General features: G+C 36.3%; 2 protein-coding genes across 2 annotated transcripts; both read left to right on the plus strand.

Moving 5' to 3' along the window:
- The first annotated feature begins 7,003 nt into the window (after positions 1–7,003).
- LOC137852075 (sodium channel protein type 5 subunit alpha-like) lies at positions 7,004–54,024 on the plus strand. Its single transcript, XM_068673363.1, has 27 exons — positions 7,004–7,178; positions 12,049–12,359; positions 13,993–14,111; positions 15,497–15,586; positions 16,764–16,892; positions 20,459–20,550; positions 21,813–22,028; positions 22,693–22,756; positions 23,403–23,547; positions 26,665–26,859; positions 28,364–28,555; positions 30,886–30,988; positions 33,602–33,840; positions 33,958–34,110; positions 35,317–35,670; positions 36,929–37,378; positions 38,193–38,312; positions 39,015–39,126; positions 40,153–40,307; positions 41,718–41,891; positions 43,171–43,308; positions 43,954–44,208; positions 44,748–44,801; positions 45,779–45,920; positions 48,353–48,453; positions 49,172–49,436; positions 50,826–54,024. Exons 2-27 carry the CDS (start codon positions 12,060–12,062, stop codon positions 51,974–51,976), a joined length of 5,508 nt encoding a protein of 1,835 aa, XP_068529464.1. The 5' UTR covers positions 7,004–7,178; positions 12,049–12,059; the 3' UTR covers positions 51,977–54,024.
- Positions 54,025–66,830: 12,806 nt separating this feature from the next.
- Positions 66,831–108,762, plus strand: LOC137852182 (sodium channel protein type 5 subunit alpha-like). The gene is made up of 28 exons (XM_068673621.1): positions 66,831–66,968; positions 73,698–73,999; positions 75,001–75,115; positions 77,045–77,144; positions 78,711–78,839; positions 79,599–79,690; positions 80,519–80,740; positions 82,735–82,792; positions 83,449–83,590; positions 84,079–84,276; positions 85,221–85,400; positions 85,944–86,345; positions 86,894–87,020; positions 89,013–89,251; positions 89,586–89,786; positions 90,831–91,184; positions 93,004–93,438; positions 94,166–94,312; positions 95,468–95,588; positions 98,050–98,204; positions 98,818–98,991; positions 99,219–99,326; positions 100,970–101,248; positions 101,925–101,978; positions 103,755–103,896; positions 104,560–104,660; positions 105,062–105,332; positions 106,875–108,762. The coding sequence occupies exons 2-28, from the start codon at positions 73,745–73,747 to the stop codon at positions 108,068–108,070; spliced, it is 5,997 nt and encodes a 1,998-aa protein (XP_068529722.1). The 5' UTR covers positions 66,831–66,968; positions 73,698–73,744; the 3' UTR covers positions 108,071–108,762.
- Positions 108,763–117,498: the final 8,736 nt, after the last annotated feature.

The following is a 117,498-nucleotide window of genomic DNA, read 5'->3' on the forward strand; positions in this document are numbered from 1 at the left end:
GTATAGGGCTGTGTTCTTGGAAAGCATTTTTTTACACTGATTGCTTCATTATGGTAGAATTGTAAACAGTAAAGGAACTGGTGAATTGGATGGAGGATTGGTAATAGGTAATGACAAAAATTTACCGTGAAAAAAAATGGGTAAAGGGGTAAGTGGAAAATATATATTTTCATATATTCACGTTCATTTATTGCTGATTATAGTAATAACCAGAAAATTCAATGGCCATTCACTGATGCTAATATAAGCTTTACTTATCTTGATATAGATCACATTTTCTAGCATTGCTGAGTGCACTGTGTCACCATCACAACTGCAGGTAGAGGCTAAGGTTCTGAAATGAGATCTGCCTTGACCACAGCCCTTCCTTAACTGCAGTATTTCTACTATTTTGTGCTATTACAGCAGTGGGAAGTATATGATTCAAAGCATTTAAGACAAATATGGAAAAGTTTTATTGTTGAACACAATTTTCTCTTAGATAAAATTAAGGCTTTATTTTATTACTTATTTATTTTGAAACAAGAATTTAGTTGTGTACTAGCTTCAGACTAACGGTAATTATCAGAGCATTTCAGATGCTGATATGCATCGCCTATGTAATCTTAATGGACTGTGGACTAAACAAAGAGGCAGAAGTTTTCAGCTTAAGTAAATTCTGAGCCAAGTGCCTTACTACCTTTCAGTATGCATTAGTCCATTATGAGGTTTGAGATTCTTTTCATAGCACAATAATTTTCACACATACTTCAGTTTCTCTCTTTATGTTTCTCTTAAAGATATTTACGTTTGTTTATGATTTTTCTGTTACTCTGAAAAAATAAATGGAATAATTTAATTCATAAACCCTACTAATCATAATCGCAAGTGGATTATTCTCTTGCTAGAGGTAATCTTCATATTATGTCTTCAAGGGCAATCTTCTTGCTTAGTATATTTGCTTTAAAATTAGATTTGTTTATAGACTGAGGACCTTTGCTATTTACATTGTTGTGCAGTTTTAAAATTGCTTTTCCTCTCTGTGTGACTATTTGTGGATAGTCCCTGCTATTAGTATATATACTCCAGTGTTTCAAAAACCTTTCATGTCAAGAATTAATTACTCAAAGGAGAAAAAAAAGTGCACAGTGATCACTGTATCAGAATCATTGAAGTTGGAAGTGACCTCTGGAGACTGTGTAGTCCAACAAAGGTCATATTTGCTGAGGGCTGCTAAAACAAAAGAATTATCATAGTGATAAGTGATAAGTTTCAGGCTTCTGTGTATATGTTTAGTAAGTCTGAATTGTTACAGAGTCCTAAAGACAATATTACACTAAAATGTGGTAGGTAAGTTTTTTTTTTTTTTTTTTTTTTTTTTTTTTTTTTTGCAGTAAATCTTTGAGTCTTCCATTATTTTTGTGTTATTTTAGAAAAGTGATGAGATCATCTCATTTATAACATTAGCTCTGGGTTTTGGCAGAGGAGTAACATGATGTATATGTGAGTCCAGGGATTGTTTTTCAATTTCCCTTAAAATCTGATCATCTTTGGCTAAACTGTGAATTTCTGAAAACACGAGTGCAAGCAAACAGAAGTTGGGCCAAAAAAGGACATGTAAGAGTATGGAGCTTGGTTCACAGGTAAAGCCAGGACATGGAGATGAGGAGAAAACGAAATGGATGTTTATTGGATAAGTAACCACTGTAAAAAAATAAAAATATAAAGATATTTCCTCAATAATGATAGGATGAAGAATGCTATAGCATTTGCCAGCTGTTTCTCTGTTGTTCCAGCCCCTCTTTGTGAGGTTTGGCTGCTACAGCATTAAAGAAAAAAAAATCTGAAAAGAATTTAGAAATAAGCTGTAAGAATGATTTGGAGCCTGAGAAGTAGGAATTAGAGTGAAAAATTCATATGGTTTTTGTCTATAGAAGAGAAGATTAAATGAACCATTATAGCAGTTTTCAAATAATTAAGAAGAAATATGGAATAAATTTGTTTACATGTCCATGATGAAGACAAGAAGTAATGGACTGAAATTGCAGTTCAGAAAAAAATATATGAAGCACAAAAAAAACAACTTTATTGGCAGTGAGCATAGTGAAGCACTAGAGTATGTTGCATATGGAGGTTTTGAAATCAGCATCTGTTGTAACAAGAAAGTAGAGAAATATCTCCAGGAATTACATCAGGATAATTGATGCTGGTTTGGGCTAACGCATGAACAAGGTGGCTTTAGGATATCACTTCCAACTCTGTTTTTAAATATAAAAGAGAATGTTTTTCATAAGCAAAAAGCTCTTTAATCTTCTAGGAAATGCTGTAATAGGCTATGTAGCTTGGAGAAGAGCTACATAAATTCAAGCTATGAAGAAGACGTGCTTTTTAAGGCCAGCTAATCGCTGAAGAAATTCCCCAAAGGACGTGATAGATTCTACGTAGCTTGAAGCCAAAAGTATTGCAGCCAATACATAATTTATGGGCATGACTCAGTGGTAACTGCTTGAGATTGCTGTATTTTTTCTGTATTTTACAGGGTGCGAAAGTTGGTGATTTTAATTCCTATTCAATTTTATTGTGCAACTGATTTTTCCTGGGATATCATGTTCTACAAGTCTTTTTTTGAAGTAACATAATCTTTAAGACTCCTTCATTTCCAAAATCTGCTGTAAAAGTCACAAAAACGTATTCACAGAACAACGTGAAATAGTTAACAATCTTTGCTGTGTTTCTCTGGTGTGTCTGTAACTGAACGTCCTGATGCTGGTTTAAGGTCCAAAAAGTTGCAGAGTTCATCTGAAATAAAGTTACGATTTTAGATGAAAGTCTAAAGACACACAATTTTCTTGTATTATGTTTCTTGCGTGGTTCAGAATGAGGGAATATTTGTAGAGATTCAATAAAAAATACTTCAAATCAGTTTACGATCCTTCTATTTTTGAGTGCTGGATGAGAAGAGCCAGTTTCCTCATGGCACAGAGGGACAAGAGTTGGTGGAGTCACTCAGGCAGGTGACTGAGCACGTATCACAGTGGGTCCACTGAGCAAAGGCTTTGTGGATACAATAGCAAAATGGTGACCACATAAGCATTCTTAATGACTGGAGTTTCATGTAAGTAGAAGATATGGTGCTAGTATGATGGCAACTGGAAGCAAAGACATAAATTCTCAAGCCATTTTGATAAATGAGATGCCCAAGTTAGCTGGAGAGGAGGGACAGACAGAACTGAAGTCCAGTTAGTTTGTTTTTAGATTGCAAAGCTGCTTGGTATTGTTGCATTCTTGACAAAAAGTTGAATTTAGACTTTAATCTTATAGGGAGCTATGGTAAGAAGTATGTTTAAAACCAAATGCTCAGTCTTTGATAGAGCTCTTCCATTTGTCATTTCATAACTATGTTTGCAGGCATGCGATATAAGGTGAGACTTCAAGAGTAAGCTGTGTAAGCAAGAGTGCATCAGAAATACTGGAAATCTTTCAGAAATGGTATTAGCAATGTTTGCACGCTTATAATAAGCATGTTACTTTTGAGAAATACAAAATGCTTCATAAATACCTAACTGTTTTTCAGAATACTGAGAAGAAACATGGAGTGGCTTGAACTTTAGGCACTGAGCTAATTTTCAGACTTACTCAGTGTACATTAGGTCATTAGGCAGAAAGCTACTTTGTGTAACAACACATTTAATGTGTACTTACCCTAAAAGCTATTTCCTGTTATTCTGTAAAACCAATTAGCTATTTACTAAATACCAAATTGCATGTCCGTGTGATTTCTTATTTCATTGTGCACAACGAAGAAAGGAAGATGGGAATCAGATGAATTATTACCTTGAGAAATTCATCACATCCTTTACACTACTATTTTTTTTTTTCTAATAGGGATTGGAGCACACCTTCAGTGTATCTCAGACAGGACTGTTGGCCTGAGCCCCTGAATTTTTCTCACTGACAAACTCTGGCCTTTACCTATTCTGTATAATATAAATCTATATTCTGTATAATATATAAATATTATATATTATGCTGTATATAAATATACATAATGTAACATAATAAATGTATATAAATATATTATTCTGTATATAAATATATAAATATTACATATTATATATTCTGTATAATATATAAATCTATATTCTGTATAATATAAATCTACGTATTCTGTATAATATAAATCTGTATATGCATGTTTTTTGTTTGTCTGTTTTTGCTTTATTCTACATATAACATTTCTTTATTGTGCATTCCAGGTATAGCAAAGAAGGTGTATTTCTTTTTGCCTGCTGTTCCATATCGCTCGGTTCAGGGGTTATGGTATTTTATGCAGGGCATTCCTGGCATCTCTTGCTCATTTAGGTCTTGAAATTAATCCTGAAGCTTCTGGCCAGCAGCTGAATTAATTTGGTCCGCAATGGATGCATTTGAGTTTGCATTGTAATAGGGGTGTGTGCATTATTTAGAGAGAGCTCTTAATGTGATATGTTGGCTGTTTTGTAGTATTCCCCAATTGCGGGCATGCCTCTCTCTGTCTGCAGATTTTAGATACACACAGGAGGGAGGATCATAAGTTCTCTGGAGCTGGAGCTTTAGTAGACAGAAATCCCTGCAAATAATAATTTTATTGCAAGTATATCTGATGCAAAAATGTCTGCTTGCATTTGCCAAAGATTGTGCAATTTGATTGCTGAGTAGTGAGCTACCACCATTACACAGCTTCTAAGAAATATCATTTATGAGCTAGAAGCATCAGGGTTAATAACTTACACTACTCCAAGTAAGTGTTATAAAGAAGTATTATACTATGAAAATCTATTACCAATTCTCAAACTGTGTTTGTAAGTAGGGCTAGATAAGAATTACCTAGGATTAGAAAATGAAGTCCTACTCTAATTAATGCTAATGATATTGAGTATTTGAGAAGGCCACAAGTGTTCACCAGTTTTTTGGGTGCTTAACTGTCCTTTTTTGTCAAATTACACATTCTTGTATTTGTCTTCATTGGACTAGTTTCAGAGTTCAGCTTTTGTGTGTTGGATTGAAGAGTTATTTACTAGTAAGGCTCTGGTTCAGCTGAGTTTAAGTTAGGAGCTTACATAACACAGTATCATCCCTATAAACGAGGAAAGTAACAGAAACCAAGTGTGAAACCCTTCTCTAAGATAGAGGCAAGCATTGTGGATCTGTTATTCCACTGAATATAGGAGAAAACTTTTTCTAGGATTACACCACAGAGTATTTCTCAGAAGAAAGAAATGAGCAGATGAGGATGCTGGATAGAACTGGAGGTTAAGAGGGTCATGCAATGTGCATGAATCGTCAAATGCCTTGAGATTTTTAATAAGTGTATTTATCTGAATAGTAATTTAAAGCAGCATCTCATGTTTAGAGTTGTGGCACAGTCACAAGATACATTTAACTATCCAAAAATCTGTTTGTTTTTTTTTTCAGCACTTGACATCTATGTGCTCACAGTCATTAGACTAATGGTGATGTACTAATGCCACCAAGAAAAAAATATTTTTTCTTGTTCTCTATCTAAAAAAAAAAACAAAATAGAAAAAAAAAGAAAAAGCAAAGTACGCTTTGCAGATAATGGAAGAGACCGATCTACGGCAAGAACAAGGAGACTAAATCAACAGTTAGTTGGTTCTATAATGAACATTATCTTTTTGTTAAATGAGCTTTTTTCTCTTTTTTCTTTCTGAGATTTTGGTGATTAATGAAAGAAACTGAGAAGAAAACAGGGTGCAAAAAGAAAAAGGGAGAGGTGCAGCTCTTTGCCCTCCTTTGAGATCTGTCTTTAGTCCCTGTGCCCCATTTTTCAGAGGGTCAGGTTGATGAAGAGGATGCAGCTGAATTATGTTCAGGTAAGGATGGGTTTTGTATTTAGCGATGCTGGAGGATGGAGTTTTATAAAATGTGTCTGCTTTTGACCAGAGCAGTTATAGAGCCATTACAAAATGACCTTTTACTGATATTTAAAATTCTGCTCTCTTAATTGAATTTGAGAACATGCTATTGCTTTCAGGAAAAATAACTTACACTTGAACTTAAAATGCCTTGTTGTTGCTTGCATCACCGAACACTTAGCATCTTTATTTCTTTAAAACCATCTTTAGTTGTTTCCTTTGCTGATGGTATCTATCAGGCAAAGTGTTTGATCACAATTGTTTTTCTGTTTGCACGCATTAGGACTGCCTGGCTTTTAAGGACAGCGTAGTTTTTTCAGTGCAATTCTTCCAGCAAAGCCCATGACAGCTCTTTATCATTTGTCACAAAGATTTAGGATCGATCCAATAAACAGCAAAATAATTGTTGGACAGTAATTGGTGCTGTTGATATAAGAAAAATAATTGTACTTAGCAATAAGGCTCGTCAGTAATTTGTACCTGTTGCTACCAATACTTCTTGCTAGCAGATTTTTTAAATGAACTTTAATTTCAGGATATTCAGGATATGAGGAAAAACATGGTGGTTTTATTTTGCTCAAACAAGGCATGTATGTTTTTATAGAAGTTATGGGATAATGTAATATTGAATGTATTTTGAGCTCAGGTTTTGTATATATAAGATACATATATAACTATTTGACTTTGAGATTTTGTCTCAGCCAGGGAATAATAATAAATAGAATTTAAAGAATGAAACCCAGTAATTTGTAAATGCAATTTCTACCAAAAGTTTTAATGAAGTACAAAATTTGGCCCAATATGTAACATATGCTGGAAGTTTCAACTGGTTAAAAGATCAGCTTCAGGAGGAAATAGGAAGCAAACAGCTTTTGTTTTCTTATGTTTCTATGTATATTTTTCCCATTGAACACAAGCAATCTGCTTTTAGTAAGTGCAGCTGTGATTTCAAAATAAATAAAATAATCGAGTAATATTTAGGTTATTATTCTTCAAACGAATCGCCCTCTCACTTTTTTCCCTTTTTTACAGTATTCCCAGTGAGATCACAACATTTCATTTATTGCTCCCAGAACAGCCAAACTCCTCCTTCCAGCCCTCCCCCAAGCATCCCAATACAAAAGAAAACTTTCTGGATGGGAGCTGGGTAGGTAGGCAGGATATTCTTTTGAACAGAGTGGTGACAGTGAGAGAATGAAAACTTTCTATCTCATAGAAGAAACAAGCTAGATGAAATTAGCTTAAGAAACCAGTGTGAAGGCTTTTAATTTCGATGGGGATGCTGTAAGTGTTTTGTATTTGCTAAATATTTGTATACTATGAGAGATACCCATTGCAAATTTCTTAATTTTAATTTACATGTATTGGGTTAAAATATTCAGGGGGGTTCTCTGTGGATATATATACATATGTGCGCCTATGCTTTTAGGTCTTAAATGTGGTTTTATTTTAGATACAGGTAGAATGTACATAAGAAAGTGTGCCTTTAATGTAGAACTGTTATATTGCTGAAAATACCAAACTATTCCTTTAGCTTACATGTAGCAGTATAACGTCTATATTATAACTGAATGTTAATATAATTCTCATTAATTTCAGACTGCTTTTTGTACTGTTGGTTTGGTAGGCTGGCTGATGCACAGTAGCCCTCAAATTGGCTTTCATACTTTCTAATCTGAGCATTAATTAATTAATTAATATGAAGATATTAATTAATTAATATCTTCAAATAGTGCAATTTATTTTCCTGCAGAAATTTGGAATGTTTATCTCAAGAAAATGCTGGCGAGTCATTTTTTCAAGACATTAAAGTAATTCACCATCTAGCCTGTTGCACCCATTTCTGATATTGGAAGTGATAGTGTGAACAGATTTTATTATATTTTATTGATAGTGTGAATAGCTTTTTTTGTTTGTTTCAAAACCAAGCAAAGATAACTGTCAACACAAAAAACCACAAAGTTTGTTAGGGGGGAAGCATGTTGAGGAGAGTGGGGAACAAAGTGCTTGGTGGAGGAAATAACCATGTATTTTAGAAACAGCAGTAATCTAATAAAGTTTGTTCTATTTCCCAGACTGTTTTTAGAAAGGAATAAAATAAATCTGTTGAATGTGTTGATAATTATTGGTAGTTACATTAACAAAAAAAAACAGTAATCTGAGAGCGGATGTGTTTTTTTTCTGTATTGGATCGGAGTAGGTGATAGTAGTAGGTTTTTGCAGGGTGTTGTTGGGTACAGAAAAGAGAGAAATCTTAGCCTATTCCCTAGTGTTGCTGCATTTTTTCTTTTTCCTTGCAGTTTCTTGTTTCAAAAACATTTGAGCTGCACATAAAAGTGCTTTGATTACTTTTAAATTATGTTTGTTTGTTTGCTTTGTTTGTTTGTTTTTAATATTAGTGGTTATTTATAATAATGAGTATTCATTATGGTAAACATGTCCAGGACATCCACATATCCACATGTAAGGTAAATGGTGAATTTGAAGGCGTTTATAACATTGAGAGTTTTCAGATCAGTGTTTCTTGTGGGTGGTGAACTGGTTAAAAACAAAGTTTGAAATCTGAAATAACTAATGCAGATCTCTGATTTTGCTGACATCCAGTTTTGCTCTTGTAGATTATATGGAAAGGTGACTCCAAAGTGTTTGAGGTGTCTGTTTAACAGCAGGAAAAGTTTGGGCAGCTATGGACTGTTTCAGCATAAGATTGCATTTAAGGGTCTAAATAGACTGTCCATGATCTAGGAGTTTAAAATCCCATTACAGACAGTGGGGATTTATTGTCACTGAAGTTTTTGGTCATTCTAAGGTAGCTATCTCCCTTTGTTCATCTGAGTATCTCTGCAGCCTGGATTTACTGTGCTTACTACTAGATACCGACCGACTGTAGTGACAGTTAAGATGCCTCTTTCACATGCAGGACCTCAGTGAAGGTGTCTTTATCTGCAGACTCCATCCATCCACAGCATCTTGGTGTTTCTGAATATGTGTTAATTTGCAATTCTATGTTGTCAAGGTACTAAACAGGCTACTGATTTTATTGATAAAGCTGGAAGGCTAATTTTGCTATGTGATCCAGAGCTATATATGATGTACGTGGTGCCAGTGTCATTAAGTACTCTTTCATAAACTACTTGGAAGTATTAGGTTCTGGATATTTTGTTATAATGATTGTCTGAACAGACATAAGATTTATTAAAATTTGATTTTGCACATCACAACTTGAAATGAGTTTTGAAAAATACAGAGCTTTTAACAAGCTAAAATGCGGAGCTAAAACAAGCTTTCTGGAAATGCTGTTGGTGAGTACTGAAAAGGGAACGGGACTCTGATGAGAGCACAGATTTTAATCGTTGCAGTCTTATGGTGGTGGGTCTCGTAGTAAATATTGCTATATGTTATATTCTTGTTTTATTCATTTATTTTAAGGTACTTTTTGACCTATGTTAAACATATAGTTATTGGATTTTGTGCAAACAAAATCCTACCATAGGGAATCATTTTTATTCTTTGTGTGAATATTTCTGTGTGAAAGAGTCTATTAAATGCATATAAAAAAAATAAAAATAATAAGCAGATAATTGCAGTTTATCCTTTATTTTTTCAACTCCAGATGCTTACAGAAAATGTTCAATTGGTGGCTATAAATGAGGGAGCAGATAGAAATAACTCAAGGGTCAGGATTAAATACTATATATGTTATAATTAAGTGAAACCCCCAAAAAGGACATTTTTCTATTTATGTTCCTGTTTGTTTTCCTATCAGATTCCAAGAACACCTTCCCATCAAAAACACCATTTACAGATTTTGATGGTGTTTTACTGAGCAGTTTTGTTAATTTAAATACCCCTCTTATGAACTTTTGAATATCTTATTGGTCAATTTTTTGAATGCTACTACCTATAAAAGGAACCCTACATACATTTAGGAAGTTGAAAGAAATTCTGAAATTCATATAAATAGAAGCAAATTAAGGAGCTGCATTTAAAGCTTGAATTTATATTTTGTTGTTCATTTTAAAAGTCTAAGACCGTTAGTTATTATCTGTAGTAATTAGCCATTATACCAGTGAGCAATTTTTAATTTGTGTCTGCAAAACATTGTATTAATGGACTCATTTTTTGGCAGTACTTTGCTGTTCTAGATAATGTTGTCCTGAAAGGATAGTTTTTGTCTTAAGAAACTTGATAGATAATTGTAGTATAATAGTGCCCATGTGTCCCCCTTTTTTTTAATGACATGCTCATCTCTTTGCAGTATATGTTTCATTGGTATATCTAGAATTCCTTGTGGGTTCTTTTTGGACATAAAAAGATTCTGTGTCATTTTCACAGTACCCTAAGTCAGCCTTAACCCAGTTAGCCTAACCTAAAACCACAACCAGCTTATTTACACTCAGTTCCGTTCCTTTTCTCAATATGAGAAAAATAAGGACTTTCCATTTTAATTACAAAAATTGTGAATTTGGTGCCATGTTTTTATATTCCTGATTCTGTAGAGAGTAGTCCTTTAGCAGTGAAAGCAATTTCATACCTGTTACTGGTGGACCAATCTCTTTAGGACCAGATATATCAGAACGTGTTGTACGATTTGCAATTGTTAATTTAATTTAAATGGGAATTTCACACATACAAATTAATACATTTGCATTCTGGCCTTCAGCAGCATGTTCTGGGAAGTGTGTGGTTAGGATTTCCCCATGGTAACTTGTATGTACACACCGCAGTCTGATCTCCGAGGTTCTAGAAGAAATCCCATCCACTGGTGCTGTGGTATTGCCTCTAGGGACAAGTGTTCTCTAGCTTCTACCTCAGAGCTGTCTGCTAGGGAGATTTTTCTGCCCAATGCAGACTGAAATCAATTCTGAGGGTAACATTTTATTTATCTCAGTGTCTTGACTTAAAAATTCAGCTAGATCAGCATCATCTCTTGAAGTAGCTGAGTTAATAACTGAATTCAGGAAATTTCCAGTAGTTACTCTCTCTTTTCGAATCTGTAGCCGTCTGAGTCACAAAGATTTTTTTCAGTCACAGGTGTTCGTAGCTTCCTTTTTCCCAACCTAAGCCACAACCTACAAATGCTTGGCAGGTGATGAAGGGGCTGAATGTGTTGTTCCATGTGAGCACAATGACAGCACTTGTCTATGTCTTCTGAAGAAATCCTCTCACATTGTACATGAATATTTTTCCAATTACAACTTCCAGTTACTGCTGCTGAAGGTGATGTACTTTTTTTTTTTTGCTCTTCATCACCACTTTTGACAGGTTCAGCCTTCCTTTTTTTTTTTTTTTTTGCAAATTCAGCTTCTGAATCCTTGGTAGTAAAACAATGTTTGTATTAACTGGAAACATTTCCTTCACTTTCTTTATTACAGTCAGTGCTGTTATCTAAAAAGCCAGTCCCTCTGTTGTCCTTAAAATCTCTTTGAAAATAAAATTAATCTTCTTAGTATTATTAAAAATTGAAGAAGAGAGCATGTTGAGTTTTCACTTTATCTGTTGATCTTTTGATAGGAAGTGGCTCTATGTGGTTTTGCAAAATAATGGTTGTTTGATTATACCCTTTCAATTTGTTACCGTGGTACATTTTGATCTCTGAATTGTGGTCCCTGGTCAGATCTGAACTTCTTTGTAAAGTCCCAGAGGAGGAAGAAAAATCCAAAACCAAAACAAAATTATTGCACAATCTGTCAATCACTGGTATATTCTTTTTAAACAAAATATAAGGTCCCACCCAATTAGACTATTTTGTGAACCAAGAGAGCAGGAGGGGTGGCAGATATGGAAGTGCTGTTAGCAAAGCCCAGTAACTAAGGTGCAAGGCTGCTAATACCTAAAGTTGCTACAAAGAGAAATTCAGTGATTGTCAGAGTTCTGATAGAGTTGGGATTTTGTCACTTCCCGGGTGAAAAGGGGAAGGAAAAAAGCATCAGTTCTGCAACCTGAATTATACAGGATGTCTTCAGAATCAACTGCTAGTCTTTGCGGGTTTTGTTTTACATCACCTTTCTTCTAAATGAATGTTTCTAGTTGCTTTTGCTCTATTTTCACATAGGGTTTCACAGAAGGAAGAACTAATTTATCTAATTAGTATTAATTTGAGTTATGTATTATTTCTATTAATTTCTAATTATCAATAACTTTCTCTTTTAAGCTATTTCTAGCATGGGAAACAAATATATAGAAGGAAAGATGGATCCTTTGTTTTGGCCACCAGAACCCAACTGCTTCCAGCGTTTCACTCCTGAGTCCTTGACAGCAATTGAGAACAGAATTGCTGAGAAAAAAAAGAAGAAAGCCGAAGCTAAGAAGGAGAGTAATGACCAAGAAGTTGAAGAAGATAAACCTACTCCTCAGCTTGATCTGAAAACCTACAAAAAACTGCCATCTCTCTATGGGGATGTTCCTGCAGAGCTTGTTGGGGAACCCCTGGAAGATTTGGATCCATACTATAGTGATCACAAGGTTAAAACCTTCAAAAGCATTTCTTGGTTTAATTTGGTCTGCTAATCTACAAGATAGTAAAGGCTGTGTTCAGAAGTTGCCCTTTGTTCTGTAGACAGAACATTACTAGCATTTATTGGGGTAGAAGTGTTGAATTATGCTCCATATAACCTAATTACAAGGTATTTTAAGGCCCAGTCAGCAATCAGAATTAATTATGAAAAAAGAATGTATATAGGATAGATAGGATAGATACTTTTTGATCAAAAATAGTTTCTGAAATAACTGATATTTTGTTAGAGCAGTTTCTATGAAGTCTGAGGTGCTGAACTTACTGTAGTATAATCAGTAGCTGTTAAATGGTAGGTCACCATGGTCTTACTGCAAATGCTTTTGTTTAATTACAAATATACAAATTAGAAGAGACAGATCTGAAATATTTCCAGTAGTCTATGTAACAAAAAGAAAAAAAAAATCAGACTACATTAATTTTCTATTTTGTAACATCCTATCAGCTTTGTTTATTGTACCATATTTATATTGCATATATTCCATGCCATTGCAAAGTATTTTCTCTTTTTTGCCTATAGGAATATGTAAATTACTTGCTGTAGTATTTCCTTCTAAATTAAATGTCTATTGTGTGATTGCTTATTATTGAGAAGGACTTGACCTGAAGAGCAGAACATTGCATTCTTTAATATATACCAATAAGTTTCTGGAATGTAATCATTTAATCAGAGAACGTGCAGAAGGCTTTGTAATTATTAGTGAAAAGATTCTTCCGGAGACTTTTTTTCTCAAAGTAATCAGAGTGACATTCTTGATGAAGAAAAGAGAAACTAAAGCTGATTCAGCTGAAGGCATTTACATAATGTTAGTTTGCTGTGGTTTCGATTTAAGGGATTTCATTTTAACTTCATCTGGCAATAGTACTGAGCCACGATGGGCCTTAGGGTAGTTTACAGGGAATTACAAAGTTACTTGATAACTTAAGGATATTTCAAAATTAAAATTTCTGGCATTGTTTTGTTAGCTGAGGCAGGGGAAATTTAGGCTTGACATCAGGAGGGGGTTCTTCACAGAGAGGGTGGTTGCACACTGGAACAGGCTCCCCAGGGAAGTGGTCACTGCACCGAGCCTGTCTGAATTTAAGAAGAGATTGGACTGTGCACTTAGTCACATGGTCTGAACTTTTGGGTAGACCTGTGCGGTGTCAAGAGTTGGACTTGATGATCCTTAAGGGTCCCTTCCAACTCAGGATATTCTATGATTCTATGTGTGCTTTGTGAATGATCTCTTGTAGCCTATAAAATTGTTTAAGGGTAAGGTACTTCTGAGCGAGATTGACAACAATATTGCAGTCCCAGAATGGTATCCTTTAATTACTTTGACCAAATGAATATCAGCAGTTGCTCTTCTAACTAATTTTCATTCTTACTTCTTTATCACAGTAAATACAAACTTTCATATAGTTGCTCTTTCTTCAACATGTAGTATCATCATGTCACAGCTCCAAGTAAGAAGGCAAGAAATTTTTACTCATAACTGCAATTAGATATAGTGCAGATTTTAAAACCAAAACATTATTTTTTGGAGGAAATTTGTGTTTCTTTAAAATATTTCATATACAATTATTATTATTTTTTAATAGACTTTCATGGTGATAAATAAAAAGAGGAATATTTTCCGGTTTACTGCCACGCCTGCCTTGTGTATACTTGGTCCTTTCAATCCAGTCAGAAAAGCAGCAATTCAGATTCTGACCCATTCATATCCTTTCATTGATTTCTGTAATTTTAATTTTAGAATATGCTGTGCCATTTTCTGTGATTCTGTTCCTCTCTATATATTAATCTAATTGTAGGCTCATGTGGTTTTGATACTGAGAGGTATGTTGAACCTTGTATTACAACAGCAAAGCTGTTTACATGAGGTTGCTACAAGTAAAATTGTTTAAAAAGCTCATGTTTAACAGTCAGATATACAAATATTGTTATTAAACAACATTTAGAGGCTACTGTATGATATTCTAGCCCTTTTCTATAACTTTTTCTAAATCTGTGCTGTGGTGACAAGCTTCAAATTTTAATTAAAAACCAAAACAAAATAGAGACTGTCAAGTTATTAAAGCATGAAGAGTGGGAATTACTTTGCTGAAAGAATCTGGTGTTACCCTAAGAAAGGTATTTCACACTCAAGTTTATAGACAGGTCTGAGCACCCATTTTTCATGTATTTGCAAAAAGATAAGCGTAGTTTGAAGAAAGTAAAAATATGAAGGATTGCAAGTACAAAACTGTAGGCTTTCTGCTTTTTCTTCCAAACATCTGATTTCATTTAGGTTTATTCATTTGTAGAAATAGATCCTTTTACAGTGACCTTTGGCTGATTTTGAATGTATTTTAGTGCTATTAGAAATTGCTAAACTGGCTGTTCGGTTCCAAGTTAATCCTAAATTTTGTTTAAAAACAAAAAACAAAACCAACATTTTTTTTAGGTGATGACTGAACTATCATGAAAGGACATTTTTTCTTATGTATGTTTTCGTTGTCTGCCACATAAAATGACAAAACTTTCTGAACTTGTTGTAGGCTGTAACTGTCCCATCATAAAAAATGTATACATGGACCCCCAACTTCAAAGAACACTAGTTATTGATAATTAATATTTTTCATCTTATTTTATTTTATTTTTTTCCCTAGGATTTATTAAAAACCATGGTTAGTATGGGGTTGTGACCCCTTTCTCTTTATTTCATGTTCCTACTGCAAAAGAATGGAGGTTTCCAAAATTTCAAGTAATACTAGACAGCAGTGGATTCTCAGATTTCCTTCTTTAAATGTATTTGATTTATTTATGATCCTCATGTCTTCTGACAGCTCTGTCTGACCTCTTATGTCCGATTGGAATTTCAGTCTAATGTCCTGCCTTCCAAAACTGTCCCCACGTGCTGTTATTTTTACATCATGAGGTTTACCCAGACGAGCAGAAATTTAATCTGACATCAGCTTCTTTGGAAAAAAGCAAGAAAAGTCATGCATATTCAAAAGCAAAGTAGTTATTTGAATAAGTTAATGGGTTTTGTTTGTAAATTGGCAACTTTTTTGAACTTCATTGTTTTATAATACAGCACTTTTTCCTTGACTTATTATTCACAATATTTGTTGGCTTTATTACATGTACTGTGGTACTCAATTGTGCTTCCATGGCTGTAAATAGCCTTCCACCACAGCTCAACTGGACTGAGTAAGTTACCTCAATTGCCTTTTCTTCACTCTAAGGAAACTAATCTGCCGGACTGAAGGAGATTGAACAATGTGGTGATCTAATTCTTGGGTTTGAAAATCCTCTGAGAGACTTCTGAGGAAGATTTGGGATTTTTGTAATAGCAGCCAGTCCTTGTGGAGCCTGTTTTCTCAGAGGAATACACAAGGAATACGCCCTTTACTCTGTGTTGGGTAATTTTGCCATTTGGTATAATATAGAAGGTTGGCCCATTTTACCTTTAAAGGATTAAGCTGTTTAGAGAGGCTGTGTAGCATGATTCTAACATCTAAAATTTGGTAGGGACCTTCAAAGATCATGATTCAAGGTGATGCCACACCAATGGTAAATATAGCAGGAGAATCACCTCATCCTAGGGTAATAACCTGAGTGTCTGCTATGGCCAACTCATGTAAAAAGTATAGAGGAATAAATATTAATTCCATTCTCTCTTGCTGTTTTCTGGGGACACCCCCAGTTCAGTTTTTCACATTATGAATCTTTTTGTACTATCTCATTACCTTTTGTAACTATGCTCTGTATCCATTTTAACTTAAGTTGAGGTTCTGGAATTAAAATTTGTTAAAATCTGCTTGTGGCATCAGAGGTTCCATAATTTTAATCTATCTCTCTTTTTTTTTTTTTTTTTTTTCTAAGCAAAGTGATACCGTTAGCTTAGTTTTATGTAGAATAATGTTAGCTTAGTTTTACGGAGAGTTTCTTTCAGTTTTAGAGTACTTGCTAGAATGACTGTGTAATATATGCAATCTTATCAGGCTACGCAGAAAAAAAGACTTAATCTTACTGTTCTGCCAAAATGCTGAGACTTTGATATTTTCCAGTCTGCTTTAGACCATAAACATGGGCTTTCATAATTCTTCATAAGTAAGTTTCTTCATCCAGAAATAGTATGGTATACTTACATATACACTTATGGTTATAGATTTACATGAAAATCTTACTGAAAGTCAGAAATGCATGTTCTTATACCTACAGTGTGTTTCTAAGAGTAATCTATCCTGCCCTATCAGATTTCACATTTTCTACCTTCATTTCCATCCTGTGCCTAAATCATAGAAAAGGTACAATGTGCCCAAATGTCTTTTAATCTCTTTTGTGTTTTTATTTCTATAGCTTCAATATATTCTTTCCTTCTCAGACATCTTTTTACAGGTATATATACTGGTGAAATATTGATAAAATTAGTAGCAAGAGGATTTGTTTGGAATGAATTTACCTTTCTTCGAGATCCGTGGAACTGTTTGGATCTTGTTGTTATCATTGTGACGTAAGTAAAACTCTGTTGTTCTCTTACACTCAAGGGACAAACATACAAATACATGTAATATGATACTTGATGGTCTGAAGTTCTTTACAGTAGTTGACATTCTACCCACTGAAGTGTTCCTGTGTTTGAATCACTCTTTGCATACCTGCTGCCTGAAGAGAGAAAAATTGTCTTAGACTTTAAAGCAAGACCTAAATGCAAAGCTCATCTGTTTGAGTTAGCATTCATTTGCTCATTTACTACATGTATTTTCACAATTAATGGACCTATTTTATTGTTCTCAGTGCAGTACTTTTTTTCTTTTTTCTTTTTTTTTCTTTTTTTCTTTTTTTTTTTTCTTTTTTTTCTTTTTTTTTTCTTTCTTTTTTTTTTTTTTTTTTTTTTAAACGAAGTGTCCCCACAGACAGCCAAAACCAAGAATTCTTCCTTATGTTGTCTTACTTGCTGTGGTCTGGATGAGATGAAGTTTTTCTGAGAAGGATTCGAAGTGCATCACAAGATGTTGAATGACACAGTGATAAACAACAGATGAAATATAAAGGATGTAAAGTGATGCTCAAGCAAAAGCAGACCTAGCTTTACATATACAGTTAGGAGCTCTGAAATAGATTTCACATGTTGGGAAAAAAAAAAAAGAAAAAGAAAATGGTGAAAACACCACTCCAGTGTGCAATAATGGTCAGAGAATGAAATAGTAATAGAGGGCATCATGTGTAAGAAATAACAGAGCAGAACACAGAGTTATTTCACTGTAGAAGTCTGTTTTTTTTCTTTTTTTTTTTTTTTACTTTCTTTCCAAGCCTATATGTAGTCTTGCTTCTGACATCTCAAAAGATGACAGTTAAAATACATTACAGAGAAGAGTGGCAAAGATGGTACATCTTGTGCTCAATCTAATGAGAAACTACCTAGAGTAGGGCTCTCATGAAAAACAAACAAACAAACAAACAAACAAAAAGCAGGAACATTGAAGAAGTCTCTAGTATAGAGTCAAAAAGAGAATAAATTTGTTATTTTTTTTCTCCTAAAATGAGAGCTAAAGACACCAACTAAAGTTCTCAAATAACAGAATGAAAAAGAAGGGTTGAGTTTTTCACACTATGTGTAGGCACATTCTCTTTCAGAGGAGGTTGTGGATACAGAAAGCTTACTTGCATTCAGAAGGTTTCTGGACAGAATCCAGAATGAGAAGATGGTAAGGGTTATATTTAAAACAGAGATACTATGTCTACTTCAGGAAGTCTCTGAGCTATACATTTTCTGGAAGAATGAAATCTGTTAAGCATTGATTTATGACTGCCTTGATGCTAAACTCTTCTGTAAGCCTTTGTTATGGGCCATTCTTGAAGGGGTAATTGGCCAGATGGATCATTGGCCAACGTGGTCACATTCAAGTTCATATCAAAACCAGGTAGCTAAGTGGACAAGAAAATAAGAAGAAAGAAAGTCAGAATTTGTATCTCGAATACAGAATGTCAATCTTGAAAGCAAAATAGTCTTACAGCAGTGAACAGATTCACTCAAAACCAAGTCTCAAGAGTTTTAAAGCTTTCTCTGACATTTAGAATTTCTGAGTGTTTTTCAGTTGTCATGTTCTACTTTGTTAAAGAGGAATGTAGGTTGGAATGGAAATTATGTGGTCCAACTCCTTGCTAAAAGCAGGGCTAATTTAAATTGGGTTGTTTAGGATCTTGTCCAATAAAGTACTGAGTTTCTCTAAGGATGGAGATTCAATAAGTTCCCCAGGCAACCCATTCCAACCACATTGTGATTTATTTTTTTTCTCCCAAATACCTATATGGAATCATGTAGCAACTTAAGTCTGCTGCCTCTCATTGTTTCATGGTAAGCTTCCAATGACAGTGCAACTCCATCTTCTCTAACCCCTTGTATTGGGCAGCTAGTAACAACAGTAAGATTGTAAGGCTCGTCACCCCATTAGCCTTTTCTTCTATGGACTCAAACCCAACCCAGGCTAAGAATCTAACGATCTAATTGTTTTACTGGCCATCCCTGGAGACCTGGCTGCACGTGTTCCAGTATGTCAAATGTCTGTCTTGCCCTGGGGAGCCCAAGGCTGGTCACAGGACTCCAGATTCGATCAGATTCAATCTCAGAAGTGATGACTACTCTCAGGGATCTGGGAGGCCTGACAGCAGACTTTACAAATAAAGATCTAAGCAGTGTTGAGCAGCCTCAACTTTTGCATGCCCTTAGTCACTGCCTTCTTGAACATCAGTGTAAGTGATGAACATAAGTGAAGTGCAGTGTTCCTGTGCTTTGAAGAAAATAACCTTGACGATCAACCTGCTGTTCTGGGGGCTACTTTTCCCTTTGAGGTGGTTTCCCATGGGATTCTGCCAAGCAGATCTCTGAATGCACTGGAATCTGTTGTTCTGAAGTCCAGGGTTTTTATCCTTCTATTAATTTTGCTTATTTTTCCTGGGGTCTTTAAACTGCAGCATCTAATGGGCTCTGTAGCAAAGGCTGCTGTCAACTGCCATATCCCTCACTGGTTTTCCCTCGTGAGTAACAAGTTACATACTCAGATGACATCACACACCTATGTATCTATGTGAGCAAAGTGTTCTTATGGGTAACCTACAAATCACTAAGGATTTTATATGGAATAAATTTACACATCAGTAGCAATCAAATAGTCCGATAGCTGTATGAACTACATTTTGCAGTCTTTGCTACCCATGTTCCTAATTCATTTGTGTTCAAGCAGGTATAAGCACTTCCCAATATGTTACCTGCTTCTGGTTTTGGGGTCCTATCATACTACAAATAAAAATCTTTTGAAATTAACAGTGAAGTGATTAATTTATGTACTTGATTTAATCTTACAGTTTAGGTAAAGCTGTAGTGGTCTGAAGTTGTGCTTTGAGTGGCAAGTTACCTAGATGACCTCCAGAGGTCCTCTCCAGCCAGTGTTTGTCAGATTCTGTTACTGAGACTTCTTATTTTAAGGAATTCTGTTACATGTTATGGCCTTATTATAAGAAGAGTCACAATTGTCCAGTGTCACATGAAGGATGACTTACAAAATGTAGGGTAACTAGTTAGTGTTGTATATACAACTCTTAAAATCCTCATTTTATGAAATTTTCAAACTGTAGTTAACATATTGTAAACCTAATTTTGTTCAAATCCTTTTCTATAAACTATATATTGTGTAGTTTTAAGAGATAGTTGTAGTATATACTTTCATGTATTTTTCTGAATCAGGTCAGCCTTGATGTGAGATGATGTCATATTATTGAAGGTTTTATATTTTTTAGTAGACATTTTGATGGATAAACACTTCAAAAGTGCTTCAGAAGCATCCAAATCCACAAGAAGAAAAACTTGCTCTGTTTCTTTCAAGCAGCATTTTTCAAAAGGCTCATTATTTTATAACAATCCCTAGCAGTGGACTTAGATTCCTAACTTCAGACATCTACTTTGGGATATATTGGACCTTTTTCTGTTCTGTATTATATTCATTACTGTATCCTCTATACGCATATTCTGTGAAAAGCTGGATCTTTGTCATTCCGTTATATGGTGGTTTAATTTTATAGGTATGTTAGTATCTGTAAAACATCAGGAAATGTTTCAGCTCTTCGAACTTTCAGAGTACTGAGGACTTTGAAAGCTATTTCAGTAATACCAGGTAAGGAACAAAATATATTATTATTTGTCTCTTTGTTTCAGCAGAGGATTACCATTTTACTACTTCCTCTCCTGTTCTTGTGCTGTCTGTCACTTTTTGTGGCAGTTAAAAGCATGCCAAGGTGTGACCATTTTGTAGTGTGTAGAAACTTTCAGCAGCATCTCAACAGAATTTTATTTATCATCTTTCTTCAAAACGATTTTGACCTTGGCATATTTTTGTATTTTCTGCTCTTTTTTTTTTTTTTGTTTACTTTTTCCTCTCTGTAATTTTCCACCATCACTAATGTTCACTGTTTTTTACCTCAGTACCTTTGTATTTTTGCTTCTGTCTTTTCTGAGCAGTGCACCCCATCCAATAAGTTTTCTTAACATAATAATTGCTGTACCACCATCTTTCTGGTTTCACATTATACTTCTCAAGCTTACGTTTCTATGGTTTATTTCTGAGAATGTTGGCCTCACAATATTTCAGAACTGCATTTCTTTGTTTACTGGCCACAGCTGCAATTTGGATTAAGGATAATTCTTTTAGCAATATTATTTTGTATATGTTATCCATATATTTGTTATTTTTTTTTAAGCTGTGCCACTAATTTAGATGTGAATGTATGGATTTCAGAATCTACAACTCATTTGAAAATCTAAAAATGACTGTATAACCCACTGTCATGATATATAATAGCTGTGCCATTTCTATATAATTACAAGCATTTTTGGATCTCACTCTTTGCCTATGTCATATTTCAAATTTCATTATGCTGCCTGAATATGTATCTTCAATTTATATATTGTCCCTTTTACCTTCCCGATGTTGTAAATGTTATGTTTTTAAACTGGTGACATTTACAAGATACTGTTTTCTAAAAAGAATACCCTGAGGTCAGCAGAAGTTATCCTTTATTGTAATGTGTATTCAACAAAATGTGTATCATTTATTTAATGTTAACCAATCACAAAAATCTCTCCGTACTCATTAAAACTCAGAAGAGTTTGTTAGATGCCATCTTAATCTAGAATGCTCAATTTAGCAAAATTAGTGTTAGAAGGAAGTAAAAGCCAAATAAATTTTGATTAGGAAACTTAAATAAAAAATTTATTGCTCATTATATGCTTTATTTTACCTCATTTAATACTGTGAAGATACAAAATGATTTACACTGACTTGTTTTTAACATACTTGCAACTCTTGTGTGTTGTCATAAAAGAACATTACTGCATTCCTCTTCTCATGTTGCGTATTTTTAAATCTTATTTTTCTAGGTCTAAAAGTCATCGTAAATTCACTTATTGAATCTGTTAAGAAACTTACCGATGTGCTGATCTTGACTGTTTTTTGCTTGAGTATATTTGCTCTAATAGGCCTCCAGCTTTTTATGGGCAATTTAAGACATAAATGTATCCTCAATTCTACTACAAATGAAACATACAATGACAGTTTATGTAAGGATGCCAAGATATATTTACCAAATGAAACTGGTAAATTTTTATCATTACCTCCTTTTACTTAATCTGTATATCTTCCTACGTATGACTCGTTTTTCACATAGGTCTTAAAATATGGTTGCATGTGTCTCGCAAGAAGGCATGTTCTTGCATTTGCACAAGTAGCGATATGAAATCTCTGGAACAACTGAATCAGAGGTTGGTGAATCTGGAATTTGGGGAAAGATTCCAGGAAAGCAGTCTGTGTGATACAAGGGACTGAGTTTTCTGCAAGCATTTCCTTCTTTACTAATGCATATTGCATGGGGAGCCTAATTTTAGGGGAACAGCACTCAGAATTTTTTTTTTTTTTTTTGGGAGGGGGTGGGGATGACACACATGAACTGCGTTTTTCAGGGATTTTCCTTACTTCTTTCAGACATTCCTATTTTTACCAGAAAGCAATAAAAATCTTACATTATAAGTTGTGCTGTCAATGAATTTTCAAAAAAAGCCATACTTATGAACAGATCTCTTGAGAAACAACTCCATTATGCCCTTTGTTGTGAAAGACCAGTGTTAAAAAGTGCAGTAACATATGACTTAGTATCTGTGTGCTGTAGGAAATGAGTATGTGAACACTCACTTTAATTTGGAGAAGTTTAAAGCAACAACTTCAGATTGTATGATTCCTTTGTTTATTTATTTATTTTAATAGATATCTGTGCCAGAATGAATAAGTCTTCTGAAATACTGCTCTGTGGTTTCAGTTCAGATCCTAAGTAAGTGAACAAAACAGTTTTAGTATTTCCCTATTTTTTCCCCCCAGATAGACTTCGGTTTTATTTTTGGCATGAAGAAATGCTTTTGATTTTTCAGAAGGGTGGAATGTTTTTATTTTTTATAGTTCAATAAAAAAATATTTCAATTAAGATAAGAAATGAAATAATGAAAATAATGAAAAAAATAAAATACTAGGATATAGGCAATTATGTACGTGCTTTATTGCTAATAATCGATAATACAATGGTAATGTAGAATGACCTAAAAGAGGAAGGGAACAGATCAGTAAAGAATATGAGGTATTAATAAATTCTCCTCATCTTGGTGAATTATTTAAAAGTAAGCAAATTTTCATTTTTCACCCCCCTCTGCACATTTCTTTGCATCCTGGATGGATAGTTTCTATCCAGTAAGACTATACCATGAATCTTCGACTAGACAAATGACTTTCCAGGATTGTCTCATATAAATCAGCCCTTCTGGCAGAGTTGTGTTGGGGAATAATGAAACTGGACATTGAGATGAATTGAGAAAATCCATATATAGTGTTGTGCATTGGGTGCTTTCAGAAACAATCAAATACTGCAAGCATGAGTATTGTCTAAAGTTTTTTTTTTTTTTTTTTTTTTTTTTTTTTTCGGTTAGTGGGGAGTGCCCCCAAAACTATACATGCTTGAAGATTGGAAAGAATCCTGACTTTGGCTACACTAGTTTTGATCATTTTGGCTGGGCCTTCCTTTCTTTATTCCGTCTGATGACACAAGATTCCTGGGAGCGTCTCTACAGACAAGTAGGTACTTTTTTTTACCTGCTAGGTTGACTTTAGGCATGAAGTTTAGAGCTTTATATCCCCTAGAAAAATCTTCACTTGTTTTTTTTTCTTCACCTGTTTTTTTTTTTTTTTTTTTTTTTTCACATTAGTGATACAAAATTTGTTTTGAAACCAATGTAAACAGTAAGGAAGGAGATTCGATTAGCTAAGTTCTCACAACTTCTGCAAATTGGATGGCAGCAATCTTTCCATGAGTGGTCATAGCTTGGTTGGAGAGCACACTTGAGTCATTGATTAGTAGCTAAATATATTAATTATGTAACTATCAAATGATTGGGGTATAGAGTAGGTCCAGCTAGTGAGCTCACTGCTGCTGCAAGAGCAATGAGGACTTTTACAGGCTCTGTTTCTTGTTTCTCGCTTTTTAAATACTGATTCCTCACCAAACCTTTTGGCTCAGAACAAACATGCTTAAATTTCAGAGCATATTTTGATAACTACGATTTAAAAAATGAAGCCTTTCATATTTTATTGTTTTATTTTGTAACATTTTAATTATTATTGTATATATATATATATACACACATAAAAAATACAGAAATTGAAAAGATCTATCTGGATCTCCTACATCTATGCAGTGTCTGTGCTAAAAGGGAATTATCTTCTGCCTTGTTCTGTAGCTTTCATATGGTTCACTTGAACTTTTCTCCAGCAACATTTATTAACTGATTTTTTAGCTGATTTATTAAATGATTTTTTAAATGAATGCATCTGCAGATGATGCCAAATTAGGTAGAAGTCTTGGTCTGCTTGATGGTCAGAAGGCTCTGCAGAGGGACCTGGATAGGCCAGATTGATGGGCCACATCCAAGCACATGATATTCACCAAGGCTGAATGCTGGGTGCTGCACTTGGGTTATAACAACCTCATGAAGCTTGGGGAAGAGTGGCTGGAAAGTTGGCCTGGAGAAAGGAGTTAGGGCTGCTGGTCACCAGCCAGTTAAGCATGAAATTGAGCAAGTTTGAGCAAGTTTGCTGATGACACCAAACTTGGAGGAGTTGTGGACTCGAATGAGGGTGGAAAGGCCTTGCAGAGGGATCTGGATAGGTTGGAGAGCTGGGCGATCGCCAACCGCATGAAGTTCAATAAGAGCAAGTGCCGGGTCCTGCACCTGGGACGGGGAAACCCTGGCTGCACGTACAGACTGGGCGACGAGACGCTGGAGAGCAGCCTAGAAGAGAGGGATCTGGGGGTCGTGGTAGACAACAAGTTGAATATGAGCCGGCAGTGTGCCCTGGCAGCCAGGAGGGCCAACCGTGTCCTGGGGTGCATCAAGCACGGCATTGCTAGTAGGTCAAGGGAGGTGATTGTCCCGCTCTACTCTGCGCTGGTGCGGCCTCACCTCGAGTACTGTGTGCAGTTCTGGGCACCACAGTATAAAAAGGACATGAAACTGTTGGAGAGTGTCCAGAGGAGGGCTACGAAGATGGTGAAAGGCCTGGAGGGGAAGACGTACGAGGAACGGCTGAGGGCACTGGGCCTGTTCAGCCTGGAGAAGAGGAGGCTGAGGGGAGACCTCATCGCAGTCTACAACTTCCTCGTAAGGGGGTGTCGAGAGGCAGGAGACCTTTTCTCCATTAACACCAGCGACAGGACCCGCGGGAACGGAGTTAAGCTGAGGCAGGGGAAGTTTAGGCTGGACATCAGGAAGGGGTTCTTCACAGAGAGAGTGGTTGCACACTGGAACAGGCTCCCCAGGGAAGTGGTCACTGCACCGAGCCTGACTGAATTTAAGAAGAGATTGGACTGTGCACTTAGTCACATGGTCTGAACTTGGGTAGACCTGTGCGGTGTCAAGAGTTGGACTTGATGATCCTTAAGGGTCCCTTCCAACTCAGGATATTCTATGATTCTATGATTCTATGATTCTAAATAGCGGTATGCCCAGGTGGCCAAGAAGGCCAATGGCATCCTGGCCTGCACCAGAAATAGTGTGGCCAGCAGGACTAAGGAAGGAATTGTCCCATTGTATGCAGCACAAGTGAGATTGCACCTTGAATAGTGTGTTCACTTTTGGGCCCTTGTAAGAAGGACATTGATTTGTTTAAGCATGTCCAGAGAATAGCAACAAATCTGGTGAAGGGACTAGGAAATGAGACGTGAGGAGCAGATGAAGTAACTGGGGTTGTTCAGTCTGGAGAAGAGGAGGCCAAGGGGAGACTCATCACTCTTTACAGCTACATGGAAGGAGGTTGCAGTGAGGAGGGTGTTGATCTATTTCCTCAGGTGACAAGTAATAGGATGCAAGACAATGGCCTCAGGTTGTGCCAGGGGTGGTTTAGATTGGACAACAGTGGAGTTGTCATCTCTGGAATTATTTAAGAAACCTGTGGATATGGCACTTAGGGGCCTGGTTTGGGGTTTGGTGGCAGACTTGTAGTGTTAGGTGGGTGGTTGGACTTGATGATCTTGAAGCTCTTTTCTGAAATGATTCTATGATTATGTTTTCTTTCTGCCATTTCAAGGTCATGTTATTTTGTTTTCTGATGTTTCAGAGCTTCATTTTGAGCCATGTCTTCCACTGCTGTTTAAAAAAAAAAAAGAATATGCAGTCTAATTACTGCTTCTTATTCACTAAATACACATCTTTCATTATTGTTTAGATAATCCTAGCTTTCTTCCTCTTTAATAAGTTTCAGTAATTTATTCTGTAGTTCGCTATATATCTCTTTACAGATGAAGTAGCTTCTCATAAGTTAAACTCTGATGATCATTTGATTGATTTTCTTAGAGGTATTTCATTTAATTTTAAGATTTTTTTTTTCATTCTCAGTTGTACATGGTTTCATTATGAATGCTTAATGGTCTGTTACATGAAGAGAAAAATATTATATGATCACAGATAAGTTTTTAAGAGCAGAAATTTATTTACTTGTAGGCCAGGTGAACTCCCAGCTAGATGTATTTCTAGACCTTCTGTATAACCTAGACCAGAGGTAGTGCAGTTGTTTAAAGAAAACAGCTCAGTATCTTGATCTCTTGCATTGTATTGGAAGATAAATTGTTAGCTTGTAATTCTGTTTTAAATGTTAGTTTGTTAAGAATCTGTTATGACCTTTCTTTTTTCCTCACAGACTATCCGTACATCTGGGAAGAGCTACATTTTATTTTTTATGGCAGTCATCTTTTTATGCTCGTTTTATCTCTTCAATCTGATCTTGGCTGTAGTAACTATGGCATATGAAGAGCAAAATAAAGCTACTCTTGCTGAAACAGAGGCAAAGGAAAAATTACTTCAGAATGCCCATCAAATTCTAGAGAAAGAACAGGTTTGCAAATTATTTTACATAGTATATAATACGTAGTTCCTTTTGTATTATTCTGTTTGTGGGTTAGGGGAGAAAGGTTCTTAATTATGCATGATTCACACAATATGTTCTAATATTTCATTTATTTCTTTCTGCCGCATTATAAATATGTATAAACGATTCTTCAATACAAGCAAAGAGTATGAGTTCAGGTTACATCATATTAAGTTTTATTTTTTTGCAGACCTGACACTGCATAATCAAACAATGAGCTTTCAAGGAAGATATGTAGCTTTTGTAGTATTTTATCTTACCTACATCATAGGAACCTGCACCCTGTGGTTTGCCCTGTTCTTGTATAGTACCACTATGGCTGTGTACAAGAAATCATTTCTTATATCCTTTGGATATAAGAAACTTTTTGCTATTATTGCATAGTCTGACAAAAGATATATGAGTAAAGAGATATGCATCCATTGGAAAAACTGACATTTCTTTACTTCTCTAAGATTGAATTTAGAATACTGATGATTTTCAGGGTTGTTCAAAAATAGATCTTTCTGAGAGCTGCTGTTCTCAGCTGTTCTCATGCCTCTTTTTGAATGATCACACACAGAAGGTTTACTGATTGACAGGAGCAGGAACAGTCTTTGGACAGGCTAATGCTGTTAGTTCCACATTAATGTAAAAGGACATCCAGGACTGTGTCAGTTTGTTTGCTTTTGGTTTCAAGAGTAAATACACACTTCAGATTTATACAGCATTCCTTCTTATTCTTGTTACAGTATTGCACACTGGACCACAGGAAACCAGGGATCACTTTTTTTTTCTTTTTTCTTTCCTTTTTTTTTTTTTTAAATAAAAAAACCAACTAATTAATTAATGTATTTATTTACTTATTTATTGGTTTTTATTCTTAAGAAGTGAAGCTCAGCTGAGGCAACATATAGTTTGTAAATAAGATATCATTTATCCTCTAACCTTTTATGAAAGATACTTCTAACAACTAAAAAAAGTCACACTTGTAAGAAGACTTGCATATATTTCCTACCAACTGTCCAACTTCATCAAGATGAAATGTATCACCAGTGTACCAAATTCCCCCTACATAGCTGTGGACACACCTGTGATGTTTCTCTGGCTGAAATGCCAGGTTTTATTCAGGCTTTTCCTCCTTCTCTTTCTTTCAAGAGGAATAGTAGTAAAGAAAGATTTAGTATTTTAGGATTTAGTTTGAGCCCTGTGTCCTCTATTGTCATTGTGTTCAAGGTTGAAAGTGAGAAAAGGGGGAATAAACAGTACACCTGAAGATTTTCTGTAGTAGCTGATAAATAACTTTTATCTTTCAGTCTTGTGAGTAGTATTTTGTATTACTACCTCTTTATGATAGTTTAATAATTGAAAGGTAAAAATCGCTAATTCAAAACATTTAGATAGCACAATAATTAAGCTGTATATGGTCCTAGTCCATTCATTGCCATTTGCCCTGTATTAATAGACAGACTTTTTGCTGTTTCTTTTACAGATGTTGGCTGCTGGAGAGAATGATAAGGCCTTGCATGTCAGATCTGAAAAGCCAGTTGCTGACTTAGAAAGTTCAAAAGAAAAAGAGATGAAAGGAGAAAACCCCTTTTTAAGAAAAACCTTAATTTTAGGTGATCGTGGTGAAGAGGAATACATATTTTATTCACAGCCTAATCATTGCCAAAAGAAACTTGTAAGTATTCGAAATACAAGATAAATTCATTAGACTTGCATGTGATATGACAATTTGATGAGCAGAAAAGCTTTCTTTACTTGCATTTTTTCCCCTCTCCCTTCTTGCATAAAACGGATTGAACTTGTTTTATGGACCAATCTGAAAGTTAGATTTGGGGACCAAAAGGAGAAATCAAATGTGGACTTGAAAGGAAAGTTAGAAGTGGCTGTCAGCGTAATTAAGACACACTATAGCCTGCTGCACTTACAGCTGTGGTTAGATATGTCAGCATCTCTGTTGTGCTGCATAAAGAAACATAGAAAAGCCTGTAATTTTCAGAACTTCCCTAATAACCGAGCCTTTCTTTTTTGTACACATGTAATTCTCTGACCAAAATATTTCGCATTGGATTTAGTTCAGTATGACTACTGCTGATGTTAGGGGCATGATTCAGTTGTCCAAATATAAGCATCTAGTGCCATTTTAGATGTTCTTGAACAGGCTGTACATCCTATACAACTTTGGTGTCAGTGGCCTATCTTCCAGTACTGTTGTATTGAGTTTACGTGGCAAGGCTTTTGTAGCAGGGGGGGCTGCAAGGGTGGACTCAGAGAGTTAGTCAAATATAATCTGCAACATTTAGAGGTAATGACAACTACTAGATCTAGGAATTATGGCAACTACAAGATCTGCTAAAGCTGACAACTCTTCAATACGCTCTGTACTTCAATCACAAGAGGCTGAAGATGCCGAGTCAAAGAGGAAAAAGCTGATCAGAGAGAAAGGACACCATAGTTCCATAAGAACTTAAAGGACTGTCTTTCTAGAGCTTCTTTCGATATAAAATCCCAGTTTGCCAGAGGACTTCTCATCACTAATTATTTCATTCAGTTTAAGAGAAATGAGCAACAGTAAATAGTTCAGTGTTGATGGATGCTCTTAACTTTTCTAAAAACATGAATGCTGAAAGCTTGTGAACAAATGTGAACTCCAGAAAGAAGACTTTGGGAAGTTCAGGCAAGCAGGCACACAAATTTTTACAAGTTTATCTCTTTAGAGTGACCAAATATCACAGAAAGAAATAAAAGGACAAAATTGCCCTGGTAACTGGAATATGATTAGGATAATCTAATTGGGTCTTTTAGATTCTGAAAAAATGCAGATAGAAAAAATGAACACTTTATCACTATATTACAAATTCATTTTATGTGTCTATTCTATAACTATCAGCTAAGTTTTGCTTAGCTTTGAAGTCATTAAAATATCAAAGAGACAAAAAGAAATTAATTAATAGTAAACCCCCTAGGGCCAAGGGTATTAGTTTCATTCCCTGAATAATGATTTTATAAAATATGTTCATAAAAATCTTATTATGATGAAAGTCTGAAGTAATGATATGACATACCTGTAGTTACATACCCTCCCCTCTCAAATAGAAATGAAATTAATTTTTGTGCTGAAATAGAATACTAAAGTACTGTACATTATGATGTGGTCAGTCAGTAACTTCCTGCCAGCTGGTGTCTAAAATTATATTCTCCCTAATACTTGAATCTTCCTCCTTTCTATTTTTCTCTACCTTGAAGAGTCTCACCTACTCTTTGTAGCCTCTTTTAAAACTCAGTGTTTTACAACTATCTATTTATTTAGGCTTTAAAAATATGCATGTATTGGGATATATTGGGGAGAGGGGGGAAGGGTGCACAGTTATTGTATCAGAAACTAAATCTTTGGTTGTAATTTAGCGTATCCCATAAGATATATGGCTGTTTCTCAGTGCATATCAGGAACAGTGAGGTTAGTATTCTGTTGCTTTAATGAAAACATAACTAGTCCCATTTCTAGTTTTAAGCAGTTTGATATTAGTATTCTTGATAGGCTTAAGAGGACTGGGCAAACCAATTATTTTGACTCACTAATTAGCTATTATTAATATAAATTCTTATTTCTTAATAATAGTTCAATTTTTTTTTAATTATTTCTTTTATCAAACACTGGAAAGATGGAATAATTTTTTTTCCTTGCTCTCCTGATAATCATTTTTTACCTTCTAGAATGAGTATATACATTCTATAATGGCATAATTATTTCTGTTAAATATTTTCAGAAGGCAGCAACTTCTTGAAGAATGTTAGTGTTTTTAATGAAATGTCCTGTCTCCATGTGATTTTTTTTTTGTTGTTTTGTCTCAAATTCTGTCAGCATGGTAAGGCCTTATTACAATGTATATTTAAAACATTTTAACTGCATATTTATCTTACACTGTACATTTTTTTTTTTTTTTATATTAACAAACATTTATTCATATTCCCCGGCTATATTATCTTCTGTTGTCTTTCTAACCAAAGAGGCAGATCCTGCTGTCCTATGAATTGTCAGTGGACGCCATTAATGATCCTCTTCGAAGACAGAGGTTAATGAGTGCAGCCACTGTTATTACAGATAATTTGGGTAAGTCATTCATTCTTCAGAGTTTTTTTCTACAGAGCTTGAGTAACTTGACCTAAGAGATCAAAATGTCACAAACAATCTACATTGTGTAGAAGTCACTAGGGAAAATCATGCTGTAGTCAAAAGTGAATTTCAATAAAATAAATATTCTCATACCTCACATAACTCTAACTGTAACTCAAAATTACCAAAGGTCGTTCTCATCTGATCAATAAAGTCACTGGGGTCTGTGGATGAGGAGAGAGCAATTATGTCATTTATCTTGACTTTAGCAAGGCTTTCTGTAGTATTTTGTGTCTCTGTTGGGATGTTAAGGTCTTCATGAGTGGGCAGCCAGCTGATCAATGAACTGGTTGGATTATTGGGCTTTGAGAATCTGGTGGCTGTGTTGTATTATACCTTGGGTCAGGTAACAAAGGGAGCACCGCAGGGTTGTATCCTAGGATCCTTTTTGTCATCAGTGATCAATGACAATAGAGTGTTTACTCTTAAAATCTGTGGATGACACCAAACTGAGAGGGATCAGTTGATGCACTGGGGGGTAAGAGCTGGACAGACTGGAGGAATGGGTCAGCAGGAACCTTATAAAAATTCAACCAGAGCAAACTTTTGCATAAATGCAAGAACCTCTTGAACAATATAGGCTGGGAGCTGTCTGACTGGAAAGAAATTTTGTGGAAAAGGTACTTGGGGTCCTTTTGGGAAGTGAGTTGAACATGAGCTCAGCAGTCATGGCTGATAGCATCCTGGACAGATAGCATCTTAAAAAGAGCATAGCCAGCCAGAAGACTGAGAAAAGTAATTATTACCCTTAATAAGCATTTGTTAGACAACATACTATGCTCAGTTTTGGTCCCCTCCCATACAATAAATACATTGATGAGCTAGCCTGAGTTCAGCAGAATGCCACCAAGACAACCAGGAGCTAGAATACTTGCCCTGCTCTGGGCTAGTTCAGCCTGGAGGTGAGAAAGTTTTGAGGGTTTTGAATATCACTTTTGCCATATATGGGACAATGTTTCCAGGAAGATAGACGTGGGCTTTTCACAGTGGTGCACAGTAGGAAGACAAGACACAACAGACATCATGCTTCGTTGGGTTAAAAACTGGCTGGATAGCTGGGCCCAAAGAGTCGTGGTGAATGGAGTTAAATCTAGTTGGAGGCCAGTCACTAGTGGCGTTCCCCAGGGCTCAGTGCTGGGGCCGGTCCTCTTTAATGTCTTCATCGATGATCTGGACGAGGGCATTGAGTGCACCCTCAGTAAGTTTGCAGATGACACCAAGTTAGGTGCGTGTGTCGATCTGCTCGAGGGTAAGAAGGCTCTGCAGGAGGATCTGGATAGGCTGCACCGATGGGATGAGGTCAACTGCATGAAGTTCAACAAGGCCAAGTGCCGGGTCCTGCACCTGGGGCGCAATAACCCCAAGCAGAGCTACAGGCTGGGAGAGGAATGGTTGGAGAGCTGCCAGGCAGAGAAGGACCTGGGAGTGATGGTGGATTGTCAGCTGAATATGAGCCAGCAGTGTGCTCAGGTGGCCAAGAAGGCCAACAGCATCCTGGCTTGCGTAAGAAGCAGTGTGGCCAGCAGGGTTAGGGAAGTGATCATCCCCCTGTACTTGGCTCTGGTGAGGCCGCACCTCGAGTACTGTGTTCAGTTTTGGGCCCCTCACTACAAGAAGGACATCGAGGTGCTTGAGCGGGTCCAGAGAAGGGCGATGAATCTGGTGAAGGGTCTGGAGAACAAATCCTACGAGGAGCGGCTGAGGGAGCTGGGATTGTTCAGTCTGGAGAAAAGGAGGCTCAGGGGCGACCTTATTGCTCTCTACAGGTACCTTAAAGGAGGCTGTAGAGAGGTGGGGGTTGGCCTGTTCTCCCACGTGCCTGGTGACAGGACGAGGGGGAATGGGCTTAAGTTGCGCCAGGGGTGTTTTAGGTTGGATGTTAGGAAGAACTTCTTTACTGAAAGGGTTGTTAGACACTGGAACAGGCTGCCCAGGGAAGTGGTGGAGTCACCATCCCTGGAGGTCTTTGAAAGACGTTTAGATGTAGAGCTTAGGGATATGGTTTAGTGGGGACTGTTAGTGTTAGGTCAGAGGTTGGACTCAATGATCTTGAGGTCTCTTCCAACCTAGAAATTCTGTGATTCTGTGACATACTTTGAAAGAAAAGAGCTTCAAGCTATTTGTAAGGACAAGCTTTCACCATGAAGACAGTCAGACTTTGACCTCATAGATGAGCAGGGTGTTGGACTAAGATACGGGAGAAAACTTTCTTCATTTTATTCTGGATTTTTTTTCAATGCTTATTGCATCTGTGACTGTGCAGGTACAACTGACAGAAAAGATAGTCTGGGTAATAAACATATGAAGAGATGGGTAATATCACCTGTTTCTGTAATTACAAGATATGTTGATGATGATCTTTAAATGGCCTGTGACTAGTTTGTGTAGAATGAATGAAATATTTTTTTTCTATCGTGCTCACGAGTTTGATATTTTTTTCTCAATCTTTTCTATGATTGTTTGTCTTTTTCTTCATACAATGAAATTCCAATTAGTATTACTAATGTCACTTTCCTTTTTTTTTTTTCTTTTTTTTTTTTTTTCATTTAGAATTGCAGGAGTCAAAGCTGAAATTCCCTTTAATTTGTAAACGTTTTGCTCAAAAGTATCTAATATGGAATTGTAGCCCATTCTGGAGATTAGTCAAAGAGAAGGTGAAATTTGTAATTTTGGATCCATTCGTTGATCTCATAATCATGATTTGCATTGTAGTGAATACCTGTTTCATGGCTCTTGAGCACCCCGACATGACACCCACTTTCAAAGACATGATTTATACAAGTGACAAGGTAAGTTAATACTACTGTAGAGTGAATATGGAGGTATTGTCCCAGACTGACTGGGTCAGCCTCGTAAGATGTATTTTTTCTGTGACTTTATAGTGAATTTCTTCTTCCTCTTCCCAGGTCTTCACCCTGATTTTTGCAGCAGAAATGGTCTTGAAAATCATCGCTCTAGATCCTTACTACTACTTTCAGCAAAAATGGAATATTTTTGATAGTGTAGTTGTTATGGTTGGCTTAATAAGTTTTAGTGCAAATCTGTCATTTTTCAGGCTGGTAATCATTTCTTTATTCTCTTTTTAAAAATGCCCATGTTGTATAGATTTGTAAAAACATTACAGTGAAATACCCTCAAATTATTTTACTGGTGAATCTGTTAAATCTCTTTGTAAGTGAATAGTAAGCCAACATGGATGTTAGATTAGAATTAATATTAAATGAACATTAAAAAATATATTTAATATGTTTATTATAGTGTGTACATTGGATATAACAAATTCTCTGGCACAGTGCTCCCCCTTAGAGATTTGACTTTGTGGGAAGTTCATCAGTGTTCTGTTTGGTCTGTACAATGGCACTGATCAAATACATTTCAGATCTTCAATCAGGAAAATGTATTAATCCATTTTCATGAGCTTTAAAGATAGCAATGGTTCCTTACCTACATAACTTTTCCTTTTGGGTTGAGAATTGTAAAATAGCTGGCTTTCCTTAAGGAAAGGAAATAGCTGGCTTTCCTTAAGGAAAGGGAAACCCACCTTTACCCACCTTCTTGGGTAAAAGGACTCTCTCTCAGATATCTATACATAATGTCACTTTTTCCTATACCCTTGCAGTGTATTCAGAATTACATATACTAAATTTACTAATTATTTTTAATATTCTTCCTAGCTTTTCAGAGACATCACACCTGGAAAGTCAGTTGAATTCTGTTTCGTCTTTTGTATTGTGACTGAGTTTAACATCTCAGAATTCTAATTTGACTTAAAAAGTCCCTTTTAATCATGAGGGTACATAGTATATATCCCATCCATTTTTCCAAGTCTGTTGTGTGAAACATAGAAAAACTTCTTTCTACTGTGATTTGATTATACGTGCTTGATGTAGTCCAAAATGCAGTCATTTCATAAACCTCGTCCAAGTTAGCTATCTGATTATTACTTCTGGTAGCTGTAGTACTGTGAGTAATACAAATGAACTTACACATGCTGTTATTTAACATAGCATTAACAATTTGAAAGCTTGCCTGAGCAGTTCTCCACCCTCAGCAGTATTAACCGTTTGAACTTAAGCACAGTACTTTTGGATTAGAACAGATAAAAACCTTTATTTGGGGGACAAATTATGATGGTCTTATTGGATATGGTCTTTACTGAAGTAAAGACAGCATGATAAATGCAGGATATCTTTTGTGTGTGTGTGTGTGGTGTGTTATCTGTGTAGTGTTCTGCTACTCATTCTTCCCTTGTGTTTTACTTGCAGCTCAGGATCTTCAAACTGGCAAAGATTTGGCCAGCCTTAAATACTCTTATGAAAATAATTCTAAACTCAGTTGGTGCTCTGGGTAACCTCACTCTGGTTTTGATTATTACCGTATTTATTTTTGCTGTAGTAGGAAAGCAGGTTTTGGGAAAATGTTATGAGACTAACTTCACAAAAATAAGCATAAACAAAAATTTACGCTGGCATATGAAGGATTTTTGTCATTCATTCCTGGTCATATTCCGAATATTATGTGGAGAATGGATTGAAACCATGTGGGAATGTATGGAAGTGGCTGGAGAACATCTGTGTCTTCCCATTTTCCTGCTAGTCCTGGTGATAGGAAACTTAGTGGTGAGTTTCAAGCTATTTTTCAGTTTTTACTGAATGAATTCAGTTACATTGGCATCTTTTTGTTCCTGAGACAATCATAATTCAAAGAGTATTCACATTATTCTATTTTCTGGATGTTAGTTAACATTTTATTTTTGTGTGTGTGTGTGTCTTTCTCACACAAGAGGTAGCCAATAATTAAAATACACAAAATAATTCTACCAAAGTATGGAATTGCAGCACTTTCAATAATTTGGTGATAATTTGCTTTCTTCATCTGTTGTGTTGCTGGGATCAACTAATCAAATTGCTTTTAATGCTTACCAATTTATCCTTACAGTATAAAAAGCCTACAGTACCCAGGTTTTCTACTCTGAGTGATTTATACTCATTCTAACATATGTTGTGAGCTAGTTTATTCTTCCTGCCTGCCTATCTTGCACAAATACTTTTCTCTCAATTTTTCACAATCTTCTGTCTTTAAGAAGCATTGTTGGATTTTGTTTATAATAGCTGCAAATATATCAAACACATTAAGTACAGGATTTGTTAGACAATGCAATAAAATTTCATAAAAGACTGGGGTAAGTCCTCAGGAAAATGTCTAATCTGTTTCTATACTCCAGTAAAGGATGAGTGATGCCTTAGTCCTGTTTTTAAAAGTCTCACTGATGAAATCTTTTTGTTTTTCTTACCCCAGAATGTTTTTCTGCAAAGCACAGCCTTGTTCAACAACTTAACATTGTTTGAAAATATTACATTTACTTTTGCCTGTAGTAATCACATTTTTTCCCCTTATCTTTCTTCCCAAGAATCTCAAACTTTCTGGAAAATCCAGCATTTTAGTATATTTCCCCTCACCCCCAAGTAGATGCTTTGGTAAAATACTCTATTACCATGAGCAGTCAGTTAATAATTGGAGGAACAAATCTTATACTTGGTTTATCGGTCTATAGCAGATCTCTTTTGATTACGTTACTATTAAAATTTATTTTTGCCCACTGTTTTTCAATCAGTCTACTTCCTTGTACATTATGGATATCAGAACATATGAAAATATATTGTATATACTCCAGACACACACTTCGTTCCTTTTTCTCCTGTCTTTCCTTCCAGAAGAAGCCATAACATATACAATTAATTTCCTATTATAATAGTAAATAATAGCAGTGGTAGATGAAAGAGAGAGTGAGATTTTTAATCTAAGGAAGGTTTGCTGAAATGCTATTTTTCTCTGTTAGAAGCAGCAGTGTCTTCAACTTACTTTATATACTTTAAGGTGCTCAACCTATTTATTGCCTTGCTGCTGAGTTCGTTCAGTACCGACTCCTCAACGGGACAAGAGGAAGCTGAAAAACAGTCTAAATGTCAGATTGCCATTGCACGGATTTACAAGGGCCTGCAGTCTGTGAAACAGAGAATTTTGGATAAATGTGGCAAAATAAAGAAAGGAAAACTCAGAACAGCCAAAAAGAATTATTTGGTGAAAACTTCTACCAAAGACCTAGAAGAAAATAGCTATGCCATGACAGATGTCACAAAGGATATAGACAACAGTTTTTTTGACACTGGGTATTACAATACTGAAGGGAGTTCTTCAGTAACAAGGAAGTATGAGGAATTTTCAACTTATCGTAGTACCTGTGTTCCCATTGCAGTAGCAGAGACTTACACCGATGAAGGTGGTGATAATCAGAGTGTGTACACAGAAATGGAATACAGAAAACGGGTAAGAAATGCTAATGTTTGAAAATTTATTGTAACTTTCACCTGCAAATTCGGTCTTGAAGATAACTATGCTGTAACTAGATTAGTTTGTTAATAATTGCATTTTATGAACGTCCGTTGTGGTATGACTGTGAAACTGACATGCTTTAAATCTATGAGAACAGGTATTTGGGCTCAAAATACAGTTACCTAACATTATGCCAAGGCCAAAATGTCAAAAACAGATGCTGGTTTTGGTTGGATTGTTGTATGGTCAGTGTCTAGCTGGAATAGTGGAATGCATTTCCTAGGCTTTTGGTTGCAAGAGGAGGTATTGTCAGTGGATATCTCTGGACAAATTCTCAAAGAAGCAGAAATTGCTGATCACCTTAGAATCATCAGTGGCCATTTGAAATATGTTTTGTGTTGGATTATGTATTATGTTATGAGATATCTATTGCATGGATTTTGTTTTGGCAAAAGGACTGAGATCCGATAGGAATCACTTAGGAATTCTGCATGGAACCAGAGACTGGCTGAGGCTGAGCTGGTTCATCAGAACTTAGTATGTTGGCTGCAGGAATCCACCAGTGGGATAAATGTATACCTTGAGAAATGATACATGTACACAGGATAACCACAGCACCAAAGTGTTTGGAATTGAGGAAGAAAGTCTTATTTTATGTGCCCTTAAAGGATATCATTTAATTCTCTATAATAAGACAGACATGCTAAGTTTTGTGGATGCTTTAGATTCTGTTAAAAAATTTAACTTTCAGAATAACTCTCATGAAGAAAAAGATAGAACATCAATTGTTTTGCATTATTTCACTCAGGGAGACAGATTAAAACGTAGGGAGCAGTGCCAGAGTTCAAGCAGCTTCAGCCAGATTTCTGGGACTTCAGAAACTCTAAGTCGCTTTTCAGAAACGCACCAAAAGAAAGGACAAAATGAGGTATTCATAACTTTTCTCACCTTGCGGAATATGCTAGAGATGAAAGTTCTCACAGTGGTTCTCTTATTCAGAGATGACAGGACAAGTAGTTTCCAAACAGTAACAAGTATAATTCATGCAGAAGATGGTACATCTCTCTAGAGGTAATACTAGTTTAAAACATGGGGGTTTGTGTCTCATGAACAGCTGTGGCTACCAGTGTAACTTACTGTATTATTTTCTACAAAACAGTGGAACAGAAATTAAACAAGGAACACATTTTCTTTAAACTCAACTGATATGTACTGTTCAGTTTTATGGATAATTGTTTGCTGTCATTCTTGGATGCAAAAATTTATTCTCTAGAAATGGTTCTCAAAAAAAAACATAGCTCTGGTGCAAAACCTTTAGCTTATTCAAATGCAGTGAAGTTCAGTTCCACATAAAAAAAGGTCATGGCGTGCTTCCAGAAAATTAAATGGAAGTTCAGTAACATTGGATCACTTCTGTATATATACATATATATATATATATATATATATATGTATTTATATACATATATATACATACACATACACACATATATATACATATATACATATATATATATATGTATATATATATTCTTTATTTGGATCAGAGGGGAGTTTCATTTATTTAGAATATGGTGACTTTATTAAGGGAAAACAGATAAATTCTCTTCTGTGCCTTTCTTCTGTGCAGAGATTTGATGTTGGTAGCTATTCTGAAGCCAGCACTGTGGATCCAGTTGCTCTTACGGACGTTTTTTACCAGCCTCACAAATCACACCTGCCTAAGCCCTGTTTTGCAGAAAGTAAGAATATTTTATTTATCACAGTGACACCAAATGAACAAAGGTATCTATTTGGAAATTTCCAAATTGAGAGATACTGTTTGCCTGAGACACTTTGTACACATACAAACTCAAATAAATGTACCTGATGCCAGCACACAACTAAGGCAGCACTGGGATGCCTGAACACAGGCATTTAGTACCATGTGAAATGTCTGAGAGTACCCACAGCAACTGCATGGGGATGGCAGAAATGGCACAGGAACTGTAGGATATCCCAAATGGCCTAAAAAAAATCTAAACACCTGTGTGTTGATGGCAAAATGCCATCTTTGGAGTGTGATCCAGTCTTATATTGAGACACCAGACTGTAGGTATTTGTATGTAAGGGCATTTAAACACATCCAAAGGGGTAGCTGGAGGTCACCCAGGATATTTATCTTGGTACCTGGTATCTGAAGTGGCACGTCAACCGGGTTTGTCTGAGCTCCCAGTACAGTGGGTGAATATTCCAGTATAACTACTGGAATTCAGAAGATTGTACAGCTCATCCCAGGGTGGACACCTACATCTGATTGCCTGGACTGCTCCAGAGACTGCATTGACTCTTATGTTTCAATCCTGTTGACTTTAGAGATGAATGAAGAAGGGTGTTTTTAGAGTAAAATAGTGAACGATGTAGTTGTAACACCTCTGTAATGCAATCAAGTGAAATAATCAGTAAAAATAATAATTTACTAAACCACTAGTGAGATAATATCTTTTTTTCAAATCAAAAAGAATAAATGCAGAGAATAAAATAAGCATTTTTTTATGTAGAATTGATAACATTTTAGATGAAACCCTTGCAGAGGGGCTTGTCTGCACAAAAGCTTCTCTACTTTTTCCATGTATGAGATGTTCTATTAAAAGAGATTACTGTTCTCTACAAATTCTGTCTTTTCTTTGGCTTTAGAACTTTTCAGCAACAATAAACATTCATTGTCCTACACTTTCTGTGGCTCCATATTTTCCATGAAACCAATATACTGTTCTTTTTCTTTTCAGGTTGTGTCGAATGTTCTCCATGTTGTGCAGTGGATATCACTAAGTTTCCAGGCAGCACTTGGTGGAAATTTAGAAAAACCTGCTACAAAATTGTCAAACATAGCTGGTTTGAAAATTTTATCATTTTTATGATAATATTGAGCAGTGCAGCACTGGTAAATTTAATTTAATTTCTCAAACTTTGAATGAATGGTTGTCAGTAAAGGAAAGGAATCCTATAATTTTATTTCATTTATTTCTTCTTCTATTCTAGATGAGAGTATAATAAATGTATGGTTTTGTAGTTACAAGGTTCTCCTGCATTTCTCTAATATACGTAAATGTATAGAATCATATTCTCTTTCACAGTTCTTTATGGAACTACTTCTGTGCTTAACCGGGAGACTAGACCAGGCACTGAAATTACTTATGAAAGCTTAAAAAATGGTTTACCTCCAAAGTTGTAAAGCAGACTAACCGCTCAATAAAACATTGGGTTCAAAATCACCCAGACATTAAGATGATCAGAATTTAAAAGTGAAGATGGCAGTAAACTGAAAAGCTGGCCTAATGTTTAATTGCTAATATGATTATGTCTGTGCCTAATGAAGAATAAGGTAATTTTTATTTGATTTGAAAACATATTCACTAAGTTTACTGAAAGCAGTCTACTGAAGTGAGACAGGAAAGTGAGTTATTATTTAATGTACTGCAGGACCTAAGTTGAATACAAAAACATTTGGTATCGAGATGCAAAATAACAAAACAATAATTATTTATTTTAATCAAAGACTTCTTGTGGTGTTGAGAACTTTAATATTCCTAAATCCTGATGTCTTCTTGCAAAAGGGGACTTGCCCACTTTCTGCTAATTTATAAAGTTGTTTCTTGATAAGAAATTTCCTGAACTAGCTAGAATAAAGAGATATCATACCTTCAGGTATGTCTGGGGTTTGGAAGTAAATTAAGTAAGATGGTGGTCATGGAAAGAATGCATAGAAAAGTACATGGTAAGTGCTGAGAGCAAGGAAAAAGTTAGCAATGAGAAGTTTTAAAGAGCATCACTTTTAATGAGCAGGTAGTTTGACTAATGGATGGAGATGAAGGTAGCCGAGGTGAAAGAGTGAAACTAATGACATTAATTATCAAACTTGCTCAGAAAAAAAAAAGTAGAAAATAGTAAACAGGATAAAGTACATAAATGCTGAGAGTTCTCAATTACCTACAGTCAAGTTACCAGTCCTGTGGACACAGTGACAGTTGCTCTGTAGATTTTTCTCCTAGTCATAGTAAAATTGAATGACCACTGTAGGAAGAAGCCACACTGGATACTCATCAGATGCCATTTTAAAGAAGGGTAAAACATAAATAAGGCAAAGTATGTGATTTTCAACCCACTTGAAAATGAGAGTGTAGTTATTTTACAATTTCTGTTTTTACTTCTAAGTATAAAACTAAGTAGGTTTTGCCAATATTTTAACATAAAATGCTTATAATAAACCAAACTGTATGTTCATGTGCAATATAAAAATAATTTACCATGAAACTACTGAACAGTTTTAAACTGAAAATTTCTGAAATTCCAGGCATTTGAAGATATTAACCTCGAAAAGAGAAAAACAATTAAAATGATTCTAGAGTATGCTGATAAAATATTTACTTATATCTTTTTTATGGAGATGCTTCTGAAATGGATAGCTTATGGTTTGTACAGCTATTTCACAAATAGCTGGTGTTTGCTCGACTTCATCATTGTATGTGTAAGTATTGTACTTGTCTTATAATTTGAATTTTTATATTTTCTGTCTTAAAAACTACATGTGAAATTGGAGTATGATTAAACACATGTAAAATACAGAACCAAAACTGAAAAGAACTGCAATCAAAAGTGACTGTAGGACAAGTTTAAATGGAAATTGTACGTAATAATTAGAAGTTTCTTAAAACAAAACAAAAAATCCCACATTTATCAAGTTACTGTTGTTGAGGACCATATTGGTACACACCTTTTCAGCATATAGCAAGAGTGTAATTAGCAATCAGAAATGAAATTAAAGGAAGTTAATTAGATATGATAGAAAAATGTGAAGGTACTGGCAGCTCCAGCATTTAGAAACATACTTATTCTGAATCCCAACAAACTTAAACAATGCATTCTTGCCATATAAGAACAAAGTATTTTTTTTGTCAACAATGCAACTGGAAGATACTGAAATTAAATAGTTTAAAATAAGGAATTCTAAATAATTGACTTCCAAGGACATCAAAGTAGCTGTTTGATAAGCTCTCTGAATATTTAGCATTGAAAGTTGCGAATACTAAGAAATTTCATCAGAAAAATCAATACTATGACTATTTAAAAAAGAATATAAAGCAATTACTCTAGCAATTAAAGATCTGCAATTTTCATTACAATGCTAACCAAAACAGGGGAAAATGTGAAAATGTCAAATGGCTAGACAATCGGATAAAAAAACGATAGGAAGGAAGAGACAAATTATGAACTGGGGGGGGGGGGGACGGACGGACACATGACCCTAATTGTTGAAAGAATTTTTCAGTTCATTTTCTGTCTTATGAAGATCTAAAATCAAGACTGGATGTCTTTTTAAAAATATTTTTTTCTAAAATACTATCTTAAGTTATAGTCAAAATGGGGAATTACTGGATACGCTTCTGAGAATAATTGTAAAGAAAATGAGAATAATTTATCTAAATAATTCTTTCTAGCCTTCTTAGTGTATGACATAGTTACCAATAGTTACCAATTTCGTTGTTGTATTGGAATTTTGAAGTATTATATGAACTGATTTTGGAAAAAAATAATTAATTGGAATGAAAGAATGACATTATTTGAAAAATGTCAGAAAAGAATGAGGTAAAATTCCATCATAATAGCTTTAAGTGTATATTTTTTGCATTTGAATTATTGGTCAAGGATGCTATGACAGTAAGTCTGCAATTGTCTACTGACATAAATAAAATAACTTTTTAATTTTATGCCAGTCAATAATCTCAATTTCAATTCAATTAACACAGCTTTCATTTGTTTCCTGGGGACTAAAATCTGTTTCCCAAGACAAATTACTTTGTTCCCATGGGAGTGCCCTGAAATCTCTCAGGACGCTGAGAGCGCTGAGGCCTCTTCGAGCTTTGTCAAGATTTGAAGGGATAAAGGTAAGGATCTTGGGAGCGGTGTGTATGTTTTGTAATAGCTGCTTTGGAAAAAATAAGAACTTGACTGGTCATGACCCGAGCAACTTGTTCTAGGTTGGAGCAGTTGATCTGTGTTTCTGTTGTATTATGTATTTCTAGTGAATATTATACAAGGCCATGATAAAAGGCTTGGAACTTTCTCATAATGATAGCAATGAAACACTTCTACAGTGGTTATTGCATGAGGTTCATTTTGATCTGGAGGGCAAGCTGGTATTCTCTTACAAAACTCCTCCAAGATAAACAAAGATTATTTATCATGTTGTAGTATATGCAGATTGTTCTCCTATACTTGCTTTTTAGAGTCCATAGCTACCACACACTTGTCTTTTTTTTATGTATTTGATTTACTCAAGGATAATTCTGGCTGTTTTACTTCCTCAGAATGACAAGATAGAAACCACAGAATTACATACTAAGACAAGCTTGATGTTGGGCTGCAGGCTGGCTTTAATTGTCATCTGCTAGTTTTTATATGGGTGAGAATCTGCAATAGATAGGGGAGAAAAAATAATTGTTTTTGTTGTTGTTGTTGTTTGTTTGTTTGAGAATATGTTCTATTGAATGTGAAAAAGTCATTCTTTTCATCCGTTTTATTTATTTAAGGTTGTTGTGAATGCACTCTTGGGAGCTATCCCCTCAATCCTGAACGTTTTACTCGTCTGTGTTGTCTTCTGGCTCCTGTTTAACATTGTAGGAGTAAAACTACTCGGAAAAAAGTTTTGGAAATGCACACTGAAGACAGGAAATATCAGTGAAATTAAAAACAAAACTGATTGTGAAAACAGTAACGGAACATGGGTGAATAATGCTGTAAACTTTGATCACGTTGGAATGGGATACTTGGCTCTTCTTGAAGTGGTAAGTTCTCTAAGAGCATGCTCAGTTTCAATTTCTTGAAGGAAAGAGCAGCCCAACCACAGAATGCTACTGCACTTCTGTTTATCTCACTGAAACTGGGAATTTTTTTTAGCTTAAATAAATATTTTTCATACACATTTCAACACTGTAGTGTGTGCATCTTTGTGTTAAAATCAAGCACACTGTTTCATGGCTTTTTGATTTCGTTTTAATTTTGATAAGCACACTAAGCCTGAAACAGTCTGATTGATATTGATTTTAAATTAGTCTCATTTTCTTTAGATTAAAAATTAGTCCCATGTTGGGTAAGAGAGAAGGAGCACGATGGTGCTGTTTATATTGTCTGTTATTATGTAAGTCATGAAGAGTATGGATGCTAAGTTACTGATCTTCCCAGTACCACAACAAAGGAGACAGAAGCACTTTTTAAAATGGTTGTTATCCTCATGTCCTGTATAGATTAAGTTCTTTGCCCTACATCCTCCACAGCCTTCTAGAATTCTGCAGAATGCATAAATTAATTATGCAACTGTTTTTAGGCAACTTTTAAAGGTTGGATGGACATTATGTATGCAGCAGTGGATTCACGTGAGGTACGTCACTAAAATGAAATTAACTTATTTTTCCTTCCCTTCTTTACCTTTTTATACATACAATTCACTTTTTTCAGCTTTGTTTGCATTATCAAGTCAGAAATGCATGCAGATGAATGCTTCAAGCTATGTAATGAAAAAATAATCCTGAGAATACCAAATGCCTGAAACTTAGATGAAAGAAAATTGGTCAAAATAATGATGCCACACAAAAGCCTGCCTACTTTATCAAGAATGCAAGGGCAAGATATTGCAAGTTTTATACAAGTCTTTTTCTGGAAATAGAATTGAGAAGGCCTTGGAAGCATTAGTCCTCTGAAGCAAATTTTCTTTCTTTTAAATGTATACAGTAGCATTAAAACAGCATGCATGTTTAGCAAGTATTCCTAGAGGTTTCTTCCCTTTGTTTGATATTCTTACTATTTCTTCCCCATTTCTGTGTGCTGTTTCTCACTCTCACTAGTACAATATGATTTAACTTTTTACATGTTTAATTTAATTGCCTTTTCATTATTCATGCAAACACTAACTGTGAAGTAGCTGCTAATTAAAAGTAAGATCATTCCTTGTAGGGCTGTTCATAGTGAGCTGGTATTTTAAAAGTGCTTCTTGTCTGGGATAGCATTCAGGAGGATGACAATTCACTGACTTGTTTTAGCCTGAGTTGTTTTTCTCATCTAGGCATTCAGAGTATTCCTTCTGATTGGAACTAATCATCTATTATTTAAGAGTAAGAATTTTTGCTAGAGCAAGATTTATGCATCTTCATTTGTAATTATCTTTACATACAGCCAAAAGACAGAAAAGACAATTGTTCTACTTGTACATGTAAATAAAGTTTTAAATATGCATAAATAATCTATTGATCCATACAATAAAAATGTTGTTTGTTATAAATTTTGGAAATGACAAAGCTGTTACTATCCAGTTTTTGTAATAATGTTTTCCTGTTTGGATTTTTTTTTTTTTTTTAACAGATAGATGAGCAGCCAAGCTTTGAAGCATTCTTACCCATGTACTTTTTTTTTGTGATTTTTATTATTTTTGGATCTTTCTTCATGTTGAACCTTTTCATTGGAGTGGTTATCAGCAATTTTAATAAACAAAGGAAAAAGATAAGTACTGTGTGAACTAATTTAGGGTCTCTTCTAATCCTGATTTGATTAACTGTATGTTTGTTTGACATCTAGATATCTAACGTTTTTAGATAACTATTTGACTGGAGAAATTTAAAATAAAATTTAGTCTTGTGTTTCAGGTTTTCAAAATAGGATTCTTGTTGCTAGCTCATGCTTAGGCATTGTTTGGTGCTTTTCCTTCATTTAGTAATTTACCTGTAATTTACCTGTAAATCCTGTTTACATGATAGGTCCTTCTGTTCTAAGTGGAAGGATGGGGAGAAGGGAGTAGATAGTTTTAGAGAAGTCAAAGAAAGTGTTATATAGACTTTGCTACAGCAGACTGGAATTCTTTTCTTCTTCTTTGAGGATTAATTTTGGAGAACAGAATAACTCTTTTTGCTGAGAGGAAACACCTAACAAATGTGGTAAGGATAGTCAAAACCCATGACTGCTAACGGGAGAAATAGCCAGTGCTTTCCTGGTAAAGAAACTTGAAAAGGTCTTCTTAATCAGAACTTCTTCTAAAGTAGCTACATTTTAAAAATCTGTTCTTCAATAAAGTCCTCTACAGATTAATTTACTGAGTTTTTAAAAAAATCTGTGGTGAGATCCATGCCATGGCCCTAGAAAGAAGACAGCTAACCCTTTGTTAAAGCCCATGAAACACTGATTGCTTGCTCTCCTCATAGTTCTTAGATTACCTATTATTTTTATTCATTAAGAAATTGAAGTAAAAATCTCGGAATGGAAAACACAGCCAGAGAAAAGAAACAGTCAGTCTTCCCAGGTACACTTCAGCTTCTTTGTGCCAGAAGATAATACAAAGCATCTGGAGCCTTATTTATTATCGATAAATATGTCGACTGAGTCCTCTTCAATTGAAGTTAATCAGTCCCTGATTCATTTGGGGACGGAATATGCCCAGAATATTAAGGGCCTCGAGTCAATTAATCCACTTGGAAGTCTTAAAACCACTAAGCATTTTGCTCATTAAAAATATACCACAGAAGCATACTGACGGGAAGTTTACAAGTTCAAGGTGCACGTTTGGAAAACAGAATCTCCATAGGATCAATTTAGTTATTTCCATAGGCTGACTTACACACAAAGTGTGAAAGAAGTACTGCCTTAGGTAGATATATTAAGAAAATAAATAAATAAGGCACACAAGAAATTTTTCTGCTCTCTGCACCAGAATCACTTAAGGTGATTCTCTGGAGCCTTATCACTTATCACTGGAGCCAGAATCACTTAAGGTGATTCTCCACCTCTACTCTGATCTCATGAAACCCCCTTCGAATGCTGTGTTCAGCTCTGGAGACCCAGCACAGGAGTGAATCCAGATGAGGCCACAAGGATGCTCAGAGGCTGGAGCACCTCTGCTGTGTAGCCAGGCTGAGGGAGTTGGGGTTGTTCAGCCTGGAAAGGAGAAGGCTCCGAGGAGACCTCACAACAGCCTGCCAGGGCTTAAAGGGAGCTGGGGAAGGACTCTTGGTCAGCGGGTGTAGTGGTAGGACAAGGGGGAATGGCTTCAAAATAAAAGACAGTAGATTTAGATTAAATATTAGGAAGAAATTCTTCACTGTGAGGGTGGTGAGGCCCTGCCCCAGGCTGCCCAGAGGAGCTGTGGCTGCCCCATCCCTGGCAGTGCCCAAGGCCAGGCTGGATGGGGCTGGGGGCAGCCTGGGCTGGTGGGAGGGGGCCCTGCCCATGGCTGGGGGTGGCACTGGGTGGGCTTTGAGGGCCCTGCCAACCCAATCCATCCTATGGTTTCATGGTTCTATGAATTTAAATTAAATTTTCAGAGATTTTGCTGGAGTGATCAGAAGTGTACATGCCCTACAAAAAATTGTTACAGGTTTGTTTTATAAAAATATAATCATTCAATGATTTTATGATGGTTTCTCCTGGATACTTGGTTCAACGTGATTGGTAGGTAGTACAGATGGCATAGATGGTACTAGGAAAAGTACCAGAAATTCATAATAAAGAAAATCCCATAGAACTTGGTCCCAGAGTAGTTACTCATAATCCTCCATTGACTTTCTAGCCCAGCCATATGCTTTTTTCCTACCTTTCCCAAAAATATAAATGAAAAGTATTTTAACTATTGATGAGTCTTACGTCATTGTTAAAATATGACATAGATTTATAAAAACAACAGAAAGTCTCTTACAGTTGAGGAATCTGAGTCAGGAATACTGAGTGGACTAGATTTTCACAATCAAACCTTGATCATTTTTTTTCAGTACACCTTTTCAAAGAAGATGGGGAATACTGAAGAAACATTATTTTTTTTTTCTGTGTTGTCTTAAATTCCATTTAGAACAGCTGTAATTCACTTTTTTATATGTAGATAAACTTGCTGGTATTTATTTAGTTGACTGTTTAAATGTCTACTGAACAACAGTAATTTTTCCCTTTACTTAGGTGGAAAAGATCTATTTTTAACTGAGGAACAGAAAAAGTACTATAATGCCCTAAAAAAACTTGGATCCAAGAAACCTCAAAAACCCATCCCAAGACCACTGGTGAGGCCACCCTAAATGGAATGTGGTATCAAATATAGATGGTGACCATATTTAATCGAAGCAACCAGGCATCTGGAAATAAATTTATGAGTTAGAGATGATCATTACCCTCATTCCATATAGATATTCCATAATCTTCCTTACAGATAAAACTTTTTAATCTTCCTTACAGTTTAAACTTTTATAAAAGTTTAATATTAAAAGTATTTGGTTACCATAATCTTGGTTACTTACATTGCATGATATCGCTTCTGCAACTAGATGGGATTATTGCAGGACAATAAGTAAGGAGTAGTACATTCTACTCATTATTTACTTTTAAATCATCTTACTCTTTAGTTCCTCAAGTTTTTTACTTTAATTCCAGTCCTGAGTTCATATGTTAACTATTCATTGTTTTTCTTGCTTATGAGTTTTTAATTTGAATTGCTTACAGTAAAATGTCTGCTTCAATAAGTATTTCTATAAAAAGAGCAATCACAAAGTACTCTATTTTCCTGCAAATTATTTTTTTCTACAGAAATGTAGTTGCATGATACCTGAAAATACTTGGCCAAGTACTGAGTGTTTTCCTTGAAAGTCTAAAGAAAACTCCTAAAAATGCTTCTGGTACCTTATTATTAAACTTATATTCTCTTAAATTCCCTTTCTAAGCAAAACTCATTTGATTGTTGACTGGGTCTTAGAAGTAGCATTAATCAATTCTCTCTCTCTACAGAATGTGTTCCAAGGATGTCTCTTTGATATAGTATCACACAAAGCATTTGACATTAGTGTCGTGACTCTCATCTGTCTAAATATGGTTGTCATGATGGCAGAAAATGACAACGAAGCTGTCAAGAGCGTTCTTAAACATATCAACTATTTTTTTGTGGCAGTATTTACTGGGGAATGTGTCATAAAAATACTAGCCTTGCGACATTATTTCTTCACCAGTGGCTGGAACATATTTGATTTAGTTGTTGTGATCCTCTCACTAGCTAGTAAGTATCATCTGCTAATAATTTGTCTTACCAGTACTAAACAAAATTTCAGTATGAAGTTACCACTTACATATATCTGACAAAAAAATTCCAGATCCAGTGTACTTTTTCAAACCATATTCTAAGTTGTTACTTCTAAAATTGTATATGTTGTTTTCCATTATATTTTTCCAGATATATATTAAAAGATAAATTCATAGTTTCCTTTCATCTTTCTTTTCCTTTCCTTTCTCTATCCTTCCTCTCACTCTTCCTTCCTTTAAAAAGTACGAGTTTTATTAAGCAATTTACAGAATAGCAATTTAATGCAGTGATATCTTTTCTAAGTTATTATACGTAAGTAGTGCTCTTCATAATGTTTTTATACTTTTGATTTGCAAGTAACCACATTAACTGTCATTTCACAGTAAAAGTAAATCCAGGTTAAAAATACATTTGGATGAAAAATGGAAACTTCTATCTCCTTTTCCAGGACTTTATTTTAAGAAGCCAGGTTGCAAGGGCTGATAAAGAAAGATCAGGAAAGTTGAGTTGCTCAGCACCATTATAAGTCTAGGGGACTGTTTGTGATTGTGGAAAATCTCATTAGAATTTGCTTAGTTTTTGTTGATGTTGTTTGTTTTTTTTTTTTTTTAAATAAGATCATGTGTTTGTCACTTTTTCAGAAGAGTCAAATATTAAGTTTCTTGTGGAGTTTATTTGGTCTGTTTGGTCTGCCAGAATTAGGTTTTATCATAGAATAAAGAAGAGGACAGGAAAGAGTTCTTTGCTTTTCCCTAATCACAATACCCCTTTGCTATCACATGAAATCCAGAAGAATGCAGATTCTTAGGTCTTCTATTTGTAATCATACATTACCTCTGTGTTACTGAAGGTGATAGTAGGGTCACAGAATGAGGTGTGATGGAAGACTAATAGTGAAGACAATTTTCCTTTATTTTCTTTTTGATCTTCTCTGATCTCATTCAAATACAAAGCATTAATGAAAGTCTTAATGTTTAGCATGTGGCCTGGGCCAACAGCTAGAAGATGAGCCCCAGGACAGGAGCTGAATGGATTAAAAAGGATTTTTTAAAAGTACTTCAGAAATGCGTAACTTCATGCACTGAATTACAGAAATCTGGAAGGATGCAGTTTCCATACTATACATAAGCTCAGTACCTTTGTAAAGATATGTAAAGATATTACAATTTGTTTTGCTTTTCCTAAGCTCTTTCATAAGCAATTGCAGTATTAATGATAATGTTTCTATGGAAAGTGATATAATATGATCAGTGATAATGTTGATTGCTTTCAACACCTGAAGCACAGAATATAACAAAATGAACATAAGTATGGAATTTCATTGATGTGTCTTGACAACATTTTGGTTTCTTTTTCTTTTCAAAGCTATTGGACTTGCTGAAGGCTTTTCAAGTTTCTTCTCTCCCACGCTTCTGAGAATTTTTCGTTTGGCACGAATTGGACGAATCCTGAGATTGATTCGAAAAGCTAGAGGAATTCGAACTCTTCTTTTTGCGTTATTGATGTCTCTTCCTGCTCTGTTCAACATTGGTCTTTTGCTTTTCCTGGTTATGTTCATTTATGCTATTGTGGGCATGACAAACTTTGCCTGTCTTGGCTGGGAAGATGGGATTGATAACCTTTTCAACTTTCAAACTTTTGAAAGTAGCATACTTTGTCTCTTTCAAGTTATAACATCAGCTGGCTGGGATGGACTTTTGAGTCCTCTGATAAAAGAACCTGCATCATGTGCTCCCAACTTAAATATGACAGATAAAGACAGCAATAGTTGCAGAAATAAGGTCGTTGGTATCACATTTTTTGTAAGCTATGTCATTATATCGTTTCTCATTGTTGTAAACATGTACATAGCTGTCATTTTAGAGAACTTCAGTGTCGCCACTGAAGAAAGTGCAGATCCGCTTTGCGAGGATGACTTTGATATGTTTTATGAAACCTGGGCAAAATTCGATCCTCAGGCAACACAGTTTATTGAATATTCTGCTCTTTCAGACTTTGCAGATGCACTGGCAGAGCCTTTACGCGTTCCAAAGCCAAATACAATTCAGCTCATATCAATGGACCTCCCTATAGTGAGTGGAGATAAGATCCACTGCTTGGATATCTTGCTTGCTTTCACTAAAAGGGTCTTAGGAGAATCTGGGGATTTGGATAGTCTGGAATTACAGATGGAAGAAAAATTTATGGCTGCCAATCCATCAAAAGTTTCCTACAAGCCAATTACTACAACACTTAAAAGAAAACAAGAGGAGGTGTCAGCTCTTGTTATTCAAAGGGCCTTCAGGAGGCATTTGGTGCAGCGATCTTTGAAACGCAAATCTTTCTTACGACATCATAAACATCGTAACAGTGGTGTCTTTGAAGAAGAGACACATGAGAAGGAAGGTCTTATTCCATCAAGGCTTAATGGAAATTATGGTAGGAAGATAGACAAATCACAAACTACATCTTCCATATCTCTCCCTTTATTTTATGACGGTATTGCTGGAACAGATAGTGATAATGTAGACACATAGTTTAGCCCAGGCTGCAGCATTTTTACTAAACCAATGAGAATTATTTTGAAATGGAGAAAATCTTCAAATTCTAGTAATTGGATGAAGAAAATATCTTTAATTTACAGTAGTTATAGTATCCTTTAGGTATTCTGATTGTTCAGTTTTGCAAATGCTCCTTCAAATAAGTAGAATTTGCACAACTATGTCATAAATATTAGAAGAAAATCAAACCGTGGATTTTTTTTTTCCCTCAGCTACTGGAATTGGTGTGTTAATTTTTACTTCTGTAATTTTTGTATTACTTCATATTTCTGTTATTATGGGAGAAATCTCACAAGATCAGTTGTCATTTTAAGATGATTAATAGGCACACAAGGCTGTAGAACAATGTCTCTTCAGAGATAAAGTCTGGTATGAAAAATTGGTTATTGTGGGAAAATGAAATAATTACTACATTTTCTGTGAAGGAGCTCACTTAGGATACTTAAATAAAGGATACTTAAAAAGCCACTAATTTTTAGGTTGCCTGAGACCATCTTTCTCCTAATTCCTTTGGGAGTATTCATTTACGCTTATGAATTTTTGAGTTATCTTTACATGTGCACCTAAACAGATTTAGGAAATCATCCTCAGGTAACTATGCTTGAAAGTTATATGTAACTTGTTCCTTGTATTCCATTGTCATTGATAAAGATGTTGAAGAGCTTGGTCCCAAGACTGACCCCTGAGGGACACCACTTGTGACTGGCGTCCACCCAGATATAGAACCATTGACCAAAACCCTTTGGTTGTGACCAGCCAACCAATTCTTTATCTATTCTAACAGTCCATTCTTCAGATCCATACCTCTCCAATTTAGAGAGAAGAATGTGGTGAGAGACCATATCAAAGACTTTGAAAAGCCTATTCATAAAATCCCGAAGTTAGGTAAACTTTACTTAATGAGATCCTTCAAATAGAATGATTATAAGCACTGCATGTCAGACCCTACTTAGTAGACAGACCTTTTTAAGGAAGCTCTGGGGAAACCATTTTCTCCTTCATGAAAAGATGAAAAGTAGGGATAAAAAATTAGCTCTGATGGCTCTGATGATTCTATTGCTCAGAACACCCAAAGGGCTGCCCTGAGGGAAATCATTTTTTGGAACTTCTCCATTATGTGAAAGGTCAAATATGTATCATGCAAGACTGATGATACCTGCCTTCTTGTACATGCATCTTATATAATAACAGTAAAACGTTAGAAGCCCATTTATGACATCTTCTTGTACTTAAGAGAGAGCTTTAAAGCATGTTAAGCAATTCATGTGTTTTGCAGTGACTCTTCAGCAATAATAAATTTTAATCACTATGGAAATTAAATAATCTCAGTATAACAGGCTGGAGAAATGAGCTGACAGGAACATTGTGCAGTTCAACAAAAGCAAATGCTGAGACCTGTACCTGGAGAGGAGGAATCTCGTGTACTAGTAGATGGCTGGAAGTGATGTTTGCAGAAAAGATATTGGGAATCATGGTAGACATCGTCCCTAGGGGTGTTCAAGGAAAGGTTGGACATGGCGCTTAGGGACATGGTTTAGTGGGTGACATTGGCGGTAGGGGGATGGTTGGAGTGGATGATCTTGAAGGTCTTTTCCAACCTTAATTTTTCTATGATTCTATAATTCAGTGTAGGAGAACTTGTGATAATAATGTGATTGTGATAATAATGGTTGCAAAAATCAAAGGATTTTGTGCAAGATGTATTGTTTCAACAAAATCTTAAGAATTACTGTACATAAAATTTCATCATTATACTTCATCTAAACATCACGGAAAGTATTACTTAGTAATCTGCAAAAAACATCACAGAATTCTTAAAAGACAATATTTTTTTTTAAAGTCAGCAAAAACATTTATTTCATTGGCTCTGAAAAAAAAAACACACAACACACTTATGTATGAGCATATATTAATAATTACTTTTTTTTTTTTTTTTCAGTTCAGTTTGATAGGTGAACTGATCTAGTTGTCTCAGAACTAGTAATGAAGTAGAACTACTTTAGGTTATTTAATAAAAAGTTCATATGCATATGTAATTCTGTCTGTTTTGTAAGAGGTATCTTACCCTTCAGTTTTAGTTTATTACAACACACAATCTGTTTTAGTGGGTAGAACCACAGTAGTATAACTTTCCAAAAATAGCTACATATTAGGACAAGATAACTGCAAATGTTTTACTTGTTATAGGGAATCAGAAGAGATTTAGCAGTCTTAGGACAGCTATAGCAGGAGCAATAAGGTAATTACTCAATTTTTGCTGTCATTTCCTGTACTAAACACTATTAAAATATGACAGATAGTCAAATCTAAGCTATTTGTAGGACAGATAAAGGCATGTCAAATCTAAGAGTTAGTGGGTTTAGATACAGTATGGTTTGAACTACCTTTATGACTTTCAGAAGAGTTTACATTCAAAAAAAAAAATTGTCAGAGACGACTCATGAATTTGTACTCAGCATCAAGAGCACTGGGCAGTATGATGCAGAGGGACTTGGTCGGTGTGCTTGGAGCAAGCTCCTGTCCAGCACAGATTGCTTTTGTGAAGGCGGTGCAGGCAATGCATAGTGATGCTTTTGAGGCAAAACTATTCTGTTTGGTGTGAGCTGCAATGAGCTGTCAGCTTTTGTTCAACGAGTTACCATTAGATGGCAGCATTTACTACACTTTAGAATATGGCCAGTCAAGTGAAACAGATGACAAATTTGTACACCAAATTTGTACACTTCATCATGGAAGCATTAAATTAATTGTAAGCAACTTGGATAATTATTAATTATTATTTTTTTTCTTTTCCCTGGGCTCTCAAGTCAGCCACGATTTTTGGTAGGTGTTTGTTTGCTGACTGTGTTCTGTTTTTTGCATGACAGGTTGACAGATCTTGATCATTGTCATCTACTGCCTCCTGAACATATCTGTCCTCTTGCACCAGTGGATCCTCCAGGGGTTAGTTTTATTTGTTATCTCTTACTTTTAACAGAAGGAAAATTACTTCCTGATTCTCAATCTAGCAATACAATATCTGAAGTTTTTCTTTAGACAGGCATGTACTCCCTCAGTTTATCTCATTTGACAAACTGAAACATAACTTTCCATTGCTCTGCTACCAAGAACTAGTCATAGATTATTAGAAATCAAATTCCACGTCTAGTACAAATTAATGCAGCTGAAGTACTTTCGGAGGGTTTGTCAACGTAAGAGACATATTGGAGTAAGTCCAGTGGAGGACCACCAAGATGGTGAAGCATGTGGCTTTTGAAGAAAAGCTGAAAGATTGGTTTGTTTAGTCCTAAGAAGAGGTGAAATGATAGGTCTTAGTTCTGACTTCAGCTACCCAATGGGTATTTATAGAGAAGTAAGAGTCTTTCAGGGGTACACAGTCAAGAGGCACAAGTTACAACAAGGAAAGATCTGGTTAGATGTTGGAAAAAAAATCCACATTGTGGGTGGATAACCATTGGAACAGATCACTTTGTGGTAAAACCACCACAAAGTGTTGTAGGATTTTCCTTGGAGAAAATCAGAAATTGACCAAAGAGGTCTCTGAGCAACCTGATCTAACTTCAAAGTTTTATCTGTCTTTCCAGATGCATCTTACTTTGGTTGGTTGAATGAATTGCTCTATGAATCCATGACAGTAGACACATGTTTTTCAAACTAATGTTACGGACACAAGACTCATCCTCCTGATTCAACAACCATTTATATCATTTATATCATACAGGGATCTGAGTCAATACGAGTCAGTGTGGTCTGGGGTATGCAGTTCTAGATTCTCTTTATGGTAGGGTGACAAATTAAAGACAGCAAGATTAACAGGAGATTTCTTGTTCTTCCACCTCTGGGATCCAAAATAATAAGAGTTTTCTGAAACTCCTACAACAGATTTCTTTCTGAGAGTTTCTTCAGTAATCCCATCTATTGAGCGGTTTCAGAGGTGAACGTGGTGGCAAAAGTTTAGGCTCTTTGCTCTGCCAATTCCAAAGAAAATATGTGAAGCCATCAACTTAGTAAGTGGTTTTATTGATCTGCAGGGACTTTTGAAAGAACAATAGAGATGTTTTGGCAACCCCTCAGGAAAATATAGCTGTTTGGGCAAATCTGTTGGAGTTGTCTGCTTCGTGGTTCCATGGAGCTAAGGCAAGGTGTGCCAAGCTGATTTTTATAATAGTCATTACTTTAATGCAGAACTACAAGTGTTTTGGGCAAATTGAGGGCAATGCAGTTTCCTCTTCTCTTCAGGATCCAGGGGGATTGGCGTTAAGTAGGAGAATTCAAAGGTTAGAGGATTCATAGAGAATAGGTTAGACTAACCACAACAGGTGCTCTACTCTCCTGTCCAAACATTGTGTAGAATTTGTCCCCAGAGATCTATTAAAGTACTCACAAGAAAAATCAGCTTTTATCCTAGCTTTCTTATGGTCACATCTTTCTTGAAATTAAGAGAGTAAACCAGAGATAGAATTTTAGTAGTGGCCCTACTATACTACCAGTCTTAGCATTCTCTGAAGAGTTTATGAGTAAAAATTTCATACCACTATGCTATTTATTTCATTTTATTTTTTTAATGTGGCTATGGCTGGAAGAATCAGTTACTGTAATAACACAGACATACTTAGGCAAATATAATAGAAAGTCATCCCTTTGTTCTTCATTTGATATCTCGCTTGCTGTTGCTGCTACTGAAGCTTGCAACTGTTGGAACCAAGGATCTGTGTAGGAGGACAGATTCCTCAATGTCTGTACACAAAAACTGCCCCAAGCACTTCCAGCTGCTGCTTTCCCCCACTTCTGGACAACATCTAGAGAAAATTTCTCCCTCTTTTCAATGGAACATCAGTAAATTTCAGTCCAAATAGCAGCATCAGGACCCCACTACAGCATCTGCATAAAATGGCATTCTGTTCCTCCTTATATGTTTGTAGGGCCCATTGCTCATTTCTCAGGCTCAATGACATCCCATTCAATATAAAACTTGTGCCTATGTCCATTATGTCCATCTTACTGATCATATTCTCAGCTTCCTTTTATAAATTGTTTTGTCTATGTAACTAAAAGACTATGGTTGTAAGAACCAAATATAATGAGTAAAAGTTAAGGTCTCCTACTGTCGCCTAAGTAGCGGCTTCATCCCTTAACAGCCAATCATCCAGGTGGCAGGCACCCAAAAAAATCCATATAGGAAAGAGAGACCATTATTGTACAAACACAGGTAAAAACAGTGGAATCTGTACTTTCTTATACACCTGGGAACCCACCAACAAGCTACAAAGACATTGGGAAAGCTAGGTTTTGTTAATTCTGCTGCACACGTGACCGGTTGGTACTTATTTGAGAATACTCTTTCTATAAGTATGTTTGCACACTTTGTTTTGATCAGTTTACAGCCTGGAGTTCCAGCCTGAGACTGGCTTGTGTTTAAATGCTTAAACTGATGTTCTTCTTCAGCTGTAATCATCTCAAATTATTATTATTATTATTATTATTATTATTATTATTATTATTATTATTATTATTATTATTATTATTATTATTATTATTTTAATGAAAACTCTGTTATTTTTTTTTTCTTTATGTCATATTGTTTCATCATGTTCATGGTGACACAGATGTATATACTTGGCTTCCAAGAAATAATTTTGTTGATTCTTAAGTTGATATCACCCACTCCATTTTCTACATTTACTCCATATTCAGTCCAGGTCAAAGGTATTTTCTTCCTGTGTGACTAACTAAGAAATTCCTATAATGGAAGAAGGCTCAAAGGAGATGGGTAAAGGCAATGGGCCCACAAAGACTGGGGAATAGTGTAGTGTATCACTGATCACAGCTGTTGCAAAGAAAGCTGACTTTATCTCAACACAAAGGTATATGTGTCTCAGCCCAACATGGTATAAAAATGTAAGAACTAGCAAAATAATTTGAAGGAAAGTGATGGGCTTGAGCTGATTTCAACACATTTATTCCTTCCCAGTGCCCAGCATCATCACAGTGATAATATTACAGAGTGGTAATGGGCATCACCTTGGTACTGTGATTTAACTGTGTGTTACAATTGCTATATTTTTCTACATGTAACTTACATTTGAAATGTCATTTCATTATATTTTGTATCACTCTGCTAAGTCAAAAATCCTGGATAGCATCAAATATCTTCAAATAAATAAATTTGGTATTAAACACCATGCCCTACACACATGGAATATATGAAAGGATTCTGGCACCCTGGCATGGCTGTTTTTCTTTCTACAATTATCCAAAGTGAAGAATGTAAACAAGCAAACATCTAGAACAAGGCTTTTCTGTTTGTTAAAGATAGGTCAATTATGAAAGAAAAAAAAATAATTTTAGAACCTATTTGCTCACCTTAATGGTTACAGAGACAATTACAACAACCATCTTCATTTAAGGTTATGAATTTTGTATGTTTGTCTATGTATACAGAAGCAGGTATTTTAATTGCAGTGCAAATAAATTAACTTCATAATGTTTTATAGCATGTCATGAATAATATATAAGAAGTAAAGTGAGATCTAACTCTGCATTTCCTGGTTTTGTGATGGTGATTAGTAGATTTGAATACTACATCTAGATGTAGTAAAGAACAAAACAATGGGCTTGACTGGCACAAGCTGTCATTTCCAAGTGTTTCATCACTGTCCCACTCATGTCTCAAGAAAGCACACTCACTGTCCAGTGCATCACTTCGTACTGGGAAATGCCACAGGTCAAATCCAGCTTTGTGCCCACTGCTTAAACAGTGCCCATATTTCATAGACTTAAGAAGAGAGGTACTATAAATGTCTGTTGGACTCACAAGCCATTTCCTCACAAGACACGTTGGTTTTCTGAAGCTGATTCAGTAAACCTGCTCCTCTACGTGGAAGTGTTCCTTTCTCTTCCCTAGAAGTGCCCAAGACCAGTCTGGATGGGGCTGGGGGCAGCCTGGCTGGTGGGAGGGGTCCCTGCCCGTGGCAGAGGGTTGGGACTGCATGGACTTTGAGATCCCTGCCAACCCAAACCGTTCTGTGATTCTGTGCTTCTACATAATCAAATGTCACTCCATCTTTCTTGTAAGGCATTTCTCTTATTCCAGCTTTCTATGGTGTTGAAGAACAAAGATATGTACTGACTTTATAATGCTGCTGGCCTTGTGCCATTACTAATACTATAAAATGCAAAGTTGAATTGTTGAATTCCCTAGTCCTTTACTACAGTAAAGAAAAGTCTTTGACTGGACTCAAACTCTCAGAAGAGAAATGGATTCCCAGAAATCTTAGAAGATCTGCCCTTCCCAAACACTTAGCATTTGAATGATACATGGTATTTGTACCCCAAATAATAAATACTCTCCTACTACTGCCCACTGTTCCAAGCACACTGCTTGACCATTCCTGAAAAGCTGTTAGTTTGAAGATTTGGGGATGAAATCAACCCCAGACAGTAATGCTATCCTTTTTGCTTTTGCTTGATTTTTAAGCCAAAGAGGCATAGGGGCCAAACAGCTCACAAATGAGTGTTTTCCTTGTAAACAAAGCAGTGGTTGCTGTCTTTTTTTGTATGTGTGAACAATGTCAGATTTTTCTTCCTTAAAAAGTAATCCTAACCCAATGGACCAGTTCTAGTATTATGACTTGATGATTCTGTTTGCAAAGGAAAAGATCCCCTGTGTCAGAAGTCAACTCCTCGTATCAAAAAAAAAAAAAAAAAAAGAGAAACAGTCCAGTTTCAGTAACTGAATGAGATGCTGTATAACACTTGTAGATAAAAACAAGCCCTTCTGTCCTTTTCACCTTCTTTAGATGTTTTGCAAACAACTGTGTGATAAAAATGTTATTGTTAAAATATGAGAATTAAATCACCATCCAAAAATCTTGTCTGGTATCTATAAAATGTTTGTATTATTGTAAGTAAATAAGCAGAAAAGTGCCTATAAAATAGCAAAAAACTGTGGTTACAAGACATTTCATTTACCTCAGGAAAAAAAATGCATTTACATGTGCAAATATGCTTGTGAATTGTTAACGTTACAGCAAGCACCAATTCTAGTAAACAGATTGCCTGAATTTTCCCTTTAAGAGGATAATGAAGCTCACATGTCACCAGAAATATTAGGATGACTAACAGGTGAGACATTAATGTTATTTCAGATTATTACTACCTCTGGCCTTTATGCGATTTTGACACAAAAGCAGCTGTGGCTGACAAAGAGCAGGTGCTTAGAACATAACACATTTCTATAGCAGGAAGGGTCCTTTTGACCTTCCACTCGAATGTTCCTGTTTCCACAAATTCAAACATCTTGTTTTAGCTTTAAAAGATGAGGGTGAGATGAACGTTGAAACAAACCTAGATATTTTCTATTCTGTTTGTTGAATTTGATAGACCTTTAAAGCATGTTTTCTGAAAGGCAATTTCAGTCATTTCTCTTAGCAGAGCCCAATTATGCATTGGCTGCAGCTCACTGTATCTATCAAAGTGTCACAGATGCTTTCATGTAGGCAATATATTGCTTTGTCAGACCCAAGAGAGGGGAAAAAGGAGGCACCCCAGAGTCTTTTCCTTAAGTAGGTGTTGAACAAATTAGCCCCATTACAATTCAGCATGCATTAGTCCATTAAAGGGCTGGAGGAAGATTCCTTTGTGTAAATGACCAAATGGTCTCACTGTATATTAGTATTAGTCATTTCCTGTTATTCTTTGAAGAAAGTTCTTGATACGTGATATTTAAGAGATCTTAATTTCCAATGAGTGTAACTTTAAAAAATAATTTAATGAAATAAAGCATTCACATATATTTTAAAAGGTAATTAATTATTTTTTAATATCATAAAATGAAATTACTTTTTGGCTCAAAGAACACAAGAATTTCTCAATTTGTAAATGCCCACGTAGTTATCCTATGATTAACGTGGTTCCTTGGGTACAAAGCTGCTCTTCCTTCCCCAGATCATTTCCACTGCTGTTCCCAGATCTAATGGTGATCAAAGAAGAGGTCTATGGGCCCTCAGCCAGAGGTCTCAGACCTCTCACTTGGAATGAGCATGCTCAAGTAAAACCAGCAGGCCTGGCCTCCAAAGGAAAGGCTGTGCTTTGAGGAGAAAGATTTAGTACTTGGGGCAGCAGATTCAGCAGTCAGGGAGAGGAAGAGACCTGTTTCATGGATGGCTGACATAACAAGTGAAAAGAGGGGTCAGAGGAGGGCCACAAGGATGCTTAGAGGCTGGAGCAGCTCTGCTGTGGAGCCAGGCTGAGGGAGTTGGGGTTGTTCAGCCTGGAGAGGAGAAGGCTCCGGGGAGACCTCACAGCGGCCTGCCAGGGCCTAAAGGGGTCTGTAGGAGGGCTGGGGAGGGACTCCTGGTCAGCGGGTGTAGTGGTAGGATAAGGGGGAATGGTAGTGTTAGATTAGATATTAGGAAGAAATCCTTCGGTCAGAGGTTGGTGAGACCCTGTCCCAGGCTGCCCAGAGGAGCCCTGTCAGTGCCCAAGGCCAGGCTGGATGGGGCTGGGGGCAGCCTGGGCTGGTGGGAAGGGGCCCTGCCCATGGCTGGGGGTGGCACTGGGTGGGCTTTGTTGTCCCTGCCAACCCAAACCACCTGTGATTCTGCATTTTCATACCTCGGACTGTCCCCTCAGCTGAACTACTGCTTTGGCTGTACAGCCATATAGTACAGGAGGCTGGGAAACAAATCTAAATATGAAAATAACCCAACCACAAAATGAAAAGGACAGCTTTTAGCTCCTGTAAGTGCACACTTCTGGTCTGGTGTTCAACCATACCCTATGGAGCTAAGAGCAATGGTGTACAGCAGAAGATAAATAGTCATGCTGCCAAAATAAATGCTAAAGCTGAAGTTATACAGAAAGCTTCATTGTGTGACATAATCTCACATCATCTTGTAGGTTAATAACTTATTTTTGGTATGATTGGTAGAGCTATGCAAATAACCTGACTCAAGTGGCAGCAACAGGGAAGAGAGACAGATTTTTTTTTTTTTCTCCTTAGTGTTTAATTGGAAAATAACAAGCCTGCTCAGAAAAATCCCACCATTAAATTAGATCTCTTCAGCAGTCTATAGACACAAAGTTAGGAAGCTTTGCAGTAGTGAATTGATGCATTGGCTACAAAGTTTGCCTCTTCTCATGCTTTCCTGTTCCATTAGAAGTATAAGGTCAAATGAAAATGTACAAAAATCGGGTAAAAAGGAAAAAAAAAGTATGATCAGTTCTTTTCTACCACTGACTATGAGAGCTTAACAAGGTCATCATCTGGCAAAAAAAAAAAAGCAAAATAGGAGGCAGAGATACTGAAGAAAGACCTCACAGAAACATGGTGATAGATGCAGAATTAAGTTACCAAGATTATAAATGAAAAAGTTTAAATTCCAGCAGAAAACTTTGAAGACAGTAGGCAGCAGCAAGCTCCTCTGTGGATTTGGAAAGAATGAACGTAGCTGAAAGTGCAGAGCTGGCATAAGGAGCTGCTGGGGATTTCTCAGTTTAGATCTTCTGTTACAACTATTTTGCACAGCTGCGAAGGGTCACAGAAGAGGACCTCATTTTCCAAACAGTGTTTGATAGTCATTTTTTTCAGCTATTCCAATCTGATGAATAATACAGTCTCTAAATCACCATACTCTGCCAAACAGACGCTTTAGTCAATCATCTTATTATGTATTAATTAGCTTATCCACTTGTTCTCAGTGTTCAGGGCTTTAAAATTGTCTGCTCCTGAAGGCTGTAGATAATTCTTACCAGACTGGACCTACATTTCACAGCATAATATCTTGACCTCAGTTGCTTCTGATTTACACCAGATAATATATATATATGTATTTTGGTGTGTTTTGCTTTACCATAAAAAATAGAAATATAAGAAGTTTGTTAAAGAGTGAATATCCAGTGTCTGATATATCTAGGAAAATCTAGATATACTTAATGCTGCTTGATGAAATAGTATTAGGAATATTCATTTTCTAACTTGATTTACTTCACTACCGTAATTCTCTTAGTACTATTTTGATAGACCACTGAGGAGAGAGAAAAGAGCAATCCACAGTTTTCCATTTCAGTAGATGATAAACAAATTTTCCTGATTGAAATGTGCATTGGACCATTTAGAAAGCTGAAGATTACTGTATGTAACAGAATGATTTTAATACATACTTACAAAGAAAGCAATTTCCTGTTACTCTGTAATACCAATTATCCATTCAAAAGAGTCTGAATTTTACATCACCATGATATTTTTTTTTTTTTTAATTTCATTCTCTGATAAAAGGAAATGAGATTCCTTTATACTAGGTCTTTATTTTGACAAAGATGCCAATTAACTACTTTATACCATTTAGACTTCACTATTATGTGGATCAGAAAATGGCTTCAGCTATTCTTTTAAAATAAAGCAGCAATGTAATATATTATAAAAGCTATTCTAATCTTTGTGCAGTAAAAAGCCATCATAAATCACTAAAAGCTCTCTGCAGCATCATTTCCTTGGTTTCAGACTGGGCTACGAATCCCACAGATGTTAATACTCAGCCCATAAAGAACAATTTATGAGGGTTAACCCTCTTGACCAGAAGCCCTCAGTCTCCATTGGACATGTTATAAAAAAAGTCTGAAAAGGTTTTAGTTGTGTGAAGTCACAGGAACATTGCACAGATGAACATAGCTCCTGTACTGATAAGCATTTATGCAGTTTGGACACTACTTTCCATACCATAATTATATTGAGAGACTGAAATCAACAACACTTTCCCCAAAATGGGTATTTTATAACACAAATCTCATCATGGTGGTTTCTTTATAGGAGAAGAAAGCAGAAGATAGGTGATTTGGTCCTTAATTTATCTGTAAAACCATAGCAGTTAAACAATTCTAAAATAGCTGAAATGATTGTACTGAAATAGTAAATCCACAGAAGTTGCAAAATTGATTTTTTTTTTCTTACTTGAAATTAGAAATCACAATACTTGCAATCTAAGAACAGTTATTTATTATTTTAGTTATAGGTATGCAGTTCAAAGTATGTAAGTTTTCTCTTGATTAATGGCTGTATAATTCCACATTGAATATCTGAAATCTGTCCAAAACAATTAACATACAATATTGCTAGGAACAGTGAAGAAAAGTATAACATGGACATTTTCTTGTCCCAGTTGAAGGATTTGGTCTATTTTGCTTATTAATAATTGTTGTTATTAACACATTCTACTTGGGTTTCATCTCCTTTCTCCCACATTGTGTTTTTGAAACAGTTCTGATGGATGCATCTTTATCAAATGATAAACTATGATCAGTAACAAAATCAAAACTGATGCCATGTCCTTAAAAGAAGATGATAATGAAATGTGAAAAGAAATTAGTTAACATTTCCAAATCACATCTCACTTCTCAGAAAAGAACAGAAATTAATCCTTGCTAAACCTGGTGATGTTGTGAAATTCCAGAAACATATGCAAAAATGTTTACAGTTGTGCAAGTCATCTGCTTTCTCCCAATTAAAGCTGCCATTGTATTTATTATTGTGTCCCTGTTACTATAGCAATGAAAGCTGTGTAAAAATTGGATAGATAGTGACTGATTGCTGCACCTGATATATAATTTTTCACAATCTACCTTCCATTCATTATTTCCTAAATTGCTATAAAATAGCATAATTTATCATAACAGATAAGTATGTACACACATGCCAATTACAGGATCATCAGGAAACATACAGAAAGAAGTTGGTTGTTACATCAAGGAAAATGAAGAAATGAAATTATTTTGTACTATTTCTAAGTAACCTTTGCTTGCTCCAAAGTTGTTGCATGGGGGGTAAAATGGAAGAGAAATTCCAATCTCACTTTAAGTTGACTGTTCAGCTTTATTGAAGATTAAATTACTGTATGTTTAATGATGGTTATACAAAGGAAACGAGCTTCACCCATCTTCACAACTACCTAAGCCAAGACTCAAACATCTCATACTTCATAAAATTAACGTCAGATGATAATAAAGCTATAAAAGATCAATGCCAAACAAATACATTGAAGGGAACAAGAGAGAATATGAACTGAATTTCATGAAGTCTGAGATTCATCTGACTGATCTGAACGTGCTCTCTTACTTTGAAGTGTGACAGTGGTGACAATTGTGTAGCCAGATGGGTTAATAATTTTTTTACCTGTGTCAATCTGCCATATCTTTATTTGTGGAGAGTCTCCCTGATCATTACATACGTGCTTCTTCCTATGAAATGAAACATTCTATGCAGTGCACTGCCCAAAGCATCCAAAACAGTTCCTACAACAACACCCTTACTAAATTTAGAGCCAAACAAAGACTTTTACCAAAAGATGGCAATGTTCCACCAACATATCAAGGTCAGAGACCTCATGTTTCTGACCATGACTTTTCCCTCCCATTTCTTCCATTCCCACATAATTGGAAAGAAGGTCTCTCTAAAGATAGAAGATCAGAAAACAACTTACTCTTAATAGAAAATAAAATAGCATTTTTCTCACTATGCTGCAAGACTGTTCTTGGAGAGTTTTTTTTCCACCTCAACCAAAGCTGCCAAGGCCAAAACACAGATGGGGCAAAAAAATGTTTTACTGATCCTGCTGTATTTAATACAGGGAAGGATCTGGCACCTGGATCTTCTGAGTCAAGACAATGCTCACATTGTAAAAGCACACTCAGGTAGAGGCACCATCTTGTTTTCCACACATGGGCCAGTTTGCTTTCCTTCTTTTGATTTATCCCATTTTAAATACATGAAATACTAGATATCCTGAAAGAGAAAGAAGTATAATCTAAAATTAATATACCAACCTTATCACGTTAGTGATGCCTCTTTTTTTTAAACCAAGATCACACTCTCTGTCCCTAAGCAAAACTGTATGGAGAAATGAGTTCTCTGTAACAGAAATACCAATTCTTCTGCAAGACAGGCAGGACCAACTAAAATTTCTTGGGTTCCTCCTTGGAGAGGAAGATTCCAGATTCCCTCCCTGTTTTTGGAGGATGAAAAAAATTAGTTTGGTGGACTGAAGTTGCATTGTGCTGTTTAGCATAAGAGACAGAGAACAAGCCTTGTCCCACATTTTGGTAGTGCAGAGAACCAGAAAGATGAAGTCTCCTGTCTTGTACAGCAGTGGCTTGGAGCTACCATGGAGAAGTTGCAGGTTTCAGGAGTAAGTGACTTGTTCTGTGTTCCTCTCCTACTCCTTGGATATATCATTATATATATTACTAATCTAAATCATATATAAGCACTGGCAATTTATTTATATGTATGTGCATACACACACACACATATATGTATATACACACATAGATAAAGAGAATGAACTATCATCAGTTTTCCTGCCTTCTACTCAGCTTCACTCACAACATTCTTGCATAATTTACATATTCTGCATTATCCATTTTCCTAATCACTGCTGAAGGAGGAACTGAAACTGAACTATTCAAATAAAATACAAAGGCCAATGGTTTTATAAAAAAAAAAAAAAGTAGTGCAGAGAGCTCTCACTGTGACTCTGAAAAACACATTAGTCCCCATGTTTCCCATCCACTTTGTTCTGTTCACTCCTGATGACCTGCTTTCCTCTGAAAGACACTCAGAAATCCAGGGATGGAATAATATCTTAAAGAAATGCTCAGCTTGGAGCCTCCCCAGCTTTGCTTACTAAGGTTGCAGCCTTTCCCGTGAGACCTTGTATAATCACATCAGTTGCTTTGATGGCTAAATAGACGCCTCTGACCCATCCTTCTTTCCCTCCCCCAGCACCCCCCACATACAAATAACACCCTGAAGGAAAAGCACTGCCAGAGTGGTGAGGGCTTGCTGAAAGGGGAAGTGGAGATGATAAAGGCAGTGTGGAGGTTTTTCCAACACTTTCTTGGGAGATAACTGGGCTGAGATATGTTTCACAGAGAGAAGTGACTCCTTGAACCTTCACTTAGGATAGAAAAGAATGTAAGTCCTGTGGTTTACTGCATTTTGTTTTAGAAAAAGGTGGTTTGTGCCAGGGTCTTCTATAGAATTCACTGACCTTTTATTTGCCTAAAAATAACATTAAGAAACTTATGCAGAAACTTTTTTTTTTTTTTTTTTTTTTTTTGGTATGTAAGTGGTATGTAAAAGAAATTGAAAGTGAGAATAAGTGAGTGTTTATTAATTGCAGTACAATATGTGTGCACAGGAGTTTTCCCTATGTTTGTTACATGTTATTTGGTTGAAATGTGTTAACTAGGGTCAAAAATAACATAAAGAAGAGAGAACAGGCATATACACCTCTCTTAATTCTGCACATGAGAATGGCAGATACACTTTTCATGTACAAAGTTCAGATTGTTTACTTATAATTTTTTGTTTCAAAATAGAGACAGAAAAAAGTCAATAACCTTAAGTTTTAAAACAGTACTTTCATTTACATATGTTTATAATACTTAGTAATCGTGTTCTGTTACAGACTAACATTTATTTTTGAGACTTAATAAAAATGGATCTAATTTTACATGTTTTTTGATAATTGAAGGCTTAATCAAATTTCTTTTTATTTTTGGGCTGTTTTGGATTGTATTTGGTGAATGCTTTTATCAAGACAAACTGTGGGGCAGATACACTAATAAGTGAATATTGTTGGGGAAGTAAAGAATGAAACAGAGTAGGAGAGTACATACTGGGCTGTTTGCTGGGGAACTGGTAGTAGAAGAGAAGACAACCTTCTTAAACTTGAAGAAATGTAAGAAACTGGTCTCTTTGCTTCTGCAAAGCAGAAGAGATTAAAAGTTTCAAGACTGCATTTGAAGTAGCTGCAATATATTTTGTCTGCTGGGAGTAACATACATGCATTCATCTTACCACAGATACAACAGCAACATAAATTACTTAAAGTGGAATAAAATCTGTATTTTATACAAAGATGTTTTATTAGGATGATAAGCATGATAAACTGGAGATAACTGGTACAGAGACCTAACAGAACCAGTACCGGTACTTCTCCCTTGTCATGGTTTTTAAATTTTGATAATTCTTTAGTACTACACTTTGATTTTCTTTGTGATTATTTGACTTAACCTGAGACTATTTTCCATATCAATTGAAAAAATTTATTTGAAATTGTTATTTCTTTCTGTAGAATGAAAAGGGCAAATAGTGAATTTAATAATGAAAAATGTGGACCTGCTTATTAAATGACATACCCTAGTGCAAATAGGATGTTCAGAACTGAATTCTGATTAGATACATTTCAATTTATTTAGAAAAGTGTTTCGAGCTAGGAAACTCTGACAGATAAAAGACTATGTAGTTTGAAAATTTCATAGAACTTCTGGAATCACCAAATTTGTGGCAATCAAAATTAAAGTTTAGATTATATACTTGAGAAATCATCTTGCAAACTTAAGTGTTAAATATTTTCTTACTGTGTTTTATTAACATTTTTTTATTTCATAGAATACTTTACATTTGCTATGATCTTGGGAAAAAGTTTCTCCTATTTTGTGTCCAAAGTTTTGTCCTCCAAATATATATACAGCTGCTAAGAGATCTTTCTATATCAAAATGTACATGATGAAACCAATCTTCAGAACTACAAAATAGCAAATTAATGATACTTTTAGTGCATTTAGTAATTTTGTTAATGGTACCATATATAGTTGTAACATAATCAGTTGCTGCAAGTATCAGGAAAATATAGACTCGTTAAGGTTGGAAAAGCCCTACAAAATCATCTGGTCCAACCATCTGCCTACCACCAATGTCGCCCACTAAGCCATGTCCCTCAGCACTATGCCCAACCTTTCCTTGAACACCCCCAGGGACAGTGACTCCACCACCCCCTTGGGAAACCCATCCCAATGCCTGACTGCTCTGTCTGAGAAGAAATGTCTCCTCATTTCCAACCCGAACCTCCCCTGGCACAACTTGCGGCCATTCCCTGTAGTCCTATTACTATTTACTTGTGAGAAGAGGCTGACCCCCAGCTCTTCACAAATTGCCCGTGTACATTTTCCAGTTGCTTAGCAGTATTTTGAGGGTAATTTTGTGCACCATTGTTTTGTGTTCTCTCTTCTGAAACCACACAAAGTGATGTATATACTGGAAAGAGTCCAATGGGGGGTTACCAAGATGATCAAGGGCCTGGAGCACCTCTGCTATGAGGAGAGGCTCAGAGCCTTTCCTTTTTGGCTTGGAGAGGGGGAAGCTTGGGGTGGCCTTATCCACATCTGTAAGCACCTGAAGGGAGGGTGTAACGAGGATGGAGCCAGGCTCCTTTCAGTGGTGCCCAGTGCCAGGACAGGAGGCAGTGGGGCCAGCCTGGAGCCCAGGAGGTTCCCCTGACCCCCAGGCAGCCCAGAGGCTGTGGGGTCTCCTCCTTGGAGAGCTCCAAAAGCCGCCTGGCCATGGGCCTGGGCACCCTGCTCTGGGTGGCCCTGCTGTGTCAGGGGCTGAGCATAATCAGGTTTAATTCATTCTAACTCCCAAAACAGTGGACTGGTCTATGGTCATTGAAGGCGTTTCAACTCTTTTCTCTCAAGCTTCCTGTGCCTGCCACAGTTTCTTAGCTTCTTCAGTGCTTGCAACTGGCTATTTGACAATTTGTCAATTGACAGCTCAAGCACTTACAAAAAGTGATCTCTGCACAAATTTAAATTATTTATGATAGCAAAGTAGCTGAAAATTAGTCCGACCTTAATATGCAAAAGAAAATGTGGCTTAACGCTTCAGTTGCTAGGAAGGCTGGTCCTGTAAGTAGTCATTAAGGAAACAATGTAATGTAAGGCAATCCTGGAATTTTTATGTGTTCACAGTCTGCTGGTGACTAATGATGTTTGCCCAGTCCTACCAATGACTGTATAATTACTAATCTTTGGAAGTTTAGCAGTTGCCCATGAGTTGAAGCAGCAAGAAGAGCAGGCCTAACAGATGTAAAAGTTGAATTTACCTCATGTTACACAAGACACCTCAGGTAGTCAACCATCACTCTGAGATGTGATTCATTTCATCCTGAAATCAACGTGAAAATTAGGTGTCTCAGCAGGCAATCAGAGAGCTAGTGGGGATGTAGCAGTCTAGCTCTGAGATGTCTGTGGTGAGGTGGGACAAATTTCACCCAAAGGGGCAATCTGGGTGGACGCTAAAAGCCTTCATCAGGTCTTTATAAATTGTTCTGTGGATCCCTATACTGTCCGCTACTTTCATTCCCCAGTGCTGGGAACTGTCAAGTGCACATTCCAGACTGAAAGAGTGGGATTTATCTCATACTAATTATATAGGTAACAGAAAGAATCAGGAGCATTTTTCAGTGCTGTTCATCTGACTTAAACTATATGTTTTCTTATGATGAGCTGATCTGTGCCTTCAGCTTTCATGGTGACAAAGAGGGTATAGGAAGGCTAGATCAGCTTCTGCCATCCCCTTTCAGTCAGATGTCATCTGTACTTGGAGACCCAGCAGGCTGGAGCTCTCAGCCAGGTTGTCTATGGAGGGGAAAAAAATATTGGGCTTGAACCTGGAATATTCAGAGGTTGGTGCCTCAGCTTATTTCAGGAAAGGTGTAATAATGTAAAGGTTGGAAATTAACAAGGAAATATGCTGTCTCCCTTGGCAACCTCAGCGGATATACATGGATGGTGTTCAGACACATGCAAGTTTCTTGTAGGCTGTTATAAATAGGTAGACTAAATGGATTGAAGTAGATATAGTATTTGTTTTCCACATACAGAGATGTCTTTGGTTGGTTGGTTTTCTTTTACCTTTCAAATCCATGCAATATTTTATTTCTTTGTTCATTATTTTTATTATTATGGTGGTGCATGGGGGAAGGCAAGAGACAAGGCATGTAGATTGAAAGAAGAAGTAGTCTAAATGGATTAAGACAGTCAAGAATTGAAACAGGTTGCTCAAAGAGCTTGAGCATTCTTTGTCCTTGGAGATTTGCCTCGATAAAGCCCTGACCTCATGATTAACACATCTTTGAAGAGTATGTTAGACTGGAGACTCCTGAGGTCCCTTCCAACCTGAATCATTGTATGATAAAAAAATTACATGTGTTAATAAAAAAAAGTTATTTTTATATATGTTTTAAAGATCATTAAACCAATGCCAGTTTGGTTTGATTAAATCATCTGCCTCATAACATATAGATATTTTTTTGTTGTTGTTGAGGAAAATGTGGAACAGTTCTACAGAAGCTTTGACCTGCAGTTAGTTAAATCTTTCCTTATTCAGTCCAAGAAAGATACGCCAATGTGTTTTCACACCTTTCAGTAATAGCTCCTGAATCCAGGAAGTCTAATAATTGGGAAAAAAAAAAAACATTTCATTATTCATTGACTGAACATTGAATTGGGGTGATTGTAATTGCAAGAAAAGGAAAGAAAATGTCCTAGGAAACCTTGTTTCCTAGCCTGTCAAAATGAATATTCCTGAAGTGGAAAACATGCTTGGAAGAAAGCAGTCTAACTTCAGAAAGCTATCTAGCTACACATTTTGATATTTGAAAAATATGTCATAGAAAATATGTTTGAAAGCTGAAAGAAAAATTCATCAATGATTTATTTGGTTTCATTCTTGTTCTTCAGCTCTTTTGATTTCATTCAGTGTGCTCTGGTCTTCAGTCTGACAAAGGATAAGAAAACTTCATTTTAAAGACATATTAAACTTTACACTATTTTTTAGTTGAGAAAAAAAATGGTGCTTGTTTCATGGGCAATACTTTGAATGCTGTCCTCCCTGAGACAAGAAGCAACATAAATGATCTAGGGTATATTTTTAAAGAAGCTTGACTGAGCCTGAAATACTTTTGAGGGGGTCACTCAATGTTTAATATTGATTAGCTTTTATTCAGTAGTAGGCTGAGTTGCTCATAATTGCCTTTGGACAAAAAGCATAATTTAGCCTTCTCCACAGCTTGTGGCTGCTATCAGTGAAAATTTTACTGCTGATGTGTGAAACAGCAAGCAAAAGACTTCATTTCCTTTCCTTAATGGTTGTTCACCTGTGGAGCAATTTATAAAACCACCTGTATCAAGAAGGGGCTTCCTTGCCTGATTTCTAGCTCTGGTCAAGGCCCTACAGACACTGCCTGTCCTCTTGCTTTCTCCTAGCCCCTATCCTGGGCTTTAATCAGCAGCACCTTCGCTTCCTAGATTTTGTTGTAGTCCTAGGGGAGAACAGTGTGACAATCAATTTCTTTTCAGGGATTTGAAAGATGATTTCATGGAAGAAAGGAGAGAAAATTGTAAATAAATTTGCAACAAATCTGGAATTTTAATAGTGAACTTTTGCAATCAGGTAGTCTTTTATGGAAGTGCTGCTTGGAGGGATGGGTATGTGTGGATGATTTGGCACAAGGCAGAATAAAGCAATTATTGTATTCCCTCCGTGTATTGCACAGAAATTGTGTCATTTCATGCATCATTCAGAGCTCTCATAACTAATACCACAGCATCTAAATTACCCTGAGTATCAACAAAACAAACACCACTTTGCCTAGGTCCAGTCTTGGAAATTTGGGAGTGAATCATATAGTTCTCATTTTTGTTAAAATGTTATGCAGATTCCAGACATTTAGGTTGGTTTTTAAAAACTTAAATTAATAAGTATTCTTTCCTGAATGTCCTTTTTAACTTCCAGAAATGTTGCTACTCTGTGCTGGGAATAGTGTTTACTGTTCGTATTTATTCATATTTATCATTTTGTATGCTTATTTAAATGAGAGAGGCAGGCAGCCTGCAAGAATTAAGATGTTTCACTAGTTAGTTTGTCACTGGCCTCCAGCTGTTTTCATAGCACTGGTTCTCTACATTTTAGCAGCGTGAGGACAACTGAAATCTGTGGAGAACTGAAATTGTGTTGTGTGGAGGGAAAGATACAGGGAGTCAGCACACAAGTTGTAAAATTACTTATTACTGATATAAAAAAGCCTCTTGATTCAGACCTGGTGTTTTTCTGGGATGGCCCATACAGTGCGTAGGAAGGAAGGGTACAAGAGCAGGTCATTGTTTGAACTTTCCAAGATGAGCTCTGTCTGCTAGTTATATAGTCAACCTTGAAAGCCATGTTGAAGTGATGGAGGCACCTTCTCCTCTCCATTACCACACAGCTTCCAGCACCGAATGGGTTTACAGAACAAAAGATCTTCCAGAGAAGGCTAAGGGTATATTTCCCTCAGTTATGTTTCACCCAGCAGGCCTTTCTTCTGACACTTGTACACTGCTTGCTCCTGTGCTGATGTCCATGGCATCATGAGGATGGCTTACCCATCTGAATATATTCTTTGCCACAGTTGTTTTCAATTTTGGTCTTTCTCAGAAGCAGCTTCCACATAGTTGGTGTTGCAGTTCAGTGGGTTTTATTATCTCGGTTCTGAGATTAAACCAGCACCTTAGGTTTGTCCAAATAATAGCTCAAGAGTATTTGTGCTAGCATGTACCTTAAATAAGGTGGTGTAAATACCTTCTTAAAGTTACAGGGGTCTGCCTACGTCCTATAAGATACATTAAATTAAATCAAAACAAAACAAAAAATTTGAACAAACATTTTGTTGAAAAATATATCGATTCTCTCTCCTTTTTTTTTTTTTTTTTCCTTTTAGAAGATGGCTCAGAAATTTGTAATTTTGGACATGCATGGGCAAAACATTTAGTTTTCATAACTTATCTATTCTGGAGTTACCAATTTTGATATCCCTTTCAGTTGTTTCTTTTTGGACAGAATCAGTGACAGGAAGCAAAGAATGAAAAATGGCTGAGTTCATACTGTCTGATACAAACAACTTCCGTAAGTTCACTTATGAATCTTTGGCTGCTATTGAAAAGAGAATTGCTGCCAAGAAGGATCGTCAAAAAAATGCCATAGACCAGAAACCAGAGGAGAAACCACGTCCTCAACTTGACTTAAAAGCTTTCCAGAAGTTGCCGGCTCTGTATGGAAGTCCTCCTCCAGAGCTCATTGGAGAACCACTGGAAGATCTTGACCCATACTACAAAGATCGCAAGGTTAGAGTCAAGCAAAATGTTTAGATCTCGTTTTGCTTTGTTATGTTGCTAAGAAGCATTTATGTGGATGATCTCTTAAACAGTCTTGGTTATATTTGTTTGGAAAAACTATCATCACTTTCTAGGTTGAAATAATGCAGAAAGTTAGCACAGCTGAATGACATGCTGTAATCTTCTAAAAGAAAAAAAAAAAGGTTAATTTTGGATTATAGGAATTAAATGATATAAACTTCATTAGCATTTAAATCAGAATTGAAACATCAAACATAAAATGGATAAAGGAAAAAAATGAAGTTTTGCATCAGATCAACAAGAAATGATAACTATTTTGCAAATTTTCTTAATTTTTATAGTTTGAAACTGTCTTCTTTTGTCTCAATGGTTGTGCTCTCCTTACATTTATGATAAATGATTATCTAAGCATAAATTAAAAAAAAAAAACACATTTGCTGATGGATGCATAAAACCTAGTTATTCAAGTTGTATATTCTAATCAGGAAGGATAGAAGAATATGATTTTTAATAACGAACAGAGAAATGGTATCTAATCCACTGGAAATTAAGTTTATTGCTTGAGTATTGCTTAATGCCTTGAGCTAATTTCTACAGTCTTAGAGGCAGAAGATCACTATCAATATTAGCAAATCATAATAAGGTTGCAAGTCTTCCTTCCACCTCTGTATAGTGAGATTCTATGAGAGGTCCAACTTAAAGAGAATAGTCATAAGCAAAATTTGTTTTGTGCAAAGCTCTTTACAAGGATCAAAGTTAAAAACGGAAGTTCATGCTGACATTTGTTTTTCTATTTTGGTAGTTAATGGATATCAATTTATGATAAAAGGAACGCAAAATATTATGAAGAGTCTTCTCATTTAAACAAGCAGACTAAAGTTAATATCAGTCATGCTCATCATTCATAGAACTAGATGTAATACAGAAATGTGTTCTCTGCTCAACTTCCTGAAAGTTTTACTTCATGTTTCTTTATTTTTATTTTTAAGATTTTCATAGTGTTAAACAAACAGAAAACAATCTTCAGGTTTACTGCTACACGTGCCTTATGGATCCTCAGTCCTTTCCATCCAATCCGAAGAACAGCAATTAAAATTTTAATACATTCATATCCTTTTCTTGGCTTCATTCACTCTTTTTTTTTTATTACAAAGACCTGTGTAATCCCGTGCTGTTATACCTTACAGCACTGAATGAATAGCTTTTTGTTCACTCCAGACAGCTTCTAATTATGGATTACCTCAGAAATTACTCCTGTTTGATGTTCTTGTGCTATTTAGTAATAAATAGTTTCATGAGTACTGAGGGTTTTGAAGCCTGATTTTCTAGCTATTTTGTGTTTTAAGAATGTTCTCTGATGTTGATCATTTTATGTCTAATCAGTATCTTATATTGAATCCTTTCTCAATGAGAAAATGAATAAGGCCTCTATCCTTTATCTCATAGTCAGTTTATGCATACTGTGATAATTAAATTCAGCCCCCATGCCAAAGCAAATCACAATGAGATGGGCACATATATGAAAACACAGAGAACAATTATAAAAACTTTGTTTCATTTTGCAATCAGATTTAAAAAATATATCTTTGGTGTACGACAATGAAGATTTTCAGGGATGCTGTTGTAGGGAAGAAGGATATCTTTAAAATAAAAAGGTAATAAAGATCCCAAGTCATACATTTAGGGGATGGGACTCACTCGTATAGTTCTCCACTTTGGTACTTGGAGATGAGACCAGGGAAAAAAAAAGCTGTCACTCATGGCTGAATCAGGCCCAGCACAGTCTGCAGGTTACCGCGTTAGGTTTCCAACCATCTTCTCAGCAGCACTGAGTTAACTGGGATGAGTCTGCAGTTGTGGCCGTAGCAGGGCACAGACATCCTTGGAGGACTGATAGCTCTCTGAGGGTTTCCCTGGGCAGCAAGTTGGCTAATGCTGGCATTTCAACACTTGTGGTCCAGATCATGGGTTTGTGACAGTATTTGATGATGCCTGCAGTTAAAGGTAGGAGAATTTGAGGGAGGACAGAAAAGATTGATAATGGGTAGATGTCTTTCCCATGAACATCTACCTCCTGGGTTGCCCAAAAGTGTGGTATGACACAAGACATGAGATTCAGCTCCAGGGACAGGCACTTAAACTCAAATATATACATGTGAGCTAGATGCCCAAGTTCCCATTCATATCTTATAGTCAGTGGGTCCCAAAGGGCAGGTGGACAGCCCCAAGAGCTGTATAAACATAAGCATCTGATATCCTTTGAGGCACCCACAAGTATCATGGGAGACTGCACTGTCCCTTCAGAAGAATACAGGTCTCCCAGTATAGTGAGCTTTGGGCTTCAGGTGTGTGACCTTGGGCGTTATTTAACTTTTGTGAACTATTCAGTTTATTTTTTAAAAATTATACTTTGGAGTTTTATGAGGACTACTTTATTATCATTTACACTGCAGTGATGATCAAGACATTCAATTTGTTACCTGCAAAACCTTGCTTTCAGCACTGAAAAGCTCCCTGTTTATTTGAAGATAAAACTCCACAAATTTCACAGGTCATGAGGAGGAGAACAAGAAGCAGAAAGAGAACAGTGAAATATGTTTTAGACATATGAACTCATACCAACCTTCCTTTTGAAAGGAAGAGTGGAGCTTAGGTGATATCAGTGTAAACTCTCAACTCTATCCCAATTTTTCCTGAGATCTTGAACAAGTCAGACAGTCTCTGTTTAATAATTCCTCTGCTGTAAAATTAAATTTAAAATGCATCATTTCTCTCAGTCTGTCTCAGTGGTTAGGGATCATTTTACCAAGTCTGCAATGAATAGAGCAGCAGATCTGTACAGCAGTTAAGATGACATAAATAACAACAGCATTGTATTGTAATCTACATGTATATGCAGATCTTACATGTGCTTTAAACTCAAAAAAAAAAAAAAAAAGCAGATCTTACATGTGTTATTAACTAAAAAAAATAAATATATATGTAAATATGTTTCTAAATCAATGTCATATTCTTTGCCTTCACTCCCATGACTTACATTATTCACTTGGTTTATAATGTGCACTATTTTAACTAATTGTGTGTTCATGGCTCAGAATGAGTCTGCATCTTCTTCGTGGAACAAATATGTCGAGTAAGTATCTGTGGGTATGTATGCATTTTAACTCTGTATCTCTAATTAATTACTTAGCCTATCATGCAGCCTTCACACACAGTAGTTTATGAGTTTAATAACTTCATTTTTTTTTTTGCTTTGAGGGAATATTTTGTCTCTAAACTCAATAACTACAATAATTATGGAGTTACAAGAGATCATGACTGTACATTACATTCCACTGTCTGTCCTACCACTCCAGTTCATTGTCTCACTTTCTGAAGTTAGTAATTATTTGCTTTTTATCCAGGAACATTTCTTATTGTTGCCAACACTGATAAAGAACATCAAGAGTATTTTAAAATTATATTTAATAATATTGAAATGTTATTTGCTCTAATAAAATATTCTGTCAGAAATTCCTGGCTTGTGGGACACTGTTAAAAAATAAAACTCTTATCTTCAGCACTGCCAACCCTTGCAATATTACAGCACAACAAATTCATGTTTTTGGAGTCACACTTAAGCTGGATAATCCTATTATTTTATTTTATTTTATTTTATTTTGTTTTGTTTTGTTTTGTTTTGTTTTTATTTTTATTTTTGATTATTTTTTTCAAGTTCTCAGTTTGGCATTAATATGTTAGAATATGAACTCTGATAGCTCTAAAACACAATAGAAAGGAAAAGATTCCAAAATACTTGGTGTAAAAACAGTCATAAAATTGTTTCTGCCTGTTTCATGATTCATGATACTGAAACAGTTGGGAGTGGCAAAGCCTTATGCAAGCAGGAATGAGAATCTGCAAGATATAAAGTATTTATATACATATCTCCAGAAGACACTGGGATACTTCCCTACTTTTGAGAGCACTAAAGGTTAGATAAGAGTTATATCTGCTGTTGGCATCAGAAGTACTGTTCAAATGCATTTTAATAATAATTTTAGAATACTTCTTTCCAAATGAAGAGGGAAGCACTACATACATATAATTTCTTAGTGCATTTGCTGACTACCAAGTGAATGCCTTTTGAATTCTGTAGGGAGATCACTATCTTGTTGAAATGATAAGTGCACTCAATAAGTTCAGAAGAGCTTTTACTGATAATTTTCCATTAATAAGAATAATTGCCATCTTAAATTGAAAATCCTGTACTCTTGTATTTTTCAAGCGTTTTAAACATTTGCACGAAATGGATGCAGTGTGCCCAAAGTAAATAATACAAGGAATATCATAAGTTTTCTTGCCCACCTGAAACCAGAGGAAGATATAAGTTTTAATGCTTATTTTAGCAATTAACTAGAACTTTTGTATTTCTCAAATTCTGAGGACTCACATAAAAGAGTTTGAAAAAAAATGCTGAATGCAAAAAAACATGTCACAGGAATTCATGTTAATAGCCATGTCAACTACTGTTTCAAACTACATACAAGTCAGATAGTGGCAGGAAACACTGAAATCAATAGGATTCTTTCCATCACTTCTCTGCAGTGTTGGCTTGGTTCACTGGTCTAGACAGGATATGGTCTTACTGTGTCTTTTACCCTTTTCCATTACTTCCTAATGTTGCTGTTTTACTTTGGCACTTTTCTCCCCTCCTTAGATTTACTTTCACTGGCATTTACACTTTTGAATCATTGATAAAAATATTGGCAAGAGGATTCTGCCTAAATGAATTCACTTTCCTTCGAGATCCCTGGAACTGGTTGGATTTCAGTGTGATTGTTATGGCGTAAGTGAGAACAAATAAAATATGGATTACTTGAACATGTTCTCTGTATTTGAAGTTTTTGTTGCTGTGTATCTGAAACCATCTAGGATGTTGACTCTTGTACTTGTTTTATCACTCTGTATAGCAACAATGCATTAGTTGCTCAAGAAGGGAATGGAGTTGTGCAGAGCAAGATATAGTTAACTGTTCAATCCCATCTCATTCCACTCTGCAGTCCTTTTACATGAATTTACATACATTTTACATGCATTTTTGTGTGAATTTGCATGCCCTTTTACATGCATTTGTAATAGCTGGGCTGTTCAATGTGAGTTCATACTGTGAATGAAAGTGTAAATTTGAAAATAGGGTGATTTGTATTGACACCAGGACAGTGGATTAAATTCGTTCTCTTTCCCTCTAAATTCATGCTTCAGTTTGCAGCAATTAGAAAGATTTCATACTTGTTAGAGGCTGCTACAGATGGAAGAAAGAATCAAACCAGTTCTGGCTGTTTCAGCCTTAAATTAATAATTTTGAGTGTTACCTTTTTTATGTATTTTGGGTACATAATATTTTAAGGTGCTGACACAAAATCAGCTGTGCACAAATTAAGAGTTACTTTATAAAGCAATTCTAATAATCCAGAAATGGCTTTCTATTGTATGAATCTTCAAATAAATACTTGGTAAGTAGTTTCTTAATGCTTAAAGATAAACTCAAGAGGATTAAGAATTAATAATGAACACTTTAAAAAAAAAAATTGTCCTGATTTCACAGGTATGTGGGAGCATTCAGTAGCCTGGGGAGTGTATCAGTCCTTCGGACTTTCAGGGTTCTCAGAGCCTTAAAAACCATTTCAGTAGTCCCAGGTAAGAGAATCTATTTGCTGAATATTTTCTGTTACTTACAACCAATTCTTTACTCCAGTCAAAATATTGGCTTCTTCCTTCCTTCCTTCCTTCCTTAAATATTGGCTCCTTCCTTCCTTCCTTCCTTCCTTCCTTCCTTCCTTCCTTCCTTCCTTCCTTCCTTCCTTCCTTCCTTCCTTCCTTCCTTCCTTCCTTCCTTCCTTCCTTCCTTCCTTCCTTCCCTTTCCTTCTTTCTTTGTTTTTCTATCTGCCTTTTTCTTTCTCCTGCTGTATCTTTCACTGATTGCAGATGAAGCTGAATTTGTGGACACAAATACTGTCTCAGTCCAGCTGGACTAAGTAGAATAAATCAAACATTATAAACAATCTTGTGTTCAATTTACTTTTATTATATATCTATGTGTTATGGTTCAACAGAAACACCTTTGGTGACTGAACAGAATTATCTTACATCATCTCTGGGACACCATTTTTTCCACAATTTTTCTATCAGTTATGAAGTCAGTAGTTACTTTCTCATGACTAAACACAAACTTAGAACCCACTGGTTTGCCCCCGTGTTCTTTTTTTTTTTTTTATCATATTCAATATTGTTCATTATTGTTTCTAGATTCTTCATTGATTCTCAGTGTTGGAAATTTCATGTGAACTAAATTTATCAATTTCTGAATAAAAAATAACTAGACTATCCCTGGTCCCTTATCCTTGACAAGGTGTGAAGGAACATCTGGAAATTGTAGGGTCAGTCAAATGAAGAGAAAATGTTGTTCTCATAATCGATACTCTAAGTTTTTCATCATGCTTTTCCATTGCACACTGTCTCCCTAGGACTCAAGATCATTGTAGGGGCACTTATCCAGTCTGTTAAGAAACTCACCAATGTGATGATCCTGACCGTTTTCTGCCTGAGTGTCTTTGCCCTCATAGGCCTCCAGCTTTTCAAGGGCAATCTGAGACGAAAGTGTATGAGGAATTATACAGATTCCAGTATCAGAGAGAGTATAGAAAACCAAACATGGGATTCCTATGAAACGTTTGATAATTATACAGGTAATTTTTCTCCTTAATTCTTGTTTTATATGGCACTCTAGACACCTATGCATGCGTGTGTAACCACTGCTGTATATGAGATTGAATATTTGGATGAGCAACTACCTGATAATGCTCTTCAGACTTCCAGAGCATCAGAATGATATAACAATAACTTAAACATGTATTAGCTCATTCTCTGATGAAATTCCCCGAAGTTCAGCTTCTACTATATGCTGAAGGATTCTACTAGATGCTGAAGGGTTCTAGCATCTTCATTCTGCTGCCTAGTTAAGTAGCCTTCAGCTTTGAACAGAGGAATTGGTTTAAAAATAAAAATCTTTCTTCTTCACACCATGTGTATCTTATATGTGATAATTATTTTATTTCATCTGTAAGATGTATATAATATACATCTTTCAACTATATATTGACTGAAGCTGTTGGTGGAAGCATAGAGCAGAGATCTGAAAAGGCACCAAAACTTTCTCAGAGGAACAGCAACTGGAAGGTGCTATTCAGAAATGAAAAGTCCTGTGGTGAAGGAAATGCCTCAATGTACATGAAGAAAACAAATGTAAAATAGACAATGTATACACCAGAAATATGAAGAAAGCTTCATCACCACTGAATTCAGAACAGCAACAAAAACATACTCTGAGAGGAAATGTTGAAATACATAAAAAAGCCCTACAGTAATGCTGTTTGTATATACTTGGTGTGTAAGATCTGTTCATACAAGATTTCTTAATAGCCTCATAGACCAGTGGGAGAAAGTCTTTTTTATAAATACTTTTGAGGATAGTTTTTGCAGGAACCTCTTGTAACTACCAAGAAAAAAGTACATAAGAACAAAGTAATTTCCATACACAGAATGTTAGAAAAAGTCATAACTGAAAGCAAACTTCAAAAGAAAGTCAAAGACTAGAATACTACAGAAAAGAAACATGGATGTGACAAAATTTAGCTAGAAATAAAAATTTTCTATGCTAAAGAAACAAGAAAAAACATAGACACTACATGTTGCTACAATTTTCTGAAGCTCAGTCAATGAATATTATAAGATATTTTGTCAGTTAGCGGGAGCAGAGATGAACAAAATTTGGGTGTAAAGTAGTCCAGATAGTGATTCATCTCTTTATGTTACGTTTATATGGTACAGTACAGCAGATATTAAGGATTCCTGTGCTGGCTCTGAATCACACTGACTTATCTGATGAGCACAGCTGAGATTTGAGAAGCACCAGGAAGAGATGAGATGTGCTTTGCATCTGGGATATGAAACCCACCTCTTAATGGTGCTAATTAGCTATTAGCATTGAAGCTATTACTTTCAGTCTTCTGGTAGCTCAGGTATCAGAGTAACTCATGCTAAGAGGGGAAGAGGTGAAAAAGATCACGGCTTCAGCGTCCTGATGGACAAATCTGTGTTTATCAGCTGAGCAGGGTTAGGACCTGTTTTCTGGCTATGCAGAGTAATTACATGTCATGGTTTATATCTGTATAGCCAAATACTCTTTCTTTCTGTTAAAACCAGGGATTTGTTTTTATTGCTTGTTGGAAACGACCTATGGTACTCCCAGAAGTGTCCAAACTCTGTTCTGGAGAGGGATAATTGTCGTTGGACAGAACTGTGCCAGAGAGTGTGCTAACAACAACCAAACCTGGGGCTGTACTTAAACCTGCACCCTCCGATTCCCGATTTGCTTCTGGTAGATGGGGCCAAAGTGATATTTCAAAAACTTTCAATTTTAAGGGCTTCCTTTAGTCTGAAATTTGTACATACACAGAAATATGTGTATAAATGAGGACAATCTTGCGATATGGTGCAGTTGCTGTGTGTTTGGGAAACCTCTGTTCGTTAGTGCTCTTTTAGTATTTACTACACAGCAACTTGTATGTGTGTGCATGTACACTTACAGCTCACTGTTATCATCACCACTCCAGGGACAGAGGATACAGACTAGGAAGTGCTTTGGTTTTACCCTTCTTTTTTTTTTTTTTTTTTTTAATAGAACATTTTGCTAAGAAGGCAGACTCCTCAGACATCTTGGTATGTGGTCCTGGTGCGGGGTAAGTTCACCTTAGAATATTTCTTCTTTGGAAGTTTTCTCTGCCTCAACACTTCTCTGCTTGTTCAGTCATAAGAGATGAAAACAAAGCAGAGATTGCTGAGTTTCCTTGACTGCAGAAACAGGAACACAAACAATAAAATACAGTGGATCATCAGATAATTTAATACATGTAAAGAACAAAGCATGAACCTGCAGTTGTCTTATCCAAGTCTAAATTCCTTCAAGCCCTTCTAGAAAGGCTATCTTTCTCTTCCCCACAGATGTACAAGAGTTGAAAACATGAAGTTGAAAACACCTATAGCACAAGACAGACATGATTCTCTCTGTGAGGCTTGGGATTGTTAAACTGGGAAACAAAACATGGATTTGGAGGGCAGATTTGGGCACGGAGGGAGAGGTGGTTGCTTTGTGGTGAGGGAATGGTCATGAGGGAGTTGGCTTTGGTTGGGGGTCTTCTCTAGCCTGTCTTTCTTTGTTGCTGAATTGTAGGTGCTTCTTTTTCCCATCCCACTTTCCAGCCAAATACTTCCTGGAGTAGAAAACTAGTTTGCAGTAAAATAAAATACAAAGCTAAATAATAATCCCAACTCTCACATAAACTGAAGTTTTTCTCCAGAATCTGCACCACTGAGCTGCAGTTATTATTACCTCTAGGACCTGTCCTCCAGACTACATATGTTTGAAAATTGGGCCCAATCCTGATTATGGTTTCACCAGTTTTGATACCTTTGGCTGGGCTTTTCTTTCCTTATTCCGCCTGATGACCCAGGACTACTGGGAGCGTCTGTATCAGCAGGTACCAGCTTTGTGCATTGTTCAGAACGGGTTGTCCAGGTAGAGCAATATCTGAAGCAGAAAACAGCTAGGGAGGACAAGAAATCTCAAATAAAATAAGCAGCTGCGAGTCATTGAGCCTGCATACTCTCTTCTCCCTTCCAGCAAGACGTGGTTCTTAAGTGACTCATTGAAAAGGGATGCTGAAGTGCTTCCCAGCAATATCCCTATTAACCTGTTGTATTAGAAACTTCAGAAAAAACACTGAAATATTCCATAGTGTCCTTCAAAAATGCAACAATGCCTCCTCAGTCATCCTCATGGGTTTACAAGTGATAGCATAGAAAGAGGGAGAAAAAAATGTGGAGAAAAGGAAAGGAAGATATATTTAAGCTTCCTAAAGCATTATGTCTAGAAAGCTGAGTGCTTCTGAAGAATTTAAAGACACATTGAAAGCCTATTTGATATTCAATACAGTATTTTTTTATCTCTGTGGTGTTGTGCTTACAGACCCTCAGAACTTCTGGGAAGGTGTATATACTCTTCTTCATGCTGGTCATCTTTCTGGGCTCATTTTATCTAGTCAACTTGATTCTGGCCGTAGTAACAATGGCATATGAAGACCAGAACAAGGCCACTATTGCTGAAACAGAGGCAAAGGAAAGGAAATTTCGGGAAGCCATGGAGTTATTGCAGAAAGAGCAGGAGGTATGTGAATTATTGCAAAAATTAGTCTCAACGCTCTGTTATTAGTCACGTAAAGTCCATCTCTCCTTGTATACAGCTATATAGTCACTTGTGGGAACAGGAGCAAATATTAAGTTATTGAAAGCAGTGATTCGTAGAGATACGGGAGCACTTCCTTATTCAGCTGAATATTTTTCCCATATTGTTCCAACAATGATTTCTTGTTGTGGATAATGATATTTAAAGTCTGGTAGAAGAAAAGTAATATTTTAAAACTGGAAAATGTAAAATTCCATCAGATAGCAGCTTCCAAAATAACATATAGATGCTATAGATGGCTTTTTCTTTTTATTCTTCTTCACTGTTGTGGATTGCCAAGAAATATACAGTAATTCTTTTCATCAATTGCATTAATGTCTGAAACAAAGCCTATTGTAGTTGAGTGAAAAAAATCATTTGTAACTTGAATAGTTTAGGAGCTTCTGGAATAAAATATTGCTGCATTTTGAAAACATTGCCCTAAATTCAGTATGGAAAGGCAAGCCAACCACAGTGTGAATACAGTCCTAAGGATACACAAAGACAAGACTGAATTTTAATACTGCTTGAGCATTTGTTTGGGGAAAAAAGATATATTGTATAGCTTTATTTTAAAACTGAGTATTTTTATTGTAAGCAATTCTGCCATATGGAGGAATAGGAGCCATAATATGATTATTTTGCCCCTGGCAAGCCCAATACATGTGATCATGTAACATACTGAAAATAGTAAATTGTTCAGTGCTCCATATGGTGCAGAAATTCTCTCTTTCTTTTACTGTTATCACATATTGGAAGGTTTTTACTGACTTTTGTGAAATACAGATTGTTAAAATGAGATATTATGGAGCACAGAAGTGTTTTCTTGCTGCATGTATTCTACGTATCTAGCATAAATGCCATCTATGTTTTTGTTTTAATTTTAGTCATTGGCTGCTAAAGGGATTGATATCCTTTCAATTAGCTCCTTCGAAGCCTCTCCTTTGTCTACCAAAGAAATCAAAGAAAGAAGCAATAGGAAAAAGAGAAATAAGTCCTTGGGGGTAGAAGATTATGAAGAACAACAATTTCCCAAGTTACAACGCACAGACAGTCAACGAAAGTTGGTAATCTATTGTCTGAATCTGGGATCCTTACAGCTTTTCTAATTTTAATACTAAAATAAACTGCTTGAAAGTACAAACCAAATCCTATTACAAATGCTGATCACCCTTTAACCTTTAAAATAAACAACCTTACGGGATATAGAAGTATCATATCTAAAATTTAATTTGAAAAGGAAATACTATAAGCAAAGGATAAAAGGAAATTACAATAAACGTTAAAATACATTTTCTATAGCTTCAAAAAATAGAAAATGTGAACAACGATCAGAATTTAACTCTAGTGCCATCTTTCTCTGTTAAAAAAATCTTACTTAGAATATGAATATAAAGCTTACAAAAATAGCTACTACAGCTGGCAGGATTTTATTATCTGCCTTTTAAAACCTAAACAAAATCCTTCCTGAATAATCTAAATTAAATAAGAGTTTTGTACTTGCTATGGTTGATAAAAAATGTTATGAAACTCTAAACTTTTATCGCTTCCCCAAACCTTCTCTACAATATTATGCCATTCTCTCTTTACTTCTCTCTTTGGGCTCTCAGGCTCTCCTTGGCTTGGTGTACGGCCCCAACGCAAATCAGGTGAAACGCAGGCTGAGCCACGGGAGTGTATTCAATTTCCAAATACCATCCTTAGAAATTGACTCCAAAGCAGATTTCGGTGACGAGGAGACCCGCAGTGCAGGGGAGAATGAAATCCAGGGGAGGTCACTGTCGGTGCCACAGGTGGGAAGACGCTGCAGCTTGCAGAGCCAAGCGAGCCATGGCTCCCACCCCGCTACCCCCAGCAGTGGGCAGGGAGGCAAGTGGACCAACATGGATGACTGCAATGGCATGATTTCAGTGATGGGAGGAGGGAATGGCAAGGTGCACGGTCTAGATCCAGCATCTACTGAAGGAGTTCCACTTCCACCGGTAATGGAAGACCCAGGGAAGGGTGATCTGGTAAGTAAAAGTTGTTGTTTTAAGTATGTACTTCATATTATGGTTTCTCTGTCAGTGGTAGGATTTTTAGGTAGGCTTCTAGTGCTGGCGTTAGAACTGAGAGAGTTTTTTTATTCCATGCTCCATCCAGGGTGATCGTTTTGAGCAGTACCTTTCTCCTTTTCCTACACACTGTATCTTCATACAGAAGCTTTGCCTCTAAGTTTCCCCACCAAGTGGGTAGAGATGCTTTTCTACCACTTCACCCCTCATCTCTTTCCTTTTCCATTAGTCCCTGGAATATATTCTGGGCCTGTTTGCCCTCCTACGCCTATTTCCAAGACTTGTGTTTGCCTTGTTGCTATTACATGCTTGGGGGATCCATATACTGTAGCATTATTACTGAAGTGTAGGACCTTCATTCTGAACACCTATTACATCTTGTAGAAAGGTGCATTTATCTGGCTGCTTGTCATCGTTCATATTAACTTTCATAGTTACCCATCATTGCATCCTACTTCATTTTATTCCTGTGGTATCTCCTTAATCGTGTTTACTTCTTTAAGCAGCCAGCTGTAAATGATGAGAGCAGCATGATGCATTTGCATCCTCATCTGTCAGTGGAGTACTTTAATGAGGCATTTCAGAGACAAAGGGCAGCAAGTGCAGTCAGCATAATTACCAGTGTCTTGGAGGGTAAGTGGCTCCTTGTTATGCTTATTTCAATCATAAGGTAATGCTAGGGAAAAAGACCAAAATGTCAATACATTTCTTAAACATTAACATAGATTTGTAGCTGTGTAGGAATTTCATCATTAATTTGGATTTTTTATTTATTTTTTTTTAAGCAGTATCACACAGTTTTTATGTACTGGAACACATCCTTTGCCTATCATAAGATCTCATTTCTTAGGACAGACAGAGAGAGGGTCTTGGAGTGATGGTGGGTGGAAGGAATTTCTCTATAGGGTGAGGAGCAGAGCTGGGACACTGACTTCTCTTTCCTAACCCTGTGACTGCTGTTGTATCACTGGTAGAGACATACACGTGCAGAATCCAATGTTAGGATTACACAAGCAAAATTAGTTGTGGCATTTCCTGGGGTTTGAGTACTTAACATACCTTTCCATGTGATTTTTTTTGAGGTTAGTAAGGGTTGTATCATCTACTGTTATTATGCTGCCTGATAGTTTCATTGTTGTACTTTCTGTGGGGAAAAAAACAAAACAAACAAACAAACAAAGTCCAAATTGTTCAGTTGTTTTCTGGACCAGGATGAGGAAGAAATATGTATTTTTATGTTGTATCTCTATCACCAATTCTTGGGAAAACAAGTGTAGGATTTGGCGGGGGGGGGGGGGGGGGGGGAGGGAGTAGCATTATGGCAGGGGGATCCCTTTTCTTAAATTTCTTTAAATTACTCTTGGGATAGTCTCAGTTGAAACGTATCCTATGCAGCCTTGTTTTCAAGTTTAATTCATCAATAATTTGGGCTGTGCTGCAGACATTCAGCTGTGACCTCAGATGAAACCAGACTTTTCCCCATAGCTTGAAGTGACTGTGGATTAACGTGAGAATAGGCATCAGAACAGCGAGCAGAGGTTGTCTTTGCTAGGATCAGAACACCAGTTCTGCCAGATCTGCACAAGGTAAAGAAGCCATTTGGTCAGGAGGAATGGAAAACAAAAGTTAGATCTGGAAGGGGTTTGAGTCAGAGTGATCACACTAGAATAAGTAATGTGGGGTGGAACTGGAGACTTGAGTGCAGAGAAGAAGAAATGGCGACTGAACTGGGAGGGGAAGTAAGGACATGTACAAAGAAGAAAAGGTTACAAGTCAGATCCAGCTCATAAGACCTTTGAAAAATTTTGGCATCCACAGAAACTAATTACTTAAACCTAAATACAAACAGAAAGGGAATGATCAATGAGGTCCAGCTCGTCAATGAATTTGCACAGAACTTCGACAGGGATAAAAGTAGTTTTGAGCACACATTAATATTCATGTTGAAGGAAGAAAAACCATGAGGTTTATATTTGACCAAAAACTTTTAAAGGACACTACCAGAACAGATTCTATTCCATGTTTTGTTTATAGAAAATTGAGATGTATTGCTGCTTGCATCAGCTGGAAAATGATAGGCATGAACTTTCCCACAGAAGTGGCCTAAGGTGAAATTTTGGACACAGTGGTTTGGGTTTGCCTTACCTGAACATCCACCACTGCTGTTCTAAACTATGTTAAGAGTCGATGGAGACAGAGATGTCATGTGTGATACAGCCAGTGTCCTAGATGTCTACATAAGGATCAGGTGAAAAGGGCCTTAGCTGCTATATTGCGTATCAAGAGCTCCAAGGATGAGAGACTGAGGTGTGGCCACTACATCCTAAACATCTGCTTTGGGTCAGATGATCCTAGCACAAGTCTGTGCCTAAAACCTGATCCAACAGCTTTTAAAGTAACTTCACATCAATTAATTTTGAATCTGATTTTCTTTGAATTTTATCTTTGTGTTTATTTGGTGTAGGTTTTATATGAGTGGTAGAAAGTGCAGGGAAGCTTTGGGGCTCTGTATGGGTTTTCAGGTTCTTTTTTCTTCTCTGGACTTTTGACTCTTTAGAGTTAGTATTTCACCACCTTCCTCAGCAATGATTATTTAACTACAATGGGGTTTTCTTTTATTTTTAGAACTTGAAGAATCCCAACGGAGATGCCCACCATGCCTGAAAGATTTTGCTTTAAAGTATCTAATTTGGGACTGTTGTCCACTTTGGTTGAGAATCAAGAAAAAAGTAGCTGCTTTCATAAAGGATCCTTTTATTGATCTCACCATCACTCTTTGCATTGTGATGAACACTTTGTTCATGGCACTGGAACACAATAATATGTCAGAAAATTTTAAATCAATGCTTAATGTAGGCAACTTGGTAAGCAAATTTTCAACTCTCTGACCTTTTCTACCAAGGATTGATTGATGAGTGTTTTCACTTGAGACACAAAAAGTAGCTGTAAAAATGAAAGATTAGGGAACTCTAAATTTCTGATATAGTCGATTCCAATATTTTATTGATGCCCTTCTAACACACTCCTGAAAGAGCAGAAAACATTCCCCTCATTTTAATAAAAAGTGCATTAAAAGTTCATAAAAATAGGTTTTGTTGGCCTGTCCATGAAAGTTCACTATATTCGTGGACACATAGTCTAAAGACAAGATAAATTCATGGCAACTTTTAGGCTGATACTACTGTTTCTTGATCACAGGTCTTTACAGGAATCTTCACTGCAGAAATGATCTTAAAAATCATTGCTCTAGATCCCTATTATTATTTTCAGCAGCCCTGGAATATTTTTGACAGCATAATTGTCACATTGAGTTTAATTGAATTGAGTTTACCCAAACACAGAGGCAAGAAAGAGAGAAGAAAAGGAGGAACCCTGTCAGTTTTACGATCCTTCAGATTGGTAAGCCTTACATTTACTCCATTGTATAAAGCACTATGTTGTGAATACAATAAAGAATACTTCTGTTGTCTGCAGTTAGAATACATGAAATTATTTATTTTATTTTCTCAGCAGTGGCAATAAGAAACATATTGTCAAACTTGTGATATTAGAGTTCAAGTTTAATGACATTTATATTTCCTTTCAATATAGTAAGAAGTATTCAGAGAAAAAAATATTTCAGAGTAGAGATGTTACAAAACAGGGGCTGAAAATGAAACATTAGCATAAGTAGTCTTAGGAAAAAGTGTCAGAGTACAAATTTAGAAAAAAAAATATGATCAGTTCGTGTCTATTTTTAGGTAAGGTATTCACATCATATACTATGAAGAAAAATAGGGAGAGCTTATCATGTCAATTACTTTAATTCATTCCATCACAACTGCAGCAGAGATTATTCATAGATCATAGAATATCCCAATCTGGAAGGGACCCACAAGGATCATTAAGTCCAATTCCTGGGTCCCCAAAAGACCGCCCAAAAAATCAGAGATTATAGAAAAATCTGAGAGTATTGTCCAAATGCTTCTTGAACTCCAGTAGGCTTGGTGCTGTGACCACTGCCCTGAGGAAAGTATGGACTGATTGGGGTTGTGTTACAGAAAGAAAGATGCATTTTCTTGTAAGTTGGGAACTGGTCTCTTAGCTTTGGTCATTTTTGTTTCATGTAAATTGAATACCATAATCTTCATCAGGGAGATTACATAATCTGTTTCAAGTAAGAAACTGCCTGTGTGGGCCAAGGCCTTATTAGGGAATTGGAATACCCAGTTCTTTAAAGTACTGGGTAATCCAGTTTATCTCTGTAATGTTACCCAGACTAAAGAATAAAAATCTATAAATGCTTTTTTTTTGTTTTGTTTTTAGTGTTAGTGTCACAGTGCCATAAACATTATATTAGTGGAGGAGCTCAGAACACTTATAGAATAGTTTTGCAGGCCTGAACAGTGCAAAGGTGGGTTATCTTTGCTGACGTCTAACACAACTTTTTATTTTTTTACACAGCTGAGGGTCTTCAAACTGGCAAAGTCCTGGCCAACTTTAAACACTCTTATTAAAATCATTGGCAACTCTCTGGGCGCACTGAGTAACCTGACCCTTGTCCTGGCAATCATAGTTTTTATTTTTGCTATAGTAGGAGTGCAGCTTTTTGGGTCAAACTATAGAGAAAACAAATTTAAAATAAACAAAAGTGGCAAACCGCGCTGGCACATGATGGACTTTTTCCATTCGTTCCTCGTCATTTTCCGAATTCTGTGTGGAGAATGGATTGAAACCATGTGGGACTGCATGGTGGTAGCTGAAAAACCACTGTGCCTTCTTGTCTTTCTGCTGGTCATGGTGATAGGAAATTTAGTGGTGAGTTTTCCAGTATTTTATTCTCTTTATCTCATCAATGGTAGAGTCAATTTTACTGGCAAAAACTAGTCCCCCAAACACATGTAGAAGAGTTACCTGTATCTGCTATAGTCTCTCAAAGCCTCTTCTACCTTTTGGCATTGAGTTGCTATCCGTATTTTCATATTTAGTATTTTTTGCACATAATATCATTTGACCTTTCCATGTGCAACTTGAAACAGGAAACAACTTCTCTTCTTGGGATTTGGATGTAAATAATCAGCAAGTATTGTGGCTTACCTGCATGAATTAACAGAGCTAAATGCTTATGTCTCTCTGTAAATTAAAATCTGTCTTTGCTGTTGTTGTTGTGTTGTGTTTCTCTGTGTTTTTTTTGTTTTTGGTTTTTAACTTTTCTCGGATTTGCAAGTGTATTGAATTCTTTATCAGCAAATAACAGAATCTACATTGCTATCAATAAAATCAGGATTTTCTTTAATCATCTGTATAAATGAATCCTCTGAATGTCTATTTACATGCAAGAGCTACAGCTTATGCCAATCACTTCCATGAAGATCCTGCTGTGGATCCATGCTCTTGATCCATGCTATGCACAGCCTCATACACCCATGCTGGGGGTTAGGGGGAAAGCTTCCTTTCCAGTCTCCTTCAGTCCCTTCTTACTGCCCAAATCATAAAAATATTTTTTAGTTTTGTTTCTCATGTCATTCTTCCTATTATTAATATACCTATCTTCACTTAATTTAAGAAACTGCTGAAAAGAATTAACTTCAGGTAGTGCTTTATAGGAAATATCTGTTCTGTAGCTGAATCCCAAATCCCCAGGTTTAAAGTCCTGCCTGTTTTATGCCTTGATGATTCATTTTGGTAATGAAATGCTGTGAGTGATATTCATATAACATAATGTTAACTGTCAAAAAATTAAGTGGCCTATGCTCCTTGTTTATGTTTTCTTTTTATGAAAGATAACAGTGAGATATCCAAGAGTGAAATTTATTATAACCTAAGTTGAATAACTAAGACAGATGGAGTGAATTGGTCTCTGGAGGTCTAATATTCTCTGCTGACTGTGGAGGTTCCTGGATGACTCAGGGTGGTGCTATTTGCACACTTCTGATATGACAAAAATTGAGCAGCATAAATCTCATCCCAAATGGCATCAGAAGGCAAATTCTGGGAGGAAAAAAAAAAAAAAAAAACAAAAAAACAACAACAACAAAAAAATTCTAATCAACTAACCAAATAAGCTAACAACAACAACAAAAACAAACACCTGTTTTATTCTCTCATTCCTTAAAAAAAAAAAAAAAAAGGTGTTTGAATTTATTTCTTTTAAAATGTTCTCAAAAACAGGGAGAAAATCTGAAAATCTCACTTTGATTTACTCTCAATTCTGATTTTTGCAACATTTAACAGAATAGCTGTGCCCAAATCTGAGTTTACATTTAATTTTAGAAAAGTGTCCACAGAGACCTGATTTAATTCTAGTTTGAAAAGGGAATTGTTATTAAGCTGACTGGCCATGACTGTAGTCTTTTTACTACTATAACCTTTGAAAAGTTGTTTTGGCCAAATAATTAGGTGCCATTTTAAACAACTTTTGGGGGTGGGGGAAGAGGGACATGAGAATATTAAGCTTTGTGAAATTTACTTAATCAATTGTAAAGTGATCAGTCATAGCCATTTCATTTTTGCTTTCTTTCAGTTTGCTCAGTAAGGCTGAGCTTTGATAGCATCTGTCTTCTTCAACATTACAATTTAGACTTCTTTATGCTATTCTTCAGGCTTTTTATTTTATCATTATTTCAATGACTTTCAGGTCCTCAACCTTTTCATTGCACTGCTGCTGAATTCCTTCAGTACTGACTGTCTCCAGACAGCAGAAGACGATGGAGAGATGAACAATCTTCGAATTGCTTTTGCTCGGATTAACAAGGGATTTCACTTGGTGAAAAGTGTTACGTGGGACACCTGTTGTGGAAAGCTCAGGCATCTAAAGAAAGCACACAGAAAGAAAAACAAATTGACAGCCCAGAACCCACTTGGTCTGGGAAAAGAAAGAAAAAATTGTAAAGAGAATTACAACAATGAATGGGGTGAAAAAAATTGGGAATACTGTGCAGGGCTTGAAGATTTTATTACCAATCCCAATGTATTTGTTTGTGTCCCTATTGCTGAGGCAGAGAATACAAGTGATGGTTTTGAAGATGATGATAAACTGAGCACATTTACAGACACAGAACACAGTAAGCAGGTAATACAATTCTTTGTTTATTTTGGCATACAAGGTGCATATATATTGAAGGATGCATGTATGGTGGAAGACTGTCTCTAGCAGAACAGGGTGGCATACATTGATCCATTTCCAAAGAGTTACCAAACTTTGAGTTAGAAACAAATAAGAATGTTTTGAATGAGGGTAACTTGATCACTTGGAGCCTTTTAAAATAAATAATCATGGTCCTAAAAGAAAGACCATAAACTTCTGGCTTCACTGCAGGAATTCCTGGTTGACATGCTATGTTATGCATGGATAATTACAGAATTCGTGGGTTGTCCATGGGAAATTGTGGTAATCCTTTGTGTCCTTGGAATTTTGTATGTTAAACATGAAATAAATAATGCAAATTATTTTGCTATTTTCTGGATGACAAAGCAAAAATACCCAGAGGATGCTATCATGGATTCATAATATTCAGAGTTACAGCCCTATGCCATTCTTTATTTTTCATCCTTGCTGTCTATAGCATATAGGAATTATTAGAGCAAGGTAGAAGTATTAAGTATGGGCTATCTCCATTGAGTTCATGTTGCTTCCATGATAGCATATAATATCCTGTTTGTTTGTTTGTTTTTCTGATTATATTTATATAGAGAAATCCTCTTTAAATGAAGTGTACATCTTATCTTTCTCTCCCTTCCAATTTACTTGCTCCTCAAAAAGAAAAAGAAAACCTCGCTAACCCACAGATTATTTTCAGGAGGAAAATCATCTGAGGCAAAGGGGAGAAAGAGGGAAAAATTCAGGAAGCTGGAGCAAGGGGTCAGGACTTTCCTCTGAAGAATTCAGTGTGCTTTACCTAGGAAAAGATAGGAAGGCTGAACCATCATCACCAGAGCAAAAAGAGGTAATATATATAGAGAGAGATTTTATATGACATTGACTTTCCAATACTGGTCAGGCTTGGCTACATTTCTGCTCAAAGATTTGCTGGAGTGGATTTCAGTGGCGGCAGTGGCACTGAGCTTGCAGTAGCCAGTCTGGCTGGTTAATGATGGAGCCAGAATTCTGTGAATGAAAATGAACCCATGCTGGGTTTCTACTTATTGATTTTAAGAAAAATGTATGTATAGGAAAGATAAAGATTTTAGAAATGGAAAAACTAGAAAATAATTAGATTCAAATAAATAATTTATAAAATTTTCTGTGACTTCCCATTTCTTGAAATCAGAAAAAAAAAAAAGGTGGAGGGAAGAGGGGAAATAAAAGTGTATGTGTGAGTGTCATAAAAGGACAGAGATATTTCCAAGTAAAAGTAGGAAATTCCAGCAAGTCAGTCTTTGTCCTAAATATCTCAATTTCAAGAAATGTAATGCTTGAAATGAGTTGTTCATTATGAAATTGAAGTCAGTAGTTATTCATAAATAAATTAAGATGAGTTTTGAATAAAGTAAACATTCAAAAAAATACTGTCTGCTCCAGCAATAGACAAACGAAAAATAATATAAAAAAAAAAAAAAAAACACAGAGTAATTCATTGGTACCAAACAGATGACTCATCGTTCATTTTATATTGTGTGAGGGGACAGAGAAAAGCTTTGGAACTGAAGAATATGCTATGTGATTCCAATTTTTAATTCATTAGTACTCTCATGGGTGTTCAGTTTCTGACAGAAGGTTATATTTATCTGTTTCTCCTGGTTAATGCATTTTCCTATTTTTCTGGGTTTTACCCAGCTAAAGCTTATCCCTCTTTGAGATCTATGTGCACTTGTAAGCAAGTTAAAATCTCTTTAATTTATGAGTTTATTAAACAGTTACAGCTGGTTCATGCATGTAGGTACTGTAAGTATATGACTTTGGCTCCTGGTCAAATGCACCTATTGTTACTTCAAAGCTCATATACTTTTAAAGTCACAAAGTCCATTCTGTTACTAACCCTACTTGAAATATTAACATGTACTCAAGTTTTGATTTAAAATATTATTTGCTCATGGATGAATTTATTCATTTGAAACTGAATGTAGGAAGAATCAACAGCTGATCTTATTTTGCTTGGTAGATTGACAGTGCCAGCTCCTCTGAAGGCAGTACAGTGGATCTAACAAATCCTGAAGATCTTTTGAGGCAGATTCCAGAGTTTGCTGAAGACATGAAGACTCCAGAAAAGTGTTTTCCAGAAGGTAAGGTTCTCCTGGTTACACACCTGGAAAGTAAGAAATATCAAAAATAAACCTGTTTCTCTAGCAATGCTGAGCTGATAGGGTGAGATTAATTTCATTTAATTTTAGTTGTCAACTAATGGCTTAATCATTGTTCTCTCTAGTGGATGGAGAGATTGTGGCACCTGAAAAATAACCCCCCCCCCCTTCATAAAAACCAAGGGGAATGCTTCTAACTGGAACCTGGGCAGTGGCAAAGACCAGACCCCAAAAGAGGAGATAATTATAGTAAGGCAAGGTAAATTCCACCCTACTGGACAGAATCAAAGTCACTTTAGGGGATCAGATCTCAGCTGACAATTGGCACTGGAATAAGGCATTTGGCACACAGATATGTTAATACCTTGCAACTGGATAGATGTTTCTTCCTTGAATAGTGATTCATGAAAAATAACTAAAAATAAAGAGTGCAACAAGCAGAGAGAATCTGTTATGTTGAAGGTCAGTTTCTATAGGACAATAACATGGGAATTCCTTATCAAGTCTTTGTACAACATCTATCTTTATAAGCTGTCCTTGCAGGTTGCGTTCACTCCTTTTGTGAAATCTTCCCATATGAAGATGAAACAACAGCATGTGGTTTTCATAAGAAGAAAAGATAAAACTCTCAAGATTTCTCTCAATAGCTATCAGTACTGACAGCCAGGGTTAATCACTGTCTTCTCAGTATTAGATGGGAGAGAATAAACTTAAAAAACAAACAAACAAATAAACAAACAAACAAAACACTTTAAAAAGTCAGCTGTGGACTCATTTGTTGCCAGTGCTCCAACTTTCTACTTTGCTCTTTGCTTGCCCAATCAGCCTGTCTGACCACCATTTCCATACATTCATCTAAATTCTCCTTGATTTAATTGTTTTCCATCCTTTCAAGCTTCCTTATATCACAAAACAATCAGGAGGGACTTTTCCAGCCTTGCATATGTGCAGTCTAGCAGCAGCTCCCACAGCACTCTGGGCTTGCTTTCTTCCCTGCTCCCAAAGGCAGAGCCTTCCTCTTTTCACCACCTTCCCACTCAAGCACGATTTCCTGGATATTTTATCTGATGAGAATACAGATAAATCAAATCTGACTGTAATTACTCCCATCCCCTCATTGACCTGTTCTGCAGAGCTGGCCTTTTTTTTTTTTTTTTCTTTTCCCGTGACCTTTTTGGGTCAATTAAACTTCTAATGCACAATTTTGGGATTAAATCAATAACAGTGAAGCACATTGAAACTATTTGAAGTTAGAGAGGTTTTTGCACCTGAATGCTAAGTACTCCCTGTGTAGTTAAAATATGTTATTATTATTATATGCTATACATCGCTACACATCATAAATCCTGAGAGATTCACTGTATATGCATTGCAGTTTGCATATTGTTTTTAATAAAACTAATGTCAGATTTCTGATATTCAGGATTTTTTTTTTCCAAAACTACTTTATAAATGGTATTGTTTGTCAATGCAGCTGTTCGAACAAAATAAATAAAGATTTTTCTTTCCCTGCTCCAAAGAAGAACTGTGAAACATCTTGTTGTCATCTTGCTTGTTTCTGTAGTCCCAGGCTGGTGTGTGCTTGCTGTGGCAAAACTGTTAAGACTGCCACTGAAGGTGTAGCAAATCTGTACCTAACACAAATTTATACACAGAAAGGTCTCTATCTAGAGCAAGTGTCATTCCCTGCCTAATCTCAAATCTCAGATCCACATCACTGGAGTAACAGATTATTAAAGGAAGTATCATCATTTTTTTTTGCGCAATTTATATACTATTGTATATATGAGTTACATATTATTATATAATATCATATCTGTATGAGATACAAATATGAGATACAGATGTACATGATTTTTATGCTTGGAAATGACAGAAGCTCTCTAAAATTTTTCATAATAATGAAAAAATTAATTATTCTAGAGCAAACAACAAGGAAAATTTTAGCCAAAGTGAAACTATCCTTGGCAAAATGAATAAGCATCCAAACCCAGCGTTTAACACCTTTCTTTCTGCAAGAAGTATTAATAACCACACAAGTAATCTGTTGAGCTTGAAAATAAATATTTATTTTTATAGAGCCTATATGCCAGCTAGAATATGATACATTTTTACAGGTTATATGATGAAAACTGTGTTACTCCATATATTCAAATGAATGAACAGTATTTGAAAGATGATATGATGCCACAGTACTAAAGATAATTGTGCATCTTCTTTGTCTCTTAGCTTTTTTGTTCAGGTATACCAGGAATAAATAGCAGTTAAGAGGAAAACAAAGTTATCTTTCCTTACTTTTTTCTCATGGCAAAATGTGAAAAGCAGCCTAAAGTGGGGTATTTACATTGACCCTGGACTTTCCCTTGCTCCAGACGCTTTCTGAGCAGCCTTTCATCTACATTCATTTTCGCTACGTACATTCATTGCTGTCTTTCACTTTCAGGTTGTGGTCGATACTTTCGTTGTTATAAGGGTAGTGCCCTAAACTTTGGAGGACAAACGTGGTGGAATCTGAGAAAAACCTGCTACCAAATTGTTGAACATTCCTGGTTTGAATCGTTTATCATATTCATGATTCTTCTGAGCAGTGGATCCTTGGTTCGTGTAGCACAATTTCATGTATTTCTTTAGGAGCATTTTTAGCTTTAATTGCGTCCAGACAAGTTGCTTTGAGCAGAAAACATGGGGTATATCTTTGAACTCATCAGGAGAGAAAGGAAGGGGTTTCTCAGAGCAGTCATTTATTTGCTATTGTAGTAATTGCAAATTTATTATTCATACTATTACAAATCAGAGAGAGAGCAATGCTAAAAATACGCAGCTCTCAGAAGCTGTTCCCATTCTGGTTGCATACTGGATTTTTCTGACTTTCACAGTTGTGAAATACAAAGTTTTTTATATATCATTAAAATAAGTAAATGACATTTAGTACTTTAGTTCTCCTGAAAGCATAAAGCTCTTGAAATTAATTCTTAAAAATATACTTTCTTCCTAGGATCCCAGTGTGCATGTTCTGTATGTGTCCACAGAGGTGTTCAATATAGAGAGAAAAGAGAGAGAAGGGACAGGAAGAATTAACAGCTTATAAACTGACATACTCCTGAGTAAAAGATTTAATATTGAATGATGGAGGGGTCTTATTGATTGTAGACTTTCATTTTCTAAAGCCTGTCTCTGACTTTTAAAATTTATTTGTATGTTTTGATTTCAGGCATTTGAAGACATCCATATATATAAGAGAAAACACATAAAAGATATGTTGTCATTTCTTGACAAAATGTTCACTTTCATCTTTGTTCTGGAGATGCTCCTGAAATGGGTGGCTTATGGCTTCAAGAAGTATTTCACCAATGCCTGGTGCTGGCTTGACTTCTTTATAGTAGATGTGAGTTCTGCCTTCACCATTTCTACGCAGGTCCTGATGCAGGACTTAGCAGCAGAATCACGGATTCTTTTCTGGATGTGAAATTAAGAAAGATGCTTTCACCTCCAGTAATGATGGCTTCACGATATTGCACTCTGGGCACTGATTTTTTTTTCTTTTCTTTAAAAAAGAAATAAAAAAAGCAGACACCAAAGGTTGCTAATACTTTATTTTATCTCTCCTTTCAGGTCTCTTTAATAAATCTCTTAGGTAGCTCACTTGATGCTGTAAAATCTCTTAGGACTCTCCGAGCTCTGAGACCCTTAAGAGCATTGTCAAGATTTGAGGGGATGAGGGTAAGACTGAATACAAATTAATGCCTGACAGCACTAATAAGCATGTAATGGAATCATAACACTGTGCATTTATGAAGTTCATATTTCTGCGCCAAGTTAAGTTTAGGATTTATAAAAATGAGTTTTTAAAGGGCACCTTTTCTGTGCTCCTCTATACTTGGCTGCTCCTTACAGGTTTTGTTCAAGTGATTGATCCCAAATGTTGCTGAAACTAAAATGAGGCTAGGCAGAACTTTGTTTCTTTGCTGCTCAGTCATTCCCATCTTCCTGTCTTCCTGAGATAACCCAAAATAAAAGAGAATAAGAACTGTGAGCACAGTTTTCATTCTTAAATGCTCATGGAAAACTAATTTAGAGGAAGGGATACTTTCCATTCTGCAAGTTTTTATTGGACTGATTTACAAAAGATTTAGACTGTTAAAACATACTCTGCTCAAATCATTGTTCCAAATATAATTATTCTTACAAAAAGTGGGAGTGTTTGTCTTTAGAATATTTGCTGTCTTCTTCCATCAAAGGAGCAGCTGGAACAATGTGAAGCTGTTGGATGTGACTTTGATTAGAAACGTACGCTTGCACAAATACAGAGAAGTCTCCCTCAGTCATATGCAAAAGTTCTGCACACCGTAATGTGAAACAGCAGTGATAACCACTGCTGTGTTTGGGCAGGAGTCTGGTCTATGCAATATACTCTGGTCTGTGACCACCAGTGATGTATGTGCTTGTGGTATCACTATCATACATTTACATGGGAATGCAGCCTCAACGCAGCTGAGATATAGATTGCCTTTGGACATCTTTTGGAAGTGAAATTGAAAGCTCACCAATTGCAATATTGTCAAGAAATTGATGCATTTTGGTGCAACGTAGCACCAAAATTTCCATGTCTGAAGTAAATTTTGAACCAGGTATCATTATTCTTTCTGTCATGCTATGCAGAATGCTTGTGACACAATTTCCAAAAAGCTTCAGAGTGCTTTTTCATGTTTCTGTTTCTTCATCAAGTTCTTTGTTACCTAAGTTCACTGCTTGTGCAACTCAGATGCATGGTCATTGTTTACTTACACAGCCCTGTTTTATGAAGCAATTTGTTATGTCTTGGTATGAATTTAAAACTTACATGGACATCTTCTGTGATTCTACAGCACCTACCATAAATTGGGTCCTTAGCTCATGGTTACGGACCCCAAATACAGTGATAACCCACTAAAAAGACCTAACAAAATGCTAATGGAGAGTTTTACTGCTCCTTTTAAACAAACTACCTTCCACAGTCTTAAAAATACAGTCCTTTGCATTAGTGCTTATTGGGGAATCATTCATAAATCTTATATTATAAAAGTTAAAAACAAAACAAAACACACCAAAACCAAGGAAAAGTCACCAAAAGAGTATGGACTCACATATGTGGTGGTGGCTCACAGCAAACTAAATCATTTAAACTCTTCCATTGAGGCCTAAGAGATACTACGCAGCTATGAGTCTTTGTTCAAGGTACCCATGTCAGCTGTGATGTCAGCTGTGACCAATATTTACATGGAAAATGTTAGATTTCTGTTTGCTGAGATGACTAATTGGCTGCTCGTTTTTTCACAACATCTTTGTTTAACTATGTGTATTCTTGCTCTGCCATTTCCTCCAAGGTGGTGGTCAATGCCCTCATAGGAGCCATCCCTTCCATCATGAACGTTCTGCTTGTCTGCCTCATCTTCTGGCTCATCTTTAGCATCATGGGGGTGAACCTTTTTGCTGGGAAGTTTGGGAAATGTGTCAATATGACAGAAGAAAATTCAGTATTGAATGCTTCAATCAATGACTTTAAAGACTGCACCACGTATAATAACACAGGAAAAATATTCTGGGTCAATGTTAAAGTCAACTTCGATAATGTTGGCTCTGGCTACCTGGCTCTTCTTCAGGTGGTAAGTGCTGCTTACCTTCACTTGCCAATGCCATGTCAGATGAACTCAAGCTCCTGCCAACTCCTAACTCATCTTGGTGGTTGATGGAAAGCAGAGATCTAACACAGCCTGCTCTTTCCTCATAGCTGGCTGCTCAAAAACCAGTGCTGTTAGCATATGCAAATGGAAAAGGGGAGGTATTGTTATATATGGACAAACTGGACCCCACCTTTTCTAAGTGTAAAGGTGCTTTTCTATGTGATAAAGTAAGCATGAGATGGATGAGTACAGTTCCAGCCTCCAGTTTAACCTTGGAAAATAAACCAGGTCTGTGAGCCTGAGAGCTGGAGTCAACTACAGAAGGAAGTCTGGAGTGAATACTGACCTAATCTGCCTCAGTACAGATGTGCTCAGCCATGAGGGTTGTAAGGCCTTTAGTAACCTATGGTAGTGAAGGTTTGCCCTGACAGGATCATAAAACAGCATGGTCTGTCTCATCATGACAAGCTTTCTAATCCTGTATGGGTTGAGGATGTCACATATAGCAGTAGTGAGTTCCCCTGAAGTCAGTTTGGTGTTATGTGTTTATGACAACAGCAGAGTCTCTTTCCTCAGTTGGTGTCATTTGGATATTGAAAATGCAATGAAGACTTTTGCCCTAAAAGTTCAACACATTTGCTATTATCTCTCATTCTAGGCAACATTTAAAGGTTGGATGGACATCATGTATGCGGCAGTAGATTCACGAGAGGTCAGTTGCCACTTACAAACTTAATTTTCTGTTAAGTACCTCTATGTGTTTCTGCAACACCATTATGATTTTACACTTTGATGCCTGCTGTTTGTCTGTGCTAAAGCTTTCCAGTAATTCCTTTCATCAACTGATGTAAACATTTTATCTGTGAATGACTCGCAGTAGCTTAATGCTAATTTGTTATAATGGGAAGAGGGATTCAACTCCAGCTTCATACACCTAAATGCAGTTATCTATAATGTAAGGTGTCCATGTGAGTTCACCTCCAAGTTCCCCCCGAGCTTAATGGAGATCCAGTCAGTGTGCTCAGAGAGATCTAGGGAGCATTTCAGCTCACTGGCTCTCTGTACTGGTCAGCTGAGCACTTCTTTAGACTGCACTGACCCTGCTGATAACTGGATGTGAGCCATCAGGGGACTTCAAAGTCTCCACTCACATGGAGGCACCTAACTTTCACATCACCCATCATGAAAGTCGAGCTTGGAGTAAACTTGAATATTCTACAGTGACATGGTTTAAAATATAAAACCAAATTTCATCAAGAATCATGCTGCTGTGGATAAGCAATCATCTGATATACATTGTCAGGCATCACCACTAGTACCATTTGGTCTACTTTTTAGGTTGCCAATAACATTTACTGTCTTGTCAGAAATATCATTCAATGTTGTACAGAGCAAGGTGGTAAGTCATTGGAGGCAAAGAATTTGAAATCAGGAGGCTATCTCAATTTGATCATGAATGTATAGGAATCAAATAATTTTAGAAGTAACCATATATAATATTTGTATGTGTGTTTTGATCAGAAAAACTGTTTTCCCTGTTTTGGCTTTATTTTTATCCATAATAGCCATAAAAGGGGGTTTCGTTTGTTTGTTTGTTTTGCTAGGAAATAAAAACCACACCTAGGCCAATATTTTTAATGCCAAGAGCCTAGAATTCTAAATGATCTGCCTGATTTTTCAAGTACTAAGCCTTTTACAGCTCCTGTTCTTATTGGAAGAAGTTGAACTAATACTTCTGAAATGTTTGCAAAAATAATGTCAAACATGTCCAAATCAGGAACTGTTTCTGTTGACTTTAGTGGGGCCTTAATCAAGTGCAAATGGTAAGATTGTAAGTCATGTTTGAAAAGGAAAAAAAAATAGCTTTTTTGCGAAAAGAAATGTAAAACAAAACTAACCTTATTCATCATTAATCAAAGAGTATGATTTGTTCTAAAAGTTTTTAAATGCAAATATATTAAATATCAGAGAGAATTAAATTATCCTTGTCTGCAATGATCTAGCCGGAAACTACATAAAAAAACATTGTGAAAGAAATCAAATTAACAAACTCTTATAGTGTTAACACTTCGTGGTACCATTATTTAAAGCCATGTTTTCTTGTTAATTTTCTCTCAAGCATTGCTCTTGGCATATCATTTTATAAGGATTGTGTTTAGTTTCAAAAAAGATAGCAGTCAACATGAGCAAAAATATCCCGTTATTTTCTATAAAGTATTAGAATGTTGCAGCATCTAATAGTCACAGTATGAGTGTTACTTCCTTCCATTATTCATTCCCTTTCCAACAGTATCATATATATACAATATTTCACAGTACACAGTATTGATAGTTTTAAACTATATTAATTTTGTTAGAACTAGCATTAAAACAGTAAATGTTAGTTTCTCCTGGAAACAATTTGTGTGAGGATTGCAGAATGAAGATTATTCTGAATTAGGCCTATGTTGTTACTGGTCATGTTTCTTGTTGCTTTTCATTCCTGCAGGAAAATGAACAGCCAAAAATGGAGCACAGTTTATTTATGTATCTCTACTTTGTGAACTTCATCATCTTTGGATCTTTCTTTACCTTGAATCTCTTTGTTGGTGTTATTATTGACAATTTCAACCAACAAAAGAAAAAGATAAGTATATTGGTTGTACTCCCGGGCACCTACTATGTCTCCAACAATTCTGCTTTTAGAGAACAAGGTCATAATAACTCTACATAATACCTAAAACTTTTGTTTGCATTTACTAGAGCATTAGTCATGAACTTAGCAGAAGTAGGATGCAGGGTGAGGTTCTTCTTCTTTTCTTTTCCCCTAGAGCCTGCACACTCATTTCAACGTTTCAAAGGCAATGACATCTGCTCTTCAGCCACGTAAAATACTGCTCCTTGTCTTGGCACTCAGACGTTTTTCTAAGAAAGTAGTCTGGGACAGATGCTCTAATAAGTATTTTGGATGTTCAATAAGAACAGGGTGTGGGAATCCAGGGAAACAGTTGTTACCATGCAGATTTTCAGTAACTTTCTTTTCATACTTTCTGAGCTACTTAGGCTTCATCCCAGAACTTCTGATCTGTGAATGTAAGGTTTATGCCACTCTGTTTTTTTTTTTTTTTTTTTTTTTGTTTGTTTGTTTGTTTTGTTTTGTTTTGTTTTGTTTTTGGATCCAGTTACAAATCATGAAGAGAAATAGTACCAGCAATATGTGAAAAAGAAATGTTAGTTTTCAGTAATATGGACATCATAACTACAATAGTGCTGCTTTCTCACTAAGTAACAGTGACATTTCTTTATATACTTAGGTGGGGAAGATATCTTTATGACAGAAGAACAGAAAAAATATTACAATGCAATGAAAAAGTTGGGATCCAAGAAACCTCAAAAACCTATTCCAAGACCACTTGTAAGAACGTCTGAATTCCCCAAAAGGACAATTCATTGTGAAATTAATTTAATTCAGTTAAACGTGCATATATTGCATATATATTGAATATAAATTATATATACAGTTTTTACATTGATATTCAGACAGTACTTTAAAACAAATTCTGTACAAAAATGTTGTACTGAAATATATAAGAAGTTAAATAATTATTAAGTTATCTGCATAAATATCATTGAGTTTTATATTCAGTTTGGAACTGATTAAACTTCAGGATGGGAAGGAGTTTTCATCCTTTCTTAAATTTCTCTATCATAATTAAGAGACTTAGCAATATAAAAATTGGTCCTATTTAGAAATCATGTACAGATGAGTACTCCTTATTTTCATAACTGATGCCAGGTGTATTTGTTTTCCTCTAGAATAGATACCAAGGGTTCCTTTTTGACATTGTAACACGTCAAGCCTTTGATGTCGTCATCATGATTCTCATCTGCCTTAATATGATCACTATGATGGTGGAAACCTATGAGCAAAGTGCAATGAAGACTAACATTCTTAACAAAATCAATATACTCTTCGTCACTATCTTTACTGCAGAGTGTGTGGTGAAATTGGTGGCTCTCAGGCAGTACTATTTCTCAAATGCCTGGAACATATTTGACATAGTTGTTGTGATCATGTCACTTCTTGGTGAGTAAAACTGGATAGGCAAATTCTTTACTAAATCAATCATGACTCTTCAGAAAAAAATACTTAAAATGTATAAGCTGCAAACAGATGTTGAAATGAAAATCAGAATACTGTAATGTGTTGAGTGAAAAGAACTGCACGGTCATAAAAAAACACCATAATTACATTCAAATAACATGAAATTATATATTTTTAATTCCTACTATTTTCTTGGATTTTTTTTTTAATGAAGGCTCTGTTATATAAAATCTTTCATGATGGTTCTTTAGGTTGTTTCTCAGTATGAGAAACAGAATTAGCATACTAGGACTCTATTACGCGATGATTTCCATTGTTAGCTTTAGTGCCGACTACATAATCTTTGGTCAGTTAAAAAATTATGATTTTTGCAACCTGTGTTTTAACAGAAAATGGAAATATGAAGATTGGAGTTAGATTATGGACTCTGGAATTCATTTTCCAGAAACTGAAGCGTAGATGACTGAAATTAAGGGCTCAAACCGTGTAATGGGATAGGGAGAACAACCCAAATGTAATAGCTTTAATTAGAAGGGATTGCAATAGAGGAATAGTGTAAAGTTGTCTTCTGCCAATTTAACTATTCCAAGGATCAGTACTGCCAAAATAGCAGAAGGCATTTCGGGGAAGAAAAATATTTAGTTTCATTATCATGACTTACGTTTTTGTGGCAGTAAGAATATAGCTCTTCCTTTGAAAATGAAGTTTCTGGAATGGAAATTCTGAAAAATGTATCCAAAATATCTAAACCTAGAGTAGCCAGCCTCTGTTTCTAGAGCTTCTAGGTCTGTCAGGTTTCATGAAAACTACTGACAATATAACGTTCATATATGTCCCTGAATGAACTACATGCCAGTGGTAAGCACTACTTCAATGCTCCTCTCTGGTTTTGCTTATAAGTATCTTGACTATGTTTTCTAAATGTTAGCCATGGAATTGTATATCTTGTTTTCTTAGTTTAGCTTTATAGAATCATTTTGGTTGGAAAACACCCGTGGATCATCAAATCTGGCCATCACATAACACTACCATGTCCACTACAAAACCATGTCCCTAAGCACCACATCCAAAAGTCTCTTAAATACCGCCAGGGATGGTAACTTTATTATTTGTCACCTAACGAAAGGGAGTGACACCCACCTTTCTATAGTTTCAGTGTTTGATATTCAAATCAGAAAGTAAATGCATAACTTGCACCTGCTGAAGAATTCATGCAACCAGTATAAAAGAAAACCATCAATCAACAAGCGTTGACAGATATGGATTTTAAAGTTGTACATAGAAAAGTGCCTGCCATCCTTAGTGCAACAGATGCTGTCTTCTCGTGGCTGAAGAATGTAGCTCATAATGCTTGATTTCTATAGCTATGTTTTTTCAGCTCTAACTGCTATTAATGGTTGTTATGCTATGCTGTTAGCACACACGTCATATATTTTCCAACTGCATAGATATTATCATTTCATCCTATAACAAGTTAAGCAAAAATGTGATATTCTAACCAGTTATTATTCCCTTTTATTTTAGCTTTGCTGCTTTCTGGCATTGGTGAAGCACTTGAACATTTCTTACCACCTACACTCTTCAGGGTTATTCGCTTGGCTCGGATTGGACGAATACTGAGACTCATACGGGCTGCCAAAGGAATTCGAACTCTGCTCTTCGCCTTAATGATGTCCTTACCTGCTCTATTTAACATTGGCCTCTTGCTTTTTCTAGTCATGTTCATTTATGCTATTTTTGGCATGGCTAACTTTGCTTTTGTGAAGATGGAAGATGGCATTGATGACATGTTCAATTTCCAAACTTTTGCTAACAGCATGCTCTGTCTTTTCCAAATCACAACGTCAGCTGGCTGGGATGGTCTTCTCAGTCCTATTTTAAACACTGGGCCACCATTTTGTGATCCAAATGTAACAGGTGAAGTAGGTGAATGTGGTAAACCTGCCATAGGAATTATTTATTTTGTGAGTTACATCATTATATCATTTCTCATTGTTGTAAACATGTATATAGCTGTTATTTTGGAGAACTTCAATGCTGCTACTGAGGAAAGTACAGAGCCTTTAGGGGAAGATGACTTTGACATCTTTTATGAAATCTGGGAGAAGTTTGACCCTGAAGCAACTCAGTTCATAACTTTCTCTGCACTTTCAGACTTTGCAGATGCTCTGGCTGAACCTTTACGTGTACCAAAACCAAACAAAATTGAACTCATAGCAATGGACCTGCCTATGGTCAGTGGAGACAGGATTCACTGCTTGGATATCTTGTTTGCTTTTACCAAACGAGTGTTAGGAGATTCTGGAGAGATGGATGCACTAAAAGTGCAAATGGAGGAGAAGTTCATGTCTGTCAATCCATCTAAAAAATCCTATGAGCCAATCTCTACTACACTCAGACACAGACAAGAGGAAGCTTCTGCCACTGTCATCCAGCGTGCCTACAGGAGTCATTTGCTCCAGCGCTCCATAAAGCATGCTTCTTACCTGTACCATCACAGAACTTACAGTGGTGACACTCTTGGAGATGCTGCTCCAGAAAAAGAAGGACTTATTGCATCTATGATGAGTGAAAACTATGGCAGGAATCTTGAAAAGTCTGAAACTTCTTCCTCAACGTCCTTTCCTCCATCATACGACAGTGTCACAAGAGCAAGTAGTGGCAATCTAATTGTTGAGAATGAACTCACAGGTCAGCAACAATCCCCAGACATTAAATAGGTCATCAGCGAGAACGTTACGAAGAACTATTCGCAGAAGCTGATATTGTAAATACACATCAGCTGAGGCAGCCTTTCACATTAAACTTGAACAGACAAAGATGATCATGATAAATTAGCCATGGTTAAGTATGCTAGCAGCAAAGTTGTAGCCTTTGATTTTGCTATTTTCAGCTTTGTAATGTATTTACATATGCAGAAAAAAAATGATTTGAAAAGCATCTCCCACAGTGGTGTGTTCACAGCAGCAGCAGGTAATGTCACATCTGACATCTCACCTGCTGTCTTTTAGGGACCTGTCCCAAAGGTCAGAGAGATGGTCGAGCAACAACAGATCTATCAGAGAACAGGAAAAGAATATCATTGTTCATGTAAATTACACAAGGAAGAAGAGCTAAAACTTACCCTTAATCTACCCCCCTATTTGATACTTTCATTACAGATTTGAGAAGTAAATAGCTGTTGATTTTTTTAATGTTTGGGGACTGATATACCATGAACACAGCCACTGCATGATCCACAGATACGCTACAGTGTAGTGGATGTCTTCCAATGTGATCAGTCTATAGAATGTCATGGCATGTACATGTATGTTATTGTAGTTGTGTCACTGCAGCTTAATGAAATAATAAATACAATTCTTAATATTCCAGAAGTTGTACTGAACTGAGTTAAACCTTCTTTTACATTTTATCTAGGAGGACTTTTTATTTTATTTTATTTTATTTATTTTATTTTATTATTTTATTTTATTTTATTTTATTTTATTTTATTTTATTTTATTTTATTTTATTTTATTTTATTTTATTATTTTATTTTATTTTATTTTATTTTATTTTATTTTATTTTATTTTTTTTATTTTTTTTTTATTTTTTTTTATTTTCTTCTGTCAGCAAGGCAAAGGCAGCCATACTGTGTGTCTTCCTATCAGTCACTCCCTAACAAATTGTGTTTGTGACATGCTTTCCTCAAACCTGACAGGGTGGTTAAATATCATGCTGTAGTTCATTCTTGCCAATGAGGTAGAGAAGAGAAGCACAAATAAGCATTTCCACTGAAGGGAAATTGAAAGCATCACCTCAACCAATCCCTTAGGTAGAGATGCAGATGGGGAGTGCCATGTGGGCTGCCCTTGGTCATGGTGGTGAGCATCATCCAAGGCCATGGTGTGAAGCCTTCATCTGAGGAAGATGTGTCGTATTGGTGGTAGGAGCCTCTCCCCCTTCTGCTATTGCTTCTGTGATGGAAGGGACAGTTTCCTTACTCCTGCACAGGTTAGAAGAAACCAGAATACAAATAATGTGGATATTTAGGAAATTTGGGTTGAAGCATTTGAGTCTGGGGTTAACATGAGACTATGGATGGAGAACATAAATGTTTCTTGTGAAACTGTGTGCTCATGGTCTCTCATGATCTTCACCACATTTTCCTGACAGAGGTCTTTGTCCTTCTTCATTTCCTTACTAGCCTGGGTTTCTCAGAGAAGCACATGTCCAAACAATAGACAGTCTTTTGTCCCTTGCATATGTACTTTGTAGATACTTTTAGCTGATGCATTTTGCTGTCTCATGACTGTCATGTTATCCTTTGTCATGCACTAGGCACAGTCATAAATTACCCTTGATATTTTAATTTCTTATTTAAATTTCAGACACGTTACATGCAAGTCAGTAGAAGAGATTTTTTGTTTCTCTTTGTCACACGGTTGTAGTCATGCAGTCACTGTTGGGTTTGTCAGGTTCTGGTGAGGTTCAGGTGAGCTTTTCTCCAGCCAGAGAAGAAACTGGGTTTTGCAACTGAATGGGACCTGTCGTACACTCCACTTATGACCTGCAGCAAGTTGCTCACTCTCTTCAACACCACTTCTCTAAGTGGTTCCATTATGTTCTGTGCTGTGTTGCCTTCCTTTTCTACCTTTTTCACCTCTTCAGATTGTGAGATCTTTGGACACAAATTCTCTTTTACTATAATACTTAATAATGAGATTCTGTTTTCAGTTAAGACTGTTTGAAAACTGCTTGCAAATAAATATTGATAATACCTTTTAATTTTCATTTTCTCTGTGGTATTCTTTTAGCTTCTCCTAGCTACTCCTGACATTGTAACACCTTTTAAAAGTTTTGACCAATAGTCCCTCAAATTCTAAGATAGGTGCACTGTGAATCTGCTTTATACTAGAAAAGTCAACAGCTCTGTGCAATTAAATCCAAGGGAACTCTATTCCTTCACACTTAAAATTAAAACAAACAAGTAAAAAGTGATTAATACAATTAAATGCAGAACAACTGCAGCTCTCTGTAGTGGGCTTGATTTCACTACCTACAGGACACACATTTTTAACAGGAAATAAAAGTAATGGAAAGGCTTGGAATGGAATTAAATACTTGCACCCCAGTCAGAAGAGCTAGAGGGAAAAAAAAAAAAAAAAAAAAAAAGACTGTGTTCTTCAGTAAAAATAGTAAAAATCAGCTTCTGTAGTTTAAGCTAGAGTGACTTTACCACTTATCATTATTTATGGCACCACACTGACCATCTACTTCAGTGTCCCTCAGCTCCTTGGGGAAATCCATAGAGCTAAATTGCACTTTAAAGCAAAGAGAAGTTTTTTCTCCCTTTTCCCAGAAACTTTCACAATTCAATAACTGTGAATTAAAACTAGACTAAGTGCAGAAAAGCAATGCAATAATGAATGGCAATCTGTGTTATGAAAAGAGATCCAAATTTGGTTCGTTCAGCTTAGAAATAACAGCTGAGAGGACACACCAGAACTCTCAGTACATAAAGCAGGTGGGAAAATACATGTGAGGGAGAAAGGCATTTAAAATACAAATAAGGTAGCCTGGAAGAAAATGATCCTGGAAATTAGGTGTCTTCTGTTCTTCAGAGGATGAGGTTGTGAAACAGTGATGCATCAGAAGCAGTGGAGCCAGTCTGACTGAAAGGTGAATAGTTGCGAATTTCTTTAAGGGACTATGTGCCATGACATTTTCAAGAGAAGTGTGACACAGCAGGCCCCTGGATTCCTGCTCAAAACAATCAGAATTTCATTAAATTACCAGTTAAGGCTGGAATCTGCACCACACCAGTGAAACTTGTTGAATGCTTCCTCCTAGTGGTTTTAGATCAAAACGACATATTCGAAGTGCAAAAGAAGTTGGGGGTTCTATCCCAAATATAGAGACTGAGACCTAAAAAAATAAAGGTCTTAAAAAGAATGTTAGCAACAAACAGAGAGTTTAGAGGGTGTGGGAGAAAGAGTTGTCCAAAGAGAAAGCTGCACCTTGATGGATGGAAAATGAAATGGGTACGAATTTCCAGTGTAAAGGAGAATTAAACTGTGAATAGAAATCTGAGGCAATAATAAATAACTCATCAGCTATGATGAGGAAGATGAACAAAAAATTAAGAAGATGTGGGATTGTTTTGGAGTGGGGCATGGATGAATAGGACAGGCTCAGAAGAAAGCTGAAAAAAGCACCTAGAAAAACAAGTAGGACAGCATTAGTTAAAGATAATCTCTCTCTCTATGTTAAAGACCGGGTAAATATTTTCTCTTACTTTTTAATGAAGACGATATTCAGCATGGGATTACTTTTTCCTTGTCTAACAGGAAGTGTTTGAATGGAAATGTGAGTACATCCGTGGATGAACAGAGGAGAGAATTAAAGCAATCGAGTCGGGGGCCAGTAATCTCTGTTCAGAGATACTGCTGAGAGCTGGCACGTGGGACTGTAGATCTCTCAGTAAGGATTTTGTGGGAATGTGTCAAATCAGAAAAGACAGCAGGGGGAATAAATAAACAAAATTAAACCCAAATATAATACTTATATTTGTAAAGGAGGTTAAAAAAAGCAACTCAAGCAATCAGAGACTTGTTAATCTGAAATGAGAGTGTTCCAGGGTGCTGGAACACTTAAAAATAAGTGGAAAAAAACAAATAAAATAGTTTTAAAATCTGTTTACTGAGAAAAAAGAAAGTGGCAGATCTTGTTCACTGGTATTCTGATAAAGCTGTGTCTGATGGGGACCTGTAGGTAACATGGAGGCAATTTGCATTTACATGGGAGCTGTGCTATTTGCAAAGGGAAACTGCTTTTGTTCACCTTGTGAAAGATCTCTTGCACAGATCAATTGGTTTTAACAATATTTTATCCATAACCTGAACAGTGGAGCCCAGGAAGTGTTAATGCAATGGGAAAGCACGCATGAGGTCTCATCTGCACCCATGCATGCATTAGTAAATGATGCTCAGGAAAGATTCATACGAAACAAACAAGAATTAAAGGGCTTCTATGATAGGGGATTAGAAAGGCTTAGAAAGAAGCCTGGAAGCCTAGTATACTTAATCCCACAAAATGAAACTAAAGGGGAGAGCTGTGACTGTTTCTGGTGGGGGAATAAATGTAAGTGAGGGTTAAACTAGAGCATTCAGAAACACTTATTTTGAAGAGAGCCTGCATCAGCCACCCTTCTTTCCAAGTCTATAAGTGAGTTTCAGTTTCTTCATGGTGAATTTTCCATGCAGAAGAATCTTGCCATGATCCCATGGCTATGGGCCAAGGTTTTGGCTCAGAAGAAAGCTGAAAAAAGCACCTAGAAAAAATGTCATCTGTACCACCTTGATCAAGTAGTACAAACTGCTCCAGAACAGCTAGATCCAGTCATCCAAAATGCGTTTGCCATATTCCATCCAGTCAATCAAGATGGTTCCTGTGACTTCTGATGTGTTACTGCAGCAACACCAGAAGGTAGAAAGAGACTTTCTGCAACAAGTGCAAAGTAACTCTAGTAGGAGGTTACAGGTGTAGCAGAGCAGACCTGCATGCTCACAAGTCATGTGCAACACAAGCATTAATATATTTTCAGGCAAACATGCAAAAGCTTGTTACACAGGTACTGAACTAAAGTTTGCATCAGTTGATATGTAGTTGATGGTCTCATTTGGGATATTATGAGCACAAACAACTGAAAGGGGCCTGGGTCATTAGTGCAGGTCCCTGTGATATAAATAAGTCATTTCTTGACTGAAAGAAACAAGAAACACAGGTTTAAAGTCTGCCAAATGCTTTGGTGGTGAGTTCATTCTCCCTTCTGTCGTCCTGCTGGGGTTACAGTTCTTCACCTGAAGACATGAAAGAAAATTTTTGCCCCCTGGTAATTTGTTTCACAGTTAATTAGCCTAACACTTAAAATCACAAACCTACCTTCTCATTTAAATGAACTTGACTTCAGCTTCAAGCCACTGGTTCTTGATACACCTTTAATGCTGCATTAAAAGGTTCTTTAGTACTTGCTAGTTTCATTCAATGAAGGCACTTATTCACTATCAGCACTCTATTTGTTATTTTAATGTGAGTGGAATGACTTCTTAAAGTATTTCATACAGGCATTTTTCCCAGCAATCAAATAGTCTTTTGGCTCTTTTCAGAGTCTTCCTCAGTTCTCCAATGTCCTTTTTAAAGCTGCAGACAGATGATATATGTGTGATGCTCCTACATGTGACCCACTAATCTCATAATCATTGCCTATCATGATCACTATAGCTCTGTTAGTATACAGGCAGTTTTCCCTCCCCTGAGAACAGAAGAGTTAGGACTGACTGTGAGGAGCTTTACTGGATGTGGGAGGGAAAGGGTTAACCCATTCAGCTATTAGCAGTCAGGTGCAACATATAAAAAATCAGGAGAAAAAAAAAAAAAGAAAATATAAGGTTTGGGAGAGCTGGGTGCTGTTTTGGAGGGAGAAGAAGTGATTGAGGGCTAGCAGCTGGAGGCTGGATGGGTTCAACAGGACTGGATGATTTTGGAAAAATGTGTGAGCTTCTGTGGCTGGGGGCATCCCAAGGAGGTGACCCATCTGTCTTGGCAAGCTATAAAGTACCTTGGTGTCATCTGTCCCAGCATTCAGCTTCCCTGGTGGGAGAAGAGGACCCAGCGCTATGAAAGGGGCAGGGTGAGCCTGAGCTTGCTTGCTGCTCCACTGGTGGCTTTAGGCTATGCTTATTTAACCTGAGGGGAATTGAAATGATGTATGTTTTCACATGTGTGAAAGGGGAAAATTCAGTCGGGGTCATCATATCCATTTATAAGATTAGTAACCTGAAACGTTTTGCTTGTTTCCTGTTTTCTCCCCTCAAATTACCATTTAATCTTGTAAGGAAATTGATATGGTTTAGCGAGTGATATTGGTAGCAGGGTGGACCAGGTGATCTTGAAGGTCTCTTTCAACCTTAATGATTCTGATTCCTGACACAAGGAGTGCTATTTTAGTGAAGTTTTAGAACATTCTGCTTGGTGATCTTAAAGGAGTTTTATGAGAAGATATTTTATTTCACTTTCCCCCCCCCCAAAAAATAGGGAAGTTATCAAAAATATTCCTTCCATTTTCCTGTTTTGGCACTTCTCAATTGCTAAAACCATTTGCTGGCTCTGAGAGTCCCTGGGGCAGCAAGGTCTGGAGTTTGTCTTTCACTAACTTGTACGATGCTGTTTACATTTTAGGCTCATGTTTTTGGTAGGTCTCTTACCTCAGTGACATTCAAGTCATATTTTCAAGATTCTTTTAGCAGCATGAATCACAGCATAATTCTGAAATGAGAACTGAGTGTCTGATGTGATACTGCATCATAGGGTGCAACACAGGAACCATCCTGTCCATAGATAACTCTCTAAAGGCATGCTAGAGAAGTGACCTCTCAGGTGGTTGGATTCTGGAAACGGTGTGAAGACCTGTGTAGTGCAGAGATGGCTTTGCCATTTTTACCCAGCTGTAGGCCAGCCTCGTTAGTGTTAGCTTGTTCAGCCCCAGCTGTGCTATTGCCATGGCATGAACAAGGCATACCACAAAATCTTGGGGGACTGTTATCCCCTACGTATACTATCAGCCACTGACAGTTTTTGGTGTTTCACCAAAATATATTGAATATATTTTGAAGATATATTTCAAACTGTATTTGTTGGCATAGATTGCAGGATCAAGATGTTTAAGTGGAGGATGCTGAAACTCTCCTTTTCACGCATCAGCGTTTGACAACCATGGGCAAGAGTGACAGCTATTACATCCTTGAAAAATGTGTGTCTCACTTCTGAGCTAAAGATGCTTACACAGGTAAGCATCCCATGTAAAAGGACTGTGCAGGACAGGATGTGGCCCTGCTACAGACTAGAAAGGTGGCTAAAACTGCAAAAATCACCAGAAGAGCTATTTTGGACCCTGCTGCAAAGTGTATCCCAAGCAGTGATGATGAACAGTCTGGGGAGGCTTGCAGGGGGTGAGGATGTGCCTGTTTCTTTCACTCTGCTCTTCCCACCAGCTTTGGCTGTGCTGTGTGACTTGGCTTTCCATACAGGCAAATCCCCTGCAAGAACATCTGTCATATTGTTTATGCAGGGTGCTTGATGTAAAGCAGTTCTAGAGAAGTAGGCTGCTTTGGGGGGGTGCAGGTGGGATGGAGGGACACTACAAATATCCCTCCTGGATGCCCATCCTTGTCTGCATTGTACTCCTCATGTAGAAGGAGTAAAATGTAATTTAAATTCATTCTGCCTCACTTATCCAGAGACAACGATCTTAATTTGAATACTTCATTCACAAAATTTTTATATACATATACATACACATATATATGTATTTCTGCTCTTTGCTGTATTTGGTGGCTTCTTTCCAACTGACCTTTTTCAAGGAAAAGGCAGCTGGTGAGTTTTCAGGTTCATTTGATGCTTAGTTCACATTTTATTAGCAGATTCCCTCTTCCATTGAGGCTCTGGCATAATAGCAATGAAAAGAAAGTGATAGCCACCACCACCCAGCAGTTCCAGCTGTTAACTCATTTTTAATTGTTCTGGGAAACTTTTACCCACATTTTATTTCTTCATGCAGTTCCTGAGCTACGCCCTCAGCTGCTATCACTTGGCTGATGGTGCTGAGCCCATTTATACTGACTGAGGGCCTTGTCTGCGAAAACTATTGTGAACTGAACTGAGGTTTTGGGGCTTTTATTTGTTTGGTAAATCATGAGACAAGCTCATATTAAATTTATACATTAGAAAAAATCCAGAATTTCTTTTTCCCATTTAGATTAAACCTTGTTCTGAGTCAGTCTCCGGTGCATTACCAAGCCTTTTAGCAAACCCTATCATATCCCCTATAACTTAAATTCTGCAAACTTCCTTAAAAATCCATTTTTCATTTATTTGCACAAGCCTTAGCAGCCCATTAGCTGACATCAGCCTCAACATCTCTTCAGACAAATAAACTGATTACTGGTGTGATTTATAGGGCACCGTCTCTGCGCCTGTGATCTGTTTCTAGAGTGCACCTTCGGGTACTGCTCTTTCCTCAGGAGGACACGGTCACAGTCTTTCTCTAAAACTAAGAAAAATCTTAAGTATGATGGCTCTTACAGCAAAATGCCAGAAAGATCTGTGGGAAGTAGGCACTGTTCAGGTAGTGGCTATTTCATAAGGAGGGACTTCTGCTTGTGTTTATGGCAAGAATTTACCAACTGAAGAACTGGTTAGCATCCCTGTTGAAGAGATTGCTGGTGAAAGAATTTGTTGAAGTAAATATATATACATTTATCTAAAATAAAACCCATTTCAATTAAAACATTACTGGCAGTTCTGGCTGACTTCTTTTCTTTCAGGTACAGAAAGCAAGTGGAAGGACTGGGACTAGGTGCTTTTACATCTCCAGAGATTGACTGATCTTGTCCATGTAGGGTTGGGGAATCACATATCTCTCCAGTGGCTTTTTGGAGGGGAGACATGATATGGTTCGTTCAGGTTTAGACTTGCCTACATTTTAGATACCTAGATATGGGCAGACGAATCCCACTACAACTCTCACAAGTTGGGAAGAACCATGCAAACCTCACAGTTGTAAAGCACCTTTAACAGGGCTACAGTACTGTCTCAATTTTAGGAGAATGTTACTTGTTCTAAGTTATGGCCCTAAAACTGTCATGGCCTTTCTATCTAATGAGGTAACGGAGCTGAGATATATTTATGCTGTATTTCTCAGAGAAGTGTTTACTGGGGATATTTTTCGAGCTAGGTGTTCAGAGTGTGTGGACTTGGAGATCTCATCTGGCTTTGATGTTTCTTTGTTTGTTGTTGAAGAAATTATTCCTTTTGTTTGTTTATAAACGATGGTGTTTGACCATTGTACCTGCCGGGTTTTACAGCTGAGCTTGTCTTTGCATCATATGCTACACTTGGGGCATGAAGTGAGACTGCAGAGCAGTGGGATGTCCTTGGGGAGGGACTGACATGAGTGAGCTACTGGTGTAATGCGCAGAAATAGTACAATGGTAGCTGCATTAGTAAAAGAAATGGGGTAAACTTTCACTCAAATCAGAAGTGGGTACTTGCCTCTTCCATATACTTATCTTCCACTTTTCCTTTACTACAGACCATCCATTTAAACCA

The sequence above is a fragment of the Anas acuta genome, chromosome 2 (assembly GCF_963932015.1).
Source record: "Anas acuta chromosome 2, bAnaAcu1.1, whole genome shotgun sequence".
NCBI classification, from domain to species: Eukaryota; Metazoa; Chordata; class Aves; order Anseriformes; family Anatidae; genus Anas; species Anas acuta.

What these genes read in the sequence shown, in the direction of transcription:
- LOC137852075 (XM_068673363.1), top strand. Translation starts at nt 12,060, where the DNA reads ATGGGAAACAAATATATAGAAGGAAAGATGGATCCTTTGTTTTGGCCA. An exon ending in AAATTCTAGAGAAAGAACAG is followed by an intron (nt 26,860 to 28,363) that starts GTTTGCAAATTA and finishes TTTCTTTTACAG; the next exon opens with ATGTTGGCTGCTGGAGAGAA. An exon ending in AACCCATCCCAAGACCACTG is followed by an intron (nt 48,454 to 49,171) that starts GTGAGGCCACCC and finishes CTCTCTCTACAG; the next exon opens with AATGTGTTCCAAGGATGTCT.
- LOC137852182 (XM_068673621.1), top strand. Translation starts at nt 73,745, where the DNA reads ATGGCTGAGTTCATACTGTCTGATACAAACAACTTCCGTAAGTTCACT. An exon ending in AGCAATTAAAATTTTAATAC is followed by an intron (nt 75,116 to 77,044) that starts ATTCATATCCTT and finishes CACTCCCATGAC; the next exon opens with TTACATTATTCACTTGGTTT. An exon ending in TCGTGGAACAAATATGTCGA is followed by an intron (nt 77,145 to 78,710) that starts GTAAGTATCTGT and finishes TCCCCTCCTTAG; the next exon opens with ATTTACTTTCACTGGCATTT.